This window comes from Thalia democratica, chromosome 8 (genome assembly GCF_965202585.1).
Source record: "Thalia democratica chromosome 8, ktThaDemo2.hap1.1, whole genome shotgun sequence".
In the NCBI taxonomy this organism is placed as follows: domain Eukaryota; kingdom Metazoa; phylum Chordata; class Thaliacea; order Salpida; family Salpidae; genus Thalia; species Thalia democratica.
In genome coordinates this window covers 20,677,387-20,787,518 of record NC_139172.1, presented here as the reverse complement: position 1 = coordinate 20,787,518, position 110,132 = coordinate 20,677,387, and the positions used below count along the sequence as shown (strand labels likewise).

At 26.4% G+C, this 110,132-nt stretch overlaps 6 protein-coding genes across 7 annotated transcripts; 4 read left to right on the top strand and 2 right to left on the bottom strand.

Moving 5' to 3' along the window:
* Positions 1–22,371: 22,371 nt before the first annotated feature.
* On the top strand, positions 22,372–29,995 carry LOC145843346 (methylcrotonoyl-CoA carboxylase beta chain, mitochondrial-like). The gene is made up of 9 exons (XM_082950811.1): positions 22,372–22,625; positions 22,736–22,874; positions 22,975–23,224; positions 23,869–23,998; positions 24,488–24,657; positions 25,279–25,382; positions 27,558–27,745; positions 28,718–28,880; positions 29,119–29,995. The coding sequence occupies exons 1-9, from the start codon at positions 22,382–22,384 to the stop codon at positions 29,429–29,431; spliced, it is 1,701 nt and encodes a 566-aa protein (XP_082806937.1). The 5' UTR covers positions 22,372–22,381; the 3' UTR covers positions 29,432–29,995.
* Positions 29,996–41,101: 11,106 nt separating this feature from the next.
* On the bottom strand, positions 41,102–65,930 carry LOC145841906 (plexin-D1-like). Of its 2 annotated transcripts, XM_082949206.1 has the most exons (40): positions 65,691–65,930; positions 63,987–64,966; positions 62,804–63,001; positions 62,588–62,728; positions 62,352–62,455; positions 61,218–61,347; positions 60,646–60,814; positions 59,644–59,752; positions 58,799–58,985; positions 58,370–58,489; positions 58,229–58,313; positions 57,153–57,331; positions 56,788–56,936; positions 56,432–56,537; positions 55,856–56,013; positions 55,599–55,757; positions 55,268–55,358; positions 54,897–55,032; positions 54,503–54,651; positions 53,775–53,951; positions 53,354–53,582; positions 52,796–52,938; positions 52,606–52,724; positions 52,425–52,484; positions 52,198–52,269; positions 51,923–51,992; positions 51,687–51,833; positions 51,308–51,479; positions 51,056–51,171; positions 50,938–50,992; positions 50,651–50,725; positions 49,040–49,098; positions 48,841–48,966; positions 46,832–46,989; positions 46,461–46,608; positions 46,234–46,298; positions 44,604–44,679; positions 43,798–43,872; positions 42,875–43,036; positions 41,102–41,855 (listed from the first exon to the last, which is right to left on the bottom strand). In XM_082949206.1, exons 1-39 carry the CDS (start codon positions 65,857–65,859, stop codon positions 42,908–42,910), a joined length of 5,790 nt encoding a protein of 1,929 aa, XP_082805332.1. In that variant the 5' UTR covers positions 65,860–65,930; the 3' UTR covers positions 41,102–41,855; positions 42,875–42,907. The 2 variants fall into 2 exon arrangements, with proteins under 2 accessions (XP_082805332.1, XP_082805333.1); XM_082949207.1 differs by lacking the exon at positions 50,651–50,725.
* An 11,873-nt stretch (positions 65,931–77,803) lies between these two features.
* LOC145842153 (uncharacterized) lies at positions 77,804–82,732 on the top strand. Its single transcript, XM_082949549.1, has 4 exons — positions 77,804–77,841; positions 78,222–78,326; positions 78,393–78,527; positions 82,427–82,732. Exons 1-4 carry the CDS (start codon positions 77,829–77,831, stop codon positions 82,603–82,605), a joined length of 432 nt encoding a protein of 143 aa, XP_082805675.1. The 5' UTR covers positions 77,804–77,828; the 3' UTR covers positions 82,606–82,732.
* On the top strand, positions 82,645–83,861 carry LOC145842152 (guanine nucleotide-binding protein subunit beta-like protein 1 homolog). The gene has a single exon (XM_082949548.1). The coding sequence runs from the start codon at positions 82,802–82,804 to the stop codon at positions 83,753–83,755; it is 954 nt and encodes a 317-aa protein (XP_082805674.1). The 5' UTR covers positions 82,645–82,801; the 3' UTR covers positions 83,756–83,861.
* A 1,308-nt stretch (positions 83,862–85,169) lies between these two features.
* On the top strand, positions 85,170–94,131 carry LOC145842744 (eukaryotic translation initiation factor 3 subunit L-like). Its single transcript, XM_082950224.1, has 14 exons — positions 85,170–85,346; positions 85,774–85,865; positions 88,942–89,067; positions 89,516–89,589; positions 89,802–89,882; positions 90,193–90,313; positions 90,585–90,718; positions 91,070–91,249; positions 91,687–91,823; positions 91,892–92,018; positions 92,495–92,644; positions 92,919–93,002; positions 93,335–93,415; positions 93,942–94,131. Exons 1-14 carry the CDS (start codon positions 85,195–85,197, stop codon positions 93,972–93,974), a joined length of 1,572 nt encoding a protein of 523 aa, XP_082806350.1. The 5' UTR covers positions 85,170–85,194; the 3' UTR covers positions 93,975–94,131.
* Positions 94,132–98,839: 4,708 nt separating this feature from the next.
* Positions 98,840–101,398, bottom strand: LOC145842982 (uncharacterized). Its single transcript, XM_082950454.1, has 6 exons — positions 101,337–101,398; positions 100,806–101,232; positions 99,860–100,012; positions 99,476–99,646; positions 99,246–99,406; positions 98,840–99,095 (listed from the first exon to the last, which is right to left on the bottom strand). Exons 1-6 carry the CDS (start codon positions 101,396–101,398, stop codon positions 98,840–98,842), a joined length of 1,230 nt encoding a protein of 409 aa, XP_082806580.1.
* Between the last annotated feature and the right edge of the window lie 8,734 nt (positions 101,399–110,132).

Below are 110,132 nucleotides of genomic sequence, written 5' to 3'. Positions count from 1 at the left end.
TGCTGCCATAGAAGGGGAGTCGCTTGCTATTGCTTGGTCATTAGAACAGACAAAGTATTACACTAAAGGCTGCAAAGATCTTGTAGTTGTTACGGATCATAATCCACTGGTAAAAATTTTGGTAATCGCACTTTAAACGAAATTCACAACACGCGCATTTTTAGGCTCAAACAACGTACATTGCCATGGCTTTTTCAAGTGCATTACATGCCAGGTAAAACTAATCTAGCGGCAGATGCTGCATCACGTTATCCAAGCTTGATCAATTAGTGAATTCACATGATAGTGATTTGACTGACGAATCACTTCTAATTGCTTCATTGAGTAATGAAGTATGCCATTCAATGGCAATCACTTGGGTGGAAATTGTAGAAGAGACACTAAATGACAAAGTTCTTTCAAGGGTATCCAGGTGTATTGAAGAAGGTCGAAGCTTGAAACATGATGAATCTTTGTCAGCGTATTTTAGATACGATGATGCATTGTACTTAAGTGATGGAGTTATACTTTACAAGGAAATAGTAGTAATTCCCGTCAGTTTACGATATCGGGTCCTCAACAAGTTACATTCGGCGCACGAAGGAGTCACATCAATGCATAATCGTGCCCAACAGATTGTCTTCTGGCCTGGTATTACACAAGACATTGAATCAATTCGGGCCAATTGTCAAAGCTGCAACCGCAATTCACCTTCTCAACCACCATTGCCACAAAAAGCATCTGATCCTCCTACAAACCCTTTAAAAAAAATATTCGTGGATTTCTTCCAGTTTGCTGGAAACAATTTTTTTGTAGTTGGTGACAGGTTGTCGGGTTGGTCAGAAATATTTTTTACACCCAGCGGAACCTCTCAGGCAGGTTCGCGTGGGTTGATTAAGTGCCTCCGAGGTTCGTTTTCCAGGTTCCCGGAAAGGATTTGTTTCATGGAGTACCCGAGGAAATATCAAGTGATAGTGGACCAGAATTTACGTCCAGTGCAACAAAGGAATTCCTTAAAACCTGGGATGTCACGCATCGAATATCTTCAGCTTACTATCCAAGATCAAACGGTAGAGCAGAAATAGCCGTCAAACAGGCAAAAAGGTTGCTAAGATCAAATGTTGACGCTTCAGGAAGTCTGGACAATCACAAGTTTTTAAGTGCGATGCTCCATCTGAGAAATACTCCTGATAGCGATTGTCAAGTTTTACCAGCCAAGATCATATATGGACGTCAGCTGCGAGATAGTTTCTCATTTTTGAACAAGCTTAACAAAATCTTCAATCCTAATGTGCGACCCATGTGGAGAAAAGCATGTAAGCTTAAAGAAGAGGCGCTCCGTACAAGATTTGTTAAGAATAGCGAAGTACTTAACCAGAGAGCCAGGGATTTGCGACCTCTCTATGTTGGCAGTAGGTGTCTACTACAGAACTAGAGTGGCACTCATCCACGTAAATGGGACAGAAGCGGAGTGGTAATGGAGGTGCTTCCACATGATCAGTATGTAGTCAGAGTTGATGGTTCACGGAGACTTACTCGGAGGAACAGAAAGTTTATAAGGATGTACAACCCAGCCTCAACAAGCATTGAAGCAAAAACTTCCCATGGTTGGAGCGGTAATCTACCAAGCTCACATGAGTGTAATGATTGTAGTGATTCTTCTGTAAAGATTACAGAGGATTCCAACGGTGCCAATACTGGTAAAACCAGTGAGGTTGAAGCGGATCATGAAGTTGTTGAAGAAGAGTACATTCCTGCTCCTATAGTTCCCAAAAAAAATAAGGTGCCACATGCTTTGCGTAGGTTGAAAGACTTCAATGCGCCAGGGAAGCTTGAGAGTGGGGTACTCCTAAGTAGAAATCACCGTAAGTGAAGTCTGTTTGTTCCTGTTTATACAAAAGTTGGTGCTGAGTGTTCAATTACTGCTGTTAGTGATGATTGCTGAGCCAGGAAGGATTCAGCGTGAAATTGCATGAATTTGAATTGTATTGGATTTATTTAGTGCGTTTTATTGCAGTTTTGTTTTTATTCAAATAAATCCCTTGTTTAAATATTTTTTTATTTAAGTCAGTTGAGCTTTGTTAATGCCTAAAATTTAGTTTCATCTTAGTAAACAATTTTTGTTACTTGTTTAAATCCCCTCTTGACGAGCTATGTCATTGCCTTAAACTAATTATTATCTTAAATGAGCTTGAGGGAATGTAGAATAATTAGACTGTAGCTCATTTTTAGTGTTTATATTTATACTTGTTTTCGTTTCAGATTTTACATTGTTAATAAATTATTAAACTAAATTGACAAGGAGTTATTCTTCAAATTTGAGCATAATTTTCTTTACAATTGTTTTTACGTAAAAAACTTAAGCGTGTACAATCACATTAAAACAATAATGATATAAACTAGAACAACTTTTTATTTAGTATACATTTTAGTGCACGACTATTCAACTGCGAACAATTCAAACACCGACAGTTTAAATTCTTAAAAAATGTTTTAAAGAGCTCCAGTTTAAAAAATAATGTGTATACAAATAAAATTTTTTTTTAAATGTGTGTAGGTCTTTACTTTATCTACAAGCTTAATTTTTTCGTTTTGCAAAGTATACATTATTTTTTAGATATGGCTATAATAATTTTTAAGATATAGTAATTTTCAGTAATTTAAAATATTTGATAAGCTATTTAAATATTACAAAAAAGAAAAAAATGGTTTATAAATGTTAATAAGACTAAAATACGCAGTTTTTTTTGAAATTGTATATTACTTTTTAAATATGTTCTCTTAAATGTTTTTTCAAGAATTTGTTTTGTCGTAATTTGAATTTTTCGAATTTGAAATGTCATGTAACCTTAATTTTTTTAAATAATTTCTCTTTGCAAACTAATTATTTGCAGAATAACATACACAGATACTCTTTTTTTGAATTTTTTTATGTATACTTGATCTAGCTATGTTAAATTTATTAAGTCTGTATTTTGTTAGTTAAAATAATTTACACTTTCTTTTTTAAATGGAAGATAAAGCGATGAAGAATAGCCATAATGATCAACAATCTTTTTTTTCTTTATTAACAGCTTTATAAATATTTTAGCTTAAAAAAGAATATTTTAGAAACCTGAACTTCAAAGCTAATTTATGATAATTAAACGTATGTGTTTTCGCTTTAAATAATTATTTTAATGTTATTAAACTTTTTAAACTTGTGAAATTTCTGTTTTTACTACTTAAAATAAATCTTTGAATTCTCTAAACATTCAGAAAAAGTGTTTTCTTTCTAGTTTTAGTTTAGTTGTAGTCCAGCTAAATATTATATAAATATTATAATAGTTGTATTTGAGGTATTTAAGTTTGCTTAAGAGCAAGTCTTCCAGTTTTTTGATTTTTGAAATTTTAATAATTTTAGCCTGGTTAGATGTAAAATACTAATTCTTAATGGTAACGATGTCTAACTTAGTCTATACTGACTATTAACAATTTTTTAGTAGTAATTTACTAGACTATTGAATCATTATTTATGTTAAGAAAATTGCTTTATTTTGTTATAAAATAGTTAGGTATGAATTTGATTTACTTAGCTAGTTGAAAGATTACTGAAGTTTCTAAAGAAAGCAAGTTGTTTAGCTTGCAAAGATTATTTTAAATAAATAATATTCTAAAAAATAAATAAAAAATGGTTGTTTATATGAAAAATGCATAAAAGTGACACATAAATTTGAACTCGATTTTCATTGAAAATTAGGTGGTAAATTAAAAAAGAATTATTAAATTAAAATTATTAATTGTTTTTATAGTAAACATTTTATTAAAACTTAAGTATAATATTTAATGTAAATTTTAGTTCAATAAAAATGTACAATTTAAAAGGCCCTCTATGTGTAGCTATTAGTTTGTAAATAAAAACTGTTCATTTTTTATGTGACTAAAACTGATACCAGTAGATTATTCAAATGTCTTTAAAACTAAAACTGCTGCCCGCGAAGATACTTAAACTTTAAAATTGACCTGCGAGCAACAACTACCTGCCGACCCCTGATTTAAGCAAGCTAACTTATGTAAGCAGAAAAATTTGATTATTAGCTATTCTGTTAGGTTAAAATATTTTTAGTTTAAAATTAGTTAATCTCGTGTTGTATCTAGTTATGCTTGTTAAGAACTTAATTACTTTTTTATTAGTTTTTTGCTTGAATAACTCATTTCTGGTGTAATTATAAGGCTATATATATTAACAAATTTACTTTATCTTTTTTAAATGGTATCACACAGAAGAAAACTGTTGTAATATATTTGTGTTAAATAAAAAACTTTGTTTGTTTTTAATCAAGTAAAATAGCAGACTAATGATTAAAATTAGCTTATAAAGCCACGATACCATTTACAAAATAAACAAAGGATTATATTGGATAAAGCGGAAGCAATTTTAAAAGTAGATGGTGCAGTCATAATAGCTTCAAAATTTATTTCTAATAACGATAACGGAACCTAAACTAACGAAGTATATTTGGTATTAGAAAAATAAAAATCAATTACGACATTAAATGAAGTACCCTCCCTCCACCACATCGTAGAAATTAAAAGCCTACATAGCATCTGCAAGAGTTGCTTTCTTAAAAATTGGACTTAACCTAAGCTAAGAAGAGGTACAACTTATATTCGCGATCTATCCATATACCAAAAAACTTAGTTTTAAAACTAAAATTATCATTAGTTAATCAGTATATTAAATATATCTAAATATGAAGTGTTATCAGTGTCTTTAACAATTATATTTATGCTATAAATATGATTTAAGCTTAAAAAAATTGATTATAAAAACCGATTTTACTAAGGCATTTAGCTAAAAAATTAGACGAGAAATAATAACGTAAAATTATCGTTTGATGCTAAATTATGTTAGTTTAGACCGTAAATTTTGTAAATTTCATGTTGTAAAGCTGAGTTGTAACTACATGTTTTTCAATATTTAATACATTTAGAAAAACCTTTACTAAGTACAGGCTTAAGCTTATTTTTTCTACAACAGTCCTTCATGTGATTTTAGTTTATCTCTACAATTTTTTAAATAACTATGACACATACCTATGTAATAAACTTTCAAACAGCTAATCTAAGTACAACTTACACCTAAAAATTCAAGACACAATCATATTGCTTTTTTACTTTTATATACTTTGGATGTCTTTACATCAGGGTTTCCCAAAATCTTTTTTTAAAGGCCCCTTCAAGTTGTAAATTAAAAATCGTGCTTCAACAAGATTACTCAAAAACTACCATTAAATTCTTTGTTTTGCTCTTCATCAACAACTCCAGAATATCTAGTGTAAATTTTTTATTATAACCTCATGGCCTCCCTGTTGCTCCTTAACTGCACTTGGCCTCCATTTGGCCCCTTTGCTGCTCATGGCTCGCTGAGTATCTATCATGGCCCCCTAAGGGGCCATTTAGCCAACTTTGGGAAACCCTGCTTTATTGAAACAATCAATGCGGTGTAGTAACCATTTTTCAGTATGTTTAAAAAAATGTAATTTAATCCCCAAACTTTAGTTTCTTAGAATTTTTAATCATGACTTTCAAGTTATAAGATATTCAGCTGTTTTTATATTCTTCAAATTTGTATGTTTTTTAATTTTGATTTACGATACCTCTCATTTATAACTTCAGACAATTTTTTTTCAGATTTTTTAAAAACTATAATCTTTTATAAATTACTGTAGGAGTGAAACACTGTATTGTTTTTAATGGTCTGCAAAAAAATCTATATCTTAAGTTATAAAATAAAATTGTATTAACTCACCTTTTTTAGATATCTCATTAATTATTTTTCTGCAGTAATCTTGGCAATATTTATCTGCATTTTTCTTTGAAGAGTTGACAAAACTGCTCATATATTTATAGTATTTGCTTATAATAATTAGAAAACTGAAAATACAAAAAAAAATTATTCTATTAAGTTTGTAGACTAAATATGTTAACTATTTATAATAAAAATACAATAACTATATAAAGTACATCAGGATCTCTCAAGATTTTTTACATGAGGCCCCTAAAAAAAACATAAAAAACTATGGCCTTTCCATAAACATTTCTTAAAAAGATAACCCTCAAATACGACCAAAACCTTTTTTTACTCTCCATCATCAACTTCACAATATCTAATGCGTGTTTCGAATTATGGCCTTGTGGCTCACCCTTTTACAGCTTTCATGTCAAACTTAAATTTTACTACTTAAATATGTAGAAATAAAATTCAATTCAAGGGTTTTTAAGAGTTTTTGTTCAAAATTCCAGGTTTTTTTAGCCTAAATTGTCAAATTCAAGATTTTTTCCAACTTTTTCTGTTTTTTTTTGACCCTTTAAATATATGTTTTTAATTTTTTAATATTTTAACGAGTGATGTACTGAACCCGGATCCGGACTTTTTTTTTTCAAACTAGGATCCGGCCGGACCCGGATAATTTTTCAAATTAGAATCCGGCCGGAACCGGATTCGGATTTTTTTTTCAAATTAGGATCCGGCCGGAACCGGACTCGGGTATTTTTATCATATCAAGATCCGACCGAATCCGGATATTAGACAAAAATGGCATTAACCGGCTGGATCCGGACCCGGATAGTGAGTCATATTATGTCAATTGTGTTATATTATATATTTATATATCATTAAAATTGGTCTAGCATTAAAAAAAGTAAAATCTAGAGAAACCTAGGGAAATTTATGATTTTTTCAATTTTATTTAGGAAAATTTAGGTTTTTTTTTTAGGATACTTGCGAAAATCTAGGGATATCTAAAGAAATCTAGGGACATGGGAACCCTGTAAAGTGAGTATAAACTACCCTGAGTCAGAATGAGGTTTTTAAAAACTGAAAAAATACTTTAATCCAATAATAAGTAGAACAGCTAGCCACAAGGTTGACAATTTTAGGTAATATTTACAATTAACAATCTGAAATCAAGTTCTTGAGCAAAATTAACTAGAAAATCACAACATATTGAAAAATGGATCAGCTCAAACTCATTCAAAATCTAAAAGAAAACTAGCCTGAGTTTTTCAAAAAATCTTAAAACTAGCCTGAGTTTTTATAAAACACTAAACTAGCCTGAGGCAGCCTAAGTTTTCAAAAACTCCCAAAAATTTTCAAACTAGCAGGGTTGCCACTGTTTAAGTCAAAAAAAAGTAGCTAGAGTGAGTATAAACTAGCCTGAGTCAGAATGTGGTTTTTAAAAACTGAAAAAATTACTTTAATCTAATAGTCAGTAGAACAGCTAGCCATAAGGTTGACATCTTGGTAGTAAAGTTTTTAATTTTACAACAAAAGTAAAGAGTTGAATTTCTGAAATGTTTATTTCATAGTTTAAATGTAAACAAATGTAAATTAGTCACCTGTACAAAATGAGCCAATCACGGTAGGTGTTTAATTTTAACTGACGAAAATGACTCTTTTTAATTTACACAGGGTTTGTTTTTGAAAAAATACTTTTCTCTATGCTCTTATTACTAACTAGATCCGAATCGGCCGGATCTCTTTTAGGATCCGGCCGGAACCGGATCCGAGTCTTTTTTTAAATTGAGATCCGGCCGGAACCGGATCCGGAGCCGGATAGTGAGTCCGGTACATCACTAATTTTAACCTGATAAAAAACAAAGCTAATAGAGAAGTAACTAAAAAATACTATATTAAGGTTTTTTTAATATGTTTTTAAATAATATTGAATATTGATTGATGACTACAATCAAAATTTGATAAAAAAGTATAAAACAAGTCAATGTAAATTTAACATTTTAACATTATTAATCTAATTAATTTTGTTTAACCTTAATGTTTGTTAAATTTTATAACTTCAAAGTGTTTCTTGATTGTTTGTAATAGTGTTTGTTAAATTAAACTATTGCAACTTGATAACTAAAAGTATTCAGAAATCTTGAGTACTATAGCTTACAAAAAAACTTTAAAAAAAAGCTACTAAAACTATAAAATAGTAAGCTCCTTGAATAACTCCTTGGAAAGGTGTTACTACTTTAATAGAAACGTATGAAAGATTTAATAAAACAAGTCCTTTGTAATTTGCGGTTATTATTATTTATAAACCTTCATTGTGTAAAGTAAAAATTAAAAAATAAATATATATATATACTTATAAGTTCACATTCTTATGCACGGTTGCCACTCAACTTTTCAAAATTTTTCCAGGTTTTTAAAAGTACTTATTTTCTAGTTTAGAGATAAGTTTAAGGTAAGAAACTGTGTTAAAAAGTATAAGTACATTGAAAACATATTGTAAAGCTTTTTAATAAAAAAATTTTAGATGATGACAAATTTTTTAAATATATATTATAGATTTTTTGAGTTAAGTCAAAGTTTACTACTGAACATGTGAAAATTGTTAAAATTCCTGGTTCTCCAGGTTTTTTGCCTAAATTGTCAAATTCCAGGTTTCCAGGTAAAGTGGCAACCCTGTTATGGTTCACTAAAAACTGATTATTTTATAATAACTGTTACGGGTTACAACTCTTTAAAACAAAAACTTTTAGAAGCCAGAATGTTATAAAAACATTTAACTTGAAGTTTTACAAGTTGCTAACAATAAAAAAAGGATGCTAACAAGAGGACTTAATGTCTAAAAAACATTATTTTATAAAAAAAAAGATTTTAAAGTAAGTTATAAAAGTATATGGCACTTTAAAAAATAATCTAACTAACCTGAGTTTTGCGATAAACTGTAACAAGCATGAGTTTTACCAAGAAATGATTTCCGAAGCACATTCAACCTATACCCTACACCGAAACTGAGTCAAATTTGTTATTTGATATGTATAAAAAATATTATTCACAAATAAAAATATTTTTACAGAAACTGTAAGGTATGAATGTTGGTACACTCAACTTATGGGTACTACTTATCATATCCCTACCTTACTTAATTACTATCATTTAATACTTAATGTTACTTTATATAAACCAGACGGGACAGTTTGAACAATGTATCTATTATAAAAAAGAACCACAAAACACTTTTTTTGAAAAAGCTCTACTTAAGAACTATAAATCACTTTTATAAACCAAATATAAATAAATAGAACTGAAGAAAATTTTAATTCAAGCAAAAAATACTTAATATAACTATAACTAATGTGACAACTATAAAATATTTAAACAACTCGAAAACGATTAAATATTGTTTAAATAATACTTCCTATACTTGAATCATAAAAATATACTAATAAATTTGCATGTGGTTTTTACTCAACAACAAAGGTCTTATTCTCAGTCTCTAGGTCTTATCAACAACATTCACAATTTTAAATGTAACTAAAGAGTTATTCAATGTTGTGCTTGATTGCACGAGTTCAAATAATTTTTTTTTTAAACTATATATTCAAACTTCAAAATCTGAAACGAAAGTAAACGCAGCAGGTTTATTACAAAAGTTTACATATATTAACAGTTTTTTTTTGTGTTTACATACTTAATTTTTCAATATTAATTTTACAAAAAGTATCATTCGTATACTGTAGTCAACACCTTCGAATCAGCGGTAACAAGCTCTAAATAAAAAATGTTTTATAGTGTCTATGATTTTTAAAAGCCTATTGGTTTTGAAAAATCAATAACTATTTTGCATGATATCTTTTATTGATAATGGTATTTGAAGAAGAACTCGCAAACTGCGGCCCACGAACATAACGCGAAAGAAAATTTTGAAACTTACAGTAGAAATTCGATGGTTTAAAATTAAAAGCAAAAAAGGTCTTAAGTACATTTCACGGAATTCTTAACTTATACTAAATACATCGGGTCTGTTAAGAAGAGTTAAAACTACAACTTCGGCTCGTGAATATTATTGTTTATTGAACGATAAAAAATGCGCTTGGTGTACAAAGATTGGTCTAAGGACTTGGTGTATAAAGGAATCTTTCGGTTATCGAGTCGAACACCACGAGAATACTTTTATTTTAGGAATACGCCCGCAGAAACTACCCATATTAAGGTTATGCGAGATTATTTAGCTAAACACTGCAAATTTATTTCATAAATTTTTGATGCTAGTTGTTAAAGTTGATCTACAGTTGTGTAATTGTGGAAAATAAAACTATGTGAAGCAAACTTTAAAAGAGTTAAAATTTATAGCTATAAAAGTTTTGTAAATTTTAAATAGATTATCGCATCTCTTTTACTAAGTAGTTTTTAAATTAAAATTTCCTTTACTATTTTAAACTTTAATTTTTTAATATTTTAGTTCATAAATAACTGATCGTGATCATATCTGCTCAACTACTCGACCACGAGAAAAATTTAGTAAAACTTAAACACTTTGATTTTACTAATAAAATAGGCTGATTTATTTTTTAAAGAAACTTCAATACTACTGATAATGAAAACGATCAAGCTTTTCAAAGTGATATTCATATAAATTGTTTAAATTTTTGTTATAATTTTGTTTAAAACTTAAAGTTTATATAGTTATACTCGACTTCTTATCAAAATTAAAACAAGAAGTTAAACTTGGCAGACTTGAAATACTTCTACAAGCTTATAAAAAATAAGTCGACTTTTTTAAGTTTTCAGTTTTATGTTGGTATAAAGTTAATAGTAATTTTAAAATTGTGCTTCTGACTCAATGAATTAATTTGTTTTGAAATGGTAAAAAGTATATTTATATTATGTTTATATTACAATTAAAATTTTAATAGTTCATACTGCGATAGTTCAAATTGTCAAAAAATGTTTAATGGGCCACGTCTCAAAAAGTAATATATAATTTAAAAAAAGATAAAACGCTGTTGTACAATAAACAATAAAGTTATGATGGTAAAGTGTTTTAGTTTTGAATATTAATTTTAAAAAATCAAATAAGTAAAAACATCTTAGCAAATCTTTTTTGTAATACTAAATATAATAATCGGTTGTAGTAACTGAATTTTGTAGTATAATATTACAATAAAACCAACCTTAGCATAAGTACACAGTGAAAAAAATAAATATATAAATCACTTAAATAATATATCTAAAACGTTAATCATTTGATTTTTATAACTTGTTTAAAAAGTTTACATTCTAAGCTGAAATTTTAACTTTCTTAATGACAAGTGATTTAAAAAGATTTCTTTGCTATATAAAACTTTAATTTTCAAAATATTCTGATATATTGTTTATAAAACGACAAAAATAAAATTGCTAAAATTATTTGGCCCTAGGACCTGGTGCACGAATAAACCTTTTGGTTATTGAGTCGCATACCACGGATACCTTTTAACGTCTTGTCCAGGACAATATAATATAGTTACTATATAATTTGTACATATCGTTACTATATGATGTATATACTTCTATGATATAATTTACAAATCAGTTCCAATTAAAAATTATTTAAAAGCACTTTATAAAACTAAATGTTTTATGATATTTGTATCTTGTTTTATTGATGGTGCCGTAATTGAAAAAAAAGGCCAGACCAAGTTTTTTAATTTTATAGTACGTTTAAGAGTACGCTAAAGAGTTGTGAATAAATACGTTTAACACTAAGAGAAAAATATAAAAAAGTCATTGAAACTAGCATGTGATTTAGATAATCTTAATATCTTAAGTTTAATTTATACAAATGGTTAAAATAATAATTTAACTGTCTTTGAAATTGTTATTAATTACTTAAAAATATTCAAATTAATCAAATGTGGTTTTTTAATCAGTAGTGTTATAAGAACAACTAAGCAATTAAAAAAAACTTTACATATGTTTTGATTATTCTTCACGAAACAGATAAGTATTATGTATCACAAGGTTAACATGTGTGTGTATATATATATATATATATATATATAATAAAAGTTAAATCCTAATAATAAAGTTCTAGATAATATAAAATAATTATTTATTGTTTAAACAATTTTGTTGTTTTGTAATACTATATTTGCTTTATCACTGATAAGTTAAGTACTAACTATTTAACAATTGAATGAACAACCTGTTTGGAAAAATTAGGTCCTATAAGGTCTATATAAGCAAAGTACGATCAACAATAAAAGTTATATCCAAGCCAACTTGCGTACTTTTATGAATGTTTTTATTATCAATTTTCAGTGGTAATATTTGTAATACTATTATTTATTTTTGGTCCAAACTGTTGAAATATTTTTACGAAATAAAGCTTAGGTTAGATTTGAAATTTTTTAAGTCTTAGTTACAAAACACTTCTTTTGTGTTAATTGACATTATTACAAACTAAAAATAAAAAAGAAGTTTTTTAAATTTGCTTTGTAAGCAAATATATTAAAAATTGATTAAACTAAAGTGTAATTGTTTTTATATAATTAAACATTTTTAGACACTAAAATAAATTCTTTCAAACAATACAAATAAGACTCAATTTTTCGGAACAAAGTATAGTTCATGCTTCTTTCGTCAGTAGTATACTAAGCAATAAAAATAAAATTTCAAATCTAGCTTATATAGTGAAAATAAAATCAACGTAATTAGTAATAAAGCAAAGAGTAATTAACAATACATAAGTACTTCTATTTACAATGCAACAAAAAAAATAATAATAAAACAGAGCAACAACTTATAAAACAATTTAAGAAAACAACGAAACAGTATAATCAAAATCTTTATGTTTACACAACTTAGGTTTCTTAACAAAATACAAATAGCTTCAAATTTGATTAAATCCGAAACGTGAAAACAATTTTTAACAATTTTAAATATTTTTAAATTATAATTACTAGCACATTCAAGGTTATTTACTAAGTGTTCAGCAATAGCAGATCTTTTTGAAGCATTTATTACTTTAATAGACTTAGTTTTTTTATTACTCTTACAAAATTTATCGATATTTTTTGTAATATGTTCCTTTATTCTTTTGCCAAATTGTCTTGAGGTCATCCCGACATAACTAGCTTCACAGAAGCAGTTAAACTGGTAAACTACCATACATTGTTTAAATTCTGCTATCGGATCTTTTCCCCCAGGTTTGGATACGATTGTTTTTGGTTTGGATACGAAAATAACGATCGGCTTTGCCGAATAATAAGTCTTACTTACTAGTTGACAAATATCTCTTTCTAAAACTCTGAGTTCTTATTGACATAAGGCAGTACTAAAGGAATCTAGCATTTCTCCGGCCCTGCTGGCTTTATTTTGTTTAAACTATTAAGATGTAAACTTATAATCTATTAATAAGTTCTTGTGGATAGCCATTTTTATTTAGTATCAATTTTATCTGTTTTATTTCGTCATCAAATAATTCTCTTGAACAGATCTTATGTGCTCGATGGCAGAGCGTTCTTAAAAAATTTGTCTTTCTGTTCATACTACAGAATGAATAGAATTTTAAATAGTTCCCAGTGAAAGTTTTCTTTCTATAAACGGATGTCAAAAATTGGTTCTTGTGTCGTTTAACTAAAACGTCATGAAAAGCCAATTCATCGTTATTTTCTTTTTCTGAAGTAAATTTTGTTGAAGAATGTGTTTTGTTCAACACATTAAAGAGTTTATCTATCTTTTCCTCATACTTTCCTAACACAAAACAATCGTCGACATATATATAATAAGTTACCTTTTACTTGGAGATCACCTTTCTTTCTATAAAGCCCATAAATATGTTTGACAAAGTTGGCCCTAATAGGGAGCCCATGGCTATTCCATCATGTTGGGAATATATTTGTGAATTAAATGTAAATTGTACACCACTAGTGGATAACTTTAAAAGTTTATGAAAATTGTTTTTGCTTATACTCGGTGTCTCAAGTCTATACAAAGTGTCAACACAAATATCCAATACTTCATCTAGCGGTACATTTGTGAATAAACTCTTAAAATCAAAGGATGCCATAAAAGTATTATTTGAATAAATCTTTTTTATTTGATCAGTAAAAGAAAATGAGTTTTTTAACAAATAAAAAGAGAAATGTTCCAACATCGGATAAAGTTGATCATTAAGAAATTTTGCCAACTTATGTTGAGCAGAGTTCACCATGGATAGGGTTGGTCTTAAAAGTCTTAAAGGTTGGTCTTATGTATCTTTGGTAAGCCATACAATCTTGGAGTAATGGAACCAACAGGTTTGATCAAATTATAATTTGATTGCCAACATTTATAATTTGATCAAACATGAATAAAAGTAATATAAGTTGAAAAATTATCTATAAATAAGTTATTCGAACATTATGCAATAAAAGTTTGATAATCTTGTACTTATATAAGGGTTTCTACTCTTTATAACGAACATCTTTTTTTAGCAAAACGTAGTAAGAGCTAAAAACTTGATGAAAAATTGTTGTTTAACTTTATATACCTCAATCATTATAGTTACAATACATCATTTAACCTTATAAAAAATTAAAAAAAAAATTTTCTCCAAAAAGTAGAAAAGTTTTAGGAGAAATGTCTAAAAAAGTTTTTTTCAAAAATTCTAACTTGCCTGAACTTTAAGAAGAAATAAAAAAATTTATTCTTTAGTTTGAGTTATAATTCCACAAGAAAGATCTTAACAGAAAAGGAGCAAACAATCATTAATTATACAATTTCAAATTGAGCGTTTTTATTCTACACAGTGTTTCATGCAAACGCAATGATCACGATTTAAAAAACTCTTTAAAGTAAGACAGACAAAGCAATATATACTAATATTAGGTGCTAATAATCAGCACTAATTATATACTAATTAAAACTGATTAATTTAAATGAATGAATTAAGAATTCTTCTACACTTTTATTTGTTAAGAATAATTTAAAGCTTATAAATTATATACTAACTTTTTCTTTAAAACCTTTATTTTCCTCAACTTTTGCATCAACAATACCTTTTTCAAAAGATATACACGTATTGAATTATAATTTTTTATGACCATAAAATCTCTTAAAGTCATAATGGTGTCACTTCTTGTTTTTTTAAGGTTTTCAGTTAGAATCTTTTGTACATTTTGTTCTACTTCCGTACATTTGTTTACTACGTAGAGATCTATTTGAGGTTCATATAAAGTTTTTTTTTTCAAATGCTGTCTTTCTTTTTTTATTTCTTTTTTAACTTTATTTTTAAATTTTTTACTGTTCCTAATCATTTGAATTGCAGTTTTCCACTTTTTTCTGGATAATTAACTATGTCATTTTTAGTATTTGCGGGATTGTCTTTCTTTTTATCCTTATATCCTATCAAAAAAGTTATTCAAGTAGGTTGATAATTTATCAATGGCAACTTTTTACTTTTTAAAACTATGTTAATTTTAACTAAATATCTAAAATTTTTCACAAAATTGCTAAGATGTTTAGATAGGCAGTGTAAAATTTTACTTTTTACAAGTCAATAATTAACTTAAAAAGCAAGCACAATATATTAAGTATTTTTAAGTTTTTTTTAATATCGTTATAACATATTAAGTACGTAAATTCTAAAAATAAAGTAAATGTACAAAAATAACAATAAAAGTTGCTTAACTTTACTTACCTCCACGAGTACAATGTAGAATAGATTCTTCCTGGATGTTATGTAATTTTAAATGCCAACAACAAGACGTTAAACTATATCCAAGTGGTGTGCGGTGCGACTCGATAACCAAAAGTTTTCTTTATGCACAAGATTTTAAAATAAAATTTTTTGAGCGCTTTTTTTTGTCGTTCAATAAACAATACATATATGTGATATATATATTATAGTATTGAATTACTAAAAATTATCATTAATACGTGTTTTACATATCTCATTTTATTTTATTTATTCTAAATTACATCTAATTATTATTATTTTTTTAATAATGTTATCTGTAACAACGCTAGTTGATTGACTAAAAATAAAACATAGTCATGTTTTAGTTAGTTAGTCGAATCGAAGTTCTCATTTGATTTACTATTTTTAATAAATTTAGAAGTGTTGTATTTGGGTATTTTCTACCTTGACATAGATATTAACCTACCAATAATAATGCATATTCAAACTTAAAAAAAAGAGATATACTTTTAAACTTTTAACTGTCATTTGCTTAATCTTTTGCTTTGTAATTTGCATTTTGAAATAAATTAAAGGCCTTCTGTTTCTCTACTTTAAAAAAAATTTACTTCATATTTTAGTTTTGTACAGTTATGGGTGTACAAATTAAGGTTATATTAACCAGGTGCTTCACCAAATCAGTAGTTTTATCTAGAATCTAGATTATGATTTTTTTGTAGCATTATGATAAAAAAAGTTAAATCTTATTTAAAACTGATATTTAAATGTCAACTTTAGTCAGTTTTATTAACATGTAAAATTAAAATGACAATTTTATCAACTTTCAAATTTCAATTGTCATTCCAACTTAGGTAGTTGGAGTTTTCTTGGAGAAAAGCAAAAACTATCATGGTTGTCTGCTTGAATGGTAAAAAAAAAAAACTATTTAGGTTTATATTGAATATTCTTATAATTTATGTTTTGTTTAGAGATATTATTAGAGCTCTTTTAGTTGGATACTTACAGGGTTGCCACTCGGTCAGGAAAAGTCAGGAAATCAGGAAAAGTCAGGAAAAATTTTAAAAAATGACAAAAGTCAGGAAAAGTCAGGAAAAAATGGGGGGTTTTGAAAATAAGTCAGGAAAAGTCAGGAAATTTGATAAAATTTCAAAAAAAGTCAGTTTAAATTTACAAAATTATTTGTTTTCCAAAGCCTTCAAATGGTAAAAATTAGTTAAAAGTCCTTTAAAGTCAGAAAAAAATTCCAAAATTTTCCTAGAAATTTACAAAAATATTATTTTTATTTCCAATGCCTTCACCTGGTATAAATTAGTAAAATATCCTTTATAAAACTGCAAAAATTTTCTATTAACATATTGAACAAGTACCCTACTTGAACAAGCAGATTTTGTAAGCTTTTTAGTATTGATGATCTGTAGCAAGGACACTTCCATAGTGAAACAGTGATATATACACAAAAGTTTATCAAGCATAATTTTAGAATCAAAGTGTTTTTTGTTTAAATAATTGAGTTTTTTATAACTAAGCAGTTAGTTTAGTATTTTATGTAACAAGTTAATGTGTATACTTTACCTCTTTAAAATTTTTTCAAAGTTATTTAAATTTATAAATTAAGTTATAAGAGAGGTATATGCCAAGATTAAATTTACTCATTATGTGTATTTTTTGTAAAGTATCTTAAGTTTTTAAAGTAAATAAGAGTATATTTATTTGTTACAAATTTTATACTAAATGATAAGAGGAAATATTTTATACAACAGATATATAGTTTATAGCGAAAGGTGTTTACATAATTTTATCTACCAATTAATTGCTAATAACAATTTTTTTTTTCATTTGAACGGTTTATTGAGCAATGCTTTCAAAATTTAACTAATTTCCTTGTCAAAAAAAAATACTTCTAAAAATTAATTAATCAAACAAAATACGAGTAAACTAAAGAAGCAATCAATATAAAACTGATCAGATTAATCATAAAAACTAATATAGATAATTAGAACAAAAATGGACTATTTAAAAATGTTAAGTGTAATTCTAGGTCCTTTATCAAGACCTAGTTGGTGGTTAAGTTTAGGTTTAATTTCTTTAATCATAATAGCCTTTACTGCAAGTAAAACATTTCTATTTTTACAAAATTTAATTACCTCAAAACAATTAAAAATATCATTATGATTCTGACAGATTCTACATTGTTCTATATGTGAAAAAACTGCACTATTTGTAGGTTTTGTATGTTCTTTAATTCTGAGGAACAGTTGTTGTTCCGTTTCTCCAATATATTGGGTATCCAGGTCACCTGGAAATTGAAACTTATAAACGATGCAACTTCTGTAGAGTTTGTTGATCTTTTCTTTCAATGAAAAATAGTTTCCAACTTTAGATGTTCTGAAAGCTACTTTGATATTAATTCCAATTGTTTCCTAATTTTTTGTTATATTTCTGCTGAATTTTTCTGAAACCTTTTTTATATAAGGAACTGTTAAATACTGTTGTTTATGAATTTGTGGCTTATCTTCTAATTTTTGAAGTTTTTCTATTTCATTGTTTATGAAATCAATCGGATAACCGTCTCTCAAAAAAAGATTCTTTATTCTAAATGTTTCTAGGTTCTGTAGTTCTTCTGACACTAATCTTTTGTTTCTGATGAACAATTGTCTAATCAAGTTATTCTTCCATGATTGCGGGGTACAAGAGTGAAAATTTAATAGAACATCTGTGTTTGATGGTTTCTTGTAAATTGAGGTAGTAAATCTGTTCTCTTCCAGCTTAACACTTATGTCAAGAAAAGGAAGTTTATTTGATGTACTTGTTTCCATTGTGAAAACAAGATCTTGATGTAGAGTACTTAATTTTTGATTGAATTCATTTGCCATTTCTTCATTTGAGAAGATAGTAAAAATGTCGTCCACATATCTCGTGTACATTTTAGGTTGAATTTCATTTAGAAGACCTGTTTCCAATTTGCTAACAAACCAATTGGCCAAAAGGGGGGCCAATGGCGATCCCATAGATAGTCCATCTATTTGTTTGAATACTTGATTATTAAAACAGAAGATGCTCTGGGAGCAAGTTTTCAGTATTTTCTTGAATACCTTTTTTGTTATTTTTGATTTTGTGAATACTGAAAGATTTTCTTTTGAGTATACATCGTTTGCTACCATGTTTATCATTTCCTCTAATGGAACACATGTCTATAGACTTTTTATGTCAAAGTAAAATCAACTTTTCTAAATCAGTAAATTCTAAATCAGTATTTTCTAAATCAGTTTTACAAAGTAAAACTTTTCTAAATCAGTTTTACTTATATAAATTGTTCACTTAGTTTAATAAAATACTACCCAAAATATATAGTTTACTTTTTTATGTCTTTTTTTTACAGTTATTAAGTATATTCTTTCTTAATTGATTTTTAATTTAAGGATTTTATATTAAATAGTTTGGGTAGTATTTTAGTAAACTAAGTGAACAATTTATATAAGTAAAACTGATTTAGTAAAGTCAGGAAAATTTTGGTAAAAAGTCAGGAAAAAGTCAGGAAATTTTTCTCAGCTTGATGAGTGGCAACCATGTACTTAATGCCAACCGTTACTACTAATTATTTGGTTTTTAAAATACAATATGGTTTATAAAAAACTCAGGATAGTGTATAGAATTTTTATTTAAGTCTTAAGGCTGATTTTTTTCTAGACTTAGAATGAGATGTAGTTGATCAAGTTTCAGTATTTTGTTATTTTATATACCCAATTTTGTTTAATAAAATGATTTTTATTTTTTTTTTTTTTGATTTGCTGCTAGTTCTTCACTATTCTTAGAAATAACATTTTAGGTTTTGTCATAAAGCTAAAATTAATGACTATCATGATTTGGTTTTATATTAAACAGAAACAATTTAGAGATATGAAAGTTTATCTATGCATTAAAATGTTTTAAAATAATTTGTATTTTTAATTATTTATACAGATTAGTAAAATTATATAGTTTTATAAGTTATTATTTCATAAATAAAGGTATTATTTATAACTTATAAATACTTGTTATTAGTAAAATACTAAAAATTTAGTATAGACTAGTATTGTATAATGTTCAAAAACAATATTTCTCATAAGTTTAATAAACATTTAATGTAAAGCATACACATACAACATTCCTTTTAGTTATTTAGAAGAAAAATGAAGTTGTACCAGAGGCAAACATTTTTTAAGGGTTAAAAAAAGCTCAGGGTGACTCAGGACAGATTTTGACTCATAGAGTGACAATCCTAAAGAGATTAAAAAAGTACTTTAAAAATTAAAGTAGACAAAGAAACGAGAATAAAAATGATTTATTACTATTATTGTTTATCTATTTACTTTTTTATTTTTTATTTATCATTTTGATCCATTAATGTGTATATTTTTTTTGCATATGAATTCAAACTTACTACATCATATGAATATTGCATTAGTTCTTAAAAATTAAATAGGCTAATTAGTTTTTACAATGACAGAAAAATATAGTAAGTTTGTATGATCATTAATGTTTAGAACTAAACTAATAGTTTTGAAATAAATAATAACCTAAAATCAGTTCTGGTGTCTCTATAAATCGGTATTTAAAAAGAATTTTAAATAGTTGCACACTCACTAAAGTTGTTTATATAAATGTTGTAAAAAACTAAATTTAATGAAAATAAGGAAAACTCTAAACACTTTTATACTTCTGTTAAGGGCAATGGGGGGGGGGGGGGGGGGTAAACACCCTTTTTTGGTTTTTGATCTTATTTTATATAGTTTTTACTAAGCTACAAGATGCTTTTTACAGATTTAAAAAATTCCAAATAATTTTTGAGATATAGCTGGTCTAAGTCAGAGGCAACAATAGGATCCTTATGGGAGGCGCAAACTAAAACTGCAAATAACTAGAAATCACTAAAAATCTATCTCCTCCTACGTTTTTTGAGATAACTACCTCAAACTTTCAGGAAATGTTCCTTGCAGTATTTAGAAAATTCTGTCGGAAGGAATTTCAAAAAAATTATTTAAAAAAAATTTTATAATAAAAAAACAAAAAAAAAACTGTTTTTTTGTTTATTTTTATATAATTTTTTTATTTTTAATTTTATTAAAATTCCTTCCGACAGAATTTTCTAAATATATCAAGAAACACTTCCTGAAAGTTTGAGGTAGTTATCTCAAAAAACGTAGGAGAAGATAGATTTTTAGTGAAATAGTCTATTTTTGCTGTTTTAGTTTGCGGCTCCCATAAGGAACCTATTGTTGCCTCCAACTTTGACCAGCTATATCTCAAAAGTTGTTTTGAATTTTTTAAATCTGTAAAAAGCATCTTGTAGCTTAGTAAAAACTATATAAAATAAGATCAAAAACCAAAAAAGGGTGTTTACCCCCCCCCCCCCCCCCCATTATGCCCTTAACTAGTTTGTTTTAGATAAATACTTATAATTGTACTAGGATAATGGTATAATAATAGTTATCTAAAATTCTGTTGATTTTTTGACCATACAACAAAACTAAAAAAACTTTCAATAAAAAACTTTTTCTTAATATAAAAGATATAAAAAACATATTTTTGAGTTTTGTTATCTTAATTAAAAGAGAAATATTAATACAAAAAATAACTAAATGTATTAAATTATAGAGTATTTATAGTTTTTCTATGTTTCTTGTAGAATGATAAATTTTATGTATAATTTAAAATCAATAAAAACATCAAAACTATGTGTTATCAGTATATTGGTAGGCAATTATTTAGTTGGGGGGTTGTAACTGTCATCAATTACGTTGTTGTTAGGTTGGTTTAGCTGCTCTTCAATAAGATAACAAGAAACGGTTATTTAAAGTATTACAGACGTTCAGATGGAACGCAGGCTTTATTTGATATACTAGTACTTACCATGAAAATAATAATATAAAAACTAGTTATTAGTGCACGTGATTTTATATACAACATTAATAAACACATCGTGAAATAAGTGAAAGAAAAGAAACTAAAACCAATGACTTCTGATAAGAGCCCAGTAGGCACATATACTAAGTACTAAACATGTTGTTGAAATGTACAGAAAATATCCTGTTGTCAACACGCGTTGTGTGCGTTCTCTACCCCGGCAGTTATCCCCCCGACTCGCGTCTCTCCCGTCCCTAATCCGCCGACTCGCGTCTGCAAGCTATGTTTTAAACTCTTTCTCTCAAATTTACTTCACACTTCTTTTTCTCATTTTCTATTCTCAATACTAGTTGTGACGTCACTGAAAACATTGAAATTCTTTAACTTTAACTCTTCTGAAATAAAACGAAACATAAAATGTAATGATTGGTTCGTTACAGGGTCAGATTTACATAATAATTTTTTTTTTAACCAAACTTCTAAAAAAAGTTTATATGGGTTGTGTAATTTAAAATTAATTATAAGGATTAAAAAAATTTTTTAAATCAAAATTTTAATAAACAGCAAGACTGTGCAGTGTACTTTAAATCAAAGTATAAGAAAATTTTGAAGATTTTAGTTTCAAAAAGATTAACTTTACTGTCTTGCACAAGTTGTTTCAAGCTTAAAAATACATTGCAGTTAGTACAATAAAGTAAAATAACCTTTTTTTTATTACATGTGAGTACAGATTTTTGCTTTTTTTTTAAACCATTTGCCTTAATACTTTTATACAATCTTGTTGCTTTATCTTAAAAAAGTATTTTTATTAAGTTATAAAAGTTTTTACTACAGAGGCTTTTACACATTAAAAAAATATAAATTAAACTTAAAAAAATTACATTTTTTTATTTTGAACTTATAGATTTTTCAATCAAACTAGCAGTATTCAAAAGTGATTTTTATTATTTGGCAACTTTTTTAAAAATACCTAAGTGCAACTTTTATAACTATATATACAATTGTCATAAAGTTTTATTTTTATTATAAATAGTATTTAATGACTAATTTAATTCTTGAAAAACATAGAGTAAAAAGTTAAAATGAATAGAAGCTGTAACCTATTTTTCAATTTTTCAAAAAGTTCTCTTCAAAGGAGCATACGCTCAAATGGATTCTTGTCCAGAGAACGTGTTCTTCCAATTGGCACAGAAGCAGACAAGCGCTCTAGCCAATATAAAGAAAACTATGAAAGCATGCAGCAGGTTGTGAACGACCTCAGAGAAAAAGTACAGACAATTTCATTAGGAGGAAATGAAAAAGCAAGAAGTCGACATGTTTCTAAAGGTAAAATTTTTATAAAAAAAATTTAAGTCTAAAAAATATTAATATTTTAGTTATGGTTTCAAATTATCTTAAATTAATTGTTAAGTACTAAACTTGTTTCATTCGAATAGGGAAGCTGCTGCCAAGAGATCGCATACAAAATTTACTTGATAAAGATTCTTCTTTCTTAGAAATGTCACAAATGGCAGGTTATGAGCTTTATGGAAGTGAAAGTGTACCTGCTGGAGGCATTATTACTGGTGTTGGAAGGTAAGTGAAAGAAGAACAAGCTTTTTTTTTGTAGTTGTATTTTAAGTTTTAAAATGTAAACAATATAGATTACTATTTTTTAGTTTTCATGTGTTTACAGGGTTGCAGGTAGAGAGTGTATGATAGTTGCTAATGATGCAACAGTGAAAGGAGGAAGCTATTATCCAATTACAGTCAAAAAGCATCTCAGGGCTCAAGAAATTGCAAAAGAGAACAATTTGCCTTGCGTGTATCTTGTTGATTCAGGAGGTGCAAATTTGCCCAGGCAAGCTGATGTGTTTCCTGATAAAGACCATTTTGGTAGAATTTTCTTCAATCAGTCCAATATGTCGGCAGCTGGAATACCACAAGTAGATAGAATTATATAAAATTATAAACTATGAAGATGTTTTTTATTACAATCCACATATTTTTAAAAACAAAATATTTTCAATTTTAATCTTTTATAAGTCTTGACTAACTTTAAAAACTTTAACTTGAGTGAAAAAGATTTACAAAGGGTACTTTGTATAATTGTACCTAGAACTAGTATTTTTACAGCACTTTAATTAAGTTATTATAAACATGATTACTTATGTTGTTTAAGTTTATACACATGCTGTTATATAATAGTTTATTATATTTTTTAAGGTTTTCAAAATTATTATCTTTTATAAGATTAAATATAGTAATATACTATTTAAAATAAATTGATATTATTGAATATTTTCAATTATAAATCTTGCATTTAAGTCCTGTGTCTTGTTATAAAGAAGTGCATTTAACTTAACTTTCAAAAAGTTTAATCTACAAACTAAGTGTTATTTATTTACATAATTACTTTTGACTTGATTATAAATTTTTTTTGTAATTTATAGTACTTTTAAAACAACTATGTTGAATTTTAAAGTACAATAAAATGAAAAGAATAAAAGAAAACAATGCAATAGTCCTTTATCTGGAAATTATCAATACTTATTCTAACTTCTGTTGTCAGAACTCAACTAACTAACAGATAGCAGTAGTAATGGGTTCATGTACAGCAGGGGGGGCTTATGTGCCAGCAATGGCAGATGAGAGCATCATTGTCAGAAAACAAGGAACCATTTTCCTTGGAGGCCCTCCACTCGTGCAAGCTGCTACTGGTAATTTTTTCTGACTTTTTTAACTTATTAAACGATTATAATTATTGTTTTGATCTTGCTTTTAGAATTGCTTACTCTAAAAACATTGTGTTTAAGAGCAGTGTTTTGGAAAATGTTTTTGTTTTGCTAAAAATTTGTACATTAAGTTCTAAATTTACTTAGCTGAGAACCATTTTATTTATTTTTGTCCCAACAAGTTTTCAAATTCTTCTAAAAGTAACAGTTGTATCATTAATAACATTAAGATATGTAAGAAAGTTTGTCTTCTTTGTAAGTATGTTTTTTTAGGAATGATCACATCAACACTAATGTTTTTTTTCTTTCTAGTCCTTATGAAGGTGTTTGTATATAGCTTAATATTTTTATAATTAATGTTGTACTGTATATAATTGTATTGTTATTTTAAAATGTATTTGTTTATAGTATGGTTTTGCTACAAAATGACATTGAAAGATGTAAAATAACAAGCATTTATCATTTTGAACTCAGGCGAGCGAGTTTCAGCTGAGGACTTGGGCGGTGCTGACCTTCATTGTGGCCATTCAGGCGTGACGGACCATTACGCCCATAACGACCATCACGCCCTGCACATTGCCAGAACAATTGTTGAAAATTTGAACTACACTCCTAAGTATGACGTAAAAATTGATGAACCTGAAGTAAGTTTTGTTAGCAGTAGTGTAATCAGTTGTTGTTTTAATGCAAAGTTCTCAAAAGGTGTTTTCATTTTTTAAACTGAATTGAATGTAATTAAAAGATCTTTATTTGTGATACATGTGCAGTTTATATTTATTGCTATATTGTGCTACTTTTGTACACCTGAAGTAAATTTTATAAAAATAAAACTTGAGGCTTTTTTGAAAGCAGTAATAGAGTAAAAACTCAATAAAACTTGTTTTGAATTGCTGATAGCTAAATAACAATGTTCTGGTTAGTCAATCTGGAGTACAAGAAACATCAATAATATTATTTCATCATTACGAATAACTTTTATATTCATATATTTGTTTCATAATTTTCAAGAATAATTCTATCTGAATACTAAATTTTTATTTTAAACACCGACGAGCTCTTTGAGCAAGACTTAGTTTTCCAAATAAACTTTGAAAAAAAAAACTTAACATTAACTAGTTTTTAAACTTCTTATGATAACATATAATCAAAAAAGAATGAAGTAATGTAAGTTATAAACTTGATGAAATCGATACTAATTGCTATAGTAAATTAAACATTGATTTAACTTATTTAACTACACTTCAACCTTTGAAAAATATTTGTAGGAACCATTATACGATGCTGATGAAATGTATGGGATTGTTGGAACTAACTTGCGTAAAACATTTGATATAAGAGAAGTTATTGCCAGAGTTGTTGATGGTAGCAGGTTAATATTATCGATTTAGTTTCAAAAAATATTCAACTTTTTAGTTTATAATTTATTTTAAATTCATATTCTTGGTATTAAGAAGATATGTGTAAAACTGTTGACAAGCTTTCAATTAATACTTATAATTAAATTTTCAAGTACTCTCAACTTTAGAATTAATAAACCACAATATTTTTTTCAAGTCAAAATAACTTATTTAAGTCTAAATTCAGTTATTTTTAGGTCAGAAAATGTCAGTTCTAATTTACAAAATTCTTTAGTTTTCAAAGCCTTAAAATGGTAAAAAAATAACAAAAAATCCTTGATAGTCAGACTGATTTTGCAAAATTTGCCTAGAAACTTACTTACAAAATCATTAAATTCCAAAGCCTTCAAATAGTAAAAGTTAAAAAAATAATGTTTCAACGAAGTTAATTACAAATGTTTTAAATTTAAAACCATTTTTCGTTTTGAAGAATTAATTAGTATTTAGTTTGATTATTTTAATTTGAAAAAGTTCTTGCCAATAGTTTACTTCAAATTTGTGAAACTTAGAGATTATTTGCAAAGAGCTAAGCAGTGATAAAAAAGTGTACCTAGTTCAGTGCCAAAAATTTTTATAATTAAGTTTATATTATTTATTTTTACTTTCAATAACTTAGTACAGTGCTTCCTCGCTAATCCGGTCCTCGCTAATCCGGTTCCTCGCTAATCCGGCCGGTTTTAGTCGAGAAGTCGACTTATTTACTTTAGCGTTTTTAGCGTTTAAATTCATTTTACTTCGAAAAAGTATTCAATTTATGTTTTATAAGTATGCAAGCAATTTATTGTTACGTCATAATAAAGTATCATTTGTATAATCTTAAGTTTTTTTTCATACTTTTCCGCTCAGTTGTAACAAACTTGTTTATTGTTCATTTGCAATTTTTCTGTCTTTGCTAAGCAAGTTACACTTTAATATACTACAATCAACATATCTGGTTAAAAAATGGATAAGACAGCAAAGAAACGAAAATGCGTTCAACTAACAATTGAAAACAAGTTAAAAGTTTGCGAAATGGCAAACAATAATGTGCCTAAAGCTGTTATAATGAGCCAGTTTAACATTGGTAAGTCATCAGCTCTTCATTGAAAGCCATAGACCCTTCAGAAAAAACTCAAGACAACGAGTTTGTATAGCAATTTGCGAGATTAAATATCACATTTACAGAAGATAATATTCAAAGATGTATGAGTTGCGATGGTCCTGGATATGAGCATATGGACGAGCAAGGAATTGTTGAACTGGTTACTGGGGATAACAAAAAAGAGGCTGTTGAAGTTGTTGAAGATGAAATTGGTGTTTCCCAGCCTTCTAAGTGTCCATTTTCTCATGCTGAAGCCATGCAGAAAATGGACGATTACTTAGCTTACTATCGTTGCCAACCAGAAGCCACACCTGAAGATGTGTCAAAACTCATCCAATTTCGTGAGTTTTCTGCTAAGAAACGAGAAAGCACTGTTAAACAATCTTCCGTTCTTTCTTTTTTCAAAAAAAAAATCTTAATTTAGTTAAAGTGTTAACAGTGTTGTTTTTTTGAACTTATAAAATTTTGTTTCGTTTAGTTTTGTCTGTTTTAATTCTTTTTTCTTTGAATAAAGTAATATAAATTAAATTAACAGTAATTTTATAATACGTTTTGTCATATACATTCATAATATAACTAAAGTAGATAATTTGTAAAAAAAGCGATATTTTGTTTTTATCTGGCCAAAGGCAAATCCGGCCGTATTTTCAAAAAAATCTTGCCCAACTTGGCCGGATTAGCGAGGAAGCACTGTATTACCAATATCTTTCGCTAAAGTACACATTCTGAACACAGCACTTACTCAGTAAAAAGTTTGTACCTAAGAATTACTAGTCTAAATTAAAAAAAAACCTGACAGAAGGTTTTTATTTTGGTTCAAAAATGTGTACTCAAAAGAAAAGCGTACTAAAATGCGTACTTTTCTAAATATGCATACTCATAATCAGTATTTAACTAGAAGTGCGTACTTTAAACGCCTACCTAATAGGAAGGTAAAAGTCAGGATAAATTTACAAAATTTTGAGTCGCAACCCTGTCAAATATTTAAAGTTAACATGTGCTATGTCGTAAATAAATTTTTAGAATTTCACATTCATGTAACTTTTTGATATTTTTTTTCTGTCAGGTTCGACGAGTTCAAAAAGATGTACGGCGACACTTTAGTATGCGGGTTTTCAAGAGTTATGGGCATACCTGTTGGAATTATTGGCAACAACGGAGTTTTGTTTTCAGAATCTGCGTTGAAAGGAACTCACTTTATACAGCTTTGCTGTCAGCGAAAAATTCCTCTTTTATTTTTGCAAAACATAACTGGTAAGATATTAGGCATCTGTATTAGCTCACATGCAACTATTAAAGTTTTCATAAATATAAAATAAAGTATAAAAGTAGAAAACTACTGAACAAAATAAACTTTACTTAGTTCATTAAATGAAGTAAAATAATTAATAAATTGCTTTAGTTTAAATTTTTTTTGTAGTTTATTCATTTACTTATGTTATTATTACTGACTTGTTTTTGAGTTAAGCTGCTTTGATATAATTTACTGACCAAACAGTTGAACATTATTTTTTAAACCATACTAGTTTTATTTTAAATTAATGCTTTTTTTTTGATACTATTCACTCAAACCTAGCATGATTGTTACAACTAGGAAGATTTTTTATAATCTATTATCTGAATGCACTGCATAACAAAATCAATACTTTAATAACATTCTGTGTACTTAAAACTATGAAAACACCTGGACGATTATAGTTTAAACTAAAGTCTACTTTAGTTCAAAATTTTCGGGTGAATTATCTACAGGTTAGCCACTTTACCTGGAAAAACCTGGAATTTAACAATTTAGGCAAAAAAAAAACGGAAAAACCTGAAACTTGAAAAATTTTGATAAAAACGTGTAATTTTGAACAAACAATCACTAAAAAAATCTAGAAAAACCTGGAATTTTAACAATTTTCACATGTTCAGTAGTAAAATTTTGACTCAAAAAGTCTATAATAATATAAATTTTTAAAATTTGTCATCATCTAAAAATTTTTTTATAAAAAAACAAATTTAAAGTAGCTTTACAATATGTTTTCAATGTATTTATACTTCTTAACACAGTTTCTTACCTTAAACTTAACTCTAAACCAAAAATAGACCCGAAAATGTGTTCTTTTAAAAACCTGGAAGAAATGTTGAAAACCTGGAAAAATTATCAAAAAATGAGTGGCAACCCTGTAACTAAACTTAAACTTGCAGAAATAGAAAGTAAAATATATCAAAACCACAATGCAGGTTTCATGGTGGGCAAGGACGCGGAATCTGGAGGAATAGCGAAGAACGGGGCGAAGATGGTGACGGCGGTGGCGTGTGCGCAGGTGCCCAAGGTAACCGTGGTAATAGGGGGTTCGTACGGTGCCGGCAACTACGGAATGTGCGGCAGGGCTTATTCGCCAAGGTAAAATTGTATTTATAAATATACGACTGTTTGTAATAACTAATAGTATTTAATGATATTTGTTTTATTTTGTGATATTTAGTAGTCTTAACAATGTTCGATTAATTTTTTTTGTAGAAATTACAAAATTTTATCTCACTTCGCTCAAATGAGTTTATTAACACTTGACTAGAATTGAAAGTCCTGAATAGTGTTTAATAGTTTTATTTTCTAAAATTTAACAATTTCTCATCATCAGGTTCATGTACACGTGGCCGAACGCCAGAATATCGGTGATGGGGGGCGAGCAGGCCGCCACCGTGTTGGCAACCATCACCAGGGAGCAGAAGCGTCGTCAGGGCCAGGAGTTCACCGCTGAGGAGGAGGAGGCTTTGAAGCGGCCCATCATAAAGAGGTTCGAGCACGAGGGCCACCCGTACTTCGCCAGCGCCAGGTTGTGGGACGACGGTGTAGTCGACCCGCGGGACACTAGGACCGTTGTTGGGTTGAGCCTCCACGCTTCGATGAACAAGCCAATTAACAAGACCAACTTCGGCGTGTTCAGGATGTAGATGATTCCGTTGAACTTTTTGTAGGTTTGTTTTTGTGAGAATTTTGTGCTTTTATGGAAGTAAATTTTTATGAAACATGAATATACGAAAAAGATTCGTAGGTAAATGGATGTTTAGTATCAAGAAATTATGTATGCTTTCAACAAACTGTTTTTGTATGGTTAAAAAAAAAGTGTATCAACATTTTATCATTTTGTTTTCAACCATGTTCGTAAAACGTGTTAGATCAATGAAGTCGTTATTCAATAGTATGTCGATTTTAGATTTTACTGAATTTAAATAATTGAAGCTTTTTTATTTCACTTTTAGCATATTACACACTGTAAAAGAATATTGAAACTGCGCTGTAGAAACTTTGTAAACAATAACCACATTAGCAATTACAAAACAATTAATCAAAAATAAGTCTAAATAAAATTACTGATTAGTGATAATAAAGTTCTTTTTCAAAAAAGACATTGCATTTAAATGCTGCTTTGAGTTATTAACACTAATCAACAATAAAGAAATAAATAAAAGTATTGTGTTTTTTTTTTTTGGCTTTTATTTTAAATAAACTATGTATCACATTTTAAATTAGTTTTTTTTTGTTTTAACTAAAAGGGTGGCATTTTAAAGCTAACAAGATTTCATAGTTGAAGTAGAAAAAGTAGTAAGACATTTGGTGACAACTATTTATATAATACTTTTTATTTTTCAATATTTTACATAGTAAAAAATACTAGTGTGACTTATTAAAACTTTAGTAAAATGTTACTTTTAATGAAATTTAATTTTGGCAAAACATTAAAAAAATTTAGGTTTATATTGTCAGTTTTGACAAATATATAAGTAGTATGAAAAAAATATAACAGATAAATTTATTTCAATATCTTAATTCATTTGTTAAGTTAATTATTATCTCATACACTAGGAGTTGTCAACTTACGGCCTAAGTAGAAATATCTGGCCCGCTATATTTTTTAATTTTAAAACAGCTTTTGCTATTAAAATAAAAATGAGCTTTTTATAACAACTATTTATTATTTTCTATACAGTGTAGTTCTAAAATTTTTTAGTGCTAGTTAAAACTAGTTCCGCTGTTTTCTTTAATCCTTACTCAATTAGGCAAACATTGTATAAACATAATCAACAAACGACCTTATTTGTCCGCACTTTTATGTTGTACATTAGTTATAAACTCTATTTTTCCTTTACTTCTCAGCGTGTCTAAACATACATTTAGGTGATAAAGGTGTATTTCTTAATTAAATTACATTTTTAGATTTAGACTAGTATGCACTAAGTTTTTTCAAGCATTTGAGAACCACTGGTGTGTGGTACTAATCTAGTACAAGTAAAAATGACTTTCAGATTGAAAAAATAATTTAATTTTATGCTTTCTAAATAAAAGAAATAAATCTTTACTGAAGAACTTGCATATGAACTCATATTAACAGATGCACTACATTATTTGTTGTTTTATCATTATACTTTTATGTGTTTTATAAATCTTTCGGAAGTTTTTGTGGTTGATGAAATAATTAATAAACAACAAGATTTTTTTTTTAAATGTCTTATAAATTCATATTTTTATTGGGTTAACTAAAATTTAACTTTTTTGAAAACAAGCGTTTTGATAATTAAATAAATAACTTTTAAAGGCTTATGAAAATTTATTATATATTATTTATAAAATATAAGGTATTTATTCCTTTCGACCGTTTTATACTAAATTTTATAATAATTAAATTAAAGTTTGACAACTAGTTATTATACATACTAGTTGAGAAACAAAATCATAGCAATACTTCTCCTTGAGTATACACTTTTTACTAAGGTATTGTTGTGTTCAATGAATTAATTTAATTTTACTCATAAAATTTCTATTAGTTAAAAATTATACTCAAATTATTGTGCCTTTCTGTTTTAAAACAAAATTTTTCAAGGTTTGTTTATTATCTTCGTTGTTTTTAAAGTATTTTTTCGTTGATTAAGATAGAAAATGAGTTTTGAAATTGTTAACAGTATAGAACTATTGAAAATATACTTTTTAAAATTTAATAAAAATATATAAAATGATTTATTTCTAATCTAGTTTTAAATTAATAATTTTACTAAAAACTTTTTTTGTTATTGCTAGTTTTTGTATAAGTTTTGTTCAAAATTCCCCTTTTTTAAGTGACAAATTCTTATCTTTAAATAAAAAATTTCTAGCTTCGAGTTAAAATAGCCCTGATTTTTTTTTAAATTAAGTGAACGACTAAAACAAAGTTTACAAAAGCACTATCGGCAGTATACATCTAAAAATCCACGATAAAAGTATACATTAAAAAATTGTAAAACACCCTTATAAAAACTTATATGTTTCAGAAAAAAAACAAAAAATCATATCAGAATCATTTTTTATTAAAGAATGTGTAAAAAGTTTTCTAAAAAGTAACATATTAATACGAAACTTGAAACAAAATAAAGATCAGTGAAGTTTACTCTGAGATAGATGCTTATAAGTATATTTATGTTACTAGCTTATCTTATAAATTAGTTGGCCATTAAACAAAAATGATATTAGAGGAAACATTATAAAGATATAAGAAAGTTGAATTTAGAAAACTAACTGATTTTCTTTGTATAAAAAAATCTATATGAAATTACATAATATTAATACTAAATTGAAACTTTTCTTGTTATAACATTAAACATTACATTTTTAATGTGTACCAATAAAAGCAAATTTAATTTTTTTTTTAACTCAGTTAGTCAAAATATTATTAACTAAACTTAAGAGATGCAAAATGTATTAAAAATTGTCTGTAAACTGAAAAAAATGTTTTGTAGAGCTCAATAACTCAACAACTTTGAGTAGCATCTAACAAAAAATAATCCTCATAACATTTTTTTTTATAATACATAAGTTCACTTTATAACATAAAAGACTTAATAATATAATTTATTTATCAATTTTGAAAAAAAATTAAATCAGAAATTTTTAATTAGCCTTTTTTAAGCTTTGGTCAAGTGTTTACGTTATAGTCCTAGGGGGCCTGTGGTAGGAACTACCTTAAATTGGGGGAAGTCCCTTTTTTGTTCTAAATGCTTAGCGCGTTTAGCACTTAAGGCTTTTACTGAACTTATCTTACTCATTAGGTTTAACTTAATACTTAATAAGTATGTAATAAACTTAATAAAAAAATTTATTTAGTGGAGTGAGTTTATTGAATATGTGATTTTAATGTAAATAAAAGTAGAAGTAATAAAGCAGCCAATATATCAGTTGAATAAAACTGCGAATATAAACACAACAAGTAAACACCAAATTTTACAAATCAAAATGTCTTAATAATGTTCTAAAAGTTTCTGAATGTTACAATCTTAAAATACAAAAATAGGTCTTACTAATAATACTACTAATAATACAGAGTCTTAATACATGTCGTGCTTCATGCACAATAATGGCTAAACTAAGCATAATATAATACGGTAATGCAAATAAATATCAAGATCTTATAAAATGAAAATAATAAAAAGTTTTTATAAACAATTTTGTGCCTCTCGCACGGTCTTATGGCTTAACTGAGCGCAATAACAAACATTATTAAAGTTTTATTGTGTGTTGATTTGATAAACAATTGTCTAACGCCCCCTGGCGGTCATTTAAAAACAACAAAACATACATTTTGTTACAGTTGCAATATTTAGTTTAACTGGCTTTATTCTTATAGCAAGTAATGCTTTTCAAATTATATTTTTATAATAGAAATTAACTAAGTGTTGGCTACTATATACAAGTTAGCTCAGTTTGTAAAAACACTGAAATATCAGGGAGCGGGTCACTTTTTCATGAGCGTCACTTTTGCACGAGCGGACGCTTTTGCACGAGGGGAAACTTTTAAACGAGGGTCACTTTAGCATTAGGGGACACTTTTGCACGGCGTCAATTTTGAACTCAGGGTCATTTTTGCACGAATGGACAATTTTGCACGGCGACTTTTTTGCACGTAGGGTCATTTTTGCACGAGGGGATACTTTTGCACACAGAGTCACTTGTGCACGGCGTTACGTTTGCACGGCGACATTGGCAAGATGACTTATATGCACCAAACATCAATTTTACGTGCAGAGCGTTTAATTTTTTTTAAGCTAGTACAAAGTCTGTTACATAAAAAAAAACTAAAACTCAAAAACAGACACATATCAAAGACAAAATATCAAAGATATGAAATTTAAAAAAATTAATGTTAGAAACCAAAAGCAATTAAAAGATTTAAAAAAAAATTATTTAAATTCATACCAGGGACAAAAACTTAATTTATTTGAAAACTAAGATAAAAAATACTTTAAGTGTAAGATAAAATGTACTAGATTTTTTGAATTCTAACTTATTAATTAAGAACTATGCCTTTTTATATTTTTTTCTTTACTATTACAAGTTTATTGCCATATGATGGACCTAGGCCACTAAAACTGAAAAACACAAAAATAATAAAAAACTACAACAAAAATTTTATTAAAACAAAGATAAAAACATAATTAATTAAAAATTTATAGATTAACATAAAAAGCAACGCTTTTAACAACAAACTTACGCTTTGATGTAGAACGTTAAACATTAAGTATTTAAATGCATTGACTAACGACAAAAAATAAAAAACTAACGCCCAAGGACATTAATCATGAATGGCAAGATAAATAGTATTAAACACATTGAAAAAAGACTCATCATTAATAAAGTAAAGGTGCTGCTAATAAAAATGTACTATAAACAAAGCTAAATATTAAAATTAAATCAACGTTTGATAAAAGTTACTTATTAATTTTACTAACAAAAAATTAGTTCAAATCAAACTTTTTTAACTTTAATCTAAACTTTAAACTTTTTTGCAAGAAACTAATTTATTTAAAGGTTGTTTTATATTTAAACTGACCAATAAAAAAATTAATTATGCCAAGCGTCATTATTAAAATGATTTTTGCATGTATTTTTTTTTGCTGATTTCTCTTAGTAAGTAATTAGTTCTATAATGTTCAAAAATTTGTTGTATACTAATTGTAGTTTTACCATTAACTGGTTTAAAAAAAGTAATGAGGTCAGATTCAAGTCTCCTTTATCCTAATGATTTAATATTAACTTTTGTTAGTCTATCAAGGTAATACATATAAGAAATATCGCATAATATCTCCTGATATTTTGGATGAACATAAGTTCAAACTTCCAAATGCTACTCTCTCATTGGCATATTTCATAATCATGCAACATTAAAGTTATGATATGATATAAGTCTAAGTCATGAAAAATGCGCTCTTTTTATTCTCACTCAAAATTAAAAAAAAACTTTCCATAAAACTAATAATAAGCATCAAGTAAAATCTGAATTGCCTTTACAATTCATAAAATAACTAAATCTTTTTTTTCAATTTAACAATTGTTTAAAATTCACATAGAATAAAAATATCTTTTAAAGAATTACATAATGCTAATTTAAACATCAAGTAAACATAAGTAAAAAATCAGTCTCAAGATTCGTGTTTTAAAGCCCTACTAGATAAGTTTAGAGTTCTGTTTAAAATGTTACAAAATGCATTTTATCTTTACTTAATGTATTCAAAAATTTTTTAATTGAAAAAAGAAAAAATTTACTCATATAGTTTATTAAAATTTACATTATAAATATGATTAAAATGAATTGTACTACGTTATTATATTGTTCTAGGCCAGAGGTCGGCAGCCTTATATAAGTAGCGAGCCAATTTTTTTTACCAAAATTTGCTCGCGGGCCGCACTATACAGAAAAAGTCTTCGCGGGCCGCAGTTTTTAGAACATTATTGTAATAATTAATACAAAACTACTATTTCAAACAAAAAGATTTGACAAAACAAGTTGTAAAGAGCATTAGTAATGCGTAATTACTTAAATAAAACCCTAGTTGCAAGTTTTCACCACAACTTTTTTTCTTTTGTTTTTAAAAAGTATGTTTTTAGCTGAAATGTACCTCACAGGAGACATATTTAGTCTTCGAGGGCCGCATGGCCCGCCAGCCGCTGTTTGCCGACCCTTGTTCTAGGTAAAACTTCAAAAAAAAAACTTTACATTAAAACTTCATTAAAAAACTATCACAATTAACAATTCAAAATAATTTACATTTAAATGCGATTTTTTTTAAGTTGACGAAAAAAAATTTATATATGACTCATTTAAATTTTTATTTAAAATAAATAAAAAATTGTAGCGTGCAAAAGTGACACCATGCAGAAATTTTGACAAGTAAAAATGTCGCCGTGCAAAAATGACCCTGCGTGCAAAAGAGTTGCCGTGCAAAAGTGTCCCCTCGTTCAAAAGTGACACTCAACCGAAATATCAATATAAAGAAATAATGTCCTTTGCTTCATTTTATGTTGACAGATTTAAAACCGTCGACTAAGTGTTTTAAATTTATTTTACACATATAAGTGCTTGTTTAAAAGTTTGGTTCTTATTATCAAGCATGTTTTTGTAAAAAAAAAAAAAAAAACTGTATTAATCATGAGCTATTTAGCTTTAAGTGTTAGTTTCAAAATTCTGTTAAAAAACACCAAACTTTTTTTAGAAGGCTAAATGTGTGGTTTATAATAAAAAAGCTTCACAATTTAAAGTCAAACTTAAACCTTTATTAGAAATAGTATGCAGTGTTCTTTAATTTTTACTTGTATGAAATTTCTGCAATTTTTTTCATGTATAGTTTTCAATACTAAATAACAAATCTTTAACTGTTCATAGTCTATTGATTACTGTTTTAGTTAAATTATAAACACTATTCGAATTTATCAGTACTCTATCAAAAAGCTTCTTTTTACACTAGTTTAAGATTAATACAAGATCATTTATAGTACAATGAATAGAGAAAGTTCCTACTTTTGCTTTATTTACTATTAAAAACATTTGTATCATTGTAGAAAGTAGTTGCTTAAATCTGTTTTACTGTATTAAAACTTTAAACAGATTACAAATGAAATCCTTAGTTGTATAAATTTATAAGCTTAGATTTTACTATTAATTTTATACACTTTCTTATTAATTTAAAGTAATTAGCTATAAAGATGGTATTAAGTTACGATTAGTTTCTTTGTTGTTTTTAATCTTTAAGATTATAACAACAATATAAAGTATTTACGAGATTTAATTTAAATATGTTTTAAAAATCAAAAATACTGAAAATCACATGGTAAAAACATACCTGCTTAGTTTATATAACTGAGTGAGCATATCTACTGTTAGGTTTAGTTTAATTTGTAATCATTAACATTACTTCTGATTCAATTCATTACAGATATTAGAATGACATGATTAGTTTTTTACTCTAAATTTTAGTCAGATTTTTTTAAAGCAAAGCTAACAAAATTTAAAGACAGTAACATTTGTATGCTGATTTTTACAGAAATATTAAAAACTTAGTTGATCAAGCAATAACTACTAAGGCAAAAACTATTAAGGTTTAAAAAAAAATAACTTTAAATAAGCACAACTAACAGTTTTAAAACATTTTACAGCTGCTTTTTTTGCTCTTATTGTTAAAACAATGTACATAAAAAACGGCGTCCGATACCGCGAAGCCAGCGACTTTCACCCGGGAGAGCACGAGCATTGCGGGAACACTTCGGTGGAGACGAAAAGCGGAAAGTTCACCTTCCATCCCGAAATCCACGTCGGCTTGCGCGCCGCCAAGGACTTTTGCGTTCAAAAAGGCGAAATTTTGGCGCCGATTGCCACCAAGGAGGACTTGGACCGGCTGCGAGACTTCGCCGCCGGTTGCACCAACTTGGGCGGCATGAGAAAGTACCTAGTGGGCTTGGACCTCGTCGACGAGAAAAGCAGGTACTTCACCGACGGCCGAGTGTACAAGGAGTCGGAGCACGGGTCTCTGTACCAGGTGTTCCGGCCCCTGGGGAAGGGTCAGAAGATACCGAAGGGATCGTGCTTCAACACAGTGTTCAGCGCCCACCCTGAAGAACCCGAACCAGTGATGGTTTACCCGAACCCGACCTGCTGGGATCGCCACTACCACTTAATTTGCTTCAAGCCGGCAGCCGGCTTCAATCCTCAGTGCGCTTAATTTTCTTTATGTCGTTCTGTGTACTATGAATAAACGTTAAAAACCACACAAATTGTGAATGAGATTAATATATATTTAACCATTTTTAAATGAAGATTGAAGATAGTTTTGATAGCAATAACAATTCTTTTGAAATATAATAAAAACTCAGTTTAATTTTTTACCTTAAAAACTAAAATTCAACTAAACAAATTACAAGTTACAAATTCAACTAAACCTTAGAGTAGATATGCTCACACAGTTAAATAAACTAAGCAGGTATGTTTTTATTATGTGAATTTCAGCATTTATAAATTGTTTCATATTTAAATTAAGTCTAGTAAATACTTTATGTTGTTGTATAATACTAAAGATTAAAAACAACAAGGAAATTATCGTAATTTAATACCATCTTTCTAGCTAAATATTTTGAATTAATAAGAAAATGTATAAAATTAATAGTAATAGCTAAGCTTATAAATTTATACAACTAAGGATTTCATTTGTAATCTGTTTAAAGTTTTAATACAGTAAAACAGATTTAAGCAATTATTTTCTACAATGATACAAATGTTTTTAATACGAAGTAAAACAAAAATAAGCATTTTCTTTAATCATTGTACTGTAAATGATCTTGTACTAATCTTAAACTAGTGTAAAAAGAAGCTTTTTTATACAGCACTGATAAATTCGAATAATGTTTTAACTATATATAATTTAACTAAAACTGTAATCAATAGACTATGAGCAGTTAAAGATTTGTTATTTAGTTTTAAAGCTAAACATGAAAAAAATGCAGAAATTTCGTACAAGTAAAATTAATGGACACTATTTACTATTTCTAATAAAAGTTTAAGTTTGACTTTAAATTGTGAAGCTTTTTTTATTATAAAACACACATTTAGCCTCTCTAAAACAAACTTCTAAAAAAAGTTTGTTGTGTTTTAACTGAATTTTGCAACTAACTTTTAAAAGCTAAATAGCTCATGTTTAAAAGAGTTGTTTTTTTTAGAAAAACATGCTAGATAATAAACCAAACTTTTAAACAAGCACTTATATGTATAAAAAATATATAAAACACTCAGTCGACGGTTTTAAATCTGTCAACATAAAATGAAGCAAACGTCATCATATATTTATACTGATATTTCGGGTGGGTGTAACTTTTGCACGAGGGGACACTTTTGCATGAGGATACTTTTGCACGGCGACTCTTTTACACGGCGACTCTTTCGCACGAGGCTCACATTTGTAGGGAAGGACACTTTTGCACGGCAAATCTTTTGCACGCAGGGTCATTTTTGCACGGCGTCACTTTTGCACGGCGACATTTTTACTTGTCGAAATTTCTGCATGGCGTCACTTATTGCACGACGTTACATTTGCATGGCGACATTTTTGCAAAGCGTAACTTTTGCACTTTACAAATTTTTATTTTATTAAATGAAAGTTTAAATAAATCAAATGTAAATTTATTTTCATCAACTTAAAAAAACTTCTCTTTTAACCGCAAATTATTTTGAACAATAAGTTGTGAAAGCTTTTTACTGAAATATAATTTTTTAATTTTTTTAAATTGTAAAGTTTTTTTTGAAGTTTTACCTAGAACAGAGGTCGGCAAACTGCGGCCCTCGAAAACAAAAAATGTCGCCTGTGAGGTACATTTCAGCTAAAAACATACTTTTTAAAAACAATAGTAAAAGAAAGTTGTGGTGGAAAACTTGCAACTAGGGTTTAATTTAAGTAATTACGCATTACCAATGCGCTTTACACCATGTTTTGTCAATTTTTTTGGTTGAAATAGTATTTCTGTATTAATCATTACAATAATTTTCTAAAAACTGCGGCCCGCGAAGACTTTTGCTGTACAGTGCGGCTCGCGAGCAAATTTTGGTAATAAAAAATTGGCTCGCTACTTATATAAGGCTGCCGACCCCTGGCCTAGAACAATATAAAATGAGATAAAATTTACTTTAATCATATTTATAATTTTAATCTAAATAAAATAGATAAGTAAACTGTTTGTTATTTTAGTTAAAACAACTTTGAGTACTTTAAATAAAGTTAAACTGAACTTTGTTAAATTTTAAACAGAACTATAAACTTAATCTAGTAGGGCTTCAGACTGATTTTTTACTTATACTCTCTTGATGTTTAAACTAGTTATATTTAGTTGTTTAAAAAGATATTTTAAAGTTATTTGAATTTTGAAAAGTTAAAAAAAAAGAATTAGTTAATTTATGGAATGTAAAGGTATTTCAGGTTTTATTTGATGTTTATTATTAGTTTCATGGAAATTTTTTTTTTAATTTTGCGTGACAATAAAAAGAGCGCATTTTTAATGACTTAAACTTGGATTATTTCATTACTATAATGTTTCATGATTGTGTAATAAGCCATTGAGAGAGTAACATTTAGAAGTTTGAATATATGTTTATCCAAAGTATCAAGATATACTCACACCAGCATTGCATGATCATGAAATAAGCCAATAGGAGGTTAACATTTCGAAGTTTGAACTTATGTTCATCCATTGTATCAAGAGATATGCTGCGATATTTCTTGATATTTCTTACTTTGATAGACTAACAAAACTTAATGTTAAATCATTAGAATTAAGGAGACTAGAATTTGACCTCATTACTTTTTTTAAACTAGTTAACGGTGAAGCTACAATTAATATAAATAAATTTTTGAACATTATATAACTAATTACTTACTGAGAGAAAACAGCAAAAAATACATGCAAAAATTATTTTAGTAATGAGGTTTGGCATAATCAAATTTTTATCGGTCAGTTAAAATATGGAACAAACTTTAAATGAGTAAGTTTCTTGCAAAAAAGTTTCAAATTTCGATTAAAGTTAAAAAGTTTCATTTGAACTAAGTTTTTGTTAGTAAAATTAATAAGTAATTATCAACCGTTGATTTAAATTTAAGATTTAGCTTAGTTTATAGTTCAATTTTATTAGCAGCACCTTTACTTTTTTAATATAGAGTCGTTTTTAAATGTGTTTAATAATGATTTATCTTGCCAGTCTATGGTTAATGTCCTTGGGGCGTTAGGTTTTTATTTTTGTTGTTAGTCAGTGCATTTAAATACTTGATGTTGATCGTTATACATCAAAGCGTAAATAAATATAAGTTTGTTGTTAAAAGTTTTGCTTTTTATTTTAATCTATAAAACCAAGTGTACAGGCAAATAGAAAAGTTGTTAATATCATAAAACAATGAAAGTTTAAAATTTAAAAGCATAACTAAGCTTGTAAAAAAAATCTCTCGTGGTTAACAAAATAAGTTTGAACTTTGAGTATAATTCAACTTAATTAGCTACTATGTTAAAAGTTTTATTTTAAACTTCTACTAACCAAGTTTAGTTACTTGAAGATTTAAAATAACTTATATTTAGTAAAAAGTATAATCATAAAATACAATAAAAAATTTGTCTAAAAATATAGTTTTACTAATAAGACAACTGCACATTCATTAAACAGTCATTAATAAATGTCATTAACAAAGTTGTTTTTTTTATTTAAAAAGTCTCAATAAAGTTAAAACAATGTTCAAAAACTGTAAAAATTATAAAATACGGAATTCACTTTCATAAAATGCTGCCTCCAAAAATTAACTAAAAGCAAAATTGAAGACATTATTTTTGTTAAAAAAATTTGAAAGATAGTTTTTTGATATAAAATATGTTTATTGAGAAAATTAATTTTTGGAATGATCTGGTTAGTCAAATTGTTAATTTTCAAACTTACATTTTTAAAGTTTTGATCAAAATAAGTTCAAGTCAGCTAAAAAATATTTTGACAAGAAATGTACTATGTTGGCTGAAATATAGAATGAATAAAACACAAATTGCATAACAATTAACAGCTCTTCCAATTAAAAAAGGTTTATATTCTACATACTGACGATAAACTTATAAATAGTTTTAGTATTTAGATACTTAAAAATAGGTAGTTTTTAAATTATTTCAACGTAAAGTATAAGTAAATAACTTTAAAACTTCACATAAGTGTTTCTAAAGTTGAAACTAAACTGTTAGTACGAAGAGAATGTATACTGTCCACTAAATTAGTAATCAAATAAAACGAAAAATTCCTAAAAACATTTACAATAAAAAATAAAGCAGCAGTTGACAACAAATCAGTAAGGTATTTATAATGTCATGAGTAACAAAAACTTTAACTGTATCCTCATCTTTTGTCGTTCTTAAATCAGAAGTTTGAATTTTAGTTTTAATCTAGTCTTCAGAGCTTCTTTATATTGTAGAAATGATAGTTGATTTTCGCCATTTTCTGCAGACTTCAAACATTATTATTTATGAAATTCGAAATAGTCACGTTTTTGATTTCTTTCATATCTCTAGTATCTAAATTAATAGTTATCATAATAATTTTTTTGTCGTATAAATAAGTTATTAAGCAAAAGTTTCACTAGTTACAGTTGATTTTGTGATCAAACTTAGTTTAATATAAGTTTAAAATAATTAAAAAAAATTAAGAACAAATTTTTGTCAATTTTCCGTATACTGTTTTCACTTTTGTTGAAATAGAAAGAAAACTTTTATAAAAAAAAGTTTTAGTTATAACTAGATTACAAAACAATCTTTTAATTACAAAACTTCATAACTCTGTTTTTTTATGTGATAAAATAAATAATTTAGTTTTCTACCATTTAGCGTTTGATTATTTTAACATTTAACATACAAGTAACTTATTTTATCGTGTAATTTAAGTGCTTCTTTTTTTGTAAAATTATCATTAAAAAAAGTATGGCTTTAAATCAATTCTTTCTAGTAATTTCCATTTTATTTAAAGAAAATTAATAATATTTTATTAGTTCCTAAAACTAAGTTACATGTTTAACGAAAATATTTATGCATATAGTTACAAAAGTAGTTTTTACTTTAGTATTTGCTTTGTACTTTTATGCTTTATCGTTTAGCAACACTCTAAAATTTTTTTATTCTTTAACCTACACTAAATATACCAAAAAAAATATTTTTAAACTAGTTATTAAGCATTTTAAAACAAGTTTAATAAACTACCGTAAACCCTAAATCTTTCTAGATTAGTAAAAGTAGTATCATGACTTAATAAAACCGCTTATAAAAAATATCTCCTGCATAATCTTTAATGTGTTTTTAATTATTTTAAATAAACTTTTGGTATCAAATAATTTTTAGTATTCTTTTATGATATGTTTAAAGCCAATGTTATAGTATAGTAAAGTTTTAAATTGTTAATCAAATTAACATTGTATACCAAGCTTCTAAATTAAGATAAAAAAGATTTCGTAAAAAGTAAAATCTTTGGTATAATTCTAAGTTTAAAAACTATTAAACTTAAATCTTTAAAAAATAATGTACTATATTTTTTCTAAGCTTACTTCTTTCAGAACAACGTATTGTTTCTTTTTAACTTAGACTGAAATTTCTCCGTGAGTTGGAAATGATAACTCGCCTTCGTCTATTTTCAACAAACTTTTTACGTTATGGTATGCATAGTTTGAAATGTAGATACTTTCGTCTGCTTCCATTGCTTCTAATATCTTTAATTTTTTTCATTGGAATGATGTTTAAAAACCATATTAACTTATATACATTTTTCAAAAAAATATTTTCTTTAATTTTAAGGTTTACAAAACCCATATTGAAATTTAATTTTTTTGTTATTGTTTTTAAGTAATTTGATTTAGAAAAGCGTTATACATAATTTTTCTAACTGTCTTTTAAGTAACTTATAAAAATATTTTTACGGTTAAACGAATTTTTTGATTTGTTTTCGATTTTTTAGTTTTTTGTTATAGACTTAATATTTAAATGATACATTTTAAAAGTTTCTTAAGTGTTTCTTTGGAAAAAATATATAAAATTTTACTGTACTTATCTATTGATTTACACTTTTTGTATGTTTTTGATATATACATGTAAACAGTCTTATATTGTTGCTAAAATAAATTAAATATTTTGACTATTACTTTGTTGACTATGTAGTAAAAAAATTACAAACGAATGCTATTGAGACTTTATAAAAAAGTTAAAGAATATATAATTTAAAATATACTACAAAAATAAAATAATAGTATTAAAAGTTAACATACAATAACATTTTAATTTTTAAACAAAAATAAGGACGTACGGTTATAAAGAGTGCACTTTGTTTATTAGTTAAGATGGTGATATTTAAAAGTTTCAGTTTACAAAGTTTTATGTACTATTTTGTTTAGTATTTTATTTGATAAATTTTTTTATTACCTTAAAAAAACTAGAGTTAGCATTTTTAAATTTTTTTTATTCAAAATTAACTCACTTCTTTTGAGTAAGTTTTCATCCAGTTAAACATCTGTTCTACAGCTGCTTTTTTATTGAATTGAACCGGGAATTTCTGTTGATAGTTTTATAATCTAAAACCTTTAATTTTATTTTTAGACAGTTCAGTAGTAAAATATTTTTATCATTAAGTAATATGCGACCCAACTGTACATGCGCGTAAATTGCCTGCCGTATAAATTGTATTTTTCACAAAAAGTTTTGATTTCAATTTATTTATAGCACTTTAATACTTTTTTATGGTCCTTTGTAACTTGTATAAAGTTACTAAAAAACATGTCTAATGTGTAAACTTTTATTAATAACTTTTAGTGCTTTAAAAAATTTTTGCTGTTTTACTCTTAGGTTTTCAGGCGCTTTTTATGAAACATACTATATGGTTTCTAACTAATTAATATTATATTTAAAAAAAAGTCTTTATCAAAACTTCTTACTTCGATTGTAAATCAAGAATAAAAAAATAAAAAGTAGCACCTAATCAAAATAATACTAGAATAGTTTTGAAGTTTCGTCATTCTATATCACTCTATATAAAAAAGTTAAAAACTGAAAAAGTATTTTGACTTTTTAAAACTGTTTAAAATACACCAATCAAAATAGAAATTGTCTATTCAATACTAGAATCGTTTTATAAGTTTTTCTTTATGTTTTGTAAAGTTGGTGATCTTTTACATTTTACTCTCTTCGACTGAGATTAATTTAATATTACTTAATAAACCTTAGCAAGTTTATCATAAAAAATAAATTCTAAGGTAGGTGTAGAAAAATTCAATGGTCAAAACAAACTTTAGACAAACTGTACAAGAAATCGTCCATCGTCTTATTTGAAACTTGTTTCTGATTTGTAACTTTTACAAAGAACCTAACAATGACAAAAACGAATTGTTATTTTAAATAACGTGAAAACTAATGTTTTATACAGATTATGTAAAGTAAAAAAAAACTAGTAATAAGATAAAACTAAAGCTATTTTTTATTAACTTTTTCAAAGTATTAGAAAATTGGGTAATATATAAGAAGTTTATAACAAGTATAATGTTTGCTAGTAATTTTATCTTTTAAGTAGTCTTTTTTGTTTAAATCAATAAAAAAGTCTAGAAAAAGTAAGTATTTCTAGTTTTAATACAGTTTTACTCTGATTTCTTTTTTAAAACATTAATTACATAAAAATTTTAAAGTAGCAAAGTTATTTTGACAACAAAAACAATAGCTTTACGCAATACATTAAAAATTTTGAAAAAATAAACTATTAAATACAATAAAATAGTAAATATTTACCACTTTGACGATAAATATAAACATGGTAAAGGTTTCCTGAACACAAAAAAAAATAAAAAACAGCATTTCTGCTACAATTTATACTTCATGCTTCCTTTTTTTTAATTAAAATTTAAAGCAGTGGTGATACAATAATAAACTTGTGAAGATATAGTTTGTGAACTTCCTTACAGTAATGTTTTGTTTGTTTATGGGTATATTATTAATTAAAGAACTACTTGTAAAAACTACAGCCTTCTAAATGAATACTTAGCAAATAGTATAAAATCTCTTACACTGACAAAACTCTAATAAATATTTGAACTTATTACTAAGCAGACATACTTTAATTTAGTCTTATTACATAATTATCTAAACTTCTCAGCTAAATATACACTCAAATATAGATTAAAGGTTAAGTTATAAACAAATAAAAAAGTAAAACGTACTTTATATAAACGTGACTTTATTTTTTTAGTAACTATTAGTTCATGTCATTAGAATACAAAACATTTTAAATATGAATAACTTTTTAAAAATTTAATTGTTTATCTAATTTTTATGTTTTACTAGTTTACACTGAGAATATGATATAAACTTTATTATAATTAATTTTAAATAAATTTAAATATTGGATAAATAAAAAAAATATAATTCAACTACAGAAACAAATAAAAAAAGATTTTAAATAAACATAAACTAATTTTTCAATTTGTATCATTATTTTCTTGACATTCCATGATTTTTGCTAATATGCATACGTATGTAATTATATTATTACGACAACGGAAATATAATAAGAAGCTTATGATTTTATTTCTCTGTAGTAAATACTTTTTAAAATTGTTCTTTAAGTAAAATATTTCTTTAAGAATTTTATAAATATTATTACAATTCTATTTATAATAATGTGAGTATAATTAAAAGTATGCTTCAGAGTTACAACAGCTTAATTGTGCAACTTAGGTAAGTAATCTTAAATTTAAATAGGCATTGCAACTTATACAAACTTCTATAAAATTATTGAAATAATGAAATGTATTTTATTTCAAAATACAATAATAAGTTAATTACAATAAAGCTAAAATTCTTATAATTAATAAAAAATTTGGATAGTTATTAGAATTAAAACAAAAAACATGTAGCTTTTGAAACTTACTCTTTAACCCAAATTTTGTATTGTTGAACCTCTTTCAAAAACAATAGCTTGTTAGTAGGTGCACTCTATAAAAGATAAATATACAATTACTTCTTATCTAACATATTATTTTTACTACCTAAGCTCAAAAACAGCATAAACTAACATTTATAAAAATTAAAAACGAAATTTTAAAAGCACTAACAATTGGTGTAACTACAACTAATATTTACTAAAAAATTATATACCTTAGTTGGTGCTATACTATTTATAGTACACCCGTCCATAAATGCTTGTGTGATTACATTCAAGCAGCTATCCACAATAGCAGTTTTGTGTATGTCAAATACAAACTCTGGATTTTTCAAAATATTCACCCAGTACCTCAACAGTAAGCTGTTAATTTAATTTTTTCAACATTATGTTTTTAAGTCTATGCTGAAGAACTAGATTACTATTATTCAAAATTACTAAAAACTAAAAGTTTTCAAAACTTTTCTGCAAAAGTTTCGCAAATTTTTTTTTTTTGTTTAAAAATACATAAAATAAAACTATGTGAAGTTGTCGAAACATATGTTGGTAGAATAAATTCAAAATTGTTATTTAAAAAAGTGAAAACCTGTTTGTTTTCCAAATGTGCAAGACATCTTTGTCATTAATTTTGTTTTTGGCAGCTTCATTGTCAAGAAATGTGAAAAAATATCTCACACCAAGAGGTACTTTTTCTGGCTTCAGTATAGACCTTACCACTTCATCGACGTAGACTTGGATTGTGTTCTTTAAAAACAGATAGTAAAATAATAAAAAAATGTTGATGTGTGTTTTTTGACTATCATTACAACTGAGTTTCCAAGTTGAAAAAAGCTTAAAGCACTCAGACTAGGCCATATGGGGGCCATAAGCTGCAAAGGAGCCAAAGGGGGGCATGAGGCCATAATTTTAAACTTACACCAGATATTACGGTCAAAAGCAAAAACAAAATTCTTAGGCGTATTAAAGGGTATTTTTGAAACTTATACTAGACCAGGGCTTCCCAAAATGGGGCCATTTCAGAAACTTAAGGGGCCATAAGGCCATAATTTGAAACTTATACTAGATATTCTTGAATTGATGATGAAGAGCAAAAAAAAAGTACTTGTGCGTATTTGTCTCTTGTTTTTTGAGAGAGGGGGTCATAGCTTTTTTAGTTTCTTCAAAGAGGGCCTTAGAAAAAAAAGTTTGGGGAAACCCTTGTTAGAAGTTTGGCATACTTCTTTAATTTATTTTTTCACTCATAAAAAAAAACAATCATTTTTTTCTTGAACAGTTTTAAAGTTACCTAATATACTTAACTACTGCTTAACATATTTCTATACATTATTTAAACTTTTGTATAGCTCTATACTTTTTTATTTTACTCAATAATCTTAGTTCAACCACATAAAAAATATTTGTCAAATTTATTGTTTTATTTATAAAAACCATATAACTACTCAAAATATGAAATTAAGCGTTTGTTAACAAAAGATCTTAGCGAAACAAGTTTACTGGAATATATAATAATAATAATAATAATTTATACAGTATCCTTCTTTTATTACACTGACACATTTTTCTGTGTGTTAGTGTAATAAAAGAAGGATACTGTATAATTTGTTATGATAGTTTAATTTATTGATTTATCACAGGCAACTGAAATCTCATTACATCTAAGTTTTTTTAAATATTTTAAAGTTTTATTAACGCTTAAATATAAACGAGTTAACACACTTCAAAGGAGCTATCAAAATGTACTTACTTTCATGAATACTAGGTAAGCATTTAAAAACTTAATGAATTTGTATGTCGAACTTGCGCAAAGTAATTTTAAAAGTTGTAGTTTAAAAAAATGATAAATAAACAATGAAATTGTTTAATATGTTATTAAACCTATTTTATATCTTTTAATTATTTAAACTGAATATTAATTTTTCAATAGAACACAAAAAATACTTTTCTTGATTATATCTATATAAAATTTACAAAAGCACAAGTTAGTTATACCTCGAAAAGAACAAATTACTTTACAACTTTACAATTTAATGTTTTAACTAAAGATATTTCAAAAATTAGTTTATCTAAAAAGATTATTACAACTACTTGTTTTTAGTGTGTATAAATATTTTGTGTTGTTAAAAGAACTGTTGTAGTTTATGTTCTTAAAATAAAACTTATCTATAATAACAAGTATTGTTATAAAAAACTTATTAAAAAGTAAGAAGTTACTATAAGAAAAATAATATAATAAATTTTTACTCAATAATTAGTTTTTAAAATTTAATCAGTTTACTGGTTTGTTTTAAAATTATTTTGTTTTGAATATTTTAATTAAACAACATATTAAAGTATTATTAAAATAAATTTCTGTCAAATCTGTTTAAAACATTAAAAAATCCTGATATATTAGTTTTACTTCAATTAAAATTACAGCAGTTAGTTTGATGGATTCTTATCATTTGGTACAAGTATCTGATTTAAAGCTTTATAGCAAAATTATTAGATACATTTATATTTTTTTAAAAACGATAATAAAACTAATAATAATAAAATACATAGGTAAACTAAATCATTGAAAGGGTTTAAAAACTCGAAGGATAAATTTTAGTATACCTTTGCTTTTAGCATTCTTGTCAAAAAGATTTCTTTTATTGGATTTTTTTTATACTTATGTATTGCTGAATGATCAGCTCGTTTTCTTTGCTGGTATTCTGAGGATGTTTCTTCTTTTGGTGGTACCTACATTAGAAAAAATTGCTATTAACAAATCAAAAGAAAATTAAAAAAATTAAAAACAAATGTTTTAACTTACCAAATGGTATAGTTTTCTGTTTTTTTCTATCATAAGTTCTGTATCTTCATTTTGCATATCTGATAACAAATAAGTTTAATTACATACTTTAATCAAACTTCACTAAAAATCTTAATGAACATACTACTAGAACTTGACTCATTTTTAAGTTTTTAAAGTTTGTATATTTTTTTAACCAACTTATTTGATAAAACTAATTTTAGTACTATAATAAAACAGATAAACATAAAGAATTTAAAAATAAATTTTAATTTTGTTTATTTGAAATATTTTATAGAGAACAGTAGCAAAACTTAAAAGATTATACTCTAAAAGTTGGTAGTAAAACTTTTTCTTTGTTTTGAAATCGGTTTTAAATATAAAAAAAGTTGCATGAAAATAGTATTTAAGTAATGTGTATACAATTAACTCAAAGTATCCTTTCAAAAAAATTCGAAAAGTAAATCACGATCTAGAACTGTTTCATTTGAAATTAGAGTAATATTATTGCATAACTAAAATTAAGCCAACAACTAATTAGGTCACTATTTGATTTATATTGAAACGATTGATAATTTTTCAAATTAACAAAAATAATAAACTAAAACAGCATGAATTCTGTGCAAATTTTGCCTTAGCAGAGTTTTCATGGTTTAACTACCACATGTAAAACAAAAAGGTAAGAACAATCTTATTACATATTTGAAGCTATTAAGCAACTATGGAACCTAGTACTCAAACTTTAGTAAAAGCTCACTAATTGCATTACTCTAATTAAAACAAAAATAGTTTACTATGTAGAAATTTTATAAAACTATAGACGATTACAAAATAATTTTGATAATTTTAAATGTAGAACCATTTATCATGCACAAATACTTATAGAAGTTTTTTGAAAACAAATATTTTAGCAATGGTAGTCCAAAGCATATGGCACATGCTCGTTTTACTATTGTAAAGTGTTTGAACATTGGTATCAGATATTTTATTAGAGAGTTATTTTTTAATTAACAAGATTCCAATCTAACACTGATTGTAAAACGGATAGCAAAAATTAGTTATAATTAGTTTTGTTCGTTACATGGTGTGCGTTAAACTCCTTATACGTAATTTATTAAACGACTATATAAAAATTAAAATCTTAAAAATATTTTTGTAAAAATTGCAATAGTGAATTTAACAAACAGCCTAATATAAACAGGTAATATTTTAAAACATACAAAACGGATTGAATAAGTACAACTTTTAGATTTAGAGTTATAAAAAAAAGCTGACATTTATTATTTTTTTCTTATTTAATAAGTAAACGAAACCATAAGTAGAAAAAATTTAATAAGTTTAAACTAAGTGTTTTTTTACCTCAAATGTTCGTAGTTTATTTTACTTTTTTAATTATTTTGAACTATTGTAAAAGAAAACGTTTACTACATAAAAATATAAATTAAATTAAGTCAAATATCCACAATATTTTAGTTTCTTTGTGTTAAAAGTAGTCAAAATTATTTTTCATAAACTATTTTCTATCTATTCTGCTTGTTTCTATGACTAATTTGAAGCAAAGTTTTTAAAATAAAAGCTGCATTTGAATAACCATGCACAACTTTATGGCCAGATTAAGCTAGCTTAACCAACTTCTCAAGAACTCCATGGAGCGAGAAAAACTTTTAACTCGTGACATAAACTCGTTGAAATCACCAGCTTGAGATTCTTTATTTATAGTTGATGTGTTATAGAAAAAAAGTTATTTTTTACGTAACAAAAAAAAACTACCATTTTCAGATAGGTTACTTTTTGGTCATCATAAATAAATACTTTTTTTACGTTTTTCATAAGAAATTATGAAATCAAAAAAAATATTTTTAGTAAATTGTTTAGTTTAATAACAAATTAACCTAAGTTACAGAAAAACTTTAACGAACCTCGTTCTCCATTTAAAGGACGAGGTTTGAGTAACAAGGTGTCACTATTCAATACCTAAAAACAATGTTTTATTACTAAAATATATTTTTTAATTAATTTTTTTTTGGTTTAGCTAACATTGTAGTGCTGTAAAGTGTTGATTTTGACATAATTTTCGTCGACTTCGCTTGTTTTATCGACATCGTTTAACACACTTTCCTTTTCATTTTCGTACTCATGTTGGCGCAAAATTACTAAAAATTTATTATGTTTTGTACAAAAACGAAACAAGAAAGTTTCACTGCAATAAAAACAAGCTTTTTTACTTCTTTTTTATTACAAAGATAATTATTTTGTTATATAACCAATAAAAGTTCATAATGTTCTAACTCATTTCTAGCTCTGATGGTTTTGGTTGTTCACTATAAGGTTTCTCGCTAAACAGCCCTTCGACTATTTTTGATTTCGCTTGTGTTATTGTGTCTATGTTCAGTAACTTTATTGGTCTTGAGCTAATTGTAGTTTCACCTGTTTCACTTCCTTGTATTGACGCATTTAACTCCTATCATAAAATTAAAAACATTTAGTAAACAAAATAGTTTATATCTAAGTATGTTGTTTTGTAATAAGACTAAAAAAACATCTTTTGGTAATGTTTTTTGTATACGGTGTATAAAAAATTTCAAAAATCTTAAAAATTTAAATAATAACCTAAAAAAACCTTAACTTTAAAAGATAAAAATATCCCAAAGCAATTGTTGCAACTAACGATTGTTGTATAATCTATGTTTTGATTCAAAAGAGTGATTTCATTCAAACTGTTGATTGCTTTGTCTGATGTAAGATCCCATGGTGCTAGATTTACTAAGTAGTGAATTGCTTTCGTGAGAAGAAACAAAGGCTTACCAGACTGTTCCTAAATGTTTGTAAGTTTTTTATGACATTTAAATTGTGTTAAAAACATTCACAGATAATTATGTAATGGTATTTTTAAATGTTACTAACATATATGTATTCGTCGTACATTGTTATTGATAACCAGTGAGAAACCATTTTCTCAACCACTGATGCTGATCTAAAAATAATACATTAACGTGATTCAAAATTTCGAAAGCAATTTTTATAAGGTTAAGTGTCAAAGTTGTTTTTATTAAGTATGAAATTAGAGACAAGACTTATCATTAGTTTGCATATTAATATGTTCATGTAAATATATTATCTATAAGTCTTGTAAAACTGTAGTTAAAATTACGGTTATATTAAGCGTTTGTTCAAAAAACCTGCGAAGCAACAGCTTTGGATTTTTACTTGCTTGAGCCTTAACTACGTCTGCCAAAAGTTGAAGCATCACTCTGAGAAAATATAAAAATCTTTAAACACTTACATTTATTTGTATCAGTAAAAGTCAAAACTTAATGCTTTATAACTTTGTAGTAAAACATATAACTTTCACATTGATAGAAAAATGTAGTGCTAATGTACTACTAGTAAATTTTAAAAAACAAACCTAGTAAAGTAAGGAAGATCATCATAAAAAGTAACCGCTAGTAGGGAAGCTAACTCACCCCTAAATAATTTAAATATACAATTAAGTTTTAGTTAAAAAGTGTTTTATTTGATAAGATAGTTTTTTATTGTTTTTTTTTAGTCTTTGACTACTATAGCAGACTAACTTCATTAAAACTCACTTTTGTAAAACATTGAATTTTTTTTGTCCTTCTAAAGTTTTAATGAAAAATACTAAAAACTCTTGCTTGTTTAATAACTTTTCAAAGCTTTCCAGCTTCTTTGATACTGGTTCTGAAAACTGCGAATAAAATTAGTACAAAAATTATGATTTTTTTTTTTGCATACTCGAAACAAAAATAAAAAACTTACGTTACTTTCTTTATGCACTGGTAAATCTTTTGTTTTATTGAAAAATATTTGAGAAAAATATTTGGTCGGTGAGTGATAACTAATATTTTGTGAAATTTTGTTTTCAAAGTCGTCCATATACCCAGTTTGTAGTTGAAAAAACTCTGATAAAATAAAAATAAAACTTAGTACTTGAAATTACTTTTTTCATCAATTTATAACTAAACAAGTTAAAATATTTTATATCTTTACAGTTTTAAAAATAAAACAAGCTTTTTTAACTAAAAAAATAAAATAAAAAGATTCTCACTATGTTTCAACGTCATTTTTTTTTTGATTTAATAACACCGAAGTATTTAATTTACAATATTTTTCAATTTAAGTAATTGTTATAACCATTCTCTAGATATTTATTTCAATGAGAAGTAAACTAAAATAAACTTTGTAGAAAAAACAACAGATTTAAACAAAAAAATGAAAAAATATATATATTTTAGAACTTAAAAATTTTGCGTTTTTTGTAAGTATAAATATTTACAAAAGTTTAGTCAAAAATTTATTTTCGCGAAAAAAAACTACCATCTCTAGCAGTTTCTCTCGTAGAATTTTCCATATCCTCAATTTTGCTCATAAACATTTTGAATCCTTTCTTGCGTTTAGTTCTGTTGCGTCGAAGGTAGAAACACGCCACTGCAATTACCAAAAGCAAGGTTGCTGCCATTGGAACTATAATTTTTAGGTACAATTCTGTTTGTCCGGTGCAGTAGGGAACTTCGCTAAGAGTAGCTTCAAACCTATCTGCCATAACCTAAACATTTTGACAAATTATTCTAAAGTTGAATACTTAACATTCATGTTCGACACCGGTAAAAAACAGGTTCATAAATAAATGCTATCAATTTGAATAAAAAAAACAATATTAAAGGTTCACTAAAAGCATAAACGAGCCAGTACAATGTTTGTGTTATACAGTTGGAAAAGTCATTGATTTTAAACTTACGGTAACTGAAACTTTGCTGTTTTCAAGCTCTTTTAACTGGCTGTTGTCTACCTTGCACAGCATGTTTGTTTCGCTAATGTACGTTACCTCGCACGGTAGCTTGGTGTTCGCACTAGCAAAGTTAAGGTGTACAGTATAATCTTCACCACTAAGTCCAGTAGCAGCAAAATCGATTGCCTGAAAAAGTTTCATTTGTTATAAAATGCATTTTTTAGAGTAAATTTAGTTAAATTTTAAAATAAATATAAATAAGGAGTAAAATAAACTTTTATTTCTTTAGTTATCTACTTATTCAAAAATGTTACAATCTAGATAACAGCATAGAAGCTCAGTCGGGTTTTTAATATTACCTTAAAAATATATTCTACTTAAATTTATCACTCAAATATTTGTTGTAAAAGTACTTTTATGATAAACGGTTTACAAGCAAGTAGTTTGTAATTGACTTCTTGTAATATATTTTTTAAAACAATATCAGAGCATCATTTTTTAAATTATCTAGTGTTTTTTAAACTAAAAAAAGGTAATAAGTTTAAAGCAATAACCTGTCTTTAATCTTAGTAGATAAAGGTCAAAAGAGTTACAGTAGTTTTTTTTTCTATAACAACATATACTTTAGTAGACGTAGCTTTAGTTTTTTTCGTATTTAAGTGTTTATTTTTAGCATTTATTGTTAGTGAAATACTAAATTTTTAATTTTCATGTTTATGTGTGACATTGAAACTAACACTTATAACAATAGTGCCATCAGTTGAACACGGAATTTCATCAATAGCTTCTAAGATAGGGTCCTCTTTATAAACTACATTGCCAATAAACCTTTTATCTCCTGTATCGCCATTAACAACCAAATAAGTTTTTGTATCTTCTAACGCCCCTAAAAAAAATTACTTTTGTTAAAGACATTTAGAGTGCTTTTGAATCTAAAATAATTAATACAATACGTTTCAACCGTTTTAATACAATTAGCATTTTAAGCTAAAGAAACTTTTTACAAGTTTTAAAAAGAAAAAACCTTACAAGAAATTGCACATGAAAGTCAAACTTTTAAATTGCTTAAAATCTAAAATTTTCTTAAATAAAACAGTTAGTTTTAGAAAAGTTATTCAAATTTTTACAAACTTCTGACAAAATTTCGCTTATAAGTGCTGTTATTTATTATCCTTTCTTGTACAGGATTCGAGGGAATGTGACAATCAATTGCTGCTTGCAAATTTTTCGCCTGCTGCTCTTCTTTGTACTTAACTATTGTGCAATTCTAAAAAATTACAGTTTTAGTGTCACATCTAATAAAAACTACCCATACTACTGAAATCAGTAAAATTTATTTAACTGAATAAATAATAAAGTTACTACTATGTTTTAAAATTAAAAAAAAATGTATTAGTTATTTATATATTAATATTTTATGCCAAAGTTAATAGGTTTCATTGTCTACACTAACAAATGTGTTGAGTTTAATGTATTAAAATAGTAAATAAGCATTATTTAACCGTTAGAACATCAGCCATCATTAGTTGAGCCTTCCACCATTTTATTGTGGCAAATATTGGCTTCAACTTGATCTGAACTTTTCCTCCAGCACTAAAATTTTAAAAATATTTTTTTAGCTTTATAAATAAACTATGCTTGTTTTATATTTTATTAGGCAACATCTTTTTTTAAGTCTTAACTTTAAATAACTTCAATTTTGTTCGTAAGTTTTAAATCTTATCTTCAAATTAACCACAAAAAATTTCAAGATTATGAGTATTAGATACAAAAATTACAAAATAAATTAGCTAAAAACGTATTTAATGATATTATAGATGAAATTATGTATACCTTGTAAAAGCGGGAAAATTTCCAATGTAATCAATTTCTGGTAGCGGCGTATAAGTTATATTTTCTGTAATGAATATCTCGCTATCATCTAACTTAGCTAATAGTTTATATGATCCTATTGGCATTAGTGGGAGTTTGCATGACAAACTTTTATTTTTCCTGAAGAAATTTTTTACCATTTAATAGACTTTTTTTTTTGATAATACAAAGTTGTTTTTTAAAAAAATTACGAGCTTTAGTGATATGCAAAAACAAACCTGTTTGTACAAGCAATTTCATCAAGTTTGGTTTCTTCTATGGTAATTTTAGTTAGAACTAAAGTTAGTTTGTTTCCTATGTTCATATTTATTCCTTTTAATTCCATAACACAGTTATTGATTACAAGAACTTTATCGAACCTATCGTAGTCGACATTCTAAAAATATATTTTGTTTCTTAACTTAAAAAGTATATTATAATAATAATCATAGGAAAAATTAAAGTAAGTTTTCAACTGTTTTTACTTTTTCAATAAACTCACTTACTTCCAATATAGACAGTTAAAACCAGCCCGTAGTTTAAATTTACTCTAAACTATAATAAAACTGAACGGTTAATTAAAAATAAACAATACTTGCATGTATGTTAACTATTCAAGTATAAGGTTACATATCTTGTTTTAATAAGCTCCTGAAATAAAAGTTTTTAAAAAAAGTGTATATAAGAAGCACCTTTTTTAAATTTTTACAAGAGTTGACAAAAGTATTTCAATTGCTACCATTTTTAAATAAAACAACTGAAAAATAGTATTATAAGTTAGATAGTGTCTGTCATTAAATAAAAACAAATGTAACCTTAAAATGATAGGTCTCAATTGATGAACCAGTGACATCGTATGTTGTGTGTATCTTTAAGACCCCGTATAATCCAGAACCACCTTTTTCTAACTTGCATTCAAAACTGAACAAATAGAAGTATTAGCTTTAGTGTTTTTTTAATGTATCGGTTTAAAAATTTACAGAAAAAACTAAAAATTTCAAAAATATCACAAAAAGACTTAAAACTTTATGTTATCTTAAAGTTTTATTTTAGTATTTAGACTACAAAAACGCAACTAAAACTAGTGTGAAATTTAATAGTGTAAGTTTAACTCTAAGACAAATAGTAGCAAAAGTTTTATTTGAGAAACCCTGGCTAAAACAATAAAAACCTTTTCGAAGTTACATAAGTTTCATCTTTAATCACACAAGGTACTGTTGAAACTTGAACTTTTTCGAAATCAATAAGTCTGCTTCCTATATTAATACCTTCAACTTTTATTACTGTTCCTCCGTCTGGAGGTCCAGATATTGGGTTAATCTAAATATAATTTTTGGTTTTTAGTAATGAAATTTCATAAAAAAAAAAACTTAACTATCTCAGCTGATCATTACAGTATTTATTAGTAAAAAACATTTTTTATCTATGCTTGAAAACTTACAACATTTTGTGTATACATAGAACCTTTACAGTATATTTGAAAAATTTGCTATCGCTTACTTTTTTTTTTTTAATCCATAAAGTTTAAATTCTTACCGATTCAATGACCATACTTCCGCAGCTCTTCATTTCTGTAAACTTGTTGCCCACGCAGGTAGCAGAACTCTGACAAGATTGTGTGTCATCGCACCACACGCAAGTAGGGTAATTGTGGTGCAAGGCAATGCACTCACCGCATGTTAGAAGTGACCCAGCATCGCAGTTGAACACGGTAACTGTAATTTAAATACAATGCATACAGAAAAAAACTATGTAAAAAATACTTTGATTTAATGACTGCTTATAGCTTGTTTTTGTACTACACTGACTGCATAAATCTGACTTTTGCAAGAGTAGAGTCTGAATCAAGTTTTTCAGTACTTATTAGGTTTAAAATCATGATTGTTTTGAAAGGAAGATCTAAATAATACTTAGTCGTATCGTTTCTACAGTATTAAAAGAAAATATTAGCCTAATAAAAACTACCTACAGCGTAGTTTTTTGTTACCTACATGTGTACGTAGCTTTTTTGTAATAAGCAGAACATTAAAGTTTTAATTTGTTACAAAGCTGCGCTAAAATTTTTTGAACTATGCAGGTTAAAATAATTACTATTTATACCTTTAATGACATGAATGTATTGTAAGTAAGTAAACAATACAATATACATATTTGTAGTGTTCTGGTTATAAAACAAGCCACCAATTTTTCATAGTATATCAACGCATAAGAAGAGCAACTATTCTTTTTTTAAGTATTTAAATTCACTCAAATAACTATAAAAGTAAACAATTACTTTGTTATGAAATAAAAAAGGATAACACTGGTTGACTTATATTAAAAAAGTTTCAAAGTGATTAAATTTTTTTTTTAATCATTTTAGAATTTTTTTTTTTAATTGTTATTCTTTGGATTTTTTTAAAACTATTTTGCTTACTTATAACTCTATCTAGTTATAAATATATACATATCAGTGCAACTTCAATAATTATAACAAATAAATAGTATTACAGCTAAACAAGCAATGAATAACATTTTTTACTTCATTTTAACTGTATTAATAGTTCGTAGCAGTACCCTTTTAATAAAAATGTATAGTGCTAAGTTTATATAATTTAAAAGCATCAAAGTACCTTCTGTTTTATTTTCTGCATCAACTATCAGTTCCTTATCGTATAGCAAAATTTCAACAAAAGACTCGGTTTTGTCACATGACAGCTGTAAATCATTTATATATGTTCAACTGGAAAACAGATATTCAAAAAAAAACAAACCTCTTCTGAAGCTATGGTACATTCGACGCTAAAAGAGTTGTCAGTGTTTTTGCTAACTGTTGAAGGTGACCTGTACGATTGTCCATCGCAAGAAGTATAACCACAGTCGTACTTTTTGTTCTGTTACCAAAATAAATAACACTTAATTTTTACTTATAACAGAATTTACAGACTTTTTTATGCACGAGTAAAGAAGGTATACTAAGAACTTATTATAATTAACTTAAATTTATTATTGACAATTTTTGACCTCTCAGCTTCGAAAATTTTACCAAACTATTTTTTTATATACTAATGTTTAGTTTTTAAACTTACTGAAACAGGATATAACTGAACTTAAGAAAAAAATAGTTTTAATTACTATAACAATAATGCTACTCCAAGTTTACTGCATTCAGGTAGCAACTAGTATGTTTTTGAACAACTTACAATGTCGAGATTAACTGCTTTCAGTTGGACAATTGCACTTTTGTGTGACGGAATGGATTTACTGCTTGTTACTTCTTTTACAGTAGGACACTTGTCGACAGTAAACAAGCCGCAGTCATCATTGGAGCAACTGCTTGATGATCCACACCAAGAACATGTGTACTCTTGCTTAAGACATTTTGAACACCTATTTAACAGAAAAATAAGACTTAGTATTAAATATATTATTACTTTAGCTGTAGCACATTTATTAATATTAAACTGCTAAAATATTATACACAGCTATAAACTTTAAAAATAGTTGGTTAAAATAAAAAATATATTCTAAAACATAAAAAATAATAATTTGTAAACCTTTTTTTTTCAGTATTTAAGTTTATATAAATAGTAATAATAGTTTGTACACTGAACAACGTTGATATTTTAAAACAATTATAAAAACAAAAAAATAGATATTACTTATTTATCTTTATTAAAAAAACATTATCTTTTTCAATATTGAACTAGTTTAAATGACATGTAAAGGGTGTTTGGTTCTTTGAAATTAAACCTTTAAAATAATTTTTTTAGAATTCTTATAATGAAGTAGTTAAAATTAATTAACTAAATTTCTTTCAGTTAAAAACAGGTGTTTATGTAGCTGTAATTATAAATAAATACTTTTTACATCAAAAAATTGTGGCGAGCTTTAAGTTATTTTTCTGTTAATACTTTTACAAGTAAAAACTGTACTTTTCATTACGAAAGGCTTACTTATAAAATTTTAATGTTTTGAATTTTTAACTGATAAGTTATAGTTATGTAATTACTAACATTTATTATAAATAATAAAAACTAAAACTAACGCTTGTTTTGGAAATTCTTGCCTTGTTTTCCCACAATCGAACAGTGTGAAGCTTGAACTCACAATTATTCTACCGTTAATTTCGATATTGATTATAACTGGAACATGATCTAAAAAAACACAGCTATATTAAAGCTAAATTGTTTTAAGCATATTAAATTAACAAAACAGTCTCTTTTATGTAAAAAAAGTTAATATAAGTTACAGCTAAAAGTTGTTTAAACCATTGTATTTAGTTATTACGTTTTTTATTTAAGTTAAACCTATAAAAAAACAATTATCTAAGGTAAAATATTTCGATCCTACTAGCTTTGAAGTTTTTTAACTTTTTTTGTCATTTTATTAAAAAAAATCTACAAAAACCTAATTAAGAAAATATTATGTTTTGACTTTATGTTTTACATTGGTTTTGTTAATTTCAAAAAAGTTTTACATTTCAAAAACTCGTTACATTTTTAATGTTTTTGATGTAGTAATTCATAAAACTTTCAACATTTTTGATTTACGTTACAAGTACATAGCTTTTCAAGTAAGTTTAAACAAGGTTTATAAAAAGTAACAACTTTCAAAATAGTCAAAAAACTAAATATATTTGAGATATTAAACCTTCTGAATTATTACCCTAAAACGCTACAAAACGCAGTCACGCTATATCTAAAATTCCACAGTAAGAAGAAATACTATTGAGCAAACACGGGTTAAAAGAAAAAAATTATAACCACAAAATTTTCACACCGTTCAGATTTTTAGTTATACGTTTGAAATATCTTGCAACTAACGTTATCCCTTTTAACTAGTATTTTTTTACAAAAGTTTTTAACTTTCTTAATGTTTTTGTTTTATTTTTAAGTTTACATTTTTTATAAAAATACTAAGTAATAAAAATACAATATTATCTAGCATTCAAAACTTTAAAAGATTAGATATATATTGCATTAGTTTTAAATGTGTTATATTATATATTATAGTATTTTTAAAAGTTGTTTTCTCCTATAACACTAACTCTTATTAATTGGTAAAAGAGCAGTAGACAAAGCTGGTAAATTTGCGGTAAATCCGTTTGGATTAGTACTTGAAAAATCAAATTTTATGCTCGTACTTTGAGCATTTGCTGTAAGAGTAAATGAACTGTTTAACACGACTTGTAGTTCCTTAAAGGTAATTTGAACGACCTGTAAATAATATAATTTATTAACCATTTTTACGTTTATTGTTTGCTTTAATTTGTTTATAATAGTAAACCTAATCAAATATTTGTTTTAAAATTTTCAACAAAGGCTTTAAAATGTTCTTTTGTTAAAAATGTATGCTTCCCAACAAACACTTGCAATATTTGTTTTAGGCTATATTAAAACTGTCGAAAACTCTAAATAAATAAATGTAGCAATTTTTCACTGAAAGCCTTAAAAATTTTTTATCTAAATTGAATCCTTGTATTTAACTAAGTTTTTATTTTTGAAGAAACTAAACAAAAATACTATGATTTGAAATTTTGTAGTAACGTATTTAATTTATCTAATATATCTGAAATTAAATTTTCTACACTATATTTACTACAAAAAAAGTTATTTTTACCTGCTCTTTCCCAACAACTATATTTTTAGGGGAAATTGTAAATGAAGGACAGCTTTCTGGTTCATTTGTTGTAGGAATCCAATATATTTTGTCGCTATTTTCTTTTTCACATTTACTTGAGCTTGTGCATCTAAAAAAAGTTATTTAATTATTGTGGATCAACTTAAAACAAGTATTTGAAAGTGTCTGATTGGCTTCAATTTTTTTAAATTGCTCAGCATAAAAAAGGTAACAGCAAATACTAGTTTAAATACTGTTCTTGTAAAAGGTAGTAAGTATATATAAATTAAAATTTAAAAAAATTATTATTAAAACTTTTATTTATGGTTTTTTTTTCTTATCAAACATTCTGAAGGTTGATATCATAAAAGTATAAAGGCAAAAACTTTTTCTTTGGTGAAAAAAGCTAAATTATTTTTGCTTATGTAAAATGCTTAGTTTAAGCGTAAAGAATTTCTACAATGTTGATGCTTCAAAATAAAATTCCTTATAAAACGTAATACGAACTAATAACACGATTTTCGCTCATGTAAGTAACTGAAAGTGTTATTTTATATTTTATATTTTTGTTTGCGCTAAAATAACGTAATATTAATGCGTAAAATAACTTTTAGTAAAATTATTTACTGAGACCTATTTTTTTTTAGTCATTTTTAGTGCGGAACTTCATTAAATATATAATTTTTCAATCAATTTATTGAGTTTTTATCTTTGCAAAAAATAGTATTTTAAATTTAAGCCCAATCAAATATTTTGTGTAAATAAAAAACTCTTAAACTTTGTAGGAACCTCAATATTGTTAAAACTAAAAATTAAACAAATAAAAATGAAAAACTAAATATTTAATTCAAATTTATTTAATTTTTGTCAAATTTTACATTCAAATATTAAAGCAAGAACAAACTTAAACAAAATTTCATTAAATTTAAAAAATATTTGAATTACATAAAAAACTATTTAAACTAAACAGATTCATTACAAAAAATATTTAACAACCTATACCTAGATAAAAATACATAAATCAAGACTGTTTCCAAAAATCTATCAACTTAATCTTATATAGTTTATGAAGCTTATGACTTTAATTGCATCAACCTCAGCAATTAAACACTTTTTACTAAAATTGCAACTTACCTTGCTGAGTACACGCACCAGCCACAGTTGGGGTCACGTGACATCAAACAGGACTGACAGTCCGTGTATTGCGTCTCACACGACTCCGCAGGAAACAAGCTCAGCTTAAAATTTCAATAAAAAAATATAAAATGAATATTAAAAAAGCACTTAAACGTAATGCGCGTTTTATTTCATAAAAAGTAACTTAAAATGCTGTTTTTTTAATTTTATTCATAAAAATGTATTGAAATTACCTTATTTTTAGTAAGAGCAAGTACGTTGTTTGTAACCCCTTCGCTATTTCTTGTAGCTGCAGCTATTTTAATCACAGGTTCGAGCTTTGTTGAAACTAAAACCGATTCTGCTATAGACGCAACGGAATCTCTAATGATGAACTGAAAAAATTATAGCTTAAAATAAAAACAATTTGATTTTAGGAGGTGTTTTAAAATTAATAAAATGACACAAACCTTATGCGCTACCCCTTTTGTAGTTCCGACGAAAGTGTACAAGTTGTTGTCAACACTGAACGTTTTGATGCTTGTTATTTGCTCAGAGTTTGAAGTTGATATTTTTGAAGTGTACGTTACTTTTACTGGAGTGCTTTTGCCAAAAGCAAACAAACCTCTGTATTCCAGGTGAAAAGCGTTCACCGCACCACAGTTTACCTGTTAGTTCGTAAGGCTAATAACAAAGAGTCTGCAAGAGATTAATTATTTTCATAAATTTGGTTATTTGAAACAAAAAAAAAGTTATACATTCAGTTATTATTTATAAAAATATGAGTTTTTTCTTTAAAAAGTTTTGGTAGTTGGTTTGGAGTTAAAAAACTCTTTACATTTTTTTATTAAAATAAAACTCTGACTAGTATTAAGAAATTGATAAAAATATAAAACTAATTTAGTAATTTTTTTCATTAGTTTTTAGTACTAGTATGACATTTACTTATCATCATGGTAAGTCGTTGCATTTTTATATAACTTCGAATTCTTATTGACGAAAAAATCAGTACAAACTTATAGTTATTTATCTAATAAAAATAACAATTTTATTTTAACTTAAATATACTCTTAGTTTAATAATATTCTTAATTTAATCTTAATATAGGTCCTGAACAAGACGTTAAAAGATATCCATGTTGTGCGACTCGATAAGCGAAAGTTTTTTTTGTTAGGACCAAATATTTTGAGCGTATTTTTTTCGTTCAATAAACTATAAAGAACTGTTTTTACTGAATTTGATACTGGTATACTTAAAAATAACTTGCTTTGAAGTTTTTAAACGTTTAATTTTTCTTTTTTTATATATATCATATAATAATTTCCTTATTATTTTTTATTTTAGAATATTTGATTTAATTTATAAACCTTTATTACTTCTTGTTTTAGTTTTCTATATTAACTACAATATTTTTTTTATATAACAACCAACGAAAGTCTAGCAAATAAAAGTTTTTTTTTTTATATAATTAAACTTATATAAAATTATGATATAGTTTTGTGATCGAACAGTTCAACTTGTCCATGATCTAATGTTTGATTATCAAATTATATTAAAATAAAACTTTAATGACATGTTCATGACTGATTTCAAGAAGTTAAAAAAATAAAAAACTGAATTTAACACTTTGTTTTAAAAAGCAAAAAAACTAACAAATTTTTGAAGATTGTTCGAACATTTCCCAGATCCTATGATTTCGGCATCATTTGAACTAATACCTTCGAGGCACTGTTCTCTCAGGCTGTGTATGTAGTCATTGATCTTTGAAATTGACAACTTACAAACGTACAATTTTGTGGCGCCGCTTTCAAAATAAGCAACTAAATGTTCGTTAACGAAATCAACATGAACAGCAGTGGACAAATCTTCATTATTTTCATCGATGCACTTAAACTTTAGATAGTTGTAAGACGTTTTCATCGCGTTTTTATATTCATGCGATAACAAGTTCTTGTAGTAGCTGTCGGCCGCCGCTTCGCAAAACCTTCCGATCTCGGTGCTGCCGTCGGACAGTACTTTGACGGAAAACGTGTAGCCGTCGCGACTGTGGTGCGCCAGGAAGTGGTCCACCTGGCCTTCGGAGTACTCATCGGCGGTTTCCACCAGCTCGTAAGAAGATTTCTTCGCGCCCCCTCGCTTGCTCGTCATCAAGTACGCCCTGCTGCGCGTTCCGACGGTCATCATCAGAAAGTCGCGACCGTCCACGCTGAACTCGGAGCTCAAGGCCCTCAGGCCAGTCTCGCCCGGTTGCAGCCCGGCCGTCATCTGTTGGGAAAACTCGCACCTGTACTCTTCAGTAATTTTGTCATCGTAGGGAGTTGAAATGTCGCTCAAATCGCGCATGTGGCAGTTTCTCGCGCTCCCGCACAAAACCGCGAGGTTGAGGCTCGTTGAGATGGCCGTGATCATGTTGTCGTTGTTGACGCATCTCAGCTCGGCGCATGAGCTGTTCACCGCGGCGCAAACGGACAGCACGTTGCACTTGACCGATTTCAAGTTCGGTCCTGTTTTGAGGCTTTTTGATGGAACTAGTTGGTTTGAAGTGACTTGGACGCTCAGCAAGTAGTTGGTGAAGCTCACAAGAGCCGAGCCGTCGCTTTTTCTGACTTCAAAGTTTGTGAAAGGTGAGCTTTCTGTTGTTTTTTGTTATTATTAACATTAATGCTGTTATTATCGTTTTATTTTTAAATCTATAACTTTTAATATTATTGTTAGTATTAATACTATTATTAATGTTTTATTGTTATTTTATTATTTAACTAAACTAATTTCAAATTAGTTTGAGTTGTTACGTTTAATTAAACTGCTCACAAAAGTAAAATTCAAACAAATTTAACTTGTGTATAACTAAGTTTATAAGTCAACTTCTACGTCTTATATAAGATACAAGTAGCTGTAACTTAAAATAAAGCAAAATGTTTTATTAGTAACTATGTTTTAAGAAATCTACTGCTTGAAACAGATAAAGGTATTTATTCTTTTTTGTTATTGTTTTCTTAATGAAAGTAAAAATACTAAAACTTTAAACATCTCCTTTTTTAGTTACGCATTTTAAGTTTATATAAAAAAATAAACTTTAAAACCCTTCAGAAATATTTTTATTTAAAAGTATTAAGATGAATTTTTTTTACGAAAACGTTTACAAATAAAGAAAATTTAGCCAGATAACTTAATAAATTAAAACAACAAAAAGTTTTCAAAAAAACAAAACTTTGAGCATTTAAACATATTTGTTATCATACACTACCTCAGTTTTAAATCACTTTAGCAAAACTTCATAAATAAATAATTTTGTTTGAAAACGTGCTCCCTTTATTGATTGCCCTATTAAAAGCGGTTAGACAATCAATATGTTACCGTCATTCGGTAGTTGACATTCTGTAGAAATATCAAGTGATTGCGATTTTGCATAAGAAAACGCATCTTCTTTGGAGAGCTCCGCTACTGCGCTTCTCGACGGAGGACTTCCAAATGAGTGTTTCACCAGTAGTACTCCAATCAGATATAATTGAAAAAACAATAGCATTCTACTTTTTCAATATAATCTCAATCTTTTTCAATAACATGGATAGCTTTTTTTTTTGTTTTTTAATACAACTTCTGTCTTTTTTTACTATTTATAGCATTTATTAAGACTTTACTAAAGTAACTTTTAAATTTTACAGTTAATTACTACTTACATTTAGCTTGGAAAGTTATTATGTATAACATAAACTTTGAAAGTTTTATACACTACAGTTTGTTTCTATGTAGAGATTATTAGTTAATTGAGTAATGATATTTGTAATAATATGTATTAACAGTCAGCTCATAACATTACTGTGGTTAACAAGCTAATTTATCAAACATTTTTAGCTTTTTATAATCCTATGTTAAAGACAGTGCAAAATTTTTAAAAATCTTATACTAATTGTTTTAAACTTTAAAAAACTTCGTTAATAGTTTACGTAGAAGATGATATTTCTAAATCCAAACAGAAAATGTTTATATTTCACCGTGTTCATTGATAACAATTTCTAGTGAAAACTTATTAAAGTTACAACTTTAATTAAATTTAAAGCTTAACTTTGGAATAAAACTAAGTTAAACCAGTTTTTAAATTAAATGACTAAACAAAAGCTAGCTTTAGTTAACAAAAAAGTTGCAACGTGCTGTTACTCATACTAGGTTTTCCAATTTTTAAGACTAATAAAAAATTGCATAATACTTAAATAGAAACCAGAGACCGGAAACAAAATCTAATGCTTTCTTTTGTGTGACGTCATAAGATAATACAGATGTAGTTGATGTAATCTAAATTAAACTTAATTTTTGTTCTAAAATTAAAATTTATAATTTTATAATATAACTTCAAATATAAAACTAAATTTGTTTTTAAGTAATACTATTAAGTTTTTTTAACTTCGATTAACTTTTAAGTATTTATGATTAAACTTTAATTACTCATAACTTTATTTTAAAATTATAATATTTCTAAAATGAAACAACTAGCAATGAATGACATTAAAAAAACATTTAACTTGGTTACTTTTACTTAGTTGGTATGACAACAAAAATCGGTTTTTAATTATTAAGTGGAATTTTAAATTGAAAACAGCTGTTCTCTTGTCACAAGGGGAAGCTAATTTCTTTTGTTCGTTCGTAATATTTTTTACAAAAACTTTTATTTTATATAACTAAAGAAAGTACAAAATATTTACTACCTTATAAAAACAAAAAACTTAATGTTGAAAAAAAAAAAAAAACATTAATGTTAATAGAAAATTAAACTTTATCAAAGTTATAATCTAAAACTTTTAACGAATCAATTTTTTTTAACAGCTTGTAACAAAGTCTCACAAAACCTTAAAAAAAATCATATTAAAGTATTTTACTGCTTTCCTAAAAAAATGTAATTTAAGCTAAAGCTCAATACTTAAATGACAGAGGAAATCGTTTACCACGAAAATAAAGTAATTTTTTTAATAAAAATCGTCTCTTTTTTTCCTGTCAAATATGTCTCGATTAAACTTTATTGCTGTCTACCGATTAAAAGCTTTCGCACCATAAATAAAAATACAAATATTTTAAATGATTTTAGCCTTTTTTGAAAACTTTTATTCAAATAAGGTTTTTTTTAATTTAAATTAAAAAAAAGTATATTCTAAAGTAAATAAACATTCAGTAATGAGTTTTAAATAAATAGTATAAAATTTATTATAAAAAACAAATACTATTTTAAATTCAATAATTGCTATTTCCATTTAAACTTTTCCTCTTTTAAATATTCGAGCAGTTGTAATATTCTATATTTACAAAATTATTTTTTAGTTTAAATTTTTTTGTAAAGAAATATTTAGTTTTGAATTTGAGTATTGAAAGCTAACAGAATAGACTTAAATTACGGAGTACGAATATTGTTTTTACTTAAAAAAAGATTTTTTTTATAACTATATCATATATCCTTTTATAAAACATAAATAAGCTTAAACAAAATATAACTTTTCTAATTTATTGTAGTTTACACCTTTTTCTGTATCTGTTACTTTTTCGTTTATTTACAGTGGCTTTAGTCCTATGTATTTATAAAAGTTAAGTTTTTTTTACTCAATTTAGTTTTACAAACTATGGAAAATGTTAAATGATAACCCTCAAACAAGGTTATTGTTTTTTAAATGTCATCACAGAACAGTGAATCTTTTTCTAAATTTATAATTGTTTAAAAAACATACAAAAAGAAGAACATTTAACAGTAGATTTTAACTTTTTTTAAATACCAAAAAGCTTATATATAAATTGTATAGTTATAAACTGTTATTAGACTTCCAACCATTAGCGACAATACTTAAATAATCCATGAGAGGTTTTTATTAAAAAGTAAGCGGTAAAGTAACTATCTGAACTTACTTTCTTTTCTCATAAACAATATTATTGTTAACATTTATTATACTTTTAATATAGCTAGATATTTGGTGACTTATGAGGCTAGTTATCAAATAAATACTTTTTGATAATTTACTCATGAAGTAGTAATGTTATATTATGATAAATATTTTACATACTTTGCATTTTAATATACTTTTAGACTTTTACTTTTAGATATATATATATATATATATAAATAAGTTGATTAAGTTTCGATAATCGTCTTGTCGACATATGAAAAAGCTCCTCTTAAATACAATAAATTTCAAAGTATTTTATGGTCACTTTGTTGTGGTTTTTGTGAATTATATTTGTTTGTTTGAATGGAAGATCAATTTTTGCATCGAATATTTGTACTGTACAATATTCAATATTTACGTCTTTTTTCTTTTTGTTTTTTCGTATAACTTTTACATCTCTGTTTACCAAAGTGCCGTTTATTTTAAATTGAACAAGCTAAAGAATTTTTTTTTTGTCTTCATGAAACATATGTTCTGGAATTTTTTTAATCGCATATTCTTAAAGTTTAAAAGCCCTTCAAGTGGGTTCTGTAGAAAGTGATTAAGTTTAAATAATCACCTTATTATATATATATATATAGTTTATCGAACGAAAAAAAGACGCTCAAAATATTTGGTCCTAGGACCTGGTGCACGAAGAACCTTTCGGTTATCGAAGTCGCACACCACGGATACCTTTTAATGTCTTGTCCAGGACGATTTATAACGATTTTAAGAACATTACTTATAATTTTAAATGTAGAAAGATTAAAATTACTTGTTTTGCAGGTGTAAAAGGTCATTAATGCTTTATTAAATTAACCTTTTTTTGATAAAATAACCATATGGTTATTAATCTAAATCTTAAATTAAACAGAATTTAAAAAGTTTGGCATAATGTATAAACAAAGTTGTTACATCATATAAGTAAAAACATATAAATAAGAACAATATTTGTTTTGTGAACAGAAAGTTAATAGTCAAAAACCTTTTAAATACTTATTGTTTCTAAAGCTTTTAAATATAAACAATTTTGTTTCTAATAAGATACTTAAAACATGCATTTTAAAAGATAGTATACAAAATTGAAGACGACGTGAATAAATTCAATTTAACTTTAAATAAGTTATAACTAAGTTAACTAAATTATAACAGTACATATACCTTTTTTATTTCTAATAAAAAACGTAAAGTGTCTTAAAATGTTAGATAAATTATTTCAGATTATTAGCATTAAATAGAGATAAATAAATAAATAATTTTACAAGAACTTTATCAGAATTGCTAAAAAAATATATTAATTTGACAACTGAACAAAAAAAAAAGGTAGCAAACTACTTTAATAAAATTACTTTATGTTAACAACAAGCACTTTTTGTTATAATGATAAATATATTTATAACGAAATGATAAAGCTTTTAAATTATTTTATTATCGTTAATTTAAATAAAACACTTTAAGTTTTGTACACCTTATGAAATTATACTTAAAACTATTTTCAATTAAACTGATTATAAAAAATAAATCCGTTATAGTATAACAACTTTTGCATTTATTCCCATACAGCAAGTAAACGAAAAATAACTAAAGTTGTAAATAATCTACTGTTAAATGTTAAATACTAATTGAAATTTTCTAAGCTAGTTGTTGTATTCTATTTATTTTTTTCTTATAATAAAATTAATTTAGCAATTATTTTTAGTATATAATTCTAGTGTTTATTAAGTTAAAGTTAAACCTGTACTCATAGATAGATATATGTTTACAGTTGAGACAGACAAAATATAACAATTTGAAAAATACTTTTGAAATGTTTAATTTCTATAAGAATATAGATCTCAATTATTTTTACAATTTATAACAAGTCAATGGGCCTAATTTTATAAAATTAAGCAAAAAATTAGTTTATCAATTAAACACCATATATTTGTTCATGATAAGCTATTCTGAAACAAATTTCCTATAGGTTTGTATTCTTAATATATATTTAGATTTTAAAAAGAAAAGATTAATTCAATATGACCATTTTTATTTTATAGCTAAAAATAGATAAAATAAATAAATAGTGTGCAGCTAAAGGTTTCCAAAACTTATTATCGTGAACGCCACCTTGGCAGAAGTTCTAAAATAATTGTCTCAAAGAGACAGTTTTACCTATTTTGGAAATAACCCTGGTGTGGCTCAATGACCAAAAAGTCTTTTTATACACTTTCATTTGAACAAAATATTTTAGCTTCATTTTCTTTATCGTTTTTAATAATTTAACTCGTGACAAAATTTTGTTTAGTTAAAACGAACTAATTATCTTAGAAGGTTATAAATTCATAACACAATATAAAACCGTATAAATTTTGCTAACTTTTTTTACATTCCTTAACAACGATATTAAGTTATAATATTTTGTTTAAGCAAGTGATCCCAAACTTTTTTAAAATGTGCATATCATATGATAAAAAACATGGGGACTCAACATCAAAATATATTTTAACATTATGTAAAAAAAAAATTAAAAAACTTTTTATAGTTCATATTCAGTTTTAACTAAAATAAAATAAAAAAAGATAAAAAAAAAGAACAAGAAAAATAAAAAAATTGTGTAGAAGTTTTCAGGAGTGAAGAGTTTATAGTTAAATATAAGATGGAAAAATAATAAAAAATTCTGGATGGTAGAACATTTTTGTTAAAAGGATAAAAAAGAGGAAACGAGTTGATTCGAGTTGTTACAAATTAAAGCCTTAATTGATGCAAACAGTTTATATAGATATCATTTTATGTTTGTTAACTTTTGTATTACCGATTTCGAAGGTCTTTATGAGCATCAAGCAGAGTTGTTAGAATACCAGAAATTAAAGGTTTTGTTCTTTAAATAAACATTTGTATTTTTTCATTTAAAATAACATGCTTTAAGTAAGTGTTTTGAAATGTTTCTAATTTAGTTCTAACAATTTTGCTTTACGTTTACACTCTAGCTAACATCATTTATGTGCGTGTTTTGCATCATAACAAAATCCAACCATTATAAAAAAAATCCTTTAAGTTTTTTTTTCTTTTTTAATACAATTAAATGTTTGTTTTCTTTTTTCAACATATTTACAAACATTGTTTATTTACAAAATTTTAAATAGATAAACTTTTAATCTCTAGTTTCTGTTTTGTGCGGTTTCAGCTCACTGCGAGGGGTAAAATACTAATATTACTACCCAAAAATTTTAATAATTTTTTTTTAATAATTAAAAATTACTGTTTAAAGTTTATTAAACATTTCTGTAATAAAAAAAAACTTAATTTGAAGTTAAGCGGTAAAACAAGCTTGAAGATTAAATTTAACTTTTGTATTTTTATTGTATACTGTAAAAATTAACAAAAATATAGTCAAGTGTACAACTTCACAAACACACCTTTTTTAAAAGGGGAAGGTGTCAGAAATAAACGAATAGGCACGAAAGGAAACTTTTGCATGTGGTGATTTTTTTAGCTTTTTTTAGTACCACTGTTACCTCTAAGCTCTAACTCTTACACTTGGTAGATAATTTTTCTTTCTTCTTCTTCTTATTATTTTTCTTTTTTTGTTTTGTTGAAGACTGAAGATACTGGCACTTTGTCGTCTTTCAAAACAGCTGTTGTTTAATAAAATTGATATCTAAATTTCCGTCTTACATTTTTTCTTCTTTTTTACTACCACTGTTGCCCCTAACTTTTGGTCGGTCTTATATATTTATATTTTTTATATTAAATTTTGTTTTTATTTTTTAACTTTGCTAAATTTTAACTTTATTTTTTTTACTACAAATGTTACCTTTAACCCTTAACTTTAGTCGGTTTTTCATTTTTATTACTATTATTTTTTTACTCTCGTGCAAAATTGACCATTCGTGCATATTTGAACCGTCTATATTTAAAAGTTTAATGTAACTATCTTTATTCCCTACTTTGATAAGGGTTTTTAAGCATTTAAATTTAGTTGTGAATCTTGAACTATTTTGTAAATTTAAGTTAAGCCAAATGTAAAATTGGAATACAGTACTTTATGGAAATATTTTTTCTTTAATTAAACAAACAGATGGCTCATTTTTTGTTTATGTGCCTGCCATTGGTTTTGGTCTTGCAAGTTCAACTCAGAGAGTTTTCAAAGCTAGGATCCCCACGCCTTTGGTAAACATTTATTTAAAATAGTAAACTGTTATGCTCCAAAAATTGGCAACCATTTTTACACTATAGGTAGCTCTATTTATTATACAGGGTTGCCACTTTGCTTGGAATCCTGGAAAAACCTAGAATTTGACAATTTAGGCAAAAAAAATCTGGAAAAATCTGGAATTTTAATAGTTTTCATATGTTCAGTAGTTAAATTTTGATTTGACTCAAAAAATCTATCATATAAATAAAAAAAAATTTCATCATCAATTTTTTTTTTAAGTATATTAAAAGTAGCTTTACAGTATCTTTTCAATGTTTTTATACTATATAACACAGTTTCTTAGCTTAAACTTAACTTTAAACTTAAAATAAACCCAAAAATGTGTACTTTTAAAAACCTGGAAGAAATTTGGAAAACCTGGAATTGTTTTTTTAAAACTGAGTGGCAACCCTGATTATAAAACATGTAAATTTAAGTATTACAAAAAAATTATTGATATAACTTATAAAAACAATGCATATACATAGCACAGTAATACATTTAAAGTAAATTTTAGTAAAGCACTACAAGTCAAGCTGTTAATTTTTTGTAACCGTGTACAATTGAATGAAAAGATGGTCTAGCAGTAGCTACCCACAATAAATTATTTGGTGACTTTAAAATAAGGTGTTATAAATTGTTTGATATAACTGAGTTTTTAAAAATGATGTTGTTTCTTTTTTGCTTCAAATATTTTAGAAGTTATGTAAGTTTATGTTGTACTAGTTTTTATTATTTTTCATTTCAAAAGTTACCAAAAAAGTCAAAACTTTTAACAGTGACTTGCCAAAACTACACTTTTAATAATAATTACAAAAATACTGGTTATGCTTAACTTTGTTGAGCACGCTTTGGTTCAATATACAGGAGTTATTAAACTTTCCTTTAATGATTTTAAATTTTCTTTTGAAAATAAGTACAGAAGTCCTATCTGTCCTTCATAAGTATTGTCTTTAGCTTTCCGATGTTTATATTATTGAAAAGAACAGAAACAATTAATTTATACAATAATGTAAAGTATAATTTTAAATGACACTAAGTTGAAATGGCACTATTGTTAGAGTTAAATAAATCCTAATAAAACAAGTTAATTTTTAAACTAAGTTCACAGCAATATGTAACATACATAAACCATAATACTAAAAGAATACAAAAAAGTTTAAAAGTTGCATTGTTGAAATGACACTGTTATATACAATTGAAGAGTCACCTAAGGTGCCAGCTAAAATTGCATTCAGTAATATAAGTACATAAGCAGGGCTTCATATTAAGTCGAATTAAAATTGAAAATTATTAAAAATAAAGCTGAGAAATTCCTGTATATTGAACCTAAGCGTGCTTACCTAAAGTAAATAATAAGTTTAAAAAAAAAAATCTATATAAAAAAATTACAGCTTTCAAAAAAGTTATCTTGTTTTCTGGTAGACACTATATCATATTTAACAAATGTTCAAGTAAGATAAGAAATATATTAGTATTACAAGTATTTTGGTTATGCCTAAAATACCTTATAAAAAGTTTTATTTCTAAAGATTATGATATCTGTACTTTTCTTTTTTTTTTCTATCACACAGGGTTTCCAAAAAACCTGGAATCCTAGAGTTTGACAATTTAGGCTAAAAAAACCTGGAAAAACCTTAAATTTAAGAAATTTTGAAAAAATACATGGAATTTAATCAAGTTTTACATGTTTTGTAGTGAAGTTTTGATAAGAGACAAAAAATTACTTTAAAACTATCATTATTATATCTATTATAATTGAAAAGTTTTTATTAATTAACATATTTAAAGTAGTTTACAGTATCTTTTTAATGTTGTTGTACTATTTAAGACATTTTTTACCTTAAACTTAGTTTTAAACTAAAAATAGACATAAAAACTTGTACTTTTGAAAATGTGGAAAGAATTAAGAAACCTGGAAGAAATTTCTCAAAAACCTCTGGCAAACCTGTATTATTGGTGCTCTATCATAAGAAAAATGAGTGAGGTTCATAAGACTCTTGATTTTTAGAAATATTTCAGGTAGTTTTTGAACATAACTTCATTATAATAAGCCTTATTCAACAAAAAAAAAAACTGAAGTTCTTGAAGCAGAAAATAAACCACTCATGAAAAAAAGAAACTTAGTTCTATTCAACATTGTTTAATTATTTGATTAATTTTCTAGTCACCAAAAAGTTAACTACTGCTAACCAGCTAACTCTAATGGCCTCATAAAATAATTAAAATTTTGAGTTTTTCTTTGTTTTAACATATCAGAAAAATGGTGTTGCAATTTTTTCAATAAAAACTTATAGAATATTAAAGTTGTTCAAAAAAAATAAATTAAATCTCACAATATCTCAAAATATTTATGAAACATAAATGGGTTATCTTGGAAGTTTGAAACGAAATCATTAAATTTTTAGAAAAAAAACAACATTTTTATTTTTGACTATTATAAATACATAATTGTTCAACTGTATCAGCGGTTTTCCAGGCAACTGAAATATGTGCACACTAATTTTAAATAAAAAATATGTGCACACTAATTTTGAATAAAAAATAAGTGTACCACAAACTCAAAATATGCCAAAGACCTTTATTTTTCTTGTTCTTGATCATGAACTCCAGAATTTCTTATGTAAGTTTCAAAATGAACCTCTTCATATCTTGAAGTTTTTGTGCAATTTAAAGTAATTTTTTTACACACTAGTATGCATGAAATGCACACCATGTAGATATTAAAATCTAACTGCACTTTAGAGGCCTTACATGATTTTTACAAGTTGATCCAATTTTGTAGATTTTTATTTCAGCTGCAAGATGGATTCTAACCTAAAGAGTTGCAGTCCCGATACATCTACTACATTCGTAATCTTAGTGGTAATCTGAAATTGAAGTTAAAGTAAATATATAAGCCAAAAGAAGCAGTTCTCAGCATCCTAAAAAACTGTCACAATGAATCACTATTATAAAATTTGTGCCAGTAGTAATTTAATTTAACTTTGTTATTAACAAGGTTGCGAAAAAACTTGTAACCCTCGAAAAACCTGGAGTTTAACAAGTGAGACTGGAAAAAACTGAAATTTGATAATTTAAAAAAAAAAATCTAGAAAACCCAGAAATTCCAAAAAAATTAATTAAAAAACTAATTTTAAATCTAAAGTTATGAAATTTTGATTTGACACAAAAAATATATAACATAGATAAATATTTTTTGTTATCTTTAACATTAATATTTTTCATTAAGAATTAAGTTTAAAGTAGCTTTACAGTATCTTTTCAATGTTGTTTTACTATTTAAGACAGTTTTAACTTAAAACTTAGTTTTAAACCAAAAATAGACCCAAAAACTTGTACTTTTGAAAACCTGGAAGAAATTCAAAAACCTGAAAGAATTTTTTTTAAAAACTTGACAACCCTATTATTAAAAAATATATTATAAGATTTTAAAAAATCTTTTTACTTACATGAATAAAAAAAAAACTTTTTTACACTTTTTAAAAATTGGAAAAATAAATTTTATCAAATGTTTAGTCACACTCTTTACCTTAAAGTTTTTTGGTATACAACTAAGTACATGGATGCATACCAACTGTAGAAAAATTGTGCTTTTGACAAAAAATTAAGTTTGAATTGTAAAATGAAGCTAGTTTTAATCACTCTGGCTTATTTTTTCATTTGCCTTAAGAATTGGTCATCCTTAAGTCAAGCCAATAAACAAATTGTCATAAGAGTTTTAAAACTTATCAGTTAAATTTTTATTAAAAAAAAAAACTTTCAAAAGTTTTGTCATAATTTTTTTCTTAAATAGTTTGTAATTTTCTTATAAAAATTGCTTTAAAATATGCATGGAATATTTTGTTATCTTTTACCTCACTAGCTCATAGCTTTGTAGCATAGAGATATATTTTAAAAGAGTTTTTAGTTTCCAAAACTTAGATTTTAAAAGTTTTCCTTCTATAAATTTTACAGGGTTGCCACACTCAAGACGCTAGGATATTTTGAATTTTTAGAAAATCTCAGGATGACTCATGATAATTCTGGATACTTTGAATTTATTTTTTATACTCAGGCTGACTCGGGATAGTTTTGCTTGTTTAAATAAGACTCAGAATAGTTTCAGGATTTCTGAGAATTTCAGTCCAATTTTTCCAGTTCATAACAAGATTTACTCAAATTTGGTTTCAATATTTTGTTGTTTTATAACCATGTTTATTGTTAAACAACAATTTTATTGATTTTGAAGAGTTTTTAAATAATTTTTTTTATAATTTGAAAAAATCAGGATGACTAAGGACAGTATTTTTTGACTCAAAGAGTGGTAACCCTGAATTTAATAATTGAAAACTTTTAACCAAGTTATAGTTCTTATAATTTGAAAAAAGCATCTGAAAATAGCTTTTAATTAAGAAACAAAAATCAAACAGAACAAAAAAATATCTTAAAGTTTTATTAAAATAATTTTAAAAGCGTTTATAATTTACTGTTTACTTTTTTATTTTAATTTAGTCTTAGTTTTTTTTATTTTTTATTACATTAATTGACTAATTAAGTAATATAAGAAATAAAAAAAAAAATTCCAGTATAGGTCTGATTTGAAACTTTTAAAAGAAACTTATGATTATTTTAGCTTTTTTAGTTATAAAAAACTGTTTTTCTAACTGTCTAAAACTCTGCAAATTTGAAAGTTTAACTTATGGACTCATTTGAAATAAGATTGTATTTGTACAAAGATGTATTACAACTGCCTCTTTGAAACTAGCTTTTTTTTCTAAATAGAGTTAAATGTTTTATTGTAAGGCTTGGTATGAACTCTTATTTAGTTGCTATTTTTTTATAAATTAAGTTCATGTTATTCTTTTTAGTTTAAATAAATTTGTTAACTGTTAAAATAATGATATTTTTGTTTTCATTTACATTTAACTTATAATTTTAAATCTGCTGTTAACTAAATAATAAAACTATTTCCTAATTTTATTTTATTTTTAGCAGCTTTATATTTACATAGTTTTATAGTGTTTATGTACGCTTTTAAGCACATTAGGTTCAATTTTAAGTTTCTCAAAGATTAAACACTAATCTATTTGATTAATTAGTGAATTAAGTTATGTTTTTCAGTTTATTAAAAAAATATTTAATTTCTACACAGTACAATACTGTTATTTTGGAAATTAGTAACTTATTTTATTAATTAAAAAAGGTTTATAAATAAATTTATGTAAAGAGAAATTAATTGTTAAACTAGCTAAGATTGCATATTTTTTCTTAGTTTATACATAAAAAATATATGTGTACGACTAAATTTTGCAGTAATCAAGCATGGAGTTAAAATCAAGTTAAAGTATGTTAATTTATGAAAAAGTAAAGTATTAGTAGTTATAAATATTGTATTACTTTCAGATTTATTTACTTAAGTTCATATTACTTAAAATGGACCAAACAGGTATGTTAAATTTGTTTAGTATACTCTCAAAGAATCATATCTTTTTAAGATTATAACTAAAGATTGAATGAAGGTGTTTTTATAGTTAAACAGGATATTTGTTTCAGAAAGTAATAATTTTATTTCTTTTATTAGTAGATTTATATTCTAAAATTTATTACTTTATTAGTATTAAAATCAATTTTGTACTAACAGTTAAAATCATAATTAATATTTATTTTTATAGGAAATGTAATTTTTTGTTGGAAATATAAGCTACTTTTTTTGATTAGTAAATACATGTTTAATGCTTTATTCTTTTAATTTAAGCTAAATTATTAAATTTGATTGGATAAATATTATCAAAAAATTAAGCAATATTTTCATTAAAAAAATTTTAGATGAAAAAGGTGAAGAGCTCAGAAAACACTTGTTCTGGTGTTTAGATCAAATAACAGTTAAAATTCTGAGTCTAGATGTAAACAAAGCCAAAGACAACAAACAGCGTAAGTTATTAGTTGTATTTTTTAGTTTAATAACTGTTTAAACAAAATTACTTACTTTTTTTTCAGTCCGTGAGTATCAAAAAGTTATCAAAACCCTAACATCAAGTAAGGCATCTATAGTTAAAAAAAGAACTACAATGCGCACTACATTTAAAGACTACAGATCAAAAATACAAGCTTCAGATGATAATTATGAAAAAGGTAGTTGTTTTATTTATTGTACTGTTTAATGCCTTGTTCCATAAGTTCAAAATTAAAGTAGTCACCTCTACTTTGAGGTAGAACATTTTTTGTATGCTATGCTTAAAATAAAAATTTTATAAAACCAGAAGAATCATTTATTTATTGGCAGATTTTGTTAATTTAGATACTTTTAATTACGACTTAAAAGAGTTTTTTAATGTTAATCATTATTAACTATCTATTTTTGATTTGATATTTATTACTTAAATTAAGAGAATCGTTTGCTTTTTGACATATTTTATTATTTTAGATACTTTCAATATTATTAAACAGTTTTTTATTGTTAAGTGTTATTAACTATTTATTTTTAGATTATACTTATATAAAAAATCTAGGTCATATAAGTTTTATTTATAATTTTTTAAACTTATTTACTAGAGATTTATCTAAATATTGAAAGGAAAGTTTCCTGAAATTTGAAATATTTTTTTCAAAAAGCATAAGATAAGATAAATTTTTAGTAAAATGGTATTTTTTCACCTTTTTAGTTTGTGCCTTCTGTAAGGAATATATTGTCCTCTCCAACTTTGACCGCCTATTTATCAAAAAATAGTTTGAGTATTAAAAATCTATAAAATGAAACTTTTAACTTAGTTAAAACTCTACAAAAAAATTGTAACAAAAAGTGATTCACTCAATATGGATTTAAACTTATTTACTTATACAGGGCTGCCACAAAACCTGGAATCCTAGAAAAACCTGGAGTTTGAGAAATTTTGAAAAAAAAACTTTGAATTTAAAACAATTTTTACATTTTAAGTAGTAAAGTTTTGATTTGACACAAAAAAACCATCATAGATAAATTTTTTTGTCATCATCAATTTTTTTATATTAAAGAACAAATTTAAAGTAGCTTTTCATTATTTTTCATGTTGTTGTGCTATTTAACATAGTTTTTTCCTCTTAACTTAATCAATGTTTAAAATTTTTAACTTTTTGATAATAAATTTAATGCATCTATTGTGTTAATATGATTCTTTTCAGTTAAAATTTTACTTAGATTAACTCATAAATGTAGAAATTTAGAATATAGCAAAAATATTAAACTAAAATATTTAATCAAAGAAAAATAAAACTTAAAACAAATATGTTCCATATAAACAGGGTCGCCACTCGGTCAGGAAATCAGGAAAAGTCAGGAAAAATTTAAAAAAATTACAAAAGTCAGGAAAAGTCAGGAAAAAATAGGGGGTTTTGAAAAAAAGTCAGGAAATTTGATAGAATTAAAAAAAAGTCAGATATTGTCAGTTAAAATTTACAAAATTCCTTGTTTTCCAAAGCCTTCAAATGGTATAAATTAATTAAAAGTCCTTCAAGTCAGAAATTTTTTTTACAGTTTTCCTAGAAATTTACAAAAATATTTAATTTTATTTCCAATGCCTTCATCTGGTATAAACTAGTAAAATATCCTTTATAAAACTGCAAAAATTTTCTATTAACATATTGAACAAGTACCCTACTTCAACAAGCAGATTTTGTAAGCTTTTTAGTACTGATGATCTGTAGCAAGGACACTTCCACAGTGAAACTGTGATATATACACAAAAGTTTATCTAGCATAATTTTAGAATCAAAGTGTTTTTTGTATAAGTAAATAATTGAGTTATTTATAACTAAGCAGTTAGTTTAGTATTTTATGTAACAAGTTAATGTGTATACTGAAACGGAATGCAGACCAGATGAAGGAAACCATATCTTCATTAGATGAAGAGGTTGAAGTGCTAATAAAAAAACGGAGAAAATAAATTTTAGTACATACATTTAAAAAAAACAGTATTTGATTAAGTTCTTTATTGTTTTAATGTTTTAACTGTAAAAGTTCGTTATTGTTTGAAGGTTTGAGTTGTGAAAGTTCCTTATTGATTTAAGATTTTAATTGTCAAAGTTCCTTATATGTCGTTTGTTTATCTAGATACATTTATGCTAGGAAATGCTAAAAAATTGTGTTTCAGACAAGCTGTGTTTATAAGGTAATAATACAAGTATTTTGCTGATAGAGCTGTTTATTACAAACATCAATCATACCTAGATGGTTCAAGTGATGTACTGGAAGTTTGATGATAGAATTCAGCAAAAAACTGTTGTTTTTAACCTGTATTAAGATTAGATTGAAGGCTTTATATAGTTTCGAGTGCTAGATTATGTAACTTAGAATAAGTTTAATTTAAGAGTTTGATTTAGAAAAGTCCGGAAAATTTTGGTAAGAAGTCAGAAAAAGTCAGGAAATTTTTCTCAGCTTGATCAGTGGCAACCATGTATAAATTAAATTGGCCCTATTATCAATAGTTATTTATGGTATTAATTATAATGTCACAAAAAATAATAAATTACTATGATAGAAAGTATAAGAAAAATGCCAAAATGGTGCAATAAAAAAAGAGCAAAATAAATTACCATTAAAAAAGTTTTATGGAAGCATTTTTTTGATTTTCTTTAGTTTTTATCATTTTTGCTATTTTTATGGTTTTTTGAAAAAATAAAGGAGTGCCTCCATAATTTATTTTAATTCATAAATTCTGCTGAATGTTTTTTTTTCTGATAATTTCTACATGTAAAAATATTTCCAGCAAAATACTTGAAGGTAAAATTTTTAAGGTCCCACACAGTTACACCAGGGTTGTTATGAGAAAAACTGGTTCTGCTACTTAACGTTTCTAAAAATCAGCTTAAATTATACTGTTTATGTAATGGTGTTTTTGTGACAGTTGCCAAATATAAAATAATTTCTAGCTGAAAATCCAAAAGTCGCCATTTTTAAAGCACTCTAGTATACTGTTAAGACAACTTTTAAAGATATAAGTTTTTACCTCAAAATATAAATTCTCACCTAATTGTTGATTTTATGCATACTGAATTTGAAAAGGTAATTTCTCCAAAGGTGTAAAGTTTTTATTACCTGCGGTTTTAATAAACTCAGTCTAATTATTATTAGTTTATAACTTTTAAGATTTGTTAAAGAGTAGGGTTCTTATATTATAATTTAAATTACTTTATAGAAGTTTAAAAGTATATTTTTATGTTTCTTCAATCAAGGATAAAGTTGTCTAAATTACTTTTGAAATAAAGTACTGTTGTACAAGTATATAAAATAAACATGCTTACCTTTTCTTCTGCATTTACTATTTTAAAATTCTTGAATATTTGTATTAATTAAAGTAGGCTTACAGTATCTTTTTAATGTTGTTACATTATTTAAAACTTTTTTTTTTAACTTAAGATTAATTTTATGATTAAAATGAACCAAAAAACTTATTATTTTAAAATCTAAGAGAAGTTTACAAAAAAACCTTTGGCAACCCTGCTTTCAAAAATTTTCTCATAATATTTAGTGTGATTTTTTAAATTAGCCTAAATATACCTGAGACCTTTTTTTTGTTCTCATCATGAACTCCATAACATTTAGTAAAAGTTTCTTAAATTCCATAATTTCTTGTGTATTTTTCAAGTTTAGCTATAAATATGTTCTTTTGCTCTTCATCACAAACTCCACAATACCTGGTTTTACAAGATTTAAAGTTTAAGATAGTTTTTCAAATCAGAATTCATGCACCCCAAGAAAAATTTCGTGGTCTTTAGTGTGCACTGGTGCCACTACTTGAAACTACCTTAAAATTCGTTTTTTATCAATTTTTTTTTATGTTAAAATCTTCCATCTTTGGTTTTTACTAACATAAATTATATCTCTCTGCCTTAATTTAAATATTAACATTTAAAAGATTGAAAATAAATTTTAGGCTGGTTAAGGTTTAATTTTATCCCATTTCTACTAACTTAAAATGTTATGAGTTGAATTATTTTTGATATTTTTTATTATAAGCTCAAAGGCCGTTAAGTTTATTGATGAAATATTTTTTCAGCTTACCTAAGGATGCTTCAGTATGAAGGGTTTAAGAAAACAAGACCAAAAGGAGTGTTTTACAAATATGCAGTGGGAAAAAACTTGTCTGCTGAAGAAAAAGTCATGATCAAAATACTAGGGATGGATTTGTCTGATAAATCATTTGCATTTGACTTTGATCTTTCTGAAGAATATTGACTTTAAATGGAATTATTAAACTTAAGTGCTTTTATTAGTATTTTTCCTTCCGTTTTTCTTCCTAGGCAAATAGTTAGATAAATGTTTTATTAATCGTGCTAATTTTTTTAAGATTAAATGTTTAATTTTAAAGTATTTGTTATTTTTTCAAATAAATTTCACAAAAATTTCAGTTTTTGAACCTGTTATATATAAAATGAGTTGTCCTCCATTATACATTTTAAAAGACAAAAACATTGTAACCAGTGACCTTTGTTTTCTCCCTGATACTGGTGCAGCAAAAAACAAGCTACTAACTGCCTACCGAAGTGGCTTGGCAGAGTTTGATTTGTGGGACCTAAATAGCAGAAGAGTTGAGCAGAGTGTGCAGTCAGATAAACCCTGCAATTTACTTTCAATCGGCTGCTCTAACGGAAACATTGTCACACTTGACAAAAACGGCTGGCTCAAGGCTTACGATAACAATACCATAAACAACTTTGTTAAGCTAGGAATTGGCGAGAGCGTGGGTTTTTGTAAAGCTTCACTTTTGCATGCGTCCAACTTGGTTGCCGTTCCCGGATGCACAAAATCCTCTGTGACAATTTGGAACATCAAGGACTCGCAAATTGTCTCCAGACTTGTACCAAGTGAAAAATATCAAAAACTAGGAATGGTCATGTGTATTAAGTTGTTACAAAATAACTTGGTTGTTGGATATGAAAACGGAGACTTGCTCGTGTGGGATCTGGTGCAAAATTTGGTTGTTTATCACGTAGAAGAAGTTTTTAAGAAAGAGCCAGTGATGACTTTAGATGCCAATCAAGTCAATGACACAATAGAGTGTTTCTGTGGAAGTGTATCGAGTTCGATGGTCAGAGTACGAGTTGACTTGACAAACAAAATTCATCATACAAAAATAATTAAACTCATAAACAACGGGTTGAACTGCTTGAAAGTTCGATCGGACAATAAATTAGTGGTCACTGGTGGTTGGGATCACAAAGTGAGAATTTGGGGGACGAAAAAAGTCAGCATGCTCGCTGTTTTTGATTATCATAAAGATTCTATAAGCGCAGTTAATTTTAGTGAAAAAACTCACAACAATAAAATTTTGTTAGGGTGTGCCTCTAATGATTTCAAAATTTCAGTCTACGACGTTTTCAACTGAATTTTGTTAAAACAAGTTTTGTTGTTATTGAAATTTTTAGAATGTTTAGCTTACCAAAATATATTAAATACGCTTTTATTATTTTATTGTTTAGCACATTTTAGTAAAAAAAATAGTCAATAAATTTTAGGTTTTAATAAAATTTGTGATAATAGATTGTATTGACTCTTTGTGTAGAAATATTGTAAAATGTTTATTATATCATATTGGATTTAACGTGTCCTGGATTTAACGTGTCCTACAACTAAATCTAATAAGCTTTTATTTTGTAATACAACTAACTGAATTTTAGTTGTTTTAGATAGTTTTTTTTTAAAGTGTTAAAGATTTTGGATTCTCAATAGTTTTTATTATATATGGTAATAGTTTAGTTAAGGTAACCTTAATTATGATAAAAAACTAAAAATATTGCCAGTATAGAAATTTTCTTATAACAATTGATAACAACCCAGATAGTTCAATATTTTTTAATTGTACTTTTTGTCTATTAATTGATACAACTTTATAAGAATATTACAGATTGCAATATGTTACCACAGAATACTACTGCAATTATGTTTGTAACAGACTAATTAATAACTATAAAACCATCTAGTTGTTTAAGTAGATCACATATATTTAAAAATAACCTTGAAGTATGATCTTTTTGAAGTAATTTATGAAATATTTTTAAATTCATAAAGAAGTAAAAAAAAATCAATCAAATAGCAGTTAATCAGATATTATGATTAAGTTATTTTGCATTTTAAATTAATGATTTATGACAGATTGTTAATTTATGAATAAGGTTTTTGAAGGCTAAAAGCTTAAGTTTAATTAACATTGTGCTATCTTAAATGGTATAAGGTGCTATAAAATCTAGGTGATAAAATATAAATAAGCAATTAGTTTTAAAATTGTCCTATTTTGTTTATATTGTAGTGCAAAACAATTACTGACACCTATTTTTTTTTTAATTAATGAAGAAACTGATCACGTTTTTTTACATACTTAAAGAACCAGATAAGTATCTTTAAAAATATCTACATAAGTTGGTCTATCAAAATTTATCTTGCAAGCTTTAATTTTTAGAATAATTAAATTTAAGCTGAAAATAACCAATTAGATTCTTTTATTAGTAAGAAAGTATTTTATTGTGCTTAAATTTTACGAGTTATAATAATTAGTATTTAATATTTTCTATCATTTCGGAATATACTACTGTTTTATATTAAAAAATAGAGTCCTTATAAGTATGTAAAAGTTATAAAATGCAAATAATACTTCTAATATTATATTTATCTTCACTAGTAACTTATCGTTTTAAGATAGTGACATATTATTTCTGTATATATATGTTTCTGTTATATATATGTCTGCTTAAATTACAAAAGTTTTACAAAAGTTTTTATTACACAATTTTACTTTTAGTCTGTACTACAAAGAGTTAAAGTAGTAAAATGGCAATGCACACTGGAAACCCAGACCTGGACAGGCAGTATGAAAATGACATAAACTCCATACCAGTCGAAGTGCAAAACTTCCTGATGAAGCTCAGAGACAATGTCATGGATAATGAGGTGTTTGAAATCGAACACAGTTACGAAGTAGGGTAAGTGGAGTATCAGCAGTCTTTGGGAGTATTTTTAAGAGTCATTACTTACATATTTCAAAAATGTTTTAGTATTATTTTTTAGTATTTATTTAAATAATCACTCTTTGTACTCAACAATGTTATAAAATTTAGGTTATAAAATTCAAATATTTTTATATTATGCTAAATAATACATTTCAGCTATATTTGTCTCATTATAATTACGAATGTATAATTACAAATAAAACAAATTTACTCAGTTGGCCATTAAAAAGTTTTTATTCACAGCTTTACTCTTTTACTATTCTGTTTTTTGTTCTTGACATTTGTAAATTTTAGACTTGATGTTGTAAAAATAAAATAATGTTAATATAATCAAGCTTTGATAGCTGCTTTATGATAATGTAAAATAACGTTTAAATAGTATTTATATTAAAAACTTCAGGTGGAACCAACATACTGAACGTTATTTCCATGAAGGTTTGTGGCCTGAACCCGATGTAGTTGCTCAACTATTAGATAGTCAAGATGAGGAAGGTGAGTCTAAACAAAGTTATTAGTAGTCAATATCGAAAACATCTATTTTTTTGTGTTATTTTAGAACTACAGTCACCTTTCGCGAATCTACGCACTCATTTGGTTACGCACTATAGTTTAGTTACACATCTTTGAATTCACAAAAAGTAAGAATAAAATAAATGGAAAAATCCTTTTATACTATTACAGGACTCTAGGATTTTTGGCAATAGTAATGAAAGGAAAACTTTCAGAAAATTTAGAGTAAACATTTAATAATTTTAGTGCATGCCTTCCATAAGGAAACTATTGAAGTCTTGAGCTTAGCTCTTTATATTTTAGGTGTTTCAGTTCTCCTTTATATTTTAAATCAAACAAGGTACAGTGCTTAATTACTCACAATATTTGTGGCATAAAATTTCAACTCAGCTTACCTCTTATTTTTAGTTGTTATGTTCCTTGCCCACCTAAGATTGAACTTGTATTGCATAGAATTAGAGAATGATACTAATTTTGAATGAAAACCATTTTTTAAACAAGTAAAGTGGAAAAGTCCCCAAACAGTATTTTATTAAATGTATTATAAGAAAACAGCCAATATGGTTGGTACAATGGCTATTCTCCTTTAGTTACGCACTTTTTATGTGGACACTATGTGCGTAGATTCGCGAGAGGTGACTGTACATTAGGGTGCATATATTGCCCCTCAAAAATTAAAATTTTGGAATTTCGCTGAGTAAAATTTTTTTACGATGGGAAATCACATAAATAGACAGAACAAAAAAAAAGTTAGCTTCCTAGCTTTAAGCCTGTTTAAACCTTGTTTAGACAGAATTTTTTTTTTTTAAATTAAACGTTTTTTTCCGGTGCATAACTTATTTGAAAAATATAGCAAAACACATTTAATTTTCTTCCTTAAATTTATTTGAGATCTTTTGTAGTAAGTCTTATCAAAAATTGTATGTTACTAAATTAAACTGAATTGAAATTGAAAAAAGGTTTTAAAATATATAATGACGTAATAATCGAACGTAAATACTGACTAAACGCTTACACTGTAGTTCTTGCTCTATTAATAAAAGTCCTTAGATTAAAATCAAACTGAAATAAACCAGCGATAAAAATGAAAATAAATACGAGAAACTAGTTACTTTAAATTACTTGATATAAGGATTTAAAATGTCTAGTTTGGTATACAAACTTTTTCTGCTTACATAAACTGGGCCTTATGATTGAATCCATAAGGCTTCTAGAATATGTAGCTGAAAAGAGTTCTCTGCTTTACTAAAGCTGAAAAGTTCTTTTTGTGATAATATTTTGCACACTCATGATTGTCCAACAGACGTTGCCCAATCGCCGAGAAGTATTGTTTCGTAGGTTTTTCCGAACGACCATCAAACCAGCTTTTTAAGATTTTTGAAACATGCTAATCAATTCTTACGTTGAAACCTTTGAGATGTTTCTCCCACGTAGTCACTACCACAGTGACACTTAAATTTATAGATGATGTTACTTTTTTCATGGGTGGGAGAAACATCTTTGTAAATTCCACTTAAAGGTCGATCAGTATACAAAATTGTTCTTAAACCAACAGAGCTAAAAACCTGGCTTATTTCCTCAGAATTTTCTTAGAAAACCTCTCAGAAATATTTCTAAGGTAAGGAAGTTTTAAGTATACTGGACACTTCTAAGGGCAAGTTGAGGCACTTCTAGAAGCCTTATGCATTCTGTCATAAGGCCCAGTTTATGTAAGCAAAAAAGTTTGTATACCAAACTAGACATTTTAAATCCTTATATCAAGTAATTTAAAGTAACTAGTTTCTCGTATTTTTTAAGTGTAGTTTTATTTTCATTTTTATCGCTGGTTTATTTCAGTTTGATTTTAATCTAAGGAGTTTTATTAGTACAGCAAAGTGCTACACTATAAGCATTTAGTTGGCATTTGATTATTATATCATTTGTATTTTATAACTTTAAACTACAGTATAATCTTATTTCAATTCAGTTTAATTTAGTAAGATACAATTTTTGATAAGACTTACTACGAAAGATCTCGAATAAATTTAAAGAAAAAAATTAAATGTATTTTGTTATTTTTTTAAATATACCGGTGTAGAGCAAAAATTTCAAAAGTAATTTGCTCCAACAGGCTTAAAGCTAGGAAGCTATTTTTTTTGTACTTTCTATTAATGTGATTTCATAACGTCAAACATTTTACTCATCGAAATTCCAAGGTCGAGGAAACAGATGCACCTTACTGTACATGATTGTTAATTTTCGAATATTTTAAAATTTATAATATATATTTTTCAAATCGGGGTGACTTAAATTAGTTACAAAATTTTGTTTATAAACTCAGGCTAGTTTTTGTTAGTTTAGATGATTTTTATTTACTAGTAAAACTTGTACTAATGGTAATGACTCAAGTAGTTTTACATGAAATGAAACAACTAATAAGTTATCAGATCCAAAGATTTGTACTGAAACACTAAAAAGTTTTAATATTTTTTAGAAAAGAATTCAAGGTATGTAAACTACTTAAAAATTGTTGTATAGTATATTGTAAAAAAAAATAAATTTACAACCATTTTCGTTCTTATATACGTACTAAATATATATAATTTCCTCTCTCCAATTGTTTTTTATGATTTCAATAAATAAAAATTTCAATAAATGTCTAATATCAGTTGTATAATTAAATGACATGAGAGGGCTATAAATAAGCTACACCCAGAGATCAAATTTATATTTTAGTTGAAGTTATCAAAACATGTGTTAAAGCTTTTGACCATTTGTATATAATTTACGAATCATTCACACTTTTATTTCAGTTTTTAAATTTTTCTACGTGTTAATGTCATCTGTATAAATTGCACTAAGTTATATTGAGTTAAGAATTTGTTGGAGACTTAAACGTAGAATCAACTGCGCTGTTAGTTTTGTCAAATGTATTATTTTATTTAATCACTATGTGTTTGAAACATACTTATGTTTTGAATAGTTTTTTTTTCATTGTCCGTCCCTAATTTTTTTCAAGAATTATTGCTGAAACAGTTTTTTTTTTGATGCGTAATATATATTCGTTTATTTTTTGCAGGTGAAATATTTATTGTATTGTACAAAGAACTGTACTTCCGCCATGTCTATGCAAAAAGCCAGGTCACTCAGCAGCAACGCTTCGACTCATATTATAACTACTGCAGCCTTTTTAATTTTATTTTGAGTGAGTAAAGTTGTTGTATTGAATGTTGTAGAGTAATCTAAAATCAGACCTTTAGCTCTGATAGTTTTTCACAGATTATAGATAGTTGTAATGTTTTTGAACATATCGTGCATCTATGTATTTTCATTTTAATCTTTTCAAACATTAACTGAATTGCGATTAATATTCCTCAAGTTTTATATATATATTTTTAAACAATTTAAAGTTGGAAAATACTTGACAAGCTGTCGAAATTAATTTAATCAAAATGTTTTTATATACGTGAATTTTAAGTAACAAAAAATATATATCATAGAAATATAAGCTTTATAAGTTTTTTTGTATTATAAATATTTGATATTTGAACATCATTTTTAAGCTATACTTTAAGCTATATCATTTTTAGCCATACAAAGTTTAATAATTCAAAATTAAGTTTTAGTGTTACAACACTTTGTACAAATTGTAGGTTCTGAAAAACCTATTGATCTTGATTTGCCAAACCAATGGCTTTACGATATTATTGATGAGTTTATCTACCAAGTAAGTGTTTCTTTTTATTTTTTTACTGTAAACTTATAAGGATTCAGATTTATATAACGAATGTAGCTTGTTTAAAGATCATTTTACAGATAAATATTCGTGGCAGTCATAGTTGCCATAATTTGTAGTCTTTTTTCTGAACTAGCTACATCTTATTTAAAAAAGAATTTTTTCAAATTTTGTTGCATGTTTATCCTGACTTTTACTCACAGTTTCAATCTTTTGCTCAATACAAATGCAAGTTACTTAAAAAAAGTGACGAAGAAATTCAAGCTTTGAGGGACAACTCAAAGGTTTGTTAGTATTCTACAAACTATTAGAGTATCTATAAGGCAATGTTTTTTTTTTGTCTTGCAGTAGTTCATATAGCAGTTTTGTTCTGATTACAAATTGAAATATTTTTACTTATATTTAGTGATATAAATATATTAGACGTAGTTTAATACTTATTTATAGTTATAATTTTCAGTTGTTTCTTACTATAAAGTTAAATTTATACTAATTTATCTGAAAAAATACCTCTGATTAAATATTCCACCATACCAAGTTGCTAGCAACTAACCATACAACTTATTTTCCTTGTATTTATAGTTGTGTAATTAGGTGTGGAACATTTGTAGCGTGTTGAACGTGCTCTACTCTCTGGTGAACAAGTCCAACATCAACCTGCAGTTGAAAGCATTCAATGAAGGAAAACAACCTGAAGATATTTGTGAAATTGCAGGTCAGTTGATGTCGCTTATAAAATTAAATTATGCATATTGTTTAAAAATATTAACTGAATGCATACTCAGCTTGTGTTATCCTTGTTATTGTATAAATATAATAAATTTGTTCTTTAACTGAATAAATATGTAAATAGAATGACAAAATGCCATTGTTTTTAGTATTATCAAATATAAGCTGTAATTATAATTAATTACTATCTTAAACAACGGTTTTAATGTAAACTGCTGCTTAACTTAATATGTTAGTAACATGTTCTTTTACGATAGGTGATTTCGGCAAACGAGGTCTGTACAAGATGTTGGGATACTTCAGCATCATCGGGTTGCTGAGACTGAACAGTTTGCTCGGCGATTACCACCAGGCCCTTGAAGAAATCCAGCATATCAAGATTATTAGGGGGGTTAGTTGAAATTATTTGTTATTTGTGTTTGAAATTAATTTTATGGTTAAAATGTTTTTAATAAAGTTTTGGTTTGAGTTATACGATTGTATTTTTTGTTTACCAGAGTACTCTAAAGAATAGCAACACAAATAGTAAAGAGTATATGATCTACTTAAATATTTTAATGATTATCGCAATATATTATAAATATTTTAAAGTATAGTATTTGAACATTCTTAGCTGTTTGGCGATCCTTTGTTTTTATGTTCTATAAAATAGTTAGTAGTTCGAACTAATCAAAAGTTTCTAGTTTTTTTTAAAGATACCATAAAACTGTTCTTTTCAAACTTTTTTTTGTTCTTTGTGCAGACGAACATCTACTCGCGTGTGCCGGAATGCCAGATGACGACGTATTACTACGTGGGATTCGCCTACATGATGATGCACAGGTACGGTGACGCAATCAACACTTTCTCCTCAATCCTCACCTTCATTCAGAGGAGCAAGAACACAACCCTCCAGCGCTCCATCCAGTACAAACAGGACATGGTTAGTTTTAAATGCTTAAGTTTAAGGTTTATTAAACTTTTTTTCTAACTTGTGCTTGAAACAATTTTCTTTAGTTTGGTTGCCTTCTTTTTTAACTGCGCTGGGCTATTTACAAAAATAAGTATGTGATACAATTGTTAGAAAAAAAGTTTAAACAATTTTTGATGAATTAAAAAATAAGTTTTACAAAATTCAAAAAAGTATATATTAAAAATACTTAACTTGGTTTTTATGGCTTAAACTATTTGGAGAAATCTTGAGTCCCTGTATTACTTCTTCGCTATTTATAGAATTATAATAATAACTTTTATACAACTCAATTGTGTAAATGTACTTTAAAACAGATTTTAAAGAATTGTATGCTTAAATTGTGGTTTATGTATAGCTTTATACTGTATGAAATACTTTACTTCATGATTATAAGTTGATACTTTCAGCTCAATAAGCAAACCGAGCAAATGTTGACATTGCTTGCGATCTGTCACTTCTTCTACCCAATCAGATTGGACGAAACATTGTTGCAAGTCATGAAAGAGTCCGTCAGTCCCGAAAAACTGTCTCGCCTCAACAGCGGGTTGGTTTTGTTATATGTTTTAATGATGTATTTTACACAATTTTCCATATTTTTTATTTTTTATTTAGATGCAGGCAAACCTTGGAGGAGATGTTCATGTTCGGCTGCCCCAAATTTCTCTCCCCAATTCCTCCAGATTTCGACGCTTCCATCAAGACCAACACCCACAAAGAACCAACCCAGCATCAGTGCAGGGTTTGTTGTAATGTATTTGTTTGTGTTTATAGTTATGAAAGATTTTAACTATGTTTGTGTGTAGATTGAAACTTTCGTTGTTTAGACTAACGAAAATTTTTGAACATTAGTTTACAGTTTAGACCTTTTATAAATAATTTTACAGTGTTTAGTACATATTTGTATTTTAAACATATTTGAATAAAAATTGATTAAAACACCATAGAAAATAACTGTCTCAGATCTTTAAAATAAAAGCACTGTAAGATTCAATTTAAATAAGAATTGAAAGTGTTTTCTAATAAAGGAAAGACCACTTGCTCAGTGTTTTTATTTTAAACAATTGAGACAGTTAATTTTTTTTGTTTTTTAATAAATTTTTATTTATTAAATTAAAAGTTGTCCGATTTTAGTTTTAAAAAGGCAGACTACCTACATTTTTAGATAGACTAGAATTGAAAAATTACAAAAAATAAAAGTTTTTGACAATATCGCAGGTATTTTTGGAAGATGCGGACCAGCAGTTGAACTTGTCCACCATCAGAAGCTTGCTCAAGCTGTACTCGACGATGCCCGTTGAAAAACTGGCCAACTTTTTGGAGGAGCAGGGCAAGGAAAGGTGCCTTTCGCAACTTATGTGCCTGAAGGTTTTCTATTAGACTTTTCGTTGAATGTTCATAAAGTGAAAGTTTTGTTTTTTACAATTTGTAAGCTCGAAATTGTTTCTTTATAACTTTTTTTATTAACAAGTTTAGTTTGAAACTTATTAATACTTGATACAACGTAGTATTAATTTGCATTTAATATTATTTAGTTTTAAATAGCATTTACCTTTTAATCATCTGTCTTAACTTAAGTTTTTTAATGAACATTTAATTTTTCTAGTTGGCGTTTTATATTAACAAAACTTAATATTTACAGACAAAGATGATGAACGCGAGATCAGCACGTGTCGACGAAGATGACGAAACAAATACTTTAGAAACTGACTTCTACATTGATGACGTTTGTTTTGTTAATATATTTTAACTTGAGTTTAGTGTACATGCAAAACTTTTAACTTTTTTGTAACTTTAAAATAGTTATTTTAAGTTGTCTGGTTCCCATATTTTTTATCATAAAAGAGTTGCTAATTCATGGGGTCATGAAAAAATCGTTCAATGTGAAAACTTTAAAAGAAAAAAACACTTTTGATTGATGACTATTTTTGAAAACTCCTTGAATTTTTTTTGATGTACGTCATCAAGTTGGAAATATAACATTCTACATTTAGTAAAAATACTTTAAGTTAATTTATTATAGTAGTTGCACAACTTATTTTACTAACTTTGTTACAGCAAATGATCATCATCGCAAATACTAAAGTTGAAAGGGCGTATGCAGACTACTTCATCAAACAAATCAATAAATTTGATGAGGTTTTTTGTTTATTTTTTGACATATTAGTAAATTAGTAGATACATAACATCATGGCAATTTTATAAAAGAATTTTTTAAAATAACTTCCATAAAGAAATCGATGTTTAAAATGAAAATATAAATCTAAATGCACCATGCGTATATTTTATTTACTATAAATAGAAAGTTAAGTTTGTTAAAGAACTATTTTTGTGACTTACAGCTACATAATGTTTTTATTTAATCATTCTTATTTTTACAGACTTTGTAGGTCTTAACAATTTTAATTTACTCTTAACTAAATAAATAATAACAATTTTACCGAAAAGAAACATATATTATTAAAATTATTTTAAATTTGGTATTCAATTTTCACAGAACTTTTTTCTTGATTAGCTGAATACAGTTTTCCAAAAATTTAGAAAATTAATGACACCTACAGTTTTTTTGTGTTATGTATTTAAATTATTTATTTTCCGTTCTATAAAGTTAATTTCAAAGTATTTTTTGTTATTGAAATTACAGTTATATCTAACAACATTCTAGATTAACCGTGGTATTGCCAAGATTGAACTCTAAATTCTTAATTTGTTCCGGAGTTCTCAAAATGGTGCCGTTCGGATAATAGTCGTATTTATTAAATATAGAGAAATTATTTTTATGACTTTCGCTTATTCGGAATAAACTTTTGTTTTATCTGCTAACACTAGTTGCTCATTTATTTTTACTTTAGTTTTAAATTTTCTAGATGTTTTTGTTTGAATTAAAATATGGTTTGACTGGTTTGAAAGGTACAAAATTACCAAAGCGAGGTCCCGGCAGTTAAACAAGTATAAACTTTTTTAGAATTATTTTAACTTTAATTTAAAAAGTTTAAATATTTTAAACTTTTTTTAACAAAAAAAATCTGAAAATATATGCAAACTTAAAAACTATCAAACCGGTATGTCTTGGGCAATTGTAATCTAATTGAACTTAAAAGTTTATAATTTTACCCTTAGACTAGATTGAATCAGCTTTTTAGATTCTCAGGTTGCACTTTTTAGCTTTTAGTTTAAAAAGTATTTTTTGCTTGAAGTTTTTACTTAGTTACAAAATGTAAATAATCGTTTTAAGTTACTTTAATTTTTCTTTTTGTAATTATGTTAATTATATATAAACATTAGGTAACAAAAACTGTGAGTCATCAGTTCTAAATACTTTAAAACATTAAAATTTATCTGATAAATTTAGTATTAATCATAATAGCTTTTCTTTTAATAATTTTAACAGTAATCATTTAAGAATTGAATATACTAATACATATTTTGAATAAAGTTGATTTTTTAGAGAGCTATTTGTACATGATGTATATTGATTAACTGAAACGTGGTTGATTCCTAAAGTCAACGATGTCACAGTGTGTCCTTCTAATTATAATATAATCCGAAACGATAGAACAAGTGTAAGTGTTGTTGTTTTTTCAGAAAATCTCTTGAAGTTAAAAAAGATTAATCTCTATCAACAACATAAGTTTTGAATATACATGTTTAGACGCATTAAAAAAAAAGATAATATTTTTCTGTGTCTATTTTCCCCCATTATCCGTAAAATGTGCACTGACTTTTAAAATGACTAAAATTTCCAAATGAATATTTTTTTATGTTCTTGGGGATTTTAATCTACCAAACATTAATAGGAAAATTCTTAGCACAGACTACAGTGAATCCCATGAGCACTTTCTTAATTTTTGCACGTACAGTTTAACAACTTAAGTAATCGAAAAATTTGCAATAATTTTGGTCTAGATAGAATCATGTCTTGTTCAATTACTTTTCCATTAACAAACACATGTGACCATAACTTGATTTCATTTAAAGTTAAATATTATGTAATGTTGAAAAGTATTCATATGATTACAAAAAGACATTTTTTGAAAACATTAAAAATTACATGTCAAAAAAATAATTGAACCTCATTATTTAATGAGTCACACAATGTCTAACATTTTTATGACCAGTTCTTTAGTTTAATTCAAATTTCAATTTAACGTTTTGTTCCAACTTAATCTAAAATATCCTTCTCACATTAAAAAATATTAAAATAAATCAATTTATTTACAAGAAAGGAAGACAAAAACATTTTCTAAGGTTATGAAAATAAGTCAATAGAATAACAGTTAGCCGTTAAAAAATACAATTTTGAAATGAAGAAAAAATCTGTAAAACCCAAAATTTAAATAAGTATTATATATACGTAAAATCTAATTTTAAATTAAGTACTGCAAAAACCCTCTTATACTACAATAATACAGAAAAACAGTTACCTCAGATTTCGAAACAAATTTACTTTTTAACAGCAGTTTTCAAAAAGTATTTAAAACGATGATAACCACCGAAGTTTTAAACTAGCTCAAAAAAGTTGTAGTAAAATAAAAAAACTTCTTACGACTTATGAATACATTTAAGGTTTAATTAACCATCTGAAAGATAAAATCATCAGCATCCCAGAAAACATCGCACCCTATTTTATTAAGTGTGCAGTTCCATGAATAACATTTCCACTTTTATTAATGTTTTATAGCATTAGGTGAAGTATCAAAACTATAGGAAATATACTTTGTTATTCCAGCGTTAACTATAAAAAGGTAAGAAACACAACGCGTTAAACTATAGGCCATTGTCTTTAATCTATGATAACTCTTAATCACCCTTTTGACTAAAATTTACTAACTAATAAACAATTTGATTTTGTCTCTAACTACTTGTCAAACATTCAGCTGTTAACATGCTTACATTCATGGACAGTCCCTTATGTCAAAAACTTACATATTAAAGCAGTTTTCACTGATATTAAAAAAGCTTTCGATTCAGTATCACACAAACGATTATTAAAACTTTTGAGTCAATATTAACTGCATGAATCCTTAGTGAATTGGTTCAATAATTTTTTAATTGAGAGATCACAAAGAGTGGTTATTAATGATATCTGTTAGCATTATAAGGTGGTGCAATTGGTCCCCTTCGTTTTTAATCTACAATAACGATTACTATTTAAACATTGACATTAAAAGTGATATAGTTAATTTTCAGATGATGATGAAATTAAGATATTAAGTTATATGCATGTATTTTTTTGCAACTTACTCTAGAAAATATATAAAGATGGCTAAAAACAAAAAAAAAAAACTTGGTTTAAATCCTAACAAATGTAAAGTTTAAACATTGAGAAAAACAAATAATGCCCCAATGACCTAACAATCAATAAAACTAAGATACATGTAAAATATTTAAGTATTTAGAAATGTTTATCTCTGAATGTTTAAAATGGAATGAACACATAATTTGTTTATAAAAAGTTGCACAATTTTCATCTAATCAAATATTAAAATTTTTTTAAATTTATTCAGTTAATATTTGATAAAACTATTTAAAATATAAGTACGTCCTAAGCTTGAATATAATACCCAAAATTAGTCTCCCTATTTAAAAAAAGACATACATTGATAAAATTAAGTCTGTGCAAAGGAGTTTTATCCGTATTATATGTAATCGTTATAAATACCCCATAAATAATATAATAATATACTAATTAAACTTGGATTAAACTCTCTAGAGTATGGGAATTTGATTTATTAATTTTTTATAAAACTATTATTGGCAAATATAAAGTTTTTTCTATCAATTTTTCAGTTTTTCTCATGACAAATATCAGTTTAGAAAGAATAATAGAAAGATGAAATGTAGACATAATTTTAACAACAGCTAGTGGTAACAAAAAGGATGATCATACCAATTCGATCATCAGACCACAAGCTCAGTCTACCGAAAGTTTGTGGTCTGATGATCGAATTGGTATGACCAAACCTTATGTTAAACTTGAGCTTGTCTCACGGAATATGAAAGTTCAGGCTTCTGCTCTGCTGACTTTCGCTGATGTTATTGTTGATTGAAGACAGTGGTAAGGTTATTTTTTTACAGAGCAAAGATAATGTGGAACCAGTTACCACAGGATTACTGAACAAAAATGATTAAAAAAAATGTTTTATTTCATCTTAACTAACTACTGATTTTTTATTATTTTTTTCTTAATTATTTATAATAATAGTCATTTTTGTTTTCCTACGCCTCCCAACAAAAGATTATTAATTTACTTTTATTAATTTTGTACAAATGTGTTATGCTATATATAAAATTCTTCGGGAAAATCATCTATTTGGTTGTATTTTCTTATAAATGTGCATATACTTTTTTTTTGTATGTACTAAGTTATCACCTTTTATATTAAAAAGATAAGTTTAAGCTTACTAATTAGTTCTTTATAAATTTAACTTTGTTAAATTTTTTGTTAATGTTTTTCTTTTTAAATTGTTGAACTTGAATTTATTTAATTTTTCTTGTGTGTCCTGTTTAAGTGGCTCAGGTTTTGATGCCTGAGTCTAACATTGCACACTAAACGATATAATAATTATACAGGATTGCTAAAAGCCTGGAATTTGAGAAAAAAAAAAATTTGAACAAAATCACTAAAAAACCTAGAACTATAAAACATTTTTACGTTTATAGCGATGAAATTTTGATTAGACACGAAAAAATTATCATAAGATACTGTTTTTTTATACCATATAAAATTTTATTTATTAAAAAACACTTTTAAATTAGCTTAACAATATCTTATCAATGTTGTTATACTATCTAAGAAAGTTTTTTTTCCTTAAAGTTAACTTAATACTAAAAATAGACCAAAAAACTTGTCTTTTAAAAACCTAGAAAAATTTTATGAAAAATACACTATAATAACATATAAAGAAACATAAATATGTTTTGACAACCACTTGTTTTATTAAATGTATCTGAAATTTAAATTTTGGTTAACATTACCAATTTAGAAACAAGAAACCAACAACTTTGCATTTATGCGCGAACAAAGCTTAAGTTTTAAAGACAGACTTGTTTGCTAACTAAATACTTAGCAATAAAATGAATTAATTACTTATAATTTTATTTGAAAAATGTTATCAACAGGTTGTGTGTAGTAACTGACTAATTTTAATTTTAAACTGAGTTATTTACTATTTAGTTAATGAAAACTAACATGAAAAACAAAATTTTTATTTTATCTAATACCATTCTTTTTTGGATTAGCTAAGATTAATTAAAAATATAGACATTGGATATAATTTTAAGGACTGTTCGATTGAAATGCTATAATATAAAAGAAAACCAACAAGAAGATATAAATGAGAAGAAGTTAATTGTTAACCAGTATAAACTTCAAACATATCTGTCTTAAAAGTATAACAATTCTACTATAAACTTAGCAAAAAAAAACAGATTAATAAAGGAAAAAAGTAAATACAGTTTTTACTTTGTAAAATGTTAGTTTAGTTAGTTTAATGCTTCAGTATTTTTACTAATAAAATCCTAAATCCGTTTTAAAGTTTTATTTATTGTTGGTCATAACTCTTAAAACTCTTGATTAAAAAGCGCTTCAAGAACGGTGAGTTTTGCTTTTCCACTTTCGACCTTTTTTTCCTTGTCCACTCTTGTTGTTGTTTTTACATTTTCAGTGTAGTGCGGTTTGGTTGTTATTGATTCTACGACAAAAGACGAGTGCCTGATTGAGCTGAACCTTTTATTGGATGCAAACCAGCAAGGTTGTTCCTGATTGGTCAAAGGATTCGATTTCATCTCGTGACGTTTGACATTTGCCAACTCTTTTCTAAGATTTTTAAACAAGACTGTTAAAACAAGTTTTTAAATATATCAAAACTTTTCTGTACACAAGTTTTTGGTTTTAAGTAAAGTTGTAGTAAGTGTTTGAAATTAAATACTTTACAGAAACAACAACTATTACAATTATTTTACTAACCCAATTCTCATAACTGCTCTCTGTCCATTATCCTCTTCTTCTAAAGCGATTTCCTTTCCATAGAACTGCCCAATAAGACCTTGGAACTCACCTTTAATGTGACTCAGATCTTCATAAGCCATATCAATGTGCGGAACTCTTTGGTTAATGTGTAGCATCAGCTAAATAGTAAAAATATTTATAATTAGCCTAGGATATTTAAAACTTAATAATTATGTTTTAACCAAAACCTTAAATTGAGTATCGCCAATTTTCAAATGAACTTTACTCATTGATACTTTTGATGTGACGTCATAGACTTTTAAGTCAAAACCGCTTCGACTAAATGAAAACTTTGAAGAGACTGGATACGAAAAACTTTCCATTCCAAAATTTTCAATGGTAATAAAATACGGAGTTACCTGAGAAAATTAAATATATTGTTTTATTTTTAAAATTATTCTATACACTTTTTTAAATTAAATAAATTTGTAAAAAAACATAAAACAAGTACTCAACTTTACTTGTACTTTTTTATTTTATTTTTTCGAATCTACTTTAAAAGAGGTTTTCACCGAAGATAGAGAACTAAGTTTTACTTTCAGGAAATGTGAAGGAAAAAAAAAACTACCCACGATTATGTTTGCTTTAGATTGTGGGATTACAAAAGCAATACTGTCCATGTAGAATCGATCTTTTCCGTTTACACTGTCTATTCCTACAGGAGCTGCAGTCATTTTTGCATTCACGACCAACCCACTGTTCTCGTGGTATATTAAATTTGTCATCTGAGTAATTATTACTGCATTAATTATGTTTTTAAACCGGTTTACTGAACTTAGTTGATAATATTTAACAAAGTATTAAAGTTTTAGTCAGATAAAAGCTAATATAGGTAAGAAAAAGTTCTGTTTAAAATAGCAGTTTGAAAGAAACAAGTGAGCTTTTTGTGATTTACTAAGCGTTCCTGTTGACGCGTTTCGACATTTTTAGTCACAATCAAAACATTAAGTATTTAATTTGTAAAAGTATTATTAACAACATAAGCTTTAAGCATTAACGCTTTCTGTTTTAAGTACAACTTACCAACTGTCTTACAACGCAACTTAACTTTCATTTCCTTTTAATATAATTTTTTGAACAATATGAATAAAGTTATATTTTGAAAATTAGTTAAACTAATCAATTTAAAATTTCGTATTTATAACATAAGTATTTATAAACGTGCTAACTACCTGTTTAATTTATGACCGTTTTCGGTTAGAAACAAAATCGGACTTTTTTTATTAGTTGAAAAAATTTGTTAAAAAAATATTACACTGCATCTTAACAATGCTGTTCATACAATAACAATTAAGAGTTCAAACACAGAAACATAAACAAAAACTAAGATGCTTCGTATTCAAAGCCTTCAAATTTACAAATGCATAGTATAATTTTAAAAATATGTACCGGTCATAGATAAATAGTTACTTAGCACGTTTATTATCGTTTGAACAAGCTGCTCTTTAGTAAATTGAGCAATAATTTATAGTCGCTACAAACAATTATGTAGTGAACACATAGAAACTGAAAACAAACCTCCCCGTCTTTTCCATCCCAATCAAAACACAAGTTCACTCCCGGCTTCAAGGGCAGGACCACGTGCGGGTCCCGGTAATACCCGCCCCAATATGGGGTTTGGTCGGTCGGGGCAAAAGTGTAAGTGACCGTTTCAGGATGAACCGGCTTCGGGGTCGACGGACCGCGCATGCTGTAATAGTACCCATAATCGTCGTAATTGTTGCAATTGTTGTAATCGCCTCGACATTTGGCACCGGGAGGGCCATACACGCGGGGCCCAGTGTAGCGGCCATAGTAATCATAGTAATCATAGAAGTCGTAGTCGTCGTCTGTAGAGCTGGTAGTTGGTGGTCCTTTTGCTTCTTCAATTAGATATTTTTCCACTTTTTCACGCATGTCATCTTTTATGACAATAATAGAAGTGAGCGGAGTAACAAAACCGTACCTAAATTTAAAAGCAACAATGATTTTTTTTTTAATTTTCAGGAAAAGATTGTAAAAAAATTAAACTTTCAAAAATTTTAAATTGTTTTAGTTTTAAAATCTTACTTTAAAGAAAGTTTTAAAGCCTCAGCAGCGGTTTCATTTCTTCTAGCTGAGTCAAGAACCATCGTTTTTAAGTCAACTAACAACTTCTTTATTCTCATAAATGCCCAAATACGCTCAGAATACTGTTCTATCTGAATTTTTAGTTAATTTAACTCAAAGTTTTTGAAAGTGATTTTCCTTTAATAGCTTTAAAAGTTTGAAGTGATTATTTTTCTTGTTATTAAGTCGAAAAATTTTATTGTAATCTCTAAAGTAAAAAGTACACAGTAATGGTTCAACAAAAATATACTATTTTATTACTGCCTAAAAGCAATTGTGCATAACCTTATGGTTGGATTCAGATATTCTACTAGTTTTGAAAGGATTTGTTTCGAAATCAACTGTTACTTGGTCTTTAAGTCCTTTTCCAGTAAGCTCAAAAGTAAATAAAGTTATTAATCATAAACTAAAATACGCTAACTACTGTTGTTTTAAGTAGAACAACTAAAACGATTAAATATAATTTTTATATTAAATGAAAAATGTATAGCAATAAAGAGTTTCTTCTGCAGATACGAAAAATAACTGAAACATTCCAAATGATGATAATCTAGTTTATAAACAATAGGTTGAAAAATAAACCAAAATAAAATATTAGTTAATAGATATTTTAAGATTTTTAAGAAAAGGGTTCGGTAAACCACGGCCTGCTTTACAAAGTTTAGCTTGAAAACAACCAAATTGGTGCTTTTTATCATAAATCACATTTAAGCTCTTATTAGGTTTTTAATGAGCAGTATTAGTTACCAAGTGATAGTTACTTTTTTTCTTTCTAAAAAATCTTTAAGTTTGTTTAGTGTAATGTTATAAACTTTGGTGATAACCATTCTAAGTTAGTTCTGGCATAATAGACTGCCAGCTCTGCTTTGAAATAAATTAATTATAATAATTGTTATAACTTTTATTTGAAATGATTTTTTTTTGATTTACGAACTTTAAATTATGGTATATGATACTTTTAATTAATAAATTAGCTTTAAATCTTTCTAGCATTTTAGGTAATACAATAGTAAAACCTAAATTTACATAGAAAACACTTTTAAGCTTTATACTTAAGTTAGACTTAGTTGGTTGTTTATCTTAGAGTTTATAGGTCTAAAATGTGTCAAAGTGCTTTGTTAATTATATTTTTAAAGTCTAAAAGTTATTTTCAAACTTAACGCAGAAAATTTATTTTTGTAGTTTCTTTAGTTGTAATAAATAATAATAAACCTTTCCTTTTATATTATAACTCGGACCCATAGCGCCAGCTTCTTGGTCGATATCAACTGAAAAATTCTTCAATTTTCCACTGACAACTATTTCTTTGCCCTTGCTAATGTATGGAAAATTAGCTTTACTCAGCATAGAAACTGTAGAATTGTCGTATTCAACATTCACGTCAGTCATAACAACGTTTGTTACTTCGAAGAAAAAGTCACTGATCTAGGAATGATTCATAAACATTATTCACTAATTAATAATGTGTACTACCAACGTTATAATTACTTACAGATTCTACTGCATTAAGATTATACATGATTCTTCGAGCAACTCCATTATTTTCTGCTGATATTTGCTGCATTAAATCGTAATTTACATCATTTCCATCGCTTGCATAAGCCACATTGTGAATATGAACTCTTCCTTTGTTTCTTTCCCTTACTTGTCTGGCTATTTCTTCGTTAGAACTCTCATCTGATATGTGCCTATTAGGTTTAATAAGCTTGCTACTCAATCATTACTTGATTTTTGTTTCAATTTTTGTACAAGATTAAAAATAAAAAAGATAATAAAGATACAAAAACAAGCAAGTATTTCCATATAGAAATTCGCTTTCAATTTAAACTTGCTTAAAGACTTTTAAGTAATATTAGTCATTTTTTTTAAAGACTTCATTTATGAAAGACATGTTTTGAAGACACTTTAAGAATGTAGAAAATTTAATTTCTTAGGTTTAATTAGTAATACTAAATATTCAATATTATATATTCACTTTTATTTGTGTATTAAATATATAGTTGTATAATTTATTTAAAAAGAATTTCAACTGTCAATGTTATTTAAATAAAAATATTTAACTAATTAGTACTGAAGCATTTTATTATCTAAAGTATCTACTGCTTAGTATTAACACAAGTTCTTATTCAAATACTTCATATTAATTATTTAAAGAATTATACTTAAGTTATAGTAAATATACATTAATATTTTTTTTAATACAAGCTTTTAATATACTGTGAAGTGAAACTGATTGAAAAAAAAACTTTAAATGTTTAAAAAATTTTAGCAGTTTTTAAAAAAATAAACTTTATTCAACTAAGTTTGTTGTCAACTTAGCACATCCAATTGATAAGTAGTCGTTAATTAAATTTCTAGTATAGTAGGTTTAAAAAAGACGTTTAAAGTAAAAGTTTCAAGAAAGACTCAGATAACAAAGTCGTTTTACCATTTACTTAGTTCAAATCAAAAAGTTAAAATATTAAAATATTGCGATTGATGTTTATAAGTTTGTAAAAATAGCACACCTTATCAGTCATATTTTAGCCAGTACAAAGCTTGTTTAACAAATATATACTTTAATTCGTTTACATTAAGGCAATAAAAGATTAAAAACTTATATTTATTAGATAAAATAAAAAAGTTAACTAACTTTCCATCAGTTAGAAAACATATCATTGTAGAATGTTCTGTAACCTTTTCTTTCTTTTTTTCCTTTAATGCTCCTATTTTTCTTTTAATTTCTCTTTTTGTTTCAAGAAAAGATTCAACTGCACAAAATATTATTTTTGAACTTTTTTGAACTTTTTTTAGAAGTTTATAACTTTAAACAAAATGATTTATGAGTATTAAAGCATTTAACGCTTTTATCAATATGAATTTAGTAATATCGGTTTTATCTACTTAAGTTGTTTAAAATGACAAAGTTGATTTGTATACATTTAAATCGTTTTTATATATCAAAGCATTAAGTATAATATAGTTTTTGGTAGAGTTCACTTCTTAGAACATTAACTCATTTACCATAAACCAATAAATTTTAACTCAAATTACCAACATGAACTATTTGTTTCTTGTTTTATCCAAAAATAAAGAACAGGTTCATCACACCAACCGGAGGCCATGTCATGGTAATCTACTCTAGTGATTTGTACCATAAAGCCAGTTTCGTCCAGACCTGATACTGCTGTCATAAACCTTAAAAACAACTTACTTCAAGCCAACCTTCTGTACTGTTAATTTAAACTTGTAACGTAAGGTTTTATGTTACAAGAATCTTACAGCCCAATAAGGGTGTTTAAATTAATGTAAATCGTAAAGTAAAAGGAATTATGAATAAATTAACAAAAAAACTCTAAATCAGTTCCTGTATTTACAATTAAGTCATACTGTAAATCAGTAATGTCATATTTCAGACTTAAACGATTTTCAGCTTTTAAACTTCGCAGCAATTAAAACTAGTAAAAAAACACTTCAATAAATACGAAAGAAGATTTAGAATAAAGCGCTTTAGTTAAATATCGATGCAATATCTCACGTGTCTTGTTACCTTAATGAACTATCATCCATTTTAACATGGACATCAACAAGCTCAGGTGTAAAATCAAAAACGGGATCAAAGTCTACACGAAGAAATTTCGGTCCTTCAACAGTTACTCCACACTGCTTACCAACATTTCTTGTTTCCCCTTTTTTTTTATAAACGTACGAAAAGTTATATCAAGTTAGATAACATATTTTTTAAAGTTGAACTTTTTACTAATGGTATTTAACTGTTTTTTTTCTATTAGATAAATCTTTGTATATTTTTTTGTACACAGGTTTGAAAGATTTGTGCTTAATCATAACAGTTGTACATTATCTAAAATATAATAAAAAATATAAACTTACTTTATTTTGAAAAAAAGCCAAATAAATAGAAAATAGCAAGTTGTTAAGTGTATATATTTCTAAATTAACTTACCGGTTACGAAACAATAAATATAAGTTTAACAAGTGAAACTGAATATAAAGTATGTTAAGTTAATCTAAATTAGCAGTAAACATTTTTTAGTATCTTTCAAATATTAAGTATGCATTAAGTTTTGTACATGAACAAAAATATTAAAATTCTAATTAGAAATATTTTGTGTAATATAAATTTATAGTTGATAAGTTACCTCGGCCATGAAGCTTTTCAAACTCAATACCTGTCAAATAACATAACTTGTTTAAAAAAAAAAGATTTAATGTAAATCAATACTCAAATTAACTCACGGTAGTTAGCTATTTCAATATCCGTCATTTTTGTATAGTTGTCTGTTATTTGAAAATTAAATTTATTACATTATACTTTTGTAAAACAGTTATCTCAAATAAATGAACAAAAATTATAAACAGACAAAACTAACATGATTCAGTAATATAAGGATCTAATAAGTCAAAAGCAGTAGAGTAAGCCAGTTTAATATCAGTGCCTCCCCTCATTTTTTGGTAATGACGTTTCACGAATTCCGTAGCGTCAGCTTTATTCTCAGCAGTTGCAAATACTAGATCGTCTTTCCATAGAACAGTTTCGGAATCAAATAAAATTATGTTGAAAAAATCCTGGAATTTGAAATAGTTTACAAAATTAAAAATTTTTTTGGATTTTTCAAGCGTTATAAAAAAAAATACAAACTTAATAAGAAAACCAAAGCAAGTTAAAAATACAATTCTGTTCTGTGATAGCAAACAAATTCCGCTAGTAAAAGAAATATCTAACCTTCTCGTCATTTTGGTTTATAAGTTCAATAACCGAAGAATGCATTTGATTCTCTGCCCAACTCCACATGGACATAGATTTGTCCAGTACATAAACAACAGTTTTCGGTCGAGTCGGATAAGTTCGTGCAGCAAAGAAATGTGTAAAGTAACTGCATTCAATAAAAAATATTTACACATTAACTGAAATTAAAACCTTAAATTTTTTTGTTGTGTGCTTTTTTTATATAATGCGTAACAGGTTTCAATCAGTTATGGCATTTTTCGTAGTAACTACTATTTACATTCTGACATTAATTCTATAAGCTTATTATTTTTAAATGCTATCAAAAAAAAGTACTTTGTATTAGAAAGATGTTTGCTTCTAAACCAGTGTAATAAAACTATTTTTTCTTAAGTGAACTAATGACCAAAAAAAAACGATTTTAGTAATCTATGAGTTAATTGATAACAAGTTTTTTAAATAGCTTCTTGAAGCATAGACGTTTGAAAATAAAACAAAAGCATACTTTAATGTTCACTAAAATCAAAGTACGCCATAATTAACAAGTATAAAAGACTTTTATATAAAGAATAATTGAAATTGAAAACATATAAAATCCAGCTGTTTTTGTAAAAACACTGTAGTTTGCAACTAATTCAAACAATTTAATCGTAAATTACATATTTTTTCATCTTTTGAGAACTATATTTGTTACAAAAAATAATGTATAAGATACAAGTTTATTTTTAATTTTTGCTTTTGTTCGTCCATTTATTTAACTAAAACCTACCCATTATTAACAGACATGCTTCCATACATATCAGTAACTTCAACGTCATAAAGAACAGAAAAAACGCTATTGAACTCGTAGGCAAGAGAAATAGTTTTTCTTTTAAGTTTATATTCATACTTTACATGGCATGTTCTTCTGTCATTGCTGAGTAAATATAACATTAATGTTTGTAGGAATTAACAACAAAAAATTTAAGTAAAGCATTAAATAATTTTTATAAAAAAGATTGTCAAATTTTTTAAAAGTACTCTACATTAACTTGACCTTTGTTGAAAACTAAAAATTTGTACCTAATTCATTAAATAAAAGTATATAAATAAACCAAACAGTACAGTTGTCTAACCTAAATGAAACTTTTGAGGATTTAGGAAACTCATCAGGTAAAGAATTACGATCCAAAGTTAGATTATCGTCATCTAAAGAACCAGAGACTTTAACATACTTTAAGGGTGTTTCCTCAACAATAAAAACATCTACAACAAGGTTATCAGTTCTCTGGTTTGGATTCAAACTTACTTTGTAATTATATGCTGAATCAAACTGTTTAGATTTAGAGTTGTTGTCAAGTTATTGTTATAAAACTTAATCAAAGAGTGTTTTAATCAATTTTTTCACTTTATTTTAAAAAAACAATAAAGTTCATTGCTAGAATTAGGTTACAGTTTATCACCGATAAAAACTTATTTTTCATACCCTGTACAAGAGTGCTTGATAAACTACTGTGAAAACAACTGTTTCGCCAGGTGCTACTAACACACTCTGTCTAAAGTCTCTTTCAGATTTCTCTCTTGAAGCAGTTTTTCCTACTGCCCTCTTTCTCTTGAGAATCTTGGCGCGCTTTGCCTAATTATATCGTTTTCGTGAAACAGCTACTTTAATTTAAAATACAAGTCAGTTAAGAAGTTTGAAGTAAAAGTTTAAATTAAATTATAATAAAAAACGAAGTATTTAGTTTTCAACTATCACTTGGTTTGTAAAATACAAAATGCATTCATATAAAGAATTAAAGCTTAAACAAAGCTTTACAAAAAAAGTACTGTAACTAACTGTGTGATATAATTTCTCTGCTATTTCTTTTTTTTCTACTTTACCTTCAACTATTTTACCACCAACTTCCGTAGTAAACTTTGTCACAAAGGCGTCAACGGGAACTAAAAAATCAACTTCTGCCTCCCTCGGGTTGTTGTCAGTGTTTACAACAGTAGTCTTTATTGTTGTTTCGGCAAATCTGTTTCACAAATCTTACTTATGAAACACAAAATTGAAAAATAAAAAATAGAACTAAGATAAACCTCGAGTTAATTTTTGCAGTCACATGAACTGATTTCATTTTAGGATATTTTAATTTTTGAGTAACTACCGTAGTGGAAGATAAAATTTGAGATAGTGAAGTTGACCTTCTTCGTCGACCTTTGATAAATAACAATTATATAAGGCTTTTTCTTTTAGTATATCTTTATTTGAAAAGATAAATTTTATTAAAGGTAAAACTTCCGTAGCCATGTTTTAAAAGTACACCTTAAGTTTAGAAACAACATTATGTTTAAGTTGAAGCCGTTTTAACTTGATTGATTAAACAGGTGGCACATATTTTTGGAAGAATACATTTTACGGTAATTTATTGATATAATAACGTAAAAGTTATCGTAAAAAGCACCTACATATTAACCATTGTTAAGACTGGAGTCAATTTATATTAAACATGAAAAAAGATTTATCAGTTATTCTACGACAAAAAATCACTTTTTATTTAAATATCTCATATAATTTAAAGTGAATAAACAAATGCTGATTAAATACTATACTACAAATATTCAATTGAAAGTTGTTAAAATTTAGATAAAATTGTAGTGTATTTTCTAAAATTAGTTCTTGTTATTTTAGTTTTATTTAAGACCTTAACAACTGAAAACAGTATTTCATTTGAACTAAGTATAAACTCAGCGCAAATAAAATTTGTATTCTTTTTTATCACACTTTATAAAATTCAAGTCACAACTAAGTAGCACTTAGCCTAATTTTATCAATTAATCAGTTAAGTAAAAGAGTCATTTAAAACATAAAACAAAGGAAAACATAAATAAATCGTTTAATGAGAGCTCATAAACACAAGCAATTTTTAAGTACGATTATAATACGTATACCGTTTTTAGTTTCAAGGCTAATATATCTAAATATAAGGTCAACATTATTTAATAGCAACTATTTTATTTTACATAGACATTATTTCATCAGCCTTAAAGATTACTCACTGTAAAAAAAGCTTTATTTGTTCTACATTATTTAAAAAAACGCTAAGAGCATTTTTTTATCACTATTACAACGTGAACAAGTATGTTTGTAAGCAACTCTTACCAATGACAACAGTTTTCGAAGTTAGACCAATTTCAGCTTCTTCTGGTGCGTTCAGTACAAGATAGAACATTTTTGTTTGATTTGTCAGGATTCTTTTGTGAGAAGGTTCCACTGTAGCATATTCAAGTTCATCCCAAGAATCGAGTTTTATAATATCCTATTTATTTGAAAATTTTTTTTTTGTTTGTATCACAAAAACTTAATATGAATCTTAGTCTCTTTTAAACATATTTTTACTTACTGGCAAAAGTGTAATGTGTTGACGATACGTAAAACTAAAACCCTTAAATTGTAGTTATTTTAGTTGTAGTCTTACAAGCATAAATCGAGTATGTAATTTATCTGATTATATAAAACAAACTAGACAGAAATAAAGAAAAAAAGAACTAAAATGAAAAAAATTAAGAACCTAATTTAAAGTTACATTATATTTAAACACAAAACTCTAATTTATCAATTTTTCTTATAAAAATATTAGTTAAGGTAGACTATTTTAGTTTGAAATAAAAAAAAATGTTTACAAATAAAAATTTTAAATAAAAAAAAACTTAAGTGTAAATAATCAGGTTTGAAATGAACTTTTTTTTACCTTTTGTAATAACTATGTTTAATGCTACGAAGCTTATTTTATTTTAATGACTATAACTCAATTTTTCACTTGATATACATTTAAAAAACTGTCCTTGAGGATTTTATTTATTCTATAAATGTAATTTGATTACATACTACCGCGATGGCTTATCTATTAACAATAACTTTTACAAACATTTTTTACATTGCAATGTATTGCTTTAGATGTAAACCTTCAAACTAAATTAAACTAAACAGAAATAAATATTAAGTACTATGGTAAAGGACATCAAATTTTTTAATTTATTTTGTAAATTATTTATTTAATACCTTT

Coding starts and splice junctions, on each gene's coding strand:
- LOC145842744 (XM_082950224.1), top strand. CDS start 85,195: ATGGCAATGCACACTGGAAACCCAGACCTGGACAGGCAGTATGAAAAT. Junction 90,314..90,584: donor AGATATTTGTGAAATTGCAG/GTCAGTTGATGT, acceptor CTTTTACGATAG/GTGATTTCGGCAAACGAGGT. Junction 90,719..91,069: donor ATATCAAGATTATTAGGGGG/GTTAGTTGAAAT, acceptor TTCTTTGTGCAG/ACGAACATCTACTCGCGTGT.
- LOC145841906 (XM_082949206.1), bottom strand. CDS start 65,859: ATGCTATTGTTTTTTCAATTATATCTGATTGGAGTACTACTGGTGAAA. Junction 55,033..55,267: donor TGATGGCTGATGTTCTAACG/GTTAAATAATGC, acceptor GTAATTTTTTAG/AATTGCACAATAGTTAAGTA. Junction 46,299..46,460: donor ATAGTATAGCACCAACTAAG/GTATATAATTTT, acceptor TATCTTTTATAG/AGTGCACCTACTAACAAGCT.
- LOC145842982 (XM_082950454.1), bottom strand. CDS start 101,398: ATGGTTCTTGACTCAGCTAGAAGAAATGAAACCGCTGCTGAGGCTTTA. Junction 101,233..101,336: donor GCTTTAAAACTTTCTTTAAA/GTAAGATTTTAA, acceptor TTTTAAATTTAG/GTACGGTTTTGTTACTCCGC. Junction 100,013..100,805: donor GGGATGGAAAAGACGGGGAG/GTTTGTTTTCAG, acceptor ATAATTACTCAG/ATGACAAATTTAATATACCA.
- LOC145843346 (XM_082950811.1), top strand. CDS start 22,382: ATGAATAGAAGCTGTAACCTATTTTTCAATTTTTCAAAAAGTTCTCTT. Junction 25,383..27,557: donor AGAGTTGTTGATGGTAGCAG/GTTAATATTATC, acceptor TTTTTCTGTCAG/GTTCGACGAGTTCAAAAAGA. Junction 27,746..28,717: donor ATTTTTGCAAAACATAACTG/GTAAGATATTAG, acceptor ACCACAATGCAG/GTTTCATGGTGGGCAAGGAC.
- LOC145842152 (XM_082949548.1), top strand. CDS start 82,802: ATGAGTTGTCCTCCATTATACATTTTAAAAGACAAAAACATTGTAACC.
- LOC145842153 (XM_082949549.1), top strand. Junction 78,327..78,392: donor AGCCAAAGACAACAAACAGC/GTAAGTTATTAG, acceptor CTTTTTTTTCAG/TCCGTGAGTATCAAAAAGTT. Junction 78,528..82,426: donor AGATGATAATTATGAAAAAG/GTAGTTGTTTTA, acceptor ATATTTTTTCAG/CTTACCTAAGGATGCTTCAG.